At 41.1% G+C, this 121,896-nt stretch overlaps 4 protein-coding genes across 25 annotated transcripts; 2 read left to right on the top strand and 2 right to left on the bottom strand.

Annotated features, from left to right (window-relative positions):
* The first annotated feature begins 301 nt into the window (after positions 1–301).
* RAF1 (Raf-1 proto-oncogene, serine/threonine kinase) lies at positions 302–71,877 on the top strand. Of its 15 annotated transcripts, XM_080995169.1 has the most exons (22): positions 26,251–26,351; positions 30,508–30,680; positions 40,110–40,200; positions 42,968–43,094; positions 47,891–48,120; positions 49,921–50,033; positions 50,989–51,091; positions 52,503–52,660; positions 52,811–52,909; positions 54,287–54,440; positions 56,843–56,902; positions 58,687–58,714; positions 59,149–59,273; positions 60,181–60,298; positions 62,789–62,873; positions 64,096–64,272; positions 64,651–64,697; positions 65,424–65,542; positions 66,858–66,989; positions 68,338–68,385; positions 68,716–68,850; positions 70,735–71,877. In XM_080995169.1, exons 5-22 carry the CDS (start codon positions 47,914–47,916, stop codon positions 70,873–70,875), a joined length of 2,049 nt encoding a protein of 682 aa, XP_080851295.1. In that variant the 5' UTR covers positions 26,251–26,351; positions 30,508–30,680; positions 40,110–40,200; positions 42,968–43,094; positions 47,891–47,913; the 3' UTR covers positions 70,876–71,877. The 15 variants fall into 15 exon arrangements, with proteins under 15 accessions (XP_080851300.1, XP_080851294.1, XP_080851288.1 ...); XM_080995168.1 differs by lacking the exons at positions 26,251–26,351; positions 30,508–30,680 and adding an exon at positions 303–460; XM_080995161.1 differs by lacking the exon at positions 30,508–30,680 and having other exon boundaries at positions 26,209–26,351.
* Positions 71,878–76,668: 4,791 nt separating this feature from the next.
* Positions 76,669–92,337, bottom strand: MKRN2 (makorin ring finger protein 2). Its single transcript, XM_080995489.1, has 8 exons — positions 92,159–92,337; positions 90,116–90,244; positions 89,097–89,275; positions 88,001–88,311; positions 85,072–85,286; positions 83,994–84,104; positions 78,049–78,193; positions 76,669–77,000 (listed from the first exon to the last, which is right to left on the bottom strand). The coding sequence occupies exons 1-8, from the start codon at positions 92,185–92,187 to the stop codon at positions 76,857–76,859; spliced, it is 1,263 nt and encodes a 420-aa protein (XP_080851615.1). The 5' UTR covers positions 92,188–92,337; the 3' UTR covers positions 76,669–76,856.
* Positions 92,338–92,505: 168 nt separating this feature from the next.
* On the top strand, positions 92,506–100,254 carry MKRN2OS (MKRN2 opposite strand). 4 transcript variants are annotated; one of them, XM_080995493.1, is made up of 5 exons: positions 92,506–92,729; positions 94,246–94,515; positions 96,284–96,333; positions 96,990–97,152; positions 99,755–100,254. In XM_080995493.1, the coding sequence occupies exons 2-5, from the start codon at positions 94,298–94,300 to the stop codon at positions 99,975–99,977; spliced, it is 654 nt and encodes a 217-aa protein (XP_080851619.1). In that variant the 5' UTR covers positions 92,506–92,729; positions 94,246–94,297; the 3' UTR covers positions 99,978–100,254. The 4 variants fall into 4 exon arrangements, with proteins under 4 accessions (XP_080851619.1, XP_080851618.1, XP_080851617.1 ...); XM_080995492.1 differs by having other exon boundaries at positions 92,506–92,865; positions 94,256–94,515; XM_080995491.1 differs by having other exon boundaries at positions 92,506–92,865.
* An 807-nt stretch (positions 100,255–101,061) lies between these two features.
* TSEN2 (tRNA splicing endonuclease subunit 2) lies at positions 101,062–114,454 on the bottom strand. Of its 5 annotated transcripts, XM_080995485.1 has the most exons (13): positions 114,309–114,430; positions 113,043–113,145; positions 112,527–112,748; positions 111,750–111,831; positions 110,800–110,836; positions 109,539–109,983; positions 108,971–109,048; positions 107,913–107,963; positions 106,342–106,480; positions 104,473–104,509; positions 103,889–104,000; positions 102,349–102,438; positions 101,062–101,172 (listed from the first exon to the last, which is right to left on the bottom strand). In XM_080995485.1, exons 3-13 carry the CDS (start codon positions 112,713–112,715, stop codon positions 101,113–101,115), a joined length of 1,320 nt encoding a protein of 439 aa, XP_080851611.1. In that variant the 5' UTR covers positions 112,716–112,748; positions 113,043–113,145; positions 114,309–114,430; the 3' UTR covers positions 101,062–101,112. The 5 variants fall into 5 exon arrangements, with proteins under 5 accessions (XP_080851611.1, XP_080851610.1, XP_080851612.1 ...); XM_080995484.1 differs by lacking the exon at positions 113,043–113,145 and having other exon boundaries at positions 114,309–114,454; XM_080995486.1 differs by lacking the exons at positions 113,043–113,145; positions 114,309–114,430 and adding an exon at positions 113,833–114,299.
* Positions 114,455–121,896: the final 7,442 nt, after the last annotated feature.

The following is a 121,896-nucleotide window of genomic DNA, read 5'->3' as shown; positions in this document are numbered from 1 at the left end:
ATTAAATTGACAATCTAAAAATAAAAGAGTGGGAAAAGCACAAAGTTAAAAGAAAGCCAGCTTTTAAAATTGAGGGGGGCAAGTAGGGAGGAGGAAAGAATTGCAGGAGGGATTGTGAAAGACATGCAGCAGCTCCAGAGAGAAAATCTGAATACCTTGGATGGTATTTAAATTGATGCTGTGGCTTTACTGCCTTTTTAGTTTGTACCAGCCATGTGATCTGCTTGAGTGTCTCCCAACTAATCTGCATGGGGAGCTGGGAAAGGCAAATTGAGCTGTCAATCTTGGGCCTTTCCTCCCATCCTCCTGCTTAGAGACAACATCAGCTGCACCTTGTTTTCAAATCTGCCTATTCTCTTGAGCTAGTTTGTTAGATTTCAAAGCAAGTGGAATGCCGTCTTAAGAAGCTGTTCCTATTAGTTCTCCATCAAGAGAAAATAGGCTCTCAAGACTACCGTTGGTAAGTCTCAGTAGAGCAGTTGTTTTCATAAACATTCCCAGATTTGTATAGTTTTGGATTTTCTTTTCTGGGGTTGTGAAAAGCAAAAGGTAAATTTTGTCTAGAATCTATCAACACTACATGCCAGGGGTTATTGCTGTGGATAATTAGCTCTGAATTAAACAAGTCTGAAAACGACTATGTAGCTATGTTTGTGTAACACATTATGTCACCATTGTGCAATGTATTAGGTTTTAGTCTTTTCGGGGGTGGAGGGAAATCAGTCATATTTAAATATTGGTGGAATTCACATTTCCCCCCAGTGTGATGCTTATGCTGTCATAACCACCAGGAATTGGGTGTGTTATTTATTTGAACCATTTCTTTTGTCACTGTCCTTCTCCCCTAAACCAGGGCTTCTATCAACTTCTTCTGAGAGGCTCAACTGCTGAGTTGTTCCTCTGGAGGAGGAATCTTTTTCATGCAGGATAATTAGATTGGCTCTTACATTTCATGCATCCCTAATATTTAGAGCATAACATTTACACTTGCAGGAATGTACATGATGAAGGAGGGGAAAGCGTTCTTCAGCTTTTTATAGCTTTGTTGTTACAAATTACTATGTCAAACAAGAATCACTTGATGCAAAACAATTGTCTTTTATCAACAGAATTGAATTTGAACTTATGTGATTAGCCCTGGCATTTATGAAGTTTGTCTGACCATGTGCAGAGTTCATTATTTTCATCAGCAGAGACCTTTTCCATGCAAAGTGTGTGCTCTACCACTGAGCTATGGCCCTCCCCATAATGCAGGCAGTTCATAATGGAGGCCTGACTTAGAGATTAAAAAGTCTGGTGAAAACTCTGGAATCTTTGCAGCCATCTGTCCCCAGAGTGATTTTCTCCCAACTAGTCTAGCATCAGATCTGAAATCTCCTTGGGGGAGCCTTTCTGCAGAGTGCTAAATAAGCCATAGGTGGCAATAACATGTGTGTGGATAACACATGGATCTGCCACCATCACATTTAGTGTGGACCTCCATGTAAAGCAGCCTTCATATGTTCAGTTCTCATTGCAGAAGGCTCCTCCTCGAGAAACCACCACGTTCGTTATTGTTGTTGCTTTATATTGCCTGGAAATCGTAATCCTGAAATCAGTACTCCAGTTTATTCCTCCATCATTATGGTTTGTGTCGTATGGGAGCGAGAGTATCGATTTCTCACCTGAGTGCAGAGAGCTTGTGCATGGGATTGACACAGGTATGTTAACAGGGTGGTGGAGTTAGATTCATTTCATACCTTGATTGCATTGCCAGCATACCAATGTAAGTAGGTCTGTGCTAGTATGAAACACCCTGGGCACCTCTCATATCATAGGCAATTCATTCCACTGTTTATACTGTAGCCAGGCACATGTGCAGTCTTTGGTAGCCTAAATTAAGAACCACTTCACAAGTTACAACTGGTTGGAACAAGGTCTGTATCTAACGCAGTATTCCTGTACAGACTATGATGTGTTGTTGGCCAATGGCTCATATCACTTTGATGCAGGAGTGGGGAATCTCAAGACTGGGAGCTGAATGCACCTCACCAGGCTTCTCTATCTGGCCTTTGGAACAATCCCCAAGCCACTACCCGCCTTCCTAGGCCATACTCCTCAATGGCCCTGATTTGTACCCCAGTTGTTATTGTCTGACTAGAATAAACCTTTGTGCCTTCAGTGGTAAAGGCAAACCATTGGAGAGTTACAGCTCCTGCTGTGGCAGTAGAGACCAGTACAGGAGAAACAGATTTTATGGCAGCTATGGCAGATGAAGGCATCCAGTTTTGCTGTTACAAATGCACCATGGTGTTTCTTCTCTCTCTGTGCTCCTCCCAACGGTCATTTCTCTTCTGGTCACTCCTGTGGATACATGACCTGTCTGTCTGTCTCCAGGCACTGCGATTGTTTGCAAGGGATTCCCACATGGTGGGGTTAATGTTGCAAGCCTTCACAGACATCTTTAAAACACAGAGTAGGTCTTCCGATGGGCCTGGTGCCTGAAGCCAGCTCCCCATAAAGCACATCCTTGGGCATCCTGCCATCTTCCATTCTGTGGACATGATGAAGCCAGTGTAGATGTCACAGACAGGAGTGTGAACATATTGGGAATGTGGACTTGGAAGATGTTATGTACTAAGCTTGGATCCTAGAACAATACGCAAGTAGGATCCTAGAATGCAACAACTGATTGGCTTGCAGGAAAAGACCAATCAGGCTCCAGGAGGGAAGCAGAATCAGCCAATCAGATGGGACTCATTGTATATAAAAGCCTGAGGTTTGGGGGGCAATTCAATCACTGTTTTACAAGCTGCAATAAAGAGCATGAAATCACTACAGGACTCAGAGCATATTTCAGAAGAGCACATCTTTGTTTGAGTCCCTATCTTGCTGTATGAAGCCAAAAGTTTTCCTGATGCAGTGCATATGGAAGACATTGAGATGTCACTCCTGGCATGTGTAAATTGCCCACAACTCACTTCCATAAAGCAGTATGCTCAACACACAAGCCTGGTAGTCCTTCATCTTGGTATTGGTCATTAGCATCACATTCTCCCATACCCTTTTGGAGAGGCGAGCCATTGCTGTAGCTGCCTTAGCAATACACTTGTCAAGTTCAGGGTCAATTGAAAGGTTGCTAGTTATGGTGGAGTCCAGGTAGACAAAATCGTCTACCACCGCAAATGTGTGGCCACTAATGCTGATGCATGGTGTGTTGGTCCTGACCCAGGACATTGGTCTTCGTCAGGCTGGTGGTAAAGCTGAACTTCCTGCAAGCTTGGGCAAAATGGTTGATGAGTCTCTGTAGAGCTTCCTTGGAATGTACTGTCAAGGCTGCGTCATCTGCAAAAAAACATCTCATGGATAAGGAACTGCCACACTTTCGTCCTGGCATGGAGACGTGCTAGGCTTAACAGACCCCTGTCACTCTTTGAATGGAGGTACACATCATCTCTAGTCAAGCTGAAGCCATGTGAGAACAACGGGAAAAGAATGTGCTAAAAAGAGTTGGGGCGAGAACACAGCCCTGATTCACACTGTGAAATTAACCCTTGAACTCCAATAATACCTCTTGCTTGTCTGGATGGAGGTTAGAGAGGGTGTGTCTAGAAATTACAAAGGTAAAAATTGCATTAATTGCCTCTCCCACTTTTGCCCTTGGCCCCACCCACTACTGGCCCTTGGAAAGTTGCCCAGAAATTAATGTGGCCCTCAGGCTGGAAAATGTTCCCCAACCTTGCTTTAGGGGATTTCCCTAATTTATGAAAGAGAAATATATCAATGGGTATTATCCATGATAGTTAAATGAAGCCTCTATGTTCAGAGATAGTTTATATCTAAGATCCAGATGCAAGGGATTTGTCAAAAGCATCTGCCGGATTTTGTTGAAAGATAAAAGAAAAAGAAAAAAAGGTAAAGGTAAAGTAGGGTTCTGTTAAAATTCAATGCTGGACTACATGGATGTTTGTTTTGATGGTCTCAAGATGATAAATGAAAAGTAATTTCAGTGAAGGTTAATTGTCAGTAAATTAACTGTTCATTTGGGTAGGTGCCAAGGGATGTGAATCATACCCTAGGGCAGGCCTAGTCAACATGATGACCTCCAGATGTTGTCAGACTCCAACTCTCATCAGCCCCAGCCGGCATAACCAGTGATTGGGGCTGATGGGAGCTGGAGTCCAGCAGTGTCTGGAGTGCACCAAGTTGACTACCCTATACTTGGACTATAATTCTAACCATATTCACTGAATGTCCACTGACATCAGCAGGCTAATGAGCCCAGTCTGTCCCAGCACAGGTCCCACTTGGGCCTGTGAGGCAGTTTTCCTTAAACCATGCCCACCTGACATCATAGAGATGAAACTGGATTGGCTGCACATGAGCTGGTGAGAGGTGACTTCAAGCCTTCATCTGATGTCAAAATGATGTGAGGTGACTGACAGGTGGGTTGCCAAAGTTGGCCCTCAGGGGTGGGAACAGATGAGGATACAGCCCGCTGAGCCAAAAAAAAAAGTTCCCCAGTCCTGGTGGAGGAGATAACTCAAGCTCAGACTTGTGATTGGGCTCAGGCTCTGCATGGAAACTAATTTACATTAAGTTGCCCAGTATGTAATTTCTCATCTTATGTTTACTGTTCATTGAGCCCAATAAGTCATTATTTGAAGTACTGCATTAAAATCCATTAAGTACCTCTTAAGCCTCTGCAGCTACATTTTAAAATTGATGAGATCTTTTCTTGCAGACATTCCAGGACCTTAAGTGGTTAGACTGAGAAATACTGATTTACAGTGTCAGTACATTAATGGGCAGGCAACCTTGTATGTCCGTATTCTCTTATGACCTGAATAGCCTTGTTTAACCTAAATCTGAAGCCTAGTTACAGCCCTCCGGTAGTCATTTTAGGTGATGTCAACTCCCCAATCTAGTCCACAGTGGTAGGTTAGGAATTCTTTGGGTGTATCGGCCGCTTCATCTAGCTTTGGGCATGTGAGAGGAAAAATTACAGGTTAGTTAAGGCATTCAAAAAGGAAAGAAATGCAGCATAATTGGATCAGGTCATTATGATCAGCTGCACTGAAACCAGCTGAACGGCATTCTGGGAAGTTGGGCTGTGTTGCAAATTCCAGGAGAAGAAACAGGAGGGGCAGTGAGAGCTGTAAACGTGTTCTGCGCAGAGCTTTGGTTTTGAAATGACAGAAACATTTTTTTAGATTCGACTGAGGCAGCAGATGTTTAGTTGCTACTGCATCTGGGGAAAGCAAAACACAGTTTAGCCTTTTCTCGCTTGAGTCAGCATAATAAACTCAAGCTGCATTGGAAAAAAAGAGCTACAAGGTTGGTACATTTAAGAGGAATGGTACATTTAGAGGTGGATCTAGAGTACTGTACTTGTAGTGGCAAGGCATTTGCAGCCACTACAGGTTTTATGGAATGTGAGTGTGGTTTTTCTGAGCTGTGGTACGTGCAGGTCTGTCTCTCTGTCTTGTCTTCTCCTTACGTGGCAGATTGTCTCCTTTGCAGTTAATTAGTACTGCAGTGCAAAGAAAACATTATGGCTAACCTATATTCCAGGTTTTTAACATTTTGTATTGTCCAGGTGGCTTGCAATAAACACTTTAAAAACAACAACAACACTGCCCAACAGTATAACAAAGCACAAATAATTCTTTTAAAAACGATAAAAGAGTGAGAGACAATTTTGCTTGCATACCAAATGTGTGTGGTCTGGCATGAAGACAAAGTGATGGGAAAAGCTTCACTAGTTGGATGTCTGTGGCTGTTTACTCACTCCTGTTTACTCTGCATCCAATGTGTGTCCCACCACTGGCTTGTGAAGCAGTATATACATGACTTTACCACAATCTGTATCTGTCTTTTATCTGTCCTGTTGTTTCTTATGAAATACTGTGTTTTCATGCATTTTCCCCAAACCAGCTTTGATAAAAATTTTAGATAAAAAACAAGCAAGCTGCATTGTAAGCTAGTAATGTGTGCACAGCCTCTGTCTTAGGCTGTTGTTAAAACCATACAAGAAGGGACAAAAAGAAGCCAGTGACCCTGTTTTAAAGGTTTAAGGCTGCATACAATCCTATAGCCACTGGACCTGGGTGCTGGCCTCCTTGAGCTCCGTGGGACTTACTTACAAGTAAACAATCACAGGATTGTGCTTTAAATGAAATTTAAAAACCCTGCCCATCACTTACTGTGCAAATTAGGTGCAACCATTAGCATATCTAATTTTAGAATTGGAAGGTATTCCATCATCATTCAAGTTCTAAGCCTTATTCTTAAGGCAAGACTCTGCGCTTTGTAAACTTTTGAGGCACAGGTATAGGCTTTTCTAAGTAAGTTAAATAAGTACCCTCCCTCAAATCAAATATACTAACATTCTCTACAGCCTCCTACTTCACACAATCAAGAGGAGAAGTGTTATATCACCTGCTAATGTCTGTAGTAGATCAAGTCACAATGGCAGTTGCACAACTGGCAACCCTACCACAACCCCAGTTTTTGCATCATCCCACCTCACCCTGCCCCATATTGGTGATTTCATGTTCCATCCAATCGTATCTTGTTAGTTTTTCATTGCTCTGTTGGTGTAAGGATAGTGCAATCATGATTATAAATACTGTAAATAGGTGACTGCATCCCAGTACTAGGAGCAGGGAGCATGTAGTAGCACAAACCTTTGCTTTTGAAAAGATTCATGAAGTCAGTTGCTGGATCTCCAAAACAAAGCATCCTTGATGGTGATTGTCAAAGGAAATATCTCGTTTCTTGGGGACAGGACCCAGTAAGGGCTAAACCACTCCTAAACGTGTCTCAATTTCCAGAAGGACAACTGTGTTAGTGTTGCAGCAAAAACAACAAAAAGAGTCTCGTAGCACCTTGTAGCAAATGTAAACATGTTTTCATGTAACATATAATTTGGGCCTGAGAAAGAGGAGGAAAGGGAATGCAGTAAGGAGAGGCCTTGTTTGCATGGCACATTAAACTATTGTTGAAAACAAGCAATGGTTTAGTGTGAATGTGCAGCATTCGGATGCATGTTCCTGAAAAGTTCTGCTGGTGCTCCCCCCAGCTTTTACTGCTGCTACACCACCAGGGAGCAAGCCAGAGTCTGACTTGTCATGATAACAACTGAACCTGTGCTTGGGGTTTATTTCTCTCTAAACAAACCTTGAGTAATAAGCTAAGAACAAACCTTGGTTATTGCTCAAGGTCTTTTGAGGGGGGAGAAACAAACCACAGGCCTGGGTTTGGAAATCAAGTCAAGCCACGCTTGTTTCTTGGGCGGAAGTAGGGGAGGGAGCAGAGTGAGAACTTTTCAGCAGCATGAAGAAGCAGGCTGCATGTTCACACAAAACCATGTTTGTACCTGTGGTTTAATGTGCCATGTGAACAAGGCCTTTGCTTATTCCACTCACTTTCCTCTGCTTTCTCACATCCAGGTTATGTGTTGCATACAAACATGTTTACATTTGTCTGTCTTCTGTTAATCTACCAGTGGTTTAGTGTGCTGTTTCCAGCGGGTCAGAGTTGGGTCAAGAAAGGGCGAGGGTCAAACTAGATGTGGTCTTCTGCACACCACAAATAGCTGGAGGTGGGTGGAATATTGGGTATTGTGCTCTGGTCCCTTTCACCAATCTAAATCCATTTCTTTCCTATCCTGAAGATGCTGTTTCCCCTGTAGAGCAGGTAGCACCTTCAGGGACCAGTGATGGAAAGGCCTTCACATGGCACCAGAACCAAGGCCCAGTTTGGGCTTTGTTTTTTCAATGCAGAAAATCCAATCACAGATCTCCTGCCTTGTCTCATTGGACCCTGCTGCTGATTTTAACCCATCTTCCAAACATTGCATAAAGAGATGAGATAATAATGGTAAAAGAAAAGGCTTTGCAGAAGAAGTAGGTTTTAAAACAAGGAGAAGAAGCCTGGTGGCTAAGTTGCTGCAACTGCCTAGGGAGAAGCATGGCAGAAGGTGTGAATGAGCGAGCCAGTGGAGGAGAGATCAGAAAAGGGCTGACATAGAGAAATGAGTAGGAGCAAACTATAGAAAAATAGGAGGAGAGCCTTTATACAGTACTAAAGGTCAAGCCATGTGGATGATGACAGATGTGGACCTGCCCCTATCACATGTAACACAGGGTGTGGTAGAGTGTGATTTAAACCAGAAAAGGTGTGTGTGTGTGTGTGTGTGTGTGTGTGTGTGTGTGTTTTGCTGAACCTTCTCTCACCCCCCCTGCATGCAGTCAGTTCCCCTTCTGTAAGCTTTCTCAGAGCTGGGCTCTGGAGGTGAGCCTGGTTGAAAGAAAAACAAGGAAGGGTTAGTACCTCCCAGAACCTGTGCAGTCCTTTTGCACTTTAAATCAACAGGTGTGTGGCCACCTGTCATGGATGCTTTAATTGAGATTCCTGCATTGCAGGGGTTGGACTAGATGTCCCTCCAGTCCCTGCTATCTCTACAGTTCTATGATTCTATGAGATCACACCTTTCACTCTTTCCTGCTTTGTGTGTGAATGGAGCAGAACCATATTTGAGTACATGGGCCTACTGCTGTCCTGTGTGCTCAGGTGCACTTTTATCAAAGACCCAAGCAACAATCACACCATACATTTAAAACACTATGCTGTTACTTTAAACAGTCATAGTAAGAGCCGTTTGACAGGGGAACAAACTCCCAAGAGAGGGATTGGACTCTCCTTCCTAGCAGTGGTTGGATGGCCATCTGCCATGTATGATATAGCTGAGATTTCAGCAGTGTAGGGAGTTGGACTAGATCAAGGATGTTGAGGGGCCAGAGATCTACTAGGAACACCCAGCGATCTACCTGTTGGACATGTCTGGACTAGATGACTGTCTTTGAGGTTTTTCTCTTCTTCGTTTGTTTTTGCCAGTATAAAACTTGCAATGCTTGGGGGTAATGGCAAACAAGACAATTATTTTTAGACACAATGTGAAATGTGCTCATGAGCTGGGCGAATGGCAGTTCTGTTATCATTTATCTCCTTCAGAAATAGTGATTAGTCATATACAGTCTGCAGGTATCAAAATTTGTTTACACTTGTTTTCAGATGCAAAGTTGATTAGTCTAACATTGTGCTATGTGCAATTATTTTCAGATGGGTTACAGAGGAAGCTTTTGTATGTATGTTTCAGATGAAATTGTGAGATTACATATGTAAACAGACTTCATTACGAGCTATTGGGATTGCTCACCGGTGGCTGTTGCTTTCAGATGCAATACCAAGATAACTCACTCTGAAGCATATTTCACATAACTAAAATACTGTGTGAAGATCTGCTAGGTTTCAACCTGAGGATGAATAAAATACATGCTCTGCTTTGGGTGGAGAACATATTAAAAACACCTGAAGATGTGAAGGTATTTTCAGTAAAATCATTAAGTTTTTGTTATACCCCCCTCCTACAATTTTTGAAAACAACACACCTGAGATATTTATTCATTTTTGCCTCTGATAAGTGTCATTATTAGAAGAATATTTCAGAATAGCTTTAGGTATGATAAATGACTAGTATTTCTCTGAGTTAATATCTTCCCATGGTAAGCATGTACTATAAGTGAAGCCAGCTGTAACCATGGCCTTATGATTTCATTGGCTGAGGCAAGATTATTACATCACAAGACTTTTTTGCCAGTGCCATTCAGGGTAGAGATGATTGAATCTGAGAGTAACAGTTCTAATGCCTTCTCTACCAAGATCATTGGATAGTCCTCCTGGTGCAAGTTATTATTCTCAAGCCACAGCTTCCCATTTGTAAAATGGGAATAACAGTGCTGGTTGTTGGAAAGATAAATTGCACAATATGGTAATATGAGAGGTTGTAAGAATAATATCTTTGCATTTTTAACCTGGTAAAATAAATTGCAACCAGGCATTTCAGAGGAAGATGGTGCCTGAGAATGATGCATGCAGTTGAAATGAAGCTGGGTTGTGATCAATCAGATTCCATTCATTTTCTTCCTGTTGTATAAAGTATGTTCCAGATAGAATCATAGAATCATAGAGTTGGAAGAGACCACAAGGGCCATCGAGTTCAACCCCCTGCCAAGCAGGAAACACCATCAGAGCACTCCTGACATATGGTTGTCAAGCCTCTGCTTAAAGACCTCCAAAGAAGGAGACTCCACCACACTCCTTGGCAGCAAATTCCACTGTCGAACAGCTCTTACTGTCAGGAAGTTCTTCCTAATGTTTAGGTGGAATCTTCTTTCTTGTAGTTTGGATCCATTGCTCCGTGTCCGCTTCTCTGGAGCAGCAGAAAACAACCTTTCTCCCTCCTCTATGTGACATCCTTTTATATATTTGAACATGGCTATCATATCACCCCTTAACCTCCTCTTCTCCAGGCTAAACATGCCCAGCTCCCTTAGCCGTTCCTCATAAGGCATCGTTTCCAGGCCTTTGACCATTTTGGTTGCCCTCCTCTGGACACGTTCCAGTTTGTCAGTGTCCTTCTTGAACTGTGGTGCCCAGAACTGGACACAGTACTCCAGGTGAGGTCTGACCAGAGCAGAATACAGTGGCACTATTACTTCCCTTGATCTAGATGCTATACTCCTATTGATGCAGCCCAGAATTGCATTGGCTTTTTTAGCTGCCGCGTCACACTGTTGGCTCATGTCAAGTTTGTGGTCAACCAAGACTCCTAGATCCTTTTCACATGTACTGCTCTCAAGCCAGGTGTCCCCCATCTTGTATTTGTGCCTCTCATTTTTTTTGCCCAAGTGCAATACTTTACATTTCTCCCTGTTAAAATTCGTCTTGTTTGTTTTGGCCCAGTTCTATAATCTGTCAAGGTCGTTTTGAAGTGTGATCCTGTCCTCTGGGGTGTTAGCCACCCCTCCCAGTTTGGTGTCATCTGCAAATTTGATAAGGATGCCCTTGAGTCCATCATCCAAGTCGTTGATAAAGATGTTGAATAAGACCGGGCCCAAGACAGAACCCTGTGGCACCCCACTAGTCACTCTTCTCCAGGATGAAGAGGAACCATTGATGAGCACCCTCTGGGTTCGGTCAGTCAGCCAGTTACAAATCCACTGAGTGGTAGCATAGTCAAGACCGCATTTTACCAGCTTCTTTACAAGAATATCATGGGGCACCTTGTCAAATGCCTTGCTGAAATCAAGGTAGGCTACATCCACTGCGTTCCCTTCACCTACCAGGCTTGTAATTCTGTCAAAAAACGAGATCAGGTTAGTCTGACATGACTTATTTTTCAGAAATCCATGCTGACTATTGGTGATCACAGCATTCCTTTCTAGGTGCTCACAGACTGTTTGCTTAATGATCTGCTCCAGAATCTTCCCTGGTATTGATGTCAGACTGACTGGGCGGTAATTATTTGGGTCCTCTCTTTTCCCCTTTTTGAAAATAGGGACAACATTTGCCCTCCTCCAGTCTGCCGGGACTTCGCCTGTTCTCCAGGAATTCTCAAAGATGACTGCCAGTGGTTCTGAGATCACATCTGCCAGTTCTTTTAATACTCTTGGATGCAGTTCATCTGGCCCTGGAGACTTGAATACATCTAAACTAGCCAAGTATTCTTGTACTATCTCCTTAGTTATTCTGGGCTGTGTTTCCTCTGCTGAATCATTTGCTCCAAATTCTTCAGGTCGGGCATTGTTTTCTTTATCGGAGAAGACTGAGGCAAAGAAGGCATTGAGGAGTTCAGCCCTTTCTGTGTCCCCTGTTTGCATTTCACCATCTTCTCCTCTGAGTGACCCCACTGTTTCTTTGTTCTTCCTTTTGCTACGGACATACCCATAAAAGCCTTTTTTGTTGCTTTTAACCTCTCTAGCAAGCCTGAGTTCATTCTGTGCTTTAGCTTTTCTGACTTTGTGTCTACACGTGCTGGCTATTTGTTTGAATTCCTCTTTGGTGGTTTCCCCCCTTTTCCATTTTTTGTACACATCCTTTTTTAATCTTAACTCAGTTAAAAGTTCTTTAGATAGCCACCCTGGCTTCTTTAGGCACCTTCCATGTTTCCGTCTCATTGGTATTGCCTGACGTTGTGCTTTTAGTATCTCCCTCTTAACAAACTCCCAGCCATCATGAACTCACTTTCCTTTTAGTATTACTGTCCATGGGATCTCACCCAGCACTTCCCTAAGTTTTATGAAGTCGGCTTTCTTAAAGTCAAGAAATTGAGTCCTAGTATGCTTGGCTGCTCCTTTCCACTGTATAGTAAACTTCAGAAGAGCATGATCACTCGCGCCTAATGATCCTTCCACTTCTACCCCACTAACCAGGTCATCAACATTGGTTAGGACCAGATCTAAAATGGCTGTTCCTCTTGTTGCTTCTCCCACTTTCTGGACAATGAAGTTGTCTGCAAGGCCAGTGAGGAATCTGTTTGACCTTATGCTCTTGGCTGAGTTTGACATCCAACAAATATCCGGGTAATTGAAGTCCCCCATTACTACTATCTCCCTTCCTTTTGCATGCTTGGCCATCTGTTCCAGGAAGGCATCATCTATGTCCTCCGTTTGGCTTGGGGATCTATAGTAAACTCCCACAATGAGGTCACTGTTATTCTTCTCTCCCTTAATTTTGACCCAAATGCTCTCACTTTGGCTTTGAGGTTCTAAATCTTGGATCTCTTCACAGGTATACACATCCCTGACATATGATTATGGCCATAGCCACATTAACAAGGTAGCTGATAGAGCCAGCTGCCCAGGGGTTCCATCACTGCATTGCACCTCTGCTTTAATTTCTTCAACATCAGTGAGTTTCTAGCCCTCAGGGTTGTGCAAAAAAAGGTTTCAAAAGTGTGAGCTGTGTCTACTAAAGTCTCAGACAGCCTCAGCCTTTGATCCTCTTCAACACAGATGCTTGGCGCTCTCCCATATATTATCCCCCCCCCCCCGCCTGACTTGCCCTTATCCGTATCCACATTTTTAAACCAATAGAGTACATAAAACTCTGAGCTGGATTTTGGAAATTTGGTTGCATGTATGCTTTTAATGTAAAGTTAGAGGTCATTATATCTGGGGAGAACCCTTCCTTCAATTACTGTCCCGTTGCCTCCACATGAATATTATTTATTCATCTTTACTCACAAGTAAGTCCCACAGAACTCAAATAAATGTGTGCAGGATTAGAAGCCTAATCAGATCAGTAAACATTTTTTTTGCTTTTAACAAATCAATATCCTTTCAGAAAGAAATATTTTGCCTGCACTAAAGCCCTTGGAAATGAATTATTGTCCATTGGTTATACAGTGGTACCTCGGGTTACAGACGCTTCAGGTTGCATACACTTCAGGTTACAGACTCCGCTAACCCAGAAATAGTACCTCGGGTTAAGAACTTTGCTTCAGGATGAGAACAGAAATTGTGTGGCGGCAGTGCGGCAGCAGCGGGAGGCCCCACTGGCTAAAGTGGTACCTCAGGTTAAGAATGGTTTCATGTTAAGAACAGACCTCCAGAACGAATTAGGTTCTTAACCCCAGGTACCACTGTAGCTCCTTGCCACTCCTGCTTTCTTAGAGATGGGAAGGAACGCAAGAGCCTGCTCAATCGAGCCAAAGGCTTATCTAGTCCATCATCCTGTTCTCGCAGTGGCTGTGGGAAGCAGTTTCCTTTACACTAAAGTTGCTCCATCACCTTGATCACTTGCGTTGCCCTTGCCTGAACTCTGCAAGTAGCCTTTTTGAGGTGAGGTGACTAAAAGTGTATACACAACTCCCAGGTTCTCTTGCATCACAGAGTTATGTAATAGTATTGTGATAGCAGCAGTTTTATATTAAATCCCTTTGTTAATTATCCCTTGCATGGAATTTGTCTTTTTCACACTGGGTCAACATCTTCACTGAGCTATTCGCTATGATGTTGACTGCAGGCCTGCAGCCTCTATGCACAATTACCTGAGAATAAGCCTCATTGAAGAGAGTGGGAATTGCATCTAGGCACATAATAAAAAACCTGCTGGATCAGGCTAATAGCTCATCTGGTCCAGTATCACATAATTACTATGACCCCAAGGTCTTGTTCCTGGGCAGTTACCACCAGTTCAGACTTCATGAACATATACAGGCAACTCCCCACTTAAGGGGGGTACATTCCAGGGCCCCCCACATAAGTGAAATGTGCGTAAGTGGGTAGCACCCTTAAGCTTCTCTTTGCAGAAACTGTTACTTAAGTTCTCTGATCCTGGTTTATTTTTTGTTGTTGCAAATGTGTTTGATCCGGAGAGCCAGGCTGTAGGCAGTGTTTTTCTTTATATGTTTTAAGATGACAGGATTGCCAGTATAGGTAGGTGTGTGCATCAGTGGGTTTGATGTGGAGACTGGTGACTATTTTGTTGCTTTCAGTGGTGAGGAGGACATTGAGGAAAGGGGTGCGTTAACTATCAAGGGTGCTGAGACTGCTTACTTAGAGACTAGATTTTAGGTAAGAAGACATTAGTGTATGTGACATATGATGCGAGGCTTTGCACCATGTTTAAATCAATAAGCTCTACTAGATTTCGGGTGACACCTAAGAATGTTCAGATGAAGGAACACGCAATGTTGATTTCCCCATTCAAAAAGAAAGAGAAATGAACTGGTGTGTTCATCTTTTGGAACAGCTGATTTTCTGTCAGCATTTGTGGTTTTCATCCTTTGCAATGCTGTTGACACATGGTGTGGGCCAGTTTTGTAACATTATTCCCGTGGAAAATGATACCATGCACAGAATGTGACATCATTGCTTTCCATGCCATTTGAGTGTATTTAGGCGTGATGGTGGCTTTTCACAGCCCCCAAAGTTACATCAACAGGATTTGCATCACCAGAAAATATTCCACGTTGCCCAGCATCTTTCCACACTGAGTTGATCTTTCCACACTGAGTTGTGTGACTTAGAAATCATTATAGTAAGCCATATGCAAAGAAGCCACAATTTCTTCAGTTGACGGCTGAAGCTCGCCTAGCAAATGTTACAGCTGAATTCTGTAAATACGTATTACTGTATTAAATTTATTAAATGTACTATATACTGCTGCTCACCTCAAGATCACAGGGCAGTTTGCAACATAAAAACACAAAATAAACAACATAGTAACAAAAACTAAAAGCACCCTCTGGCAGGACACATTTTAAAAGCCATAGATTGTTCAATCAGCCAAAGGCCTGATTGGAGAGGAACGTTTTTGCAGTTGGGCCAGGATTGGTGGCATATGCTCAAACCGTCTTGCCCTGGTGAGCAACCTGGCTGCTGAATTCTATATTCTGGGTATTAACTTTTGCCAAGAACAAGGACTATGATCTATGGATGCCCACACATAAGTGCAAGTTGTTCTGCAAGGTTACGTTTATAATCTTATATTGGAAGTGAGGCTATGACCTGACAAAACACCACCTATGTGATTCCATTCATTTTATGACTGTCTGAAGATACCTTCAAACACACCTAGGAGAACAGTTAATTTTGGGTGAGGGGTATAGGAGAATAGTAGACAGGAGATTCTGGTATAACTTTTATGAATTCCCAGTGTGCACTCTGACTTCATAAACCTAAACACCTCAGTGGGTCACAGGAATTCTAGCAAACAAATATGTAGACAACACAAGATTGAAGTTAGCACATCCTTGTACTTGATGATCCAAAACCTTGTAACTTCCAAAAGTTTTTGAAATGCAAGTATGGTAATTGTTTTGATCAACTGGCCTCCTACTCTAGAAGGGTTTTGTAAAAAATAAAATAAAATTCATAAACGGAGAGGGGCTGCACTGAAATAAAACTTCCAGAGGATAACCATGTTGGTCTCTGTAAAAAGAACAAAAATTATTGTGGCACCATATAAAGACTTAACAACTTGACTGTGGTATAAGCTTTCATGGAATTCCATCCACTTTGTTGTGCTATAATAAACTTGTTAGTCTTTAAGGTGCTATGAGACTGTTCTCTATTTATCATAAGAAAATTCGAAGTTCTTTCAAAATATACACATACTTTTTTGTTTTAATGTAGGAAAGTGAGTGACCTGGCTCAGCAAAAAAAAAATGTCTCTTATTTGAGGCAGTGACCTAACACATGCGCTCACAAATTTTCTGTGTTTGTTGTGTTACTATGGCCTATGACAGAACACCAACATAGTTTCAGTTTGAAACTGATACATACCTTGATGAGGCCAAACATTCTCTTCCACCAGTCCAGCCGAAAACAATTCTGAGAGAATATGTATGTGTGTATGTATGTATGTATGTATGTATTGTTACTGCCTTCATACTCTGCAATTCATCTGCTTAAATCTGCACAGAATCACCTTATGTCCTCTGTGCATCCACTTACTGCTACGTTTTTCAAAATACTATGGAGCATTTTTCGTTGTGTGGTAGCAGAAGCCCTCTTTGGGTGCTAGTGCCAGAAGAGCAGAGCTATGGGGCTGAGCAGTTTAGCCCCTCTCTGTTGGGGCTACATGACTCTTCCTGGCCCCTCGCATGACTAAAAGTACACTTCTGCACTGGGGAGCATTGCCACTTTGTGGAGGCTCTCTGTGCGATTGAGGTTCAGGATAGATACTGTCTTGGCTACCACAATAGATGATTTATGCTGATCACTGGACAGCGGGTATTCAGTCCTGTTGGGTCTGTTACACATCTCAGCAGCTTTGTGTACCATTGATCCTGGAATCCTTCTGGACAGCCAAGTTGTACTGAGGTTGGATGGCACTGTTTTATGCTGATTTGGGACCTCCCCAGAGGGTAGGTTCCACAAGGCGGCAGTCCTTGGCTTTTGGCCTATGAAATCCAGAAAAGTTCCATCTTGTCCTCCATGCCCTTCAGCATTTACGTGAAACTGCTGGGAGGCGTCATCCATGTGTTTGGTGTGTGCATTTGTATTTAATATGTGGATGACATCAAGCTCTGTTTTTCTTTTCTACCAGATTTCAGGGAGGGAGTGAAGACCCTGAATTGGTGTGTGGAGACTGTGATGGGCTGGATGTGGGCTAAGAACAGGCATAGACAAACTCGGCATGCCAGATGTTTTGGGACTACAACTCCCATCATCCCTGACCACTGGTCCTGTTAGCTAGGGATGATGGGAGTTGTAGTCCCAAAACATCTGGAGGACTGAGTTTGCCTATGCCTGGCTAAGAAACTAAGACTTAATCCATACTAGACAGGTGCAGGAAAGTCCACATGAGGATAGGTACTTCCATTCTGGATGGGTTAGTACTCCCTCTGGAAGATAGGTACACATGGTTTGAAGTTCCTCATCTCCTTAGGTCTGGATTCTCAGATGGCAGCTGTGGCCTAGAGCACTTTTGCACAGCTTTGGCTGGTGTACCAACTGTGGTCTTTCCTGGAGAAGGCAGATTCATCCACTTCCACACGTTTTGGACACATTCAGGTTGGACTATGATCTGCATGACACTACTATGGGAGAGAGCTGGAAAAACTACAAGTGGTGCTTAATGCTGCCATCGGGGTTATTGAGGGCCAGTTCCTTGGGGCCTGTTACTTCTGGACCTGTCAAGCTGCATTGGGTCCAAACAGGGGAGGCGTGTCCCATTTCGTCACTTGGGGTCAAACAGGAAGTGCTGCCCCACTCTGCTGTGGTTCCTGCTCTGCTGCTGGCATTGACACTGATTTCTGGCGAGATCTCACTGAAATTTTGTGAGATCTCTCAAGCTGCATGAGATCTTGTGTGATTTGGATGAGATATCCGTGGAAATCAGCATCTAAAGTTGTGACACTTCAGTCTATCACCTCATGCCATAGAATGGCTCCCAGTACAGGAAATATGTGGGCACTATGTTTTATGATGCTGTAGATAAACAGTGTAGATAAACAGTTACGATTACTGAACAGCTTGAGCTAGGTAACAGTGGTGAGTTACTTGTACTGTACCACTTCCCCTTCCACTGCTGTTAGGAAAATACTTCTCAGCTAGCAGGGTTGCTAGTATTGCAGCCCACATTACAGTAGCACTTTGTCAACTGACAGGTGTCAAGATTAGCAATCTACAGTTATTAGTGACTTGCTGACCCTTCATATTTACTGTTCCATGCCACTTTTCAGCAAAAGCCTGGTTTGGCTTTGTTGCAAATTCTTCCCATAGTTCACAGTGCAAAACAAACATCTTAGCACTTTCCTTAATGAACTATACACTTCCTACAAAAACAAGTAACCAACATTCTAAACAGAAAGCAGGGCTTTAAAAAATGGCTTGCACATGTTTTCTATTTATAAAGAAAATAAATGATTGGTTTTTTTATCTTAACCTTGATAAGCAGTTGATTGCATTGTTCAGGAGAAAAGCATGACACCAACATTGCTGTCCTTTGTTGGTTTCTATGGTGTAACTTGAAGAAAAATGTATCGCGGAATGAACTTGCATACATAAGCTGTTTTCTGCAGAAGTGTTTATTGCAGGGATGAGGAACCTGTGCCCCTTTAGATAATGTTGGACTACAACTCCCATCATCTATGACCATTAGCCATGCTGGCTGGGACTGACACCTGGAGGCCACAGTTTCCACACCTCTGATTTGCTGCATTCTGTTTATATACTACATGCATACAAATAGGAGGGTTGTTGTCGCTACTGGTTTTTCTTCATGAAACTTGGGTGTGATTCCTCTTCCTCCCATACACACATGAGAGCTCTGGGGTGATTGACAAACAGGAGAACAGAAGTGTGTGCTATGGTGGGAATAACCATAGTGAAAATCTCCTTCCTTGGCTTTTACTTCCACTCTCCCCTTTGGTGCCTGGTACAATCTCTCGATGCTGCCAGGCAAATTCTGCTCAGAATCTGCACTTTTGTCCCTATGGAAGAGAGTGCATGGGCAGCTGTGCCAGGAGCAGGACTAGCAGTAGGCAAGCTTGATCTAGATTGGGATCCAAAGTCAATAAGTACTGAGATCAAGCCAGGCTTTTCATGCCAGAATCTAGATCGTAGGACCAGACAGTGTCCAAATGGCTTATAAAATAGGTAAAGTGATATCTGAAGTCCAAATTCCTGACTATGGGTGAATGGACAGACCATGGGTTAAAATAGTAACCTATAGGCAGAAGAGGAAGTGGAGAAGCTGTGGAAGTATGGGATCAAGCTGAAGGCAGGGAAGGGCACAGAGGAGGTGATGAGATCTGGAAAAATGTGGTGGGGGTCCAAACAGAAACTGGTAGCAGGATAAGAGTTGGGATGGTAATAACAAGGACAGGAAACAATAAAAGGCCACCCCTGCAAGGAACTTGCAGAAACAGTTCTCCTATTTACTAATCTTAGTTATACAAGGAAGGACAAACTTGTGGCCCTTTCTATCTGTGCTGGATACCAGATATTGATATATAACTTCATGAGGTAGTGAGGCTGCTTTATCTGAAGTTGAATCTTCGGTTTGGCATTGACTTCAACTTCAGCAAGCTCTGGTGTGAGACCACGCCTTCTCCCTGCCCAACCCCATATACTTTGCTGTGTTATGTAATTACAAGCCTACCACCAAGATGTCGTCATTCTGAGAACCAATTTACCATAGATTATATATACGTTTTCAGTTTAGTCTGCTTTAATTAGGTGAACATAAATCACGACCATTTGTGTTTAAAAATAAGCTCTCAACCATGTGCAATTAGAATTAGAATGCATATTCTGGGTAAAGGTTAATATGCATCTGTTCCACATTACACAAACATACTAAAGGTCACAAGAAGTATTAATGTATTGTTGTGGGGGTATTGCCTAATTTCTGTGTGCTGCAGAACAGCATACCATGTTGATGGAATATTGTGTTACTACCTCTCATCACTAACTAACCAAATCAGTTTTCACCTGTGTGGGTTTGGCTCTTCTCTGGCCTGGTTTGCATGTAATTCTAAGCTATGGTTTGTTTAACAAACCACGGATTGTCCCATAGAAATAATTTAAAACAAGCCATGGCTTATTTATCCAGAGCTTGGTCTGTTTTGCTCCTAGCTTCATGCTTCTTGCTTTGGCAAGCATTTGACGTAGGATGGCCAAACAAGCCATGGTTCGGAAAGGTGTTTGGTTCTCACAAAACACCAAGCCATTGTTAAAACAAACCACGGTTCATAAGCAAATAACAAACCATAGCTTGAGAGCATGGTTTCTTCACAGTATGCTAACCATAGTTAAACTGCTGGGATTTGGACAGTCAAATAAACTATGGTTTAAACTATGTAGTTTAAAAAGCCATAGTTTAGCATAATTTGCAGACTAATTCTCTGATAAGCAGCGATTTCAGGGAAAACTTTTTTGGCAAAAGCATTGGAAAGTGATGGCCTTATAACAGTTGGGTAGAAATATACAAGTAGATAATGTATTGCCAGGATGTAACATTGGAACACACAAACATTGTGAGATCCACAGCAACATAAGGTTGTCACATAATATCCTCAAATCCCAACCAGTTTTGAGCAAAATCTGCAACCACACAGTCTCTTTTAGGACTGCTTCATGAAAGATCTCCAAAAAGGTAGTTGTGTGTTAGCCTGTTGCAGGCAGCAAAAGAAACAACAAAACATTGTATATTAGTCTAAGATGCTACAAAACTCTTCTTTGTAGTCACACAAAGCATTTTTTATACAGAGTGTACCAATGTAAGAAAAACTACAGTACACCATTTTGTTGAGATGAGCATGGAGTGAATGTGACAATCACATCAGGTAAGGTAAACAAACACTGGACATGGGTTTTAAAAACACATGATATTGTTGGCTTAAGAAGAGAAATAAAAGTAAAAGCTTAGTGATATTAATCAAATATCAAAGAAAAACGTTCTAGCTTATGGTAACCCATCTTGTGTCATATGCTTTTAAGAACAAAGGGAAACAGAACATGGTAGCAGTTAATAGGATTATAAATGGCCCAGCCTTCCTGGAAGAATTCAGTTACACAAACATTGCATGAGACAAAGTGGTGATTTTTTTTTTCCAGCAAGGGAATTTTTTGGGGGGGGGGGATTATAATGCTTTTTTCGCAATCTCTGGTACCATTCCAGTCCCACAGGAGCCATGACATATACAGTATGGATAATGCAAAACTAATCCTTTGGGTGTTTTTTTTTTTAATGTTGCTGGAGAACAAAATTAGTTCTAGATAGATATGCCCAGGGCAAAAGAAAAGACCTAGTAACTGAACTAGACTGTGGAGCAGGCAAACTTTATATTTAAACAGAAGAGTCAATACTGAGGACTGAAGGTCTGAGAGAGCTGCAAGCGAAGCAGGAAGATGGCTGTGGGCCAGATGGAGAGATGAGCTGATGTGGCAGGCTGGAGCTGCATGGAACAGTCTGGCTCAGCTCCATGAGAACTGTTGCACAATTTGGGAGGCCTTCATCAGGCAACGACTGAAATAACAGTTTTGATAGTGATAAAAACTTGCATGGAATTCACATGATCCTCAGTCGGCATTGTTTGCCACAGTTGCTTCAGATTTGTCAAAATGTAAACCGTGCTGCCTGATATCAGAGCAGTTAATTGTAATGCCTCTAGAGAGGTGTGGGCAAAATGCTACAAAGGCAGCTGGATTCAAGAACCAAAGGTTTGCCGGTACATTAGAATTCTTTGTTTCGTTTAATATAATAGGCATTAAAGGTACTGCACATATCATGTGCTAGTGCAAACATGACATATTTTAACTGATGTGTGACTTGAACCTAAAGATGTTTACTCAGAAATAAGTAGACTCAATGGAACTATTTGCTATGGGAGTTTGCATAGGACAGCAGCCCTAGCCTGCAATCCTGAACCCACTTCCTTGGGAACAAGCCCCATGGAACATAATGGGACCTACTTTCATGCAAACACAGATACGATTGGGCTGTAAATGTATAGTTCATTAAGCTTGGTGGTTATGAGATAAGTAAATATTTAACAGTGCAGTTATAATTCTTTTTTGAGAGAATAGCACTCTCTCTCTATATATATATACAGTAATGTTGTTTACAATGTAGCTTGCAATTCTTGCTATAGCTATCCTCAAAATAATCCTATGATATAGATTATTAACGTTTATCAATCTATCCATTCCCCCCCCCCCCCGGTTTTTTCAAAGAGCTCAGGTTTATTTCCCAGTTCTAAATAAGGAGTTACAGCTGCTGGGAAACCATCCTTTGTTAAATTGATTGATTGCTAATTGTTCGGGATGATTGGCCATTTCCTCAGTGGGAGCTAAGAGCTAGTTGTTTTGCTAGAGTGAACAACTTACTTGTACAGGTGAATTTTGAGACTACTGTTCCAGAGGGGCAGTTTTGTGTGTGTGAAATGGAAGTAGTTTTGAATTTGGGAAGAGAGTGAGCCAAGGTAGGCTTCTATTCTGCTCAGTTGGCATCCAAAGTCACAGAATCTATTCTAGGAGGGTAGGTTACAGTGTTTTGTCCATTCCCAAGCCATATCCAGGGCCTAGAAAATAAAAGGCTTTCCTGCATCTCCTTGCAAGCATGTGTTGTCAGAGAACAAAAGAAGGAAGAGCAAGAATTTATTTACTCCATAGCAATAAGAGTTTCCACACCATCTGCAAATTAGTATATTGGGAAGCTTAAGAGTCCTGTCCTTTACTAGGGATAAATAGTATTGGAGAAAGCATAGCTATATTTACTTATGGCACAGGCTCCCAGCCACATTTTATGCTGTCCCCAACATATTTCATTGCCTTCTATCAACTTCTGAAGTTACATAAGGTACAGTGAGAGCCAAGACGTAACCATCCATCAACAATCCTAGATGACATCATTGTAAATCCAGAAACTGTATTGCCTACACTTAACCTAAGAATGAGATGGGATGGCTTGTGACCCTCCAATTGTTACCGGACTACAGCTTCCATCATCACTCATCATTGACTAGGCTGGCTGGGACTGATGGGAACTAGATTCCAACAACATCCAGAGGACCACAAGTTATTCATTCCTGTCTTAGTGAAAATGGAAGATTGTGCAATATCTCATCCCCTGTGCTTGAATATTAAACATTAATGAAACATTAATGAAAGTAGGAATGATTCAATATTATTATCAAATGTGTATATATTTTAGTGAGGATAGTTTACAATTTACAGTTATCAAGCATATCTTTGGAATCTTGTTTTTATTTCTTACCAACTGGCTAGTATATTCCTGATCTACTCATTATACTCTTTCTACTCTAAAATTGTTCAACGTTTGATTTTTGGCTATCTCCTAATTAATATCAATCAATTTTCATTGTATATAGCCAAAGCCCTTTACAATGGAAGACAGAGAATAAAATAACTGGAGATATTATTATATCATCTAAAATCATACACATAACCTGTGGCAGTTTACAACATAAAAATAAATTTACAACAATATTTTAAAAGACTAGAACTTAAACCAGCAATTGATAAAATTTCAAAGAATTCCAGCGTAGTAATCCCTAAAATTAATTAAAGAACACAATTTAAGGCTACTAAAAATAACTAATAATAATTCAAGGCCAGCCCACATACTAGATAAAGCATATTTGAAACAAATGGGCTTTCAAAGCCTGTTTAAAAGCCAGGACCACCACTGAAAAGGCCATGTCTCTTGATGGTCCAATAAATGAGGCCTCTGATAACAAACTTGCACCTGGCCTGGTTCATATGGAAGTAAGTAATCCTTCAAATAACCTGGCTCCAACTGCAGTCATGTTGAGTGGCCAATTAAAGATGCAAAATGTGCCCTACATGCAAAACTGTAGTTCTACAAGATTTTGGACATGCTTGAGCTCTCTCGTTTTTTTTCAAGATGTCAGTTTACCTGGGTTAACTACCGTATTTTTCGCTCTATAAGACGCACCAGTAGTTGTTAGATAAGATATACAACACAAGGAAGATCTGGAAAAGGCCTTGCCCCAGCTATGAAGGGGGGAAATTGCATAGCTGCGGTCCAAGCATCTGCTTCTAAACAAGTTCAAATGTATTTACCTATTTAGAAAATGTCTTAATCACTCTATATTCAGAAGAATCTCAGGGTTTCTAAGTGTGCTAAGTGGCTACAATGGAAAGGGACCACATTGTGTGGTAGTGGTACTTTTGACCATGATTCATTCTCCCAGGGAGGTTCATCTGGAGCCTACTTGGATATCATTTTGGCACCAGGTGAAGACACTTACATTTCCTCAGGCTTTTTCATTCTCTGCACATTTTCCCCCCTGCCCTTGAAATAAGTTCCCCACCACTGCTCTGCAGGAATACCTATCTAGTTTTGTTCTTGTATTGATTCAGAGGGTGACAATTTTCTTATTCTGCCAGGGGTCTAGCAATTAGAAAAGTATCTGATGATTGAGTGTGCATAAATCATTGCTGTCGGTTGCTAGGACACAGATATTTTATTGTTGTGTGTATTTGATGTGTTATTTTATTCTGTTGCAATGGTAGTCAACTGAGTTTTACTCAGAGTAGATCCACTGAAATTAGTGGACCTATTTTAGTAATGCTCATTAATTTCAGTGGGTCTACTCTAAGTAAAGCCTAGTTGATTACTACCCTTGGTCTTGCTTTAATTATGTATTATTGTGGACTGCCATGGCTGCAGTAAAAAGTTGTACCTGCTAAAAGATTGATTTGAATGTTGTTGTTGTTTTAAAAAAATACTTTTTAAAAAGCATGCTATTCAGATTTTTTCTCATAAACCTGCATTTAGAAGGTAAAAAATCTCCATAACATTTTATCACACTTTTAAACATTCTATGTGCTTATTCAAATTAATCTGATGTGGATTATTTACCTCCAATTAGGACGGATATGTTAAAGAAAAGGGCTTAATGCACATTTAACAATGGAATGTGGTGTTCTAAACTGACATCCTTGATTGTGCACATGGAGCCAGACAATAGGCAGACTACAAGTATATGATACTGTGTTTATGTGCAGCCTGGCAAGTACAAGATGGTTGAAGCCTAAAGCCATTATAGAGTAATGAACCTGTGTTAAGCTATTTTTGTATGCTTTGCAGTTGCAGGGATAGTCCAGGAGGAAGAGTGGAATAGTGTATCATTTGTCTCTGGAAAGTTCAGGTTGAGACCCTATTTCTCCCATAGTTTGTTGTATGACACTGAATAAGTCACTTTAGCCCATCACTGCCTTCAAACCAGCTCCTTACAAATGTTCTGAACATAGGGAGAGACATGAAATTCTGGTGGTAGGCTCTGTGCCCAACCTACATGCATTTGTTTCAATACAACCAGCAACCCTGCAGGGATGTCTAAACTGTAGTTCTCCTGATGCTGAAACTCCCACAGCATGACCAATGCTTAGGGATGATGGGAGCTGGCAGTCTAGCCAACATGTTCATGACATCTGAAAATGCTCTCCTGTATTTCTGCAAGGACATAGGACGTACATTAACTGTCTTTTTGGCAATCACTCGTAGCAGAGTAAGATTGTCTTCCATAAACACGGTTTTAACAATGAGTCCGTAAGTGACTGTGGAGGCCAATTCTGGATTACAGTAACTGTACAAATAAGGGGATAACCAGGATCGTGGCCAGTGGTCCTACACCCAAACCTCCTTCACTAAGAGATGTGAGTAGAGCTCGTATTAGCCATAGTCTCTTCTACATGACTGGAAACACTTTGTAACCAGAGCTCCTTCTGGCCGATCACACTTATCCTCTTTAGTCAAGGTGAGAATCAGCAGAATCTTGCTACTGAATTGGGTTCGCAGGAGGACAAACGCAGCATGGGCCACTTTGCTGATTAAAAACCTTAAGAAGTAGTTCTGTATCTATACCCACTCCAGCTCTTTGCCAGTTTTAGTTACGCTGCTCCCTTACATCTTCCAGTTTTAAGCAGATATAATACTAAGGGGGAGACATAATGCAGAGGTAGCGAGCGGCACGTTCCCTGAATTCAACTAGGAAAGAGGAGCGATAGCAAGCGCTGCTCTCTTATGCTCCATGGGATGCTCTGAAGGAGCAAACAAGGGACATCTGGAGAGCTTAATCCCAGTCTAGACAAGACCGGGGAGATGCCACGGAGCCAACTCCGGGGGCTGGGGAGAGCACCGTGTACTCGCCGTGCTTATCCCAGCCTGGGAAGCCCCCTACCCCCCGCCTCACAAGGGCATTTGCGACGCCTCCTCCCCCACCCGGGCAAGCAGGCGTTTCAAATGGCGGCGGCGAGACAGGCGGACGATCCCAGGGAGGAGGAAAAGGGGCCGGGCCGGGAGAGAGGGCTGCTCCAGCCATCGAGGACTCGGCGCTCCAGGCGCGAGGACTCGAGCTTCGAGAGCTTGGATGGCTTTGGAATAAATGTCTCGGTGCTAGTAAGGCGGCCATTTTAGATGGGGAGCGGAGCGGGCGGCTGGGAGTGAGGGAAGAGCCGTCGGAGCTGGAGGAGGTGGCGGCACAAGCAGCGGCGGCGGCGGCACCCGAGAGAGACGGACAGGTACCGGGCTGGTTTCGCGGCTGGGAGGGCGGGAGTGTCGCAGCCGGAGCCCCGGGAAAGGGTTGAAGTTGTCCAAAGAGATGGGGAAGGCGCCGTCGTGTCGTGTCGAGGCGTGTGTGTGTGAGTGTGTAGCGGGGGGTTAGGAAAGCCCGGAGACACTGGGAAGGGGGCGGCCGCCAAGGAGCTGCTTCAGCAGCCTCCGTTGTGCTCGGCGTCTGTGCGGACGGAGCCGCCCAGGTTGGACGGCTGCGTCCTCCCGCGAGTCCCGCCTGCCCCGAGGCTGAGACGGGGATGCTGTGCGCTCGGCTTCTTCTCTCCATTCCTCGCTGCTCGCAGTGGCGTCGCTTTTCTCCGGCAATTTAGACGGGGCGCTCAGTTTGCAGCTGCTAAAACTGCCTCCGTAGTCAGCTTTTGACGCTACCAGACTGTCGGGCCCTACCCACTTTGAGTTTGTTTGTTTCTTGCTTGCTTTCTCCTTCCTCATTTGTATTTTTTTTTTTTTTAATTTGGTTCGGGTGAGGAAAGCGTGCTGTCCTGCCCCTTCAGGGAACGGGTGTGGGGAATGAGGCAAGCAGCGCAGGCTTCTCTCTTGCTGGCGTCCAATAATGTGATGCAGCAGCGGCTCCTTCGCGACGTTGACACGGGTAGGAATGGATGCAGCTGCCGTCGCTGCGCAAGTCAGCGCTTTTCTTTTGCCGGGTTGATGCTTTCAGGCTGGGTCTTCGGGCTCCTGTTGTGACTAAAACGTCTGCCGATTCAAAAGTAGCCAGCGCTTGGTCTTTTTCTGCCATGAGTTGAAGTTATGCAGTGGGTTAGTTATCCGGAGCCGGTGTGGTTTAAAATGCGTTTGGCTGCCTCCGTCGTAGCTGCAGCATCCTCTGGAGTCTGGACGGAGCCTTTTGCGTCCTGGATAGTCTCTGAATTGCATTGGAAATAATTTGAAACGAGTGATTAGAAACTTTCAGAAATGAGGTCATCGCTGGGGAGTGAGGAGTGGTTGCTGAATGGGGATTCCCATATTTCCCCCGTGTGTGATCCAGATATGTTCTTGGTTGCTTTAAGAAAGGTGGAAAAGAGGAGGCAGTTTAGCAGCTGTATCACAGCTTAATTGCTTAAGTCTGTGCAGGTAAGTGAAGGTGAAGACATAAAAAACACCTGGGGAGAACTTCTTTCATCAGTCTTCTGGCTATCTTTGTAGAGGTAGGAGACAAGGAGTCTTTACGCAAGCATACTTAGATTTTCTTTGTTATGAACTGGCATTGATTTGTGTATCTCACATAGTTAAATAATGCAAATCAGGTCAGTGATAAGCAGACTTGTCTTGAGTTCCTTTTGTTGGCGGTGGTTGTTTTGGCTTGGAGTGGGAAAGTACATGATTTCTATTTCTGTAGTCTATTACAGACTATTTCTAATGAGTATTAGCTGAGTCATCAATGTTTACTTGAAAGTCCCACTCATTTAAGTGGCTTTACTTTCCAAGTAAGTATCCATAGGATGGTAACCTAAAAGTCAGAATGACTTTTAAATACTTGAATAGCGTAGACTTGGGAAAATTCCAGTTTTAAAACACACAAAGGGTGCAATCCTAGGTAAGCAAATATTTTGTAATGTGCTGCATCTATTTTGAGAGAGAACATAGCTTTTCAGAAGATGCCTTATCTAATGTTTTGCGTATTTGTTTGTTTATTTTGTACATAGCCAAAATAGAATTCTAGGCAGTTTACAAGCATATAAAGTGCCAAGTCTAATATCTGGAATTGCTGGTCAGAGTATCTTGGATAGAAGGGCTTTAAAAAAATCTCTTCTAGAAACCTTGGTAGATGTGATGCCAAAGTAGATAGTCCTAGGCTAGGCCATTGGTTTGCCTGCCTGAAGCTGATACATGCTGTAGTGTCCTTAACTGTGCAGCACAGTCCAATGTTGCATGAATTAGTCTCCACTTACCTGGGGGTAAGCTTCATTGAATTCAGTAGGACTGCTAAGTAGACAAAGTTAGGATTAATTACACTGTTAATCATGTATTCTTCTGTTTTGAAACTGAGTGTGGAATCTGTGATCCTCCAGAGGTTGTTTGACTCAGCTCCTATCAACCTAGCCAGCATGGCCAATGGTCAGGGATGGTTGGAGTTGTAATCCAGCAGCATCTGGAGGGCCATGGGTTAGTCATCCTGGTCCAAAATTAAGATTTAACTTTTAGTTAAGATTTGAATTTCAAGTGGTGTAGGTTATGCTTCTTGAATAATTTATTTTTTGTACATTGCTATTTTGTTTGGAAAGCTGCTGCTGTACAGATGTAAAATGTTTAAATAACTGGCATATGATGTTGCTAGATGCTTTGTATACCATGCCGAAATTATTTTACTGGAACAATGCAATAAAACCACTTTACATTATTCCAAAACCTCCTTAAGCATGAGAAGTTATATGATGAATAGCCTTTCAGAATTGAGAATTGGTTAATAACCTCTTTTGACAGTAGCTGATATATTCATTGCAGAATATTGTTGCTTTCAACCTAACACTGGAAGTTTATTGCAAAAATTATCTTTGAAGTTTTTGATTATAATGCAAATATATTTCACTGCTCCTTTGAGAAGTGCAATAACAAATGGATCCCTAAATTTGTTTGCAGCTATAAGTAACACTGTGTTCTGCTGCTGTACCTTTGGAGCGGCGGTTTTTGGGTTTTTTTAGGCAAAGCCTTGACTGTTCCTTAGATGGAGCAGGAAATATAAATTTGATCAAAATCAAATAAAATATGACTGGTTTTAACTTGCGAAGGTTGTGGATAGTTGGCATTTCAGTTACTGTATATTCCATTTTAGGTTACTCTATAGAGTCAGTTTGTTAGATGATACTGTTGTGTGTGTGTGTGCAGCATTTCAGTGCTGCATGAATTATTTTAAGTGTATGGCAGTACTGTTGTTTAGTGCCCAACTTGGTGTTCCAGTGCAGTTGTGGTATAACCAAAATTGCTTGAGATCTGGCAAATCCTAATAAAACTATATCAATAAGCAATGTGTTCTATTCATTGCACATAGTATCACTTTAGAACATTTGGGACATCTTGTATATTTTTAGATTGTGAACTGAGTGAGGTTGGTTCACTGAGTTACTAGATGGGTGTGGTACTAACAGTAATTAAATCTGGTTTAGGGTTTTAGACCCAAGGGCTTCAATGTGGCATTTTACTTTGTAATTTTTCAAAGGGAAGAGAGTGAGCTAAAATCTTGAAATTATTCTTGACTTTGCTTAGCTGAATAGTAGACATTTATGCTAAGAATGTGGTGAAGGGAGAACTAAACGGAAGAAGGGAGAGGGAGAATTGCATCTTTTTGCTTATTAATGTTAGTTGGCTTGGAAAGGGCAAGGAGATTGTTCTCTTTACATGCTCGAACTAATTTCTTAACGAGGTATAGATATGGTATCAAAGCCTTTATCTTAAGGTGTACTTTCTACTGTTGGCTTAACCACAGCATACTGTAAATCATAGGGCTTTTTGCTAAAATAGAGAAGCAGTTTTTTCATGGCTATAAGATGTATCTATCCTAGGTAATTGTGGATACAAGTAAGTGGACACACATTTGTACCAGCAATCCTAAATACTGCATTTGATTTTTCGGCTGCTGCAATAGCTTTGGTTTTCACCACTATGAAAACATGGCTGTGGCATATTTATGGAGCAGTTCAAGTAGATAAATAGGTACCGCTCCGGCGGGAAGGTAAACGACGTTTCTGTGCGCTGCTCTGGTTTGCCAGAAGCGGCTTAGTCATGCTGGCCACATGACCCGGAAGCTCCCTCTGCCAATAAAGCGAGATGAGCGCCGCAACCCCAGAGTCGGCTATGACTGGACCTAATGGTCAGGGGTCCCTTTACCTTTTTACTGAGGAATATATATCCCCTCCCTCAAATATACTTAGTAGCTCATGAGAAATCTGTTACATACAGTACTGTATTCTGTGTGATTTGGTACTATTTTGATTTCTAGTGGTTATACAATGAGTATTTGGGATGGTTCAAAGTTTCCCCAAAGTCATATTCTTAGGAAACACTGTTGGGAAACTTGCTGTAGGTGAGGAAGAGGATGCTCAACTCATGAACTGGAGAAACTTTGCTCTTTACTTTACTTCTGTCTTCCATACTGATGTCTTGCAGTAGAATAAGTTATAGTTTCCTCTCCCCACTCCACCAAACTGTATATGGACTACAGCCAACCACAAATGAACAACCACACCCTAGGCCAACCCCAACCTCTCTCATCACCAAAGGAACACAAGTGAACAGCAAAGAACGTGCACAAGCAACGCTGACACCAAACCCTACATATAGTAAGTAAAATAGAAACCCCACCCCACCCCCACCCATCTTCCCCACCCCTCCACCTCATTCCCCCTTTTCTTCCCAATGTCTCAACAAATGAAACTGATTTGTAAAAATGTTACATGGGAAAAAAATATATGAGAGAGAACATTGCGCACACACACTTGTAAATCAAGAAAATATTTAATAATAATAAAGACCAAACTAGATATGGGTCCCACTAGTTGTGGTGACTGACAGCTCCCTTGTTACTGAAATCCTAGGAGAAACGCAAAGTTTATTGTGCATCTGTAGTTTCATTTTATTCAGAGGATCACAAGTGGTGTTACACTGATCAATATTTGGAAGGACTTGTGGCACTGTAGAAGTGAATTTTAGCTATGGTATGCTTGACTCAGACAAGAGATATGGATGACCAGGGTCTTATATTTTTACATGTATGTTTATTTCCTGAGATCATATAAACAAATGGGTCCTGAAATAGGATTTTATCTTGGAAAATATAAAGAGCAGAGTTGAATGATGATGCAGAGTTGAGTCTTCCTTCTCAACCTTCACAAATTTACAGTGTTAGCTGCAGTTCATATATATATGTAGCCAAAGGGTTATAAAAAGAAAGCCAGCTGATGTTGCAGTCTAAGCAGTGGCCATATAGTGGAAAGATTCTCCTTTGGCATCTTCAGTAGTGCTATTTTTACCTATTCTAATAAATCTGTCCTTGTGATTTTGAGCTAAAGGACAGTAACTGAAACTAAGAATCATAGAATCATAGAGTTGGAAGAGACCACAAGGGCCATCGAGTCCAACCCCCTGCCAAGCAGGAAACACCATCAGAGCACTCCTATAGAATCATAGAATCATAGAGTTGGAAGAGAAAATCAACAGAAAATCAACTAAGTTTTATTTGCATTGCAACAACAACAACAACAAAAACTGAGGAGGAAAAGAATATGGCAAGCAAATACTTTTTCATATCTCTAAACATGGCATAGGGCAATGTAAAGTGATAAATGATTCTTTTATTTTGTTGTGTTGCTGACATAATTTATGTGTTTCCTTTTTATCTGTTAATCCTGTTGATTTTTGAGTAACTTTCCTGAAGTCTGTTTTGTTTTAACAGCATTGTACTGAAACACTAAAAGAATCATTGTCCAAGCTATAATACTTGTATACTCTGGATTATTATTAATATACAAGATACTTTGCATTCATTATCTCAGAAATTTTACAAAAGAGAAGGTGGGCTGCCAAGGCTACCCTAGGGCTATCATAACTGAGGTGAGCTTTAGGTGGAGCGGGTGGCCTTCCTGGCTTACACTCCCAGCTAGTTTACAATCTCAGTATAATATGGCAGTGAATGAATTTAGGCAGACATGCAGGGAGGTGTACATTGGCTGCTCTGTTGGATGAAAATATTGAATTAATTATAGACTTTTGAAGTATGACTTGATTTTGGAATGTGTTTGCATGTGCATTTATTTCTGGATTGACTTGTCTTGAATCGTGTCTCTTGCCGCTTTAATACTAGCTAGCTTCTTTTTGTGCCAGCTAGTTCCTTGTATATGTCATTAGTTTAATTCCTTTTCTTTTTCTTAGCTGTGCAGTGTGGTTATCTAATATCCCCATGCAATTCGTTTCCTTGTAGATGCAATCAACTATGGGACCTACATTGGTGCCTTCCAAGAGTGTCTTGCAATGTATATTTGCTAATTAGAAGTTGACCTTCTAGCAGTATCCTAGAATGTGTGCAGTGCACATTAGTGTTCATACATGTGTGTGGTCCCAGTCATTCTGCTTGTTAATATGGATTACAACTCACAAGTTGGGTGATTATATTTATGGATGGCAGCAATTCACATGATTTGCGGCTGTTAGAAAAAATGCTGCATTCATCATACAGATTTTAGCAGTTTGATTTCCTGTTTTACTTGTTACTTTTATCCCTAGGACTTGTGTCAAAGATGAAATGTGTTGTTGGAGAAATGTGTTGTGTGAATTAGCACAAACTTTGTGGAATAAGGAGGAACACTTATTTGCTGGCACTGCTTGGGATATTACAAACTGGTTCATTTATTATGGAAAACTGTTCAGTTTAGCTTTTGGTAGGTACTGAAAGATTATTTTGATTTCATACTAGCTTTAGGCATGATCACTTTATCCAGTGGGTTTTACTAGAGTGTGGTATCTTTTGATGTTTAAAGAGAACAGCTGCATGGATCTTCTGTGCGGGGTGCCCTGTGATCACGTGCTCATATAGTATGTATGCTGTACATACTGTAGCTCCTAACATTTCATTGTCCAGAGTGCTGCTGCAGGAATGAGTAGTTTAGTTCAGTCAAGTGCTACAGAATGTCTTCTAAAACACCTAATTGATTTCTGGATTTGACTTGACTCAGGTGCGTTTGGGATCTATAGCAGATCCCATATCTTATCTGATTTATGGTTTACACTAAATAGAAGGAATGACTTTAAAAACAGAATGAACATACCAGCATTATCTTTAGATCTTTCCTGTATTTTATTTTAATCTGTGTTGAACCATTTATTTGTTTGAATTAGACACACCTGTTTTGTAGCCTTTCTAGAAGCTCTAATGGTCCAAAGCTAGCTTCAAAGACAAACGAGCACATTTGCTCACTATGCTGTCTCCCATATGTTCATATAGGCTTTTGCCATATGACTGGGGTAGCCAGAAAACTACAAAGTATAAGCATATGCTGAAAGTTTTTGCTCATTAAGACCTGCTCTAACTGAGGATTGTGGGAAATATGATGTTCCAACAGCTAAGTAAAAGCTTTTAAGTGTTGATGGCTGGCTTATGTCACAGGTTCCTCAATGGATTTTCCCACTTATGAGGCTTCACTGAATTTATTAAAGAAGCTTTTGTTGCAGTAATAAATGACCACCAGACATTGTGCCTCTTCTAAGTAGCAAGAAGACTAGTTGCACGGCTGGACAGGGACTAGGGACTTTATATTTGAGGTTGTACTGCATGTAGCTCTGCCTGTCCTATTGACCTTGTTTTGATGTTCTTATTTCCTAGTACCAACAATCACATTCTTCAGCAAGCTCCACCCATGGTATGTAGCAACATGGGATAGTACAGTAGATAGAGCTAGGCTTGTGATGTGTTACGGTACTTTTAGTCCTGTGTGTGAGACCTCAGTCCTGGGGGCACAAATTTGGCTCTCTGTTCCTCTATCTGGTCCTAGGGACTCTACTCCCCCTGGCAACAACCTCTTTCCCCAGGTCACACCCTTCTTGAACAGGCTGGAATGTGCTATTGAACTGTGATGGTGCCTCTTCCTTGCCTGGATGGAGAAGGGGAGGGGGTGGTGTGTTCAAACCTTTGATTTTTGTGTAACCAACTGTAAAAATCACAAGGTGCATCCGTTGCCCCACCCACTTTTGCCTCTGGTTCCATCCATTTTTACCTCTGGCCACCCACTACTGGCATGCACGTCCTGGAAGGTTGCTCTCAAGGGAATGTAGCCCTCATTCTGGGAAAAAAGCCCATACCCGCTTTCCTAAATTCCCTAGTGGTGTCAAATTAACAAAAGGCAGTTGTTTATTAATAATTTGCTGGTTTTCTAAAACTACTTTTATGGTATTTGTGTATAGTACACATACTAAATAAGCTTCCAATCTGACCTGTTTGCTCTGGAGTTTGCATGTTCAGAGAGAAGGTTGAATCCTGGGAAGTCTCAGCAAAAACAGTCCTCATTGGCTAGGTGTGTACCAGTGTGCTGAGAAATGGAAATGCATTATACAGGGTGGACCAAAAGTAGGTATACTTTTAACAATCAATCAATCAATCAATCAATCAGTAAATAACTAAATGAAAAAAGGATTATTTTTCTTTACTGATACAGTAATAACTCCGCGAATGTCCGCCTTGTCTAGCGTCCATTCCGGCGAATGTACGTGGCAAACCTGGAAGTACTGGAACGGGTTACTTCTGGGTTTGCCGCTCGTGCATGTGCAGAAGTGCTAAATCGCGCTTTGCGTGGGTACAGACGCGGCGCTTTGCCCTGCATCATTTTTGGCTAGCGGCTGCGGCTCCGGAATGGACCCTGGTTGCAAAATAAGGTATGACTGTATTGTGTATGATGAGAAGTTGAACAAAGAAAGTGGATTCTAAGGCACCCTGTACATCTCTTGATACTGCTATGGGTCCCTTGAAATCTGGGCAAAAGACAGAGGTATTCTGTCTTCTGCTGCTGGGCATAATTTGAAAGGCTATTTTAGGCAAACTTTTTAGGTGTGTACCGAGTAGAAAGAATTAAGTAGCGTAACCAGATTGGGCAGAATATGATTTTATCCTTTTGTAAATTTTGCTACTTGGTATTCTGAATGGAATGTGTGTGTTATGTTAAGCATGTCAAAAATAAAAGCCAAGTTGAAATTACTCTTGCTGAAACAGAGAGGTTGATTAGTCATAATATATTGATGTTTCTTTCAGAGAGGTTGGTTAGTCATTAGGTTACCATACCTTCACATATTAATGTTAAACTTTCGCTGTCTATTGTCATATTGAGCTCAGCATTATGCAAGGAAATTATCCAAGGTCTGTCTAACATGATTATTTTAGACATGATGTAAGAATACGTATTTCCACAGTGGGTGCAGGCATTGCTCTAGTCAGGAATGGAAAGCAAAATACCAGTGGACAACAAAAGAGGTTTAAAGACACTCTTCAAGGCAAATCTTTAAAAAAGTAACATACAGTGGTACCTCGCAAGACGAATGCCTCGCAAGACAAAAAACTCGCTAGACGAAAGGGTTTTTTGTTTTTTGAGCTGCTTCGCAAGACAATTTTCCCTATGGGCTTGCTTCGCAAGACGGAAACGTCTTGCAAGTTTGTTTCCTTTTTCTTAACACCGTTAATACAGTTGTGACTTGACTTCGAGGAGCAACTCATAGAATGCGGTGTGGTAGCCTTTTTTGAGGTTTTTAAAGACTTTGGTGATTTTTGAAGCTTTTCCAAAACTTTCCCGACACCGTGCTTCGCAAGACGAAAAAATCACAAGACGACAAAACTCGCGGAACGAATTAATTTCGTCTTGCGAGGCACCACTGTAAGCACTGATAACTGGGAAACACCGGCCTGTGAGCACTCCAATTGGAGAACAGCTTTTACCAAAGGTGTCATGGACATTGAAGAAGCATGAACTCAGGAAGAAATGAGCTAAGAGGAAGGCACGTTTGGCAAACCCTCACTGTGATCAGCTCCCACCCGGAAAAATATGTCCCCACTGTGGAAGGACGCGTGGATTCAGAATTGGCCTGCACAGTCACTTATGGACTCACTGTTAAGACCGTGTTCATGGAAGACAATTTTTGCTATGAGTGATCACCAAAGCAGAAGGAGAAGAGTCAGGAATGACAGAGCAAAAGCTTTCTGGCTATGTTGGTTGTTTTAAATAGTTAAGATTTCAAGAGCATTACTTGAAAATAAATGTTAAATATTTAGTTGCTGAAAAGTGGTATACAGTGGTACCTTGGGATGTGAACGGGATCCGTTCCGGAGCCCCGTTCGCATCCTGAACAGAACGTAGGACGCATCTGCGTGGGTCGCGTTTCGCCACTTCTGCGCATGCACGTGATGTCATTTTGACCATCTGCGCATGCGTGAATGGTGAAACCCGGAAGTAACGTGCTCCGTTACTTCTGGGTCGCCGCAGAGCGCAACCTGAAAATACTTATCCTGAAGCGTATTTATCCCAAGGTATGACTATACTTACCAAATATCTTTCAGTTTTATTAATCAAGGGTAGACATAACTTAGCGTGGTGTCTCTGAATAGTCCATTTTTAACTTTTTAATATGTTTCTACTGTATGGTTTTATGTTCTGATTTTTTTATAGAATAGTGCTCTATAAATATATTTTTAAAAATATAAATATCTTACCTCTGTAGACACAAAACTTCTGAGGAAGGTACGCTCCTGCCAGAGATGTTTCTGGATAATTCAAACTGATGGGCCCTTGTATTAGCAAAACCCCTTACATATGTTAACTTCACTGGTAGATTGCTCAAAGGAATGGAAACAAAATATTGTGGTCCCAATTTTTAAGAAAGGGGGCAAACCTCTCCTAGTCAGTTACCATCCAGTGAACCTTTTGGATGTTTCCTCCAAATTATACACACACTATCTATTGGACAAGGCTGAAGATTGGGCAGATAATAATATTGGGGATGAATAAGCAGGCTTCTGGCATGGGAAGTCAATCATAGATCAGTCCTTTGTTCTAAATCATTTGAGAGAGAGAGATGCAGGTGGCCCTAGGAAATATACATGCTGCTTTTGTTGACCTGATCTCAGTCTTTGGCAGGATAAACAATTTTATGGAGAAAACTATGTAGAGTTAGGATGTACAAGACACCTGTTGATTCTAATTAAGAACTTTTACACAGGCACCAAAGTTCATATCAGAGTAGACAGAGAATGCCAGTTGTCAGAGGAAATTGGTTCAACCAGAGTGGTAAGACAAAACAGTTTATTAGCCCCCTTTTTGCTCAGCATATATGTGAATGGCATCATTGATCAACTAGCTGATAAATCAAACTTTTTAGCAGTTGTTGGCACATGGAAACTAAATGTATTGCTATTCACAGACAATGTGGTTCTGTTATCCCAGACCCTAACTGGCATGAGGATATTGTTGAAATCATTTGGGGAACTATGCAATAAGGAACAGTTATGTGTGAATTATGCCAAGACTAAAGCAATGATATTTGGCAATTGAACAGTTAAACACAAATGGCAACCAGGCAGTAATCAGCTGGAATAATCAAATAGATATAATAATCTGGGGATATGTTTTGCAAGAATAGCCTATAGAACTGGTAGATTAATAAACTAAAAGTTCAATGTAGTAGGTGTTAAAATTTGCCAGAATGAAGAGAGTGCTTGTGGTGCTTGTTTTTAAGAGTTTTTGCTGATTAGGTTATTCCTCAGTTTTACATATAAGAGAGAAATCTAGGGCATTCTGGAACCGTATTAGTTGGAGGTAGTACAGAGTAGATTGATTTATACTTTATTTGGTCTCTCACCAGGAATGCCACAGTAAGCAATTACTGGTGTCGGTGACGTAATGCCTGGGGTGTCTTAACTTTTCATTTCCATCTGTTACTGGCATAAGAAAGAGGTTATGGTGGAAGTGATCCAGATCCAGGGCAGCCAACATGGTCCTCTCCAGATGTTGTAGACTACAACTCCCACCATGCCTGATCATTGGTTATGTTGGCTGGTGCTGATGGGAGTTGTAGTCCACAACATCCAGAGGGCACCATTTTGGCTACCCCTGTGCTAAACAGTAATATTTAACTTACTTTAGTCTTTAATGAAAAGTAGATCTTTTCCAAATCAGCAAAGGCCATTCCATGTAGCATTTACAATGAAGTTGACCCACTCATCTCCTTAATGCTATTGCTAACAAGGGCTCTTTCACACCCTATAAATATCATGAGAGGGATCCAGACTTGGGACTAAGATCCAGCAGAGGGTTATGCAGGGTGAAGAGAAGGAAGGCAATTTTATCTGATTTCTCCTGCAGCCCCCCATCTCCCCACCATTCCACCTCACATGCTGTTCTGGTCCCTCATTCTTCCACTCCTGCAGAAAGGAGGAACCAGTGAAAATTACCTGTCCCCACCCCCGCCTAAGTGGAAGTGTGCTTTGAACAGAGTTCTGTTCACAGGATGCAACCCAATATGTTTCTAGCAATATTATGATTGCTACTATTACAATAACATGATATAGAAAAAAATATTTATACAGGGTTAGAGCACCTGTGGAATCTTTCATTCTGATTTGGAAAGATAAATGCCTCTGAACCCTAAATATATTGCAGCTAGCTCATTAGTAACTAATCCAAAATCTATACATGTACATAATGAAGGCTGTATAACTGAGAGGAACTTGCAGTCTAGCATGTTTAGAATTTCATTGTAAAGTTGATATGAATGGTCATAATTTTATGGCAGAAATAGTAATCTAATTAAAATATTTACATGACTACATTATTTGGAAATTAAAACATTCAGTTATACAAGTTTTTCAATGTAGTATTGGATGTTAAATGTGGTGGATATGCTGAAAGGCTTCTACAGTATAGTACCTCTGAATTATATTTAAATCTGTCTACTGAGACCAATTCTTTTCTCTATAGAAAAAACACATTAAAAAGACAGGCCTTCAATTCTGAATAGTTGGTATGTGTATACAGTGAGGATTTTAAAGGATTTCTCCAGACTTCTTCTGGACATGCTAATTTATGCATCTATTAAAATCTGCTTTGAAAGCCTACAAATAGGTGACTAAGGCATCTGTCATCACTTTGGCAGTGTGGATGTTTTGTCTTTGGCTCAGCTTGAGTGATGCTAACTTTTATCCACTTAGACTGTGAATATTTTTATATTATTACTTTTACAGTCCTACCATTCTTTCAAGGAGCTCAAGGTGCTGTACATGATTCTCCCTTCTCCATTTTGTCCTCACAGCAGCCTCATACGAGGTATGTTACGCTGAGTGATTGTAACTGGCTCAAGGTCACTCATTGATCTTCATAGATGAGTGGGGATTTGAGCCCTCGTCTCCCAGGTCCTAGTTCAACCCTAATTATTATGTACATTGGCTCTGATTGACTATTACTGACCGTTATGACGGGAATCCCATCAGCGATGAAAGCAAACAAACCAATTTCATCTATAAAAATATTTTTTCAACAAATCATGTATGAAAACAATTTAAATCTAATGCAGATACAGTTTGTGGATACAAATCTCCTCTTCAAAGGACTTGTTGGAAAAAATGAGGGTCTTCAGTAGTTACTGAAAAGACAATACAATATGTAATTGGGGGGAAGGGGTGGAGTCCAAAATATCTGGTTCCCCACTACACTATACAGGCCTTGAATCTTCCAAAAGTGTGTCTGATCAGGATTCAGGTGGGAAATGGTAAGTCTAGCTGTGTTTGGTTTTGGAACCCTTGTGGCACATTTCAACCCCAGAGCTGAGCAAATTTATTTCAAGCTTCTTGATATAACATCTTAACATATATCAAAGATCTCAGTTAAATGGAGCTGCCTAGAATCTAGAAACTAAATGTGTATATTATCATATTATTACCTTTTTAAAAATGCATATAGAGGTAACCTCCCTGTTTCACTCTTAATGAAGCTTAAGCTCATACATATACATCAAAATTAAGCTGTGTTTCATTATGTGCTGATGATTAGCAAATATTGTCATTGAACATGAGTCCATAACAGAAAAGTTGGCTGCTTTGTATGTACCAAGAAGGGCAATTGAGAATTATGTGCTAAAGAATATAGCCAACTTGCATATTTTCAGAATATTATCTATAGTATACGAACTTAATGTATCTGGTGTGAGCCTAGTTATGATGGACATATTGCATTTGGTGTTCTTAGGGCTGGAGCACATAACTACGTTTGCCACGGCAGTGATGCTGCTGAAAGCAGGAGCATGGAAATTCATAACATGATCGCGGAGGTCCACACAGTAAGTACTTCTCTATGTTATGAGCAGGATGATGGCTTTGGCAGCATCCCAGTGGCAAAGCGTAATGTGTACTCCAGCCCTTAATCTGGAATTATACCTCAGTTGTGAAACATTTGTTAGCTGTTGAATATAGTGAGGGTTGAAAAGGAACTTAGGCTTTTTGCATGTGTTGGATTTTCAACTGTTATCATGTGCTGCCATGTTCATAAGAAGGAGAGTTTACAAATTTAGTACAATTATTGGGTTATTATGCTTGGACATGCAGGGGTTACAAGAAAATATACAAAATTAGTTTATTTGTGATCTTTGAGCTATACAGCCAGTATCCAATGAAGTAGTTCTGTTAGCACAGAACTTCTCCTCCCTCTCTTACATCACCCCTAAATCTGTTCAGGGGTTTCCCGAACCCTCTGGAGCAAATTTGGGAAGGTGTAGGGAATGGAGAGAGGAGTTCTGTTGCTCAGGGAATGGAGAGAGGAGATCTTGTTGCATACTGTCCTGTTTTCCACACCTTATTTAACTCTCTCTCTGTGTAAGTGTGCCTCCCCCACTGTGTAACAGTAAACCTTTCAAATTTTAAAACCCTATCCTACTATGGTTTTGTGCTTTTTATGTTGTAATTATATTTTGTGAACTGCCCTGAGATCTATGGATGAAGGGTGGTACAGTGGTACCTCGGATTACGAACAGTCCTGCTTACGAACACTTTGGGTTACGAACTCCACAAACCTGGAAGTAGGTGTCCCGGGTTGCGAACTTTGCCCCGGGATATGAATGCAATCCGCTTCCGGGACCGCAGGAAGCCTATGTAGGGAATGCACGCCTCGAGTTAAAGACGCTTTGGGTTGTTTTAAGAACGGACTTCTGGAATGAATTAAGTTCGTAACCCATGGTACCTCTGTATACAAATTGTAGTAGTAGTAGTAGTAGTAGTAGTAATATCATCATAGGATTTCATTAGACTGCCTGCCACATTTAAGTCTGTTCATTTTAGTGATTTTGTTTGTTAGCTACCTTTACCTCTCAAGGAAAGGTGGGATGATTTTATTAGGGGTGTGTGTGAGTGTGTAGGATAAAATGTATACTTCTTCCCACTAGTCATTATTTATACTTCTGTTTATAGTTTGTTTGCAAGCCGTAATGTTTATCATCTTTCAAAAATTCGTGTGTGTGTGTGTGTACACACACATATACACACACACTGAGACTAAGATTGCTATAAGAGTTCTGTACAGCTTTTAGGGAAATATATTTGTTGTATTTTAGAATGTAGACCCCACTGTAGAATTGCTAGCTGTCACCTCAGTGACATACACACATAAGTTTCCCCACAAATCTTTTAAATTAGCTTGTAGGTGTTGCAGTTAGAGTTAAACCAGTGAAGATCTGCCTGTTTCCCCAAACCACATGCAAATATGACAGAACTCCTTTTCTTTTTCAAAGAATGATCAGGAGCAGAAAAGTAGCACTAGTGTTTAATTTGTCTTTGTTCCACTTCTCTCCTTCCTGATATTTTTCCTGCTTTGGTTCCCCCCCCCCCATATGTGTATTGGACGTTTTTCTGTTCTAAAAGAGCCATCGGATTACAGTTAGGTGTATTGTGTGTGGTGTATATTTTATGTGTAAAGTGCATAATTTTGAGGCTTAACAAAATGTTAGTTCATTCTTTGGCTCTGTTTACAAATTTGTTTAGGTTTAAAATTTTGGGTTTAGCACAGTGATCCTTGTTCCTGCCGTCCAGGCCATGGGGCATTCCTCAACCATTTGTCTTAATTTGGAGTGTTTAATTGGCATATTATGGAGTTGAGCAAGTGCTGTGAGTTTTCTTTTGGTACATGAGAAAAAAGGAGGGCTGAAAATATTTCATATTTGAATGTGTGGTTATCGTATATTTATATACCTGAGGAAGACAGGATGCTTTGTTTTGTCCCCTGCCTAATCAAAGGTGTCTTTTTGTTAATGCATGTCAGGTTCTCTTGGGTCATTTTTGCTTCTTACTTTTAAACATTTTTAAAGCTTCAAACGGAAAACATAAAATACACATGACAATTTTTTTTTTTAAATAGTTTAAATTGGCCAAGTTTGAATTTCTGCCTATAAAAATATTACAGAATTTAGTTTATTTTATATTTAGCTACTGAGTGAATTTATTTGTGATGTAGTAATTAATGATCTGGATAATTCTTCCTCAATAAAATGTTTCTTACTCTGCTCAGTAGATGCCCTCATGGAACAATTCTTACACTTATAGCTAAATTTTTATCCCAGTCCTGCCCATGGTTGCTTGGAAGTGCTAGTAATATCAGTAGCAGTTTAAAGGGAATATCTCCTATATGGCATTATGGCATATCATCATACAAAAATGACAACCAGAAATAATGTAGCAAAGGAAAAGGTGGCAAGGAACTTCTGGTGTACACAAAGAATTGTAAAAGAGAAATAGTTTATTTTGCATAATGCAACCAAACAGGTAGTCTACAGGAAGTTTTAAACAAGACAATGTGCCAGGATTGAACATTTTAAGACATGCTTTTGTCTTAGGAAAATTGCAGATTTGATGCTTGTAGCCTTGATGCTTGTAGATGGCCATAGTCTTATAGATTGCAATGATCAAAGAACTGCCTCCATACTGGCTACAATGACTTTTTTTCCAGAACTTGCATGACTTCTTATGGGGACTGTTGCCTGGCTCCGTTCATTGTGCTCGGTTAACTCATGTGTATTTGCAAGACTCAACATTGACCTTATCTAACTTTTTTAAATGCAGAGTTGAAAAGAATTTCCAGTCTCCCAAGTGCATACTGACAGGAGCCTGCTTGAGGTGAAAACTCATAAGTGAAAGGAGTAGACTCTGGATTCTTAATACATTGGAGTCCTGCTCTACAACTAGTTTGGTAGGTTGGCTTCTCAGGGTAAAGGGGTAGGGTTGCTGGAGAACCAAGTGTCATACTCTCAGTGTGAGTTTGTTCTCAAGCACCCTCCTCACACAGTAGCTGCTGCAGCTGCTGCTTCTCCCTTGGCATGGATTAATCTTACTTTTCTTTCCTTGGTACAGTTTCTGACATGGAGGGCTGAGAATTGGCATGGGGGAAGGAATTATAGATGCCAATTGTCTAGCAATAACTCGCTGTGCTAATCTACTTCCTTCCTCTGTTTGCAGTACTGTGGGGAAAAGAGTCAAGATTACATGAGTGAGAAAGTAGCTGCCCCTCTTCTTTTGACCTTCTGTTCTTGCTGTCTGCTTTATTAATTTTGGATATATTTCGGCTGCATTTCAGGACAGAGTCCACTGAAGGTGGCTTACGGAACATAAAACACAAGAAAATTACAATTCCAGTATGACACCGTATGAAACTGGTTACACAATGTAAAATCAAAACCCAGAAATAAAAAACCCCAATAGTTTAAAAGCCAGCACCAACTATATAAAATAATCTTGGTTGAAGGCCATTTAAGAGAGAAGAACTGAAGAACATTTTGAAGGCTAGAACTGATGGTGCCAACTCATATCCCTTGTGTGGGAGTTTCATAGATCAGGGACCACCACTTGAAAATACAGTGTCTCTGGCGCATGTTCGTTTAGTTGACAAAATTTCAGTGGGTTTACTCTTGAGTAGAACTTAGGTGGGCAAATGAAGAAAACCTCTATCAGTGGATTGCGGTCTGTAATAGATTGAATTTGGCCCAGCAGTCAATGCTTTCCTGTCACTATGTCTGAGACTTATACTTGATTATATTTCTCTGCCACTTTTCATTCAGATTAATTCCAAAGCGACTTACAATCAATAAATAACAGTAACATAATAGAACATCATAAATATAGCAGAAATCATACAGAATAAATAACAAACTAGTAAAACAATTACAAATCATCAAGACAATTAGCATCTATGAAACACTTGTTAACAAAACTACTAAAAAATAAGCTAAACATCACAGTTACAACAAAAATATTATTTTAGGATTCACAAAGTACTACAGCTAACTCTTTGTCTTGTCATTACTTTAAGTTATTCCAACTGTTTGCTTGATTATTCTGTTGTATTAAAAAATAGCATATCAGACTCCATTTTAAACTGGTGTTATGGATGAGTAATCGCTTAATTAATCCAGAGTATGTTGTGTTTCAAGTAGGGAGGTGAAATCTCTGTTCAGCTGTGTTTTGTTACATTTGTGTCGTATGCTCCCGTTTAGGGACTCAGAATACTGTTTTAACCTCCCAACAGCCCATTGAGGATAGTTAGACTATGAGTTATTTCTCCAAAAGCCGCACAGTGGATTCAATTCAGAGATCATGTAAGAAAAGTGAGGCATTTTTTTGCTTATTTGTTTTGCATGGATCCCCCACCCCCAATTTGTTCTGGCTGGTTGGGGAACCCTCTGGATTAGTGTGGGAGGGTTGTATGTGGGAAGGGTATTCGTGAAAATTGCCACCTCCTCTTTCTGTCCGCGGGAACGTCTGCTGCATAAAGGCCCTTTCATGAAGGAAGGGCAACTCTGAATCCTAGGCCAGTGGTTTTATATCAATCAGGATTTGAGCTGGATATTCTTACATTTGAATGAGCCAGCACAGCCATGAAGCTAAATGGTTGGCCTTCAGCAAGTTCCTCCCTCTGCCTGCCAGGCTTTTGAGATTGAATTGAAATATTCCCATATATGAAGGGAGCCCTGGAATTATGTTTGGAATATTAATGGTACAATATGATTTAGTGGTTAGAGTTTCAAGACTAGGGCCAGAGAGATTTGGGTTTAAATCCCCTTTCATTGGATGATGCCCTTGAGATGGTCATTGAATCTAAGCCTACCTTTCTTCAGAGAGTTGTTGAGAACTATAAAATTAGGGGAGAGCCATGTATGTCACTCTGAGTGCCTTAAAAGAAGGATGGAATGTGAATCTACCAAACAAACAAGGTAGCAAGAGACAAATAGAGTTGATACCTTCACATGTTGTAGTAATAAGTTGACATTTGAACATTGATAATATTCTACCTCTGTTTCTGACCCTGATAAGGAAAGTGGTCAGAGCCTGCAGTTCAAAGCACTACTGTTTGTTGTTCACTTTTTTGACCTGTAGAAATGTTGACACTGACAAGGGCAACAAACACACCTAGTTGGTTTTCTATTCCAGTAAACACAATTTGCAGATATGTGCAGGATCTAGATTAGAAGTGGGAAACCTGTGGCCCTCCAGACGATGTTGGACTCAACTTCCATCAGCCCCGGCCTGCATGCCCAGTGGTGAGGAATGATGGGAGATGTAGTTCAGCAGCATCTGGAGGGCCACAAATTCCTGAACCCTGATCTAAATTTACAAGTTCCTTGATCTGCAAACACTTCTGAGAATTGAATTGCAAGGAACATTAGTGGCAACATGGCAATGGGAAATTTTGCATAGCTGCTTTCGTCTTGAATCTTTTCTAATTAAGTGCCTGTTTAGTAGCTTTAAAATCTGATTGGACAAGAAAACTGTCTCCATAGACTGCTTCAGCCAACTGGTTTCTTAGTGCATGAAAGATGTTTGAGCCCAGGCATGTCCTCCCCTCCAATTTGCCCTCTTCTTGTGTGCCTGGATTCAGTTCTGGTTTGTAGGGAGTTTTTGAACTGCACTTAGCTGGCTCTGATGTCACAGGAACTTGGTTGCTCTATGGAAGTAAACAATACAAGGAAGCATCTACCAAATGAAAGAGAGACACCACTTCTCAAGAAGCTAATTAAGATTTATCCTAGCCTGAACCAACTAATAACTGTTTATTAGCACCTTGAGATGTCTCTTTTTTTGTACGTTTCTTATGCAGGTAGTTAATGGCTTATTGTATCTGATGCACTTGGAATCCTTGAAATGTGCAATATGAGTTCTAAATACTAACTTTACCAACAACTCTGAACTACACTTCAGATTTCCTACAGATCGCCACCTCTTTTCCTTCCAACTGTATCCCTTTGCCTGCATTCTTCTGCTGCATTTTCTCTGCTCATGATAGGGATCCCTCATAGTTTTATTTATGTAATTCTGGACAGGTATGTGCATTTTGGAATGGAAAATTTCCTCCAAACTTTCCAATATAAGTCCGTTCGAATCTAATACAAAATGTTTTGACAAATCCCAGATCAACCATGTAATTCATTGCGTGACCATGGGAAATAATTGTGCCTCAATTTTAACCTATAGGTTGCAGTAATACAATTAAATGATTTATTTCTCACCCTTTAAATAGTGGGAAGGAAATCTAAATGTTACGACTGCTAGCTTAAATATTTTTAATCAGTTGATTAATCAACTTCAGCTTTAACCAATTAAACATCAGGACCCATTTTTGATTGGTGCAGTTGAGGGATAAAGGCTCTTTTTCCTTTTAGCCTGGTTTGATTCTACTATGTTACTGTAATAGGAACCGAAAGAAAATACACAATAATTTTCTGACAGTAAATGGGAACTTCTGTTAAGTTGTAAATCGTATTAGACCAGTATCGTAAAAAGGATAAGTATCCTGAAATTTTTAAATGCAGGCTTACTTACAGTAATTAGTCAACTGGCAGCTCAATCCTATGCATGTTTGCACTGAAGTAATTCCCATTATGTTCAATGGGCTTATTAAACTTGTAAGCGTGTAGGTCCACAATCTAAAAAATATTTGATGGCCTACTAAATTTGCAATAAAATTGTACATAGACCCTCTACATGTGAACCCCTTTCGTATGCTACTGATATGAAGGTGTGCTCACACACTAAAGTGAAAGCACAGTTACATTGTTGGCTGCCACCCGTCTTCTGAAGTTGGTTGGCTTCCCCTGTTGTCTGTTCATTAGGTGTGTACATCTACATATGTAGGCTTTCCACCTGCAGATATCCACACCTAAGGTGAGGATAACGGGGGTGGGGCAGAGCGAAGCCATGTGACCTCTGGGGTGGGCCAGTAGTGTGGCCCTGCTACACCTTGATTGCATGACCTTTATGCAAGTAGCACATGAATAGAGCTATACAGTGGACCCTTGAGTTACTTACCTCTCTGGATACGTAATAACGTAATCTTTGGGTTGTAAAAGCGGCAAACCCGGAAGTATTTTTCTGGGTTTTGCTGCTTGGTTACGGATTTTTCCGGGTGCACACGGACCCCTGGAACGAATAAAATCTGTATCCAGAGGGTCCACTGTAATTGAGATTCTAAACAAATATATAAAATCGCTAACAGTGTAGTCGTGAATCAGTGTCTCTTGCTACTGCTAAATGCAGACTTCTGGGAGAAAAGTAGTTTACATTAATTAAAATAAAACATATTAAATTGATATTTAACTCTCATATACATATCTGTATATCAACATACAGTTTGATTCTATGGAGGGTTCGAGAAAGTTACATTGTCTCAGGATTGGCATCCCTTTAGCTGTTCAGTGAGTGCAGAGTCTAAGAATCTGTGCTGTGTCACACATGCATCGCACAGTTTTCCTTACTGATGGACACAGCATGCGGTTGCAGGAATTTAGGTGTATATCTGTGCATATGAACACTCACAAAAGAAAAATAAGCATAGCTGTAGACAAGGTTTTCTTGCCCTTGATTGTACAAATTATAATTCATTGGCCTATACCCGAGTACCACAAATGTTTCATTTATAGTTGAACAATCTAACTGTTTTGGGTTTTGCACTTAAGGAGACTTGTTTTCAGAATGTGTTTGTGCTTCTTTTAAAAGGTTTTACTGCTTCGACTGCTTCAATGGACCACATTCATGGGGCTTGGAAGGCTCTAACTGATGGAATTGGATTAAAGGATTCTGTCTTCAATGGATCCAACTGTATTTCACCTACTATTGTCCAGCAGTACAGCTATCAGCGTAGAGCATCTGATGATGGGAAACTTTCAGATTCTTCCAAGACAAGCAATACGATTCGTGTTTTCTTGCCTAACAAGCAACGCACAGTGGTGAGTCTGTTTCTTGTTTTGTGCAAGATGAAAGATTGGCTGTTTTCCCCCCACTGGTGCATAAACATTCCAGTGCCCCAGTGGGCTAATAATGTTTAAATGTAGATGCTTCAGGATGGATACAGTGATGTTTTGTTCAACATGTTGACCCAATATACACATGCATAATTTTGGGAAGAGCAATGAGATTTGTATCACTTCAATGAATATGTGATCCTGTCTCTTATGAATAGGCCCTCTGCTGATGGATTATTTTGGATACTAAAGCAGTGTTAGCCAGAAAAAGCATCTTGGTTTTCTTTTTGCTTCTGACTTTAAAGTGCTTTATAAGTATATCCCAAAGGCTTGCAAAGTTGTATTAAAATTGTAAAATCAATATGCAGATTGTTAAATGTCAGCAACACAAGTTACATCAGCTCAGGTTAATTGCAGCAGGCCTAGATTGGATTCTGTCAGACGTTTCGATAAGCCTATCATATGACTTTCTGTCCTTGCTTAAAGGTACTGCTTTCACCGGCCTTGTAAATAAACCCACAAAAATTATTAGTCTGCAAAATATTTACTGGCCTACTAGCAGAGGATGGATGGAGAGCTCTGACTCCCCTCCCCCCTCCCCAGCAGCCTGCTGCATTTCCATGCTGAGTGCATAGGAGGGGAACTCCCCTTTTGGCAGTCTGCTTGATTTCTTTGCTAGATATATATAGAGTGGGAGAATTCAGCCTTTGTCATTCTGCTCACTTTCCTCCTGAACGTTGCATATGTCTACCAGGTGAGTGTTTACAGTTTCAGATATAGTGCTGCTGATTTCTTTATCAAGATTAAACTAGTAGGAGCAGATTCACTCCCAATCCCTGCCCCTAACATTCTTCCTTGTTGGCTTACCATGGTTCCCACTTATTCAGTGTTTCAACTTGTTAGCAGTAACTAACCATGGCCAGTGCCAGTGCAGCTGTGACACTAAAAAACCTGACTAATTGTTTTAGGCAATGCCATTCATGTCTACAGTGCAATCCAATTTACATCTACTCCGAATGAAGTCCTGTGGATGTCAGTGGGGTTTACTTCCAGGTGTTAGGTTTTAAGACAGCAGCCTTAGGCAAATAAGGAAAATGTGGGTTGAATCTTCAATGAAGAAGTGTTGGAGACTTGATTCCCTTCGTTCAGTTTTTTTTATAATAAACGTTTATTAGTTTTCAATTACATTCCAGTAATAGCCTCATTATAACAATGCCAATTTATAATACAATTATTATTACCAATAATTCAAATACTAAATTACCTTATTTAATTAAGGTGGGCCCCCGTGTTCTAGATTTGTTGACTTTCTAATTTTATTTATTTCTGTGTTCTAAAATCTTATTAGTTTCAGTTATATTCCGGTCATAATAGTCATCCCTTACACAACAACTGCAATATTAATAACTTCTATTCGGGTTGACATATTAAATGATTTCTAAAACTTCATGTGAGGAACTAAAACTATATCATTGTTCTTTCCTGTATGTGGCAATTATTCAGTCCGTGATGTTTCTTCCTGTCCTTGTAAGATGTTATGTCTTTCTCTCCCCCCGATTGTTGCTGTTATCCATCATGCCATGGGCGGAGCTGATAACCCTTCGCTTCAGTTTTTGATCACAGAATTAGCAGCATTACAAGTGTAAAACTCCATAATGGCAATTTTCAGTTATGATAGTATTGTGTAATTGTAGTCATCCAGTGTTTGATAACCACACTGTAATCCGTACTCCATGACTGAAGAATGAAAATGTTTCAGAATTAAAACTACTACTTTTTTAACAGGTGAATGTGCGTAATGGAATGACCCTTCATGATTGTCTCATGAAAGCACTCAAAGTTAGAGGCCTGCAGCCGGAATGCTGTGCTGTTTTTAGATTACTTAATGAACACAAAGGGTAAGAATTGAAACATTATGTTTTATGAAACCATTCAAGCAGTTCCTTCCCATAGTGTTCCCTGTATTTTGTTTGCTTCACATTTATAATGTTCAGTGATTCAAACAGTGCAAAATCACAAAGGGCACACCAACCAAAGTTGGTGTTGCATAGATTCAAATGGAGAAAATTCAATATAAGCTTAACTGTTCTATTGAAGTCAGCGGGAATGCAAAGAATTTAAAGTGGCTGCATTGTCCTAAGTGAAATCAATTATTGTTTTGCTTATTCTAAGTGAAATCAATTGTTTTGCTTATTCTGAACTTTGAAGGAAATAAAGCTAGAATTTTCTTCAGTTCATAGAATTTTCTTCAGTTCATTTTTATATGATACTTGTAGAGTGTTATCTTTTTAGGTTTAGCTAAAATGTTGGAAAGTTTTATCTGCTTGAATATAAATTTCAGTTTGGATGATCTCATTTTATCCTGTGAACCGCCCTGAGATTTATGGACAAAGGGCGATATAAGACTTAATGCACTTTTTATAGGGCCAGGGGTCTACTGTTTTTAAGTACCAAATGATTCTTTAACAAGTTGAGGGAGTGAAGGTAACTTAATTGACTTCACACTACTGATGGCTGGTATAGAATGCTGTGTTAAGCCACAGTCCTGGATCAGTTATTTGTGAGATTTTATTTTTGCACTTGAATCTGTTAATTTCAGACAACTTTAGGGCTCAAACCCATTATACAACTTCCATATCATTAAGGCTGCCATTAAAATTTTGGTATCTACGTCTTTCTTTTATTTTGAATGCTGCCACTTATTGAACTAGTGTATGTTCACACACATTTCAGGTAGCTCCGAACTTTTATGCGATTTGGTTTAAGACTATTGGTTAAAAGTTAAAAACTTTTTTGTTCTCATACACTTTGAAAATGGAATTCATTCAGCATATTCTCTCCCTACCTTTTCAGTAAAAAAGCCCGGCTGGATTGGGGTACAGATGCTGCATCCTTGATTGGAGAGGAATTGCAAGTGGATTTCCTGGATCATGTTCCACTTACAACACACAACTTTGTATGTTGATTCTTTTGTATGTACAAAATATTTGGAAATACTGTATGGGAGTACAGCTGACAAGACTTTATAAGAAATTATACAACAGTAGTCCTCAAAAGGTTTCATAATACTTTGACCTCAAAACAGCACACAAAGCAAGTGTTGCAATATATCTAAGTGTTCTTACCTTTCCAATCTTGGCAGAAAATCAGTGACATTTTTAAAAGCAGTCCAGACCCTTAGGGCATTGTCTTCCCCAACCTAGTCCCCTCCAAATGTTTTTTTTACAAAATCCCATTAGCCAGCATGGCCATTGGTTGGAGATGATGGAAATGGTAGTCCAAAACATACAGAGGGCATTGGGTTGGCAAAGACTGCCTCAGTTAGCATCCTTTAGCTTTTTATTCTTTTGTTGCCCCTGTGGCAGTAGACACTGAGGTATTCTTCTGAGACCAGGAATCCAAATGCATGGAGGTCAAGACTAAAAGCATCTCCTTTCTTGGCCTGGTTCACACATCATGGTAAACCTAACTGTGACTGTACTGTGAATGAGCAAACATGCTAGTGCATGTGTTCAAAGCATGCCTGTCCTGCTCCTCCCTTCCCCAAGTCAGAAGGAAACAAAGCACAGCGCTTTTTTAGTGCTGTGTGTTTTGCCTCTCTCTAAACAAACCGCAAGAGGGATAAATAAAGCATAAGTGCTGGTTCATATGTAACACTAAACTAGTGCCGGGGGCTGTTTCCTGCAGGATGGGTGAGTAGAGTTGAGCAGCATACACCAGCATATTTGCTTGTTTACAGCAAGATATAGTTTGGTTTGCTCATGACATATGAATTGGTCCACTATGGAATATAATGAGAGGCGAGGAGAGCAAGAGTAACACTGTGAGCGAATGTACTTGCCTATTCTGTCTAAATTGGGAGGGAGAACTAAGGGGTTAAGGAACAGTTTTCATGGAGAAGGTGAGTTTTGATTAGGAGATTGAGTTTGCTTTCTGCTCCTATAGACATGAACTATAAATGTAGTTCTCCGATCAAATAACATTGTGGCTACAAAAGCTGCTCGTTTAAACTTACCCAAATAAGTTTCTTTCTAGTCTAATCTAATGTATATGGTTGCAAGTGAAAATAAAGCAATTTCTGAAAATGTGAATAATCTGAATTCTCCCCCCCCCCCCCAAAAAAAGCTTTCTGCTGAAATCACCTGTGTTTTGAAAACTAAAGTATATTAATACTGGCTGTTTGTGAGACAGTATATTTTGAGCAAAGCATGTTTAAAGCTATAGCTTTATTCATAAAAGTTAATTCCAGTGGTAAAATGTGAAATATTTAATGATAATGTGGTAACAAGCAATTTGGAACAAATATGTAAGAAGCTTCATAAAATTGGCTACCTCATACAAACTTAGATACGAAATTTATTTTCCAGGCACGGAAGACCTTTCTAAAACTTGCATACTGTGACATCTGCCAGAAGTTTTTACTAAATGGATTCCGGTGTCAAACCTGCGGTTATAAATTCCATGAACACTGCAGCACAAAAGTTCCTACCATGTGTGTGGACTGGAGCAACATCCGGCAACTCTTGTAAGAGTTATTTTTAACCTTAAAAAAAATAAAAATGCAGCTATTTTAAAATTAGAATAAATGAACTGGTTCAAACATAAAGGCCTATTGAATTTAGTAAAAATCTGCTTATTTTTTCTTTTTTGCTCAGCTGCATGCTTTTGATTTCAGATTGTTTCCACACCCAAATGTTGGTGATACTGGTGTCCCTGCGCTACCTCCCTTAACGACTCGGCGAATGCGGGAGTCCGTGTCCAGGATACCTGTTAAGTGAGTTGAACTTTGGTTTTTGTTATGTTTTGCTATACAGTTGTATCTTGGATCCCGAACACCCTGGAACTTGGACGTTTTGGCTCCTGAACGCTGCAAAGTGAATGTTCCAGTTAGTGAAAGTTCTTTTGGAACCCGAATGTCCGAGAGGGCTTCCGCGGCTTCTGATTGGCTGCAGCAGATTCCTGCAGCCAATCAGAAGCTGTGATTTGGTTTTCGGACATTTTGGAAGTCGAATGGAATTCCGGAACGGATTCCGTTCAGCGTCCAAGGTACGACTGAAATTCATAATGGTAGTGCTGTAATAGCCTGGGTAGCAATGTGCAAAAGCAGCTTGGTGTGAATATCTTAGACAAAACTCTCCTTACTGCATGCTAAGCACCAAGGGTTAGTGTTTTACAAGTTAAAATGCTATTAGTGTATTAATATTTTAGTTATTTTTTTTTAAAATAAGGCCTATCCGCATACATTTATGGTTTGGCTGTCCTGTGTGTCGTGTACTTGGACCCCTCCCTTACTTCCTGGTCTCTGCATGGCATAGTTGGCTGTAGCAAGCAGATTAGCAAACTGTGTTTCATGTGGTCCTCCTCTAAAGGAGAACTGGAAGACCATTTCAAGCCATGGTCTAAAATCTGGGTTTGGAGAGCCAGGGCAAACCAAACCAAAGTTTTCTTGAACCCAGGATTCAGACAGGGAGCTGGATAGTGTGAAGGCAGGACAAGGTGCGGTAACCTCAGTGCTTGGACTTAACAACCAGACCTGTTAGTATTTTGTCAAAACCATTCCATAGTTGGGAAACCTTCATCCAATAGGTTTATTCAATGATAGCTAATTCTTTCCTATAGTCATCCTCACATCTGAAGGCAAGCTAAGTGCCTGCTTATGGGGTGGACAACATTATGCGGAGACTTTGTGAAGCCTCCTCACTTTGCAACTGCATTCTTAGTAGTAATTTGGAACAGCACTTAATGATGGCAAATTGGACAAAATTTAACAAAATGATCTGGTTTGATATTTTGGTTTAGAGATAGCTCTTAAACCGCAGTTTCTCAGTTTGGATGCATGGGAAATCATTGTTTTAAGAAGCCAGGAAAGCTTTGCCAAAGTCAGGCGCAGAAGTGGGAGGAAATGACTGGAGGGATGAGATGGGAGAGTGTGGGCACATACATGCCTGGTTCCCAGTCCATTTAAACTCTGGTTTGTTCAACTGAGATAGTTACATCTGAACCAGACTAATCTGATCATATATTAATTTTATTTCAAGAGAAGTAGACTCTACAGCAGTGATATCTACTAGAGAACAACTTTTCTGATGCTCAACAATGAATCACCATTTCTTAGTGGCAGAAATGAAAAATGTTTGTTTCCATCCTTTAGTTCTCAACACAGATATTCTACACCTCATGCCTTCACATTCAGCACATCAAATCCATCTCCCGAGGGCTCCCTTTCTCAAAGACAGAGATCTACATCAACACCAAATGTCCACATGGTCAGCACAACAATGCCCGTGGATAACCGAATAATTGAGGTATTCCTATTTCTGAGTATTTAGCCAGTTGTTTCTGAATTGCATATTGGTTTAATACTTACTGCAGGTTATAGTGGCTGCATTCCTGTTTTCATAGAACAGTTTGCCAAACCGCAGTTCTCAGCTGATGTTCTAACTCCCCATAGTTTGTTACCAATTCTTTACTATGATTTGAAGGATCAGAGAACAGGATGCTTATAGCCAATATGTGACATCTCATTATTTCTGTTGCTATCACCTTTACTAATCAGTTAATATTTCCATAGAAGTATGGCCTGTGCAAAGTTAATCCAGTTAAAACAGAGAGTTTCTGTGCTACAAAATATAACAATTTACAGTATCTCACTGAATAGAACAAAAGATCCACTCACATCTCCTTAAACAGATTTCTTTTTAATATCAACATCTTGAGGGTTCAGTTGTGTGCAGCCCCCCCCCCCCTTATAAGCAGTAATTTTCATTTGGCTTTTTATATTGCTTTTCTTCTCCTACTACAGAGACAGCATAGCAAGATAGTAGGTGACAGCGTGACGAATATGTTCTTGATAGCTTTTAGCACAGATTAGGTGTTGTAAGTAGTGATGGATAAACTCACTCAAATTCTGTTTGGAATGATATCAAACAATTTAGTTTGGGTCAGAGTCAAACTTGACCCCAAATCAAGCTATGCTTTATCCTCAGTTTAAGGCTCTATCACTCTTCCAATGTGACAAGCCTGAGGCACCTCCTCTGCCTCTTACCTCCTTCCTCAAAATTTATTTCGTCATCCTAGTAAGTTCCATGAATCCTTGTGCCGGGGATGCTTCCATGGCAGCGCTAAAATTCTAATGGGGGCACTAAATTGAGACTTTCCTGCCCCAGCTTGCTGGTAAATCAGAATAGAAAAGAAAGTGGCAGCTCGTTACAAGGGATGGTGTTAGGCTAAGCCCTTTAAGATCTGGACCCAAACTTGTAATGGGCTTGGGGGTTCCTGAGCTGGGAAACATCATTACTGAACGTCCCCTACCCCTGTTTTTGAACTTTGGAGCTTATCACTAGTTTAAAGACAAAAATCATTTGGTAGAGCCATTAAAGTTTTGATGGTAAAGTTCTTTTCCAGGAATTTTTAGAGAGCCACCCTACAGTATTGGAGTTCCCTTATTGGTCCAGCTGGCTTTCAGTGTGCCAGAAAGCAAATACCATTTTGCAGCTGAAGTTTTGTAATGTGGTCACACTCTTTTTATCAAGGATGTGTATCCCATGATTGCACAGTTGTGTGATATCTCAGAAAGTGGCTCAGAGTACCCTTCACCGGTGTATGGTCATCCAGATGTTGTTTGACTACAGCTCTCATAATCCCCAGCTACTGTGGCCGTTTAGAGGGCAAGGCTGGTTTAGGACATGAAATTCAGCAAGTGCTGAGTTTAAGACTACAGATACTGACTGAGTGACTCGGAATGGTGAGAAGCTGAGCAAGGGAAGGATTTGAGTGCTTATGATAGCTTTTGACCTTTCTCATTGATAGTAGAAGAAATTGTGCAAAGTAAGACGGGTATATGCAAATTTGATTTATATATGCAAATATAGTTTTATTTGTATAAAATTTGTTACCTAGCTGCAGAATTCTGGTGTTCATTGCCTCATCTATAAGAATCATAAAATCTGTAGCCCGTAGCTTTCTGTTCTCCCACTTTAATTTATTGGATGTTTTGATAGGATGAGTGGGATGAACTTTATTTTAGGCTCCCAATGACTCTTATGTAAATGCTTACCTTTTAGGATGGTTTAGGTTTTTGATAGTGGCAATACCTTTAGTATCTCAAGCCAGGCTAGGAAATCTTCCCTGGAATTGTGTTTTGAGTTGGAGAGAGGAAAACCACGGTTGTTGTTGTTGCTGCATCTCAGGCTCCTGAGTCCTAGAGTTCTCTCTTTGGATTTTACCCTAGAATAGTGAACCCTTTGTATAAAATGGCATCTAGCATCTTGTTGAATTGCAGATCTCTTTGATTAGATTATCTCTGCTTGGATCAGTATCGGGTATAATCAGATTCTCTATACATCTGCCTTGTAGAGATTAAAATCTCATAGCCCCTCTTGAACTGTTCTTTTCTTGTGAGTCTACTTATGGCAGAACTGGAATACTATCAAGTTTTGAAAATGCGGAGAGATGATTTAGAAAACTTTCCCTGGAACATATTTCATGGTTGGTGGAATGTCTGCCTGCCTAACCTTAAGAGCATTCTTGCATCAGTTTTAATCTGCAGTTCCTATATAAAATAACATTCACATAGCTAATGTGTTAACTCTCTTTTCTTTCAAGTTGTCTTCTTTCCTTGTTGTTACTACTTTCCTTTTTAGCAGCTGAAAACTCTTTTTTTACTACTTCCTCTGTTCTTTTCTTATTTCTCATTGCTTTGAATTAGAATAACAGCCTGAATGCTTCTCCCAGGTCCTGGTGCAGACGATTCTGTTTAAGGGGAAGAGTAGGTATTATCTGGATGCCTTTGCTTTCTTCAGTTAACAGGATTGCTAAGAGAGTTGGCCAAATTAGTGTGAGTTAACATAACTGTAGCTTAACAGTTGCATTTGGAAAGACCAGTGTGGCATGTTTGTTTAGTTCTAGTACTAAAACCCAGAGTTCGTCATACAAAGTAGAATTTGCACTACACAGATGAAGCTTTCAGTGGTACAGAGCAAAATCCATAGCTTCTGGAGTAAACCTGTTCCTTTTAGCATTGCCCTCATGGATGTGGTTGTATGTTAAAATGGTAAGTGGGCATGCTGGTTCAATATTTTTATTATAAAAAACCTAGAAATGTCATTCTTTAAACTGCTTTTTAGGGTTGGTGGATTATAGTGTGCTCTCAACAAGAAGCTACACAGACATCTGAATAGTTTAGCTTTTATATAATGCAAGCATTCAGTAAATGAAGGCTTGTGATTATAAAGGGAGCACAGAAGCAGTACTTCAAAAATACTTTGCCTGGTGGAGATGAGTACTTTATTTAAGTTGAAATTGGGGGATGAGGAAACACCCGGCCTTGAAATGCAGTGAATATTTTCTTCTTAGAAATTCAGGATTTGGAATGTGTGTTTTTTAAACAGAGGACAGCCTGTGCCATTGTGGCCACATCCAAGCCACAGCAAGTGCATGAAAGTTCCTGTAAAGTCCACATTTTAGCTCAGCTGTCAGGGATCCAAAGGCCTATGTCCCCTGTGTGGGAATTTCCCCATCCTTCTCCCTTCCTGCTGAAGCCACTTGTGTCTCTGTAGAGCTGCTTCTGAAGGTCGGGAGACCCGTTGGAGCAGGATTTTATGTGGCAATGCAGGCAGAAAGCACCACCCCACTTCTCTTGCGTGAGCACACACAATTCTTGGGATTCCAGGAACTGTTCCCAGTTGCCCATTTCCAAATGAACCTCGTTAGAATGAAAGGTGATGAGCAATTCTCACTGAGCTATACTTCTACAGTTGGTTTTATTCAGTGTTTCATCTTGCCCAGCGTGTTTTCTGTCTTGACTAGAAATCTGTCTGAAGCCTCATTATTTTTATTTTGTTGAACGTGCTTACACACTACTTTTCCTTCAAAGAGCTCTGAGTAGCTCAATTTGACTTCTAGACAGTTCACAGGGTGAGACCAGTTTAGCTTTGGCAGAAAAACTGCATTCTGGCTATTTTCTCACCTTTCTTTTGACCTTGCATTTTGCTTTGTGTCTTTCTATCCACTATACACAAACTGTGCATTGGATAATGCTGGACAAATGGGAACCATTCTAAAATTGCCTTATATCAGAGCTGTGCATGTTTACACAGGGTAGCATGTGTGGCATGCAGTGAGAGAAGGAGAAACGAGCTCAGCTGCAGCAGTGGTACAGTGGGGGCCGCGTGGATTTCCACTTTTACAGATTCAATTCATTGCTATGTTTAAATATGACCAGATGGAACTGGACTTGCTCTGTATGTAGTAGGTTATGCAAAATACATGTTACACCACTAACTTGATTTGTTAATGGTGGCCTTTCATGAAACGTTAACTTGAATGCTCCTGTGAATACTTCAACAATTAATTCGACAACTTCATTTTAAAAGCTAGGCATACTTAAGTTTCCTTGCATTTTAAATGGCCAGCATCTCCAAATGTTGTGGTGGTTTGGTGTCTACAATTAAAGCTGCTGAGTCAGTTTCTCGTTAGCGAGAAATTTTCTGCTCTATTCCGTCTTCCAGAGCAATTATGCGGAAGTGTTGATACCTGTTCTTTTTGTTTCAGGATGCGATACGTAGTCACAGTGAATCTGGTGAGTGTTTCACTTAATAATATGTGGGATACTGGGAGGACCACTTGGGAAGCTGCTTTATGTTGATTCAGACCATCTAGCTTAATGTTGTCTTCTCTGACTGGCAGTAGCTTTCCAGAGTTCCATCAAGAGGTCTGTCTTTCCCAGTCCTACCTGGAAATGCCAGGGATTGAACTTGGAACCTTCTGCAGGGAAAGCTTGTGCTCTGCCACTGAATTACAATGATTCATATTATGAACGTTTCTACATTAAAAAGTGCTTCTATGTTAGAATTAGCATGCAGCTGGAGCACAGAACATCATTTATGCAGTAAAACACACTTAGGCATGGCACAACATGGCATCATACCAGTTCCCGCATGTTTTCTTGCTTCTGATATGGGGGTTGTCTAATGTTAGTAAGCGTCTCTTTCGTCTTTCTTCAAACATGTGAAGCATCACCCTCAGCTATATCCGGAAGCCCCAACAATACAAGTCCAACAGGATGGTCCCAGCCTAAAACACCAGTTCCAGCCCCAAGAGAGAGAGCTGCAGGATGTAATTCGCAAGAAAAAAAAATCGTATGTATCAAGAGTATTTACAGCCGGAAGATACTCAGAGTATACAATGTGATTTTCAAATTTATTAAAGCTTGCAGCTGGATGTGTCGCTATGATTTGCATGTATTCTGTGTCATACTCTTTATGCTGCTGCCATAGCTGAATAGTGTGTGAGTTTCTAAAAGAAGTCCAAGTGTTTGTCAATGTTATTTTGCATTCTTCACTAATGCCTTCACCCTGATTCTAAAAACAAACCCAGTGCAACTCTCCGGCAGGGGTGGTCTAACCTGTGGGCCTTCTCAGATGTTGCTAGACTACAGTTTCCTTCATCTGTGACCATTGGGTGTGCCAGCTAAGGCTGATGGGAGTTGTGGTCTAGCAACATGGAGGGCCATGGGTTCCCCATCCTTAGTTTCCAATTTGCAATAGTACCTGCCTCCATATTACTCTGCTCAGTATCATAATACAGCACCTAGATCTTTACATCAGCCCCTTGAACCAGTAAAAAATTACAATTTCTGACTTTGTGTTGTTACAGCTGATAAGCTCTTGTCTACTGGCACAGGAAGTATTAGAAACAGGCTGTTAGCGTGGAGATGCGAATATGACCACATTTGTATAAGAGGGAAATCTGATTGTCATTAAATAGAAAAAAGTTATTTGGAGTGATGTTATGGCATAGATTATTTTCCAGCTGTACAACAGATTTCGAAATATACAGATGCCCATTCAGTCCTTAGTTTGCTTAAACATATTTCCTGTTGACATTTTGTTAAGTCTACATTATAACTGTGTATGTACTGCGTAGTCAGATCTAGATTATTTCCAAATATCATTAATCATGCTTGCGGCAAGCTTTAATCTGAACCTGTGAAACTTGGTTTCCAGGCCATGCTGTCTGTATTGTAAATATTTACTTGCTTTCCAGAGACCTCGTGGACAGAGAGATTCAAATTATTATTGGGAAATAGAAGCAAGTGAAGTTATGCTCTCTACCAGAGTAGGGTCAGGCTCTTTTGGGACTGTTTACAAAGGCAAATGGCATGGTAAGTATCAAGTATTCCTACCACTCTTGTTGGAAAATGTCAATATTAAAATTGCTTAACATAGTAAAAAATATATACCGTAGTTTTCGCTCCATTACACGCATTTTTTTCCTCCTAGAAAGTAAGGGGAAATGTCTGTGCAGTTACGGAGCGAATGCTTCCCTCCTCCGTGGTTTCCAGTGGGAGAAGAGCCGCTGAATGGGGAGGAGAGAGGGACAGAGTGCCTGCTTCTTTAAAGGAGCAAAGCGGGAGGGGAGGGAAGCTGCTTACACGAGTGTAAGAGGCTCCTGTCCGGTTGGCTCCTTTAAAGCAAGCAGGCTCTCTGCTTTAAAGGAGCCTACCGGACAGGAGCCGCTTACAGGAGCCGCTTACACTCGGCTCTCTGTATCTCTCTCCTCCCCACTCAGCGGCTCGTCTCCCGCTTTGCTGGAAATAGCAGGAAAGATTTTCAGCTCGCTAAGGGGGGGGGGAGGAGGGAGAGAAGCAGAGCCTGCTTGCTTTAAAGGAGCAAAGCGGGAGAGGAGCCGCTTACACGAGTGTAAGCGGCTTCTGTCCGATTGGCTCCTTTAAAGCAAGCTGGCTCTGTGTATCTCTCTCCTCCCGCTTTGCTGGAAATAGCAGGAAAGATTTTCAGTCTCCTCCCGCTTTGCTTTTCAGCTCACTAAGGGCGGGGGGGGGGGGGGGGAGGAGGGAGAGAAGCAGAACCTGCTTGCTTTAAAGGAGCCTACTGGACAGGAGCTGCTTACACTCGTGTAAGCGGCTCCTGTCCGGTAGGCTCCTTTAAAGCAAGCAGGCTCTCTGTCCCTCCAGCAAAGTTTTTCAGCTTGCTAAGGGGGGGGGAGGAGGGAGAGAAGCAGAGCTTGCTCCACGCGTGCTCCTTGTCCCTTGAGTGCTTTTCCTTCGCTCCCCACTTAAAACGTGGTTACAAAGCACAGATCCACATGGATCCTCAGGATTTTTGCACTGGGTAACCCCAAATTCACCATCAGATCACATAGCATGTCCATGGCTACAGTTTGCACCAAAAAAATCACACACCCACTGTTGCCTGGGGCCGCAGTGGTGCAAAAACGTGGTTACAAACATGGATCCACATGGATCCTCAGGATTTTTGCATTGGGCTACCCCAAACTCACCATCAGATCAGCATGAACCACAAAAATCATACATCCACTGTTTCGTGTAGAATATTTTTTTTCTTGTTTTCCTCCTCTAAAAACTACATGCGTGTTATGGTCGGGTGCGTGTTATCGAGCGAAAAATACGGTACATTTGGCCCTGTGTACAGGACTAATATTTTTGATTCATAGATATCTGCTAAGAGCTGATCCCATAATTATGTATGGGGCAGAGAACCCTTCATTCCAACTTTGGAACTGGGGAGGTGATGGGAATTGCTGCTCAGCTGCAGGAACAATCCCCTCTCTCCTCTGCAGTTTCGTTTTTCCATTTTTATTTTTTGAAATATTGTCTGTGTCATTTCCCCCCCCCCAAGTGTTTATTGAATTTTTGTTATGTACAAAAACATGTAGGCACCAAAAAAGAAAAGAAAAAGCAGGTAAGTAAAACAAATGTAAAGAAAAAAAAGATACTTTATAGAGTAGCAGAATGAAATAACAGCAACCCAGTACACCAAATTACAATGATGCTCATTCAGTTTCAAAATTTGGAGAAAGGCTGGCCATATGTCCTGCTCATCAGGAGGTGGCATTGCACACGCCATGCTGAGCAAACTTTAACAGCCACATTTCATCATCTTTTCCATTATCATGTTTACAAGAAATTATAAACAGCTCTTCCATTATTCTTATAAGGTGCGTTGGCATTGGTGGAAGGGAAGTGGGTATTTGGAAATAGTGGCCAAGATTCAAAGAACTACTTAGTGTACTCAAATGCTTGGTCCTGCCTTGTGGGGTATTGTATATTTTCCCTTTGAGCAGACCTCTGTGCCTCAGTGTAACCCTTTAGAGAGTTCCCCGGTTTACCATGTGATAATCAGGATGGGTGTGGGTGCCTACTGTTTATTAAACACTGTGACCCAAATTCAGCCAAACAGTTGCACTAGTGAGAACTTATGCAATGAGTCCTGCTACCACAATGGGGCTTTTCCATCCTCCTCCCCCTGAATGCCCCTATGCTCCCTAAATTGGCTCTGGGGTTTAGGAAGAACCCCAGAATAATGTGCGGGGGAAGGAGAAAGGCAGAGGGTTTGTGTGGCAAGCAGAAATGCTTGTTCTGACAGAATGTTCGTAATAGTACTACGGTGAACTCAATCATATCCTAAAGTTCTTTGGGCTTGTGTAACTAGTGGCCCAGAGTTCCTGCCTCTGGCAGGGTCTGCTCTTGGGTTTTTCCACATGCAGACCATACTGCTGAAGCTCTGGTTCCTCCCCGCATGTAATTTTTGTACAGACATCAGTGGACTGCTTGTCATTGTTGTAAGAATGTTGGCATGGTGCTTGAGAGACAATTGTTGCGTTATGTTTGCAGGAGACGTAGCAGTAAAGATATTAAAGGTGGTAGATCCGACCCCAGAGCAGTTTCAGGCCTTCAGAAATGAAGTGGCTGTGCTAAGGTAAGCCAACATGGTGACTTTAAAATGCTTGTCTAGTACTTTTATTAAGTTGACGCTTGTCTAAAGTGACTGGATGCACAGGCTCATTGTGTTTTCAGTAGAACTCTTTATTATGTGAGGTTATTGCAAGGATAGTAAACTAAACAGAACTGGAAGATTTACCAGACTCTCATACTGCTGCCTCCAAATTGTAGACTATCCTGAGGCAGGGATATTCAGTTTGTTAGCTTACAGTTCCTTGTTGGCTGGAACTGTGATCAATACTTGTCAAGGCCGGCCCTACCATTACGCAACATAAGCCAACTGCCTCAGGTAGCAGATGTTGAGGGGAAGCAGCAGTCTCTTGGCTATTCCTCCTAGGCTCCCCATCCCTCAATCATTCCTATCTTTTGGAGGGCAAGTCTATGTATTCTTCATGACATGTCCTGACCACTCTAAAAAGTAGCCTTCTGACTCAAGTGCAGTGGAGGATGCTATCATTTTACCAGTTTGGAGAAACAGCCAGTTGTCAGCCCAGTCAGCTTCTGTGTATGGAATGTGAAGGGAGTGCCATCTTGTCCTTTGCCTCAGACAGCAAACTGTTTTGGGTCAGTCCTGCTTGTTAGTCCTCAAAGCTATTCACTGGGCAGCAGACTGGTGTAGAAGTGTGCACAAAGCACTCCTTTGCATGCAAAGGGAAGGATTTGCTGATTTACATCCCCGCCCCGATCCCCTTTCTGGCAGCAGCTGCTTGTGTCTCATGCCACACTAGAGGATATGCCAGCCTTCAGAACAGTGTTCCAGGGGGTTCTGCCTGACTAGCTGAAGAGGGACAGCTCCTCCCCCCCCCCCCCCCGCCCAACAGTTTATATTGGATTCTGCTCAAATTCATCTTCAAATCCAAGCAGGAAAGACTGCATAGCCAAAATTCAAAGAGCCACATATGCACAGGGAAATTCAGGTTCATTCATTATTCTGTTATTAGTAAAAGACGTTTATTTCTATAAATAGACATTTCTCTTTCTCTGTTAAATTTACATCTCCCTGCAAAACCTTTGCTATAGAGAAAAGCAGCTGAACTTCAGCTTGGGTTCAGAGGTACTAGTTTTTCGGAGAGCTTTGGATCAGAAGAAAAATCCACGCCCCTAAATCAATGGAGTTCTAAATTTCACATGTTTATTTAATTTACAAAGCTAAACATACACTCCATGTTCATATGTTGATTCCTATTTGTTTCTCTTAGGAAAACCCGGCATGTTAATATTTTGCTATTCATGGGCTACATGACTAAAGATAACCTGGCCATCGTCACACAGTGGTGTGAAGGAAGCAGCCTGTATAAACACCTGCATGTCCAGGAGACCAAGTTCCAGATGTTACAACGTATTGATATTGCAAGACAGACGGCACAAGGAATGGAGTGAGTAATCTGGACTGAATCATTGTAGCTATGGAAGTGGTGTTGACTGCTCCAAAGATGAAATAATGCTAGAGAAAATCAAGGTAGTGCTGTCTTGGGTTCAGGCAGACCTTGATAGTGCCTGTAAAACTTGAAATATAAAAACATCAGGCAGTCTTCCAGAGAAAGTAGAGGTTACAAAGATGTTTTCCTGATATACAAAAATAGCACTGTCTGATTCTAAATTGATAAAATGAAAGCTTTCTAGCTACAGTAGATAACTACTAAGGAAATGATAATCTTCATTGTGTTTGATTAAGGATGTAGTTTGTTGCTTTGTAACTTGACTTTCGACATGTAAATATGTTCACATTTTCATGTCTCAAATTTTGTTTACAGCTACTTACATGCGAAGAATATAATACACAGAGATATGAAATCGAATAGTATCCTTTTCTTACTGGGTGGAATTCTGATGGCCTGCCATCATTAGATCAATATGGAACACGGGGCATAGTATTTCTAGTTTGTTCTGGTGATTAAGTGATATGAAGACCTGTTAGTTAATGGCAATACTGAAGGTTACTTCTGCATTCGTTACCTGTCTTTCGTTTGCAGATCTGAGTTGAAAACTGAGGCTGTTTTCAAGATCTCTAAATTCATAACACATAATTTTATTTTATTGTTTAAAAAACAAACCTTATAATGTATGGTTTGTATTCTTTACAGGTCCTGTCTCTGGAAAACTCAATGTCCTTTGGAGCTTTCAGTGGATAGGACTCTATAAAGTGCAGCTGATACATGGAAACTTAATTAAAAGAAACCCTTTTAGCTATAGATGGAAGTTCAGTTCTGAGAGTACTAAAAATCTGGGGAGTGGGGAAGGTGTGGGAGAAGAAAGGATGTACCTAGGTAGGGTCTGGCACCTTACCACCTTCCTTTTAATACCGAATATTTTACAATATATTTATAAACCTGGTTGGTCACTGTGAAAACAAGGTGATGGACTAGATGAGCCATTGGCCTGATCCAGTCTGATCCATCTTGTGTTCTTAAAGCACATTCATTAAAAGCTAGTGTAGAATATCTTCTGGAAACAGGCCTGGATGCAAGGATGACTATATTTGGTAACTCAAGTGACTGTCCATGTGTGTTCCTTAAGAGTTATGTAGATATATTTCTTCATGAAGACCGCACAGTAAAGATTGGAGACTTTGGGCTGGCAACAGTCAAATCTAGGTGGAGTGGTTCCCAACAGGTAGAACAACCTACTGGATCTGTTCTCTGGATGGTAAGTGACTTACAACGGAGCTGTTGCTTGTAGCTGGTCTGACATTAAAGTTATTCCTTTTAACTTCTGTTTTTAATGTGCAGTATATGACAAAAACATGTTTCTTATCCTTTAATCCAGGGGTGGGGAACCTTTGGATTGCTTTTGGGCTACAATTTCCATTATCCCTGACTGCTGGCCAGGGATGAGGACAGTGGAATACAGCAATATCTAGAGAGCCAAAAGTTCCTCATCCTTGCTTAAATACCAGAGAACTAGCATACAGTACTGCTATTCTACAATTGGCATGGCTGCTTCCTGTGTTGCAAAAGAAGGTGCATATCTGTGTGTGCTTTTCAAGCTGCAGTTTTCTTTTTAACGTGGGAGGGGCAAACTTTGAGTGGCTAAGTGCTGCAGATAGGCTTTTTGACTAGGCTTCAGGATACCTGGCCTTTCAAAACAAATTAGGGTTTGTTATGAGAATGAGCCTGTGTGAACCTCAGGGTTCCTCCCCCACCCAAGGTCTTAACCAGAGGTGGCAAGCCAAACGCATATGCTTTTGAACTAACCACGGATTCCCATTACAGTGGTACCTCGGGTTACATACGCTTCAGGTTACAGACTCCGCTAACCCAGAAATAGTACCTCGGGTTAAGAACTTTGCTTCAGAATGAGAACAGAAATCGTGCTCCGGCAGCGGGAGGCCCCATTAGCTAAAGTGGTGCTTCAGGTTAAGAACAGTTTCAGGTTAATAACGGACCTCCGGAACGAATTAAGTACTTAACCCGAGGTACCACTGTACACCCAAAGTTCGGGAACTTTAGGTAGTTAAAAGAAGGCAGGATATCAAACTGAGCATGGAAGCTTTTGATCTCCTTTGTATGTAGGAAGGTGGGTGGGTGGGGGGTGCAGCGGGAGCAAGGAAGTCAGATGTCTGCAGGCTCATTCTTGTAATGACAAACCATAGTTACTTCTTGTTTCTGTACTAGGCCAATGTCTATATTAAGTTTTTAAGAAGCTGAGGCTGCAGCCTGGTGGTGGTGAGATATGACTGCAGTTCTGCCACCTCACCCGGGGCCCTGCTGGCCTCAAGCTGACAGCGTGGAAATGAGGGCAGAGGAACAATCATGTGTTCCATTGTATTTTCCCTGATTTAAAAAAATCCCACATTTTTCATTCCATTGTTTCCAAGGCCAATTTGAATGTTTGAGGAAATAAATTTAATGCAGTGGCTTAATTCTGTTTTTTATTGTGGCCTTAATGCCGTCAGACTGTTTACTTTTTCCCTCCATGTATGAATTCTTAATCTGGTTTTTTTTAATAAAAAAAAATAAAGGCACCAGAAGTGATTCGAATGCAGGATAGCAATCCATTCAGTTTCCAATCAGATGTGTATTCTTATGGAATTGTACTCTATGAACTGATGACTGGAGAGCTACCTTATTCCCATATTAACAACAGAGACCAGGTGAGAAACGATCATTTTTTAAATGCAATGCATTGTATTTCCAAATTTATTATTTTCAGGGTTGCTGGATTTTATTTAGAAGGCTATGGAGCAAAGAACCATGTACTCTATATTCCACCTCATCCAGTCTGCTGCGAAGATGGTAAATTATAAAAGTAGATCTTGGCTTGTGTGTATCTAAGCAGCAGGGCATCCCATATAAAAGCTTTTGCAGATGGTATATGTTTGCAGTAACATTGAAATGTCAGTATAACATCATGTATACTTTGCCCAAACTGCTTGTTTGCTATGCAGTGTTTGTTAGCGCTAGGCTGGTCGGAATGTTGAGTCAGAGTTCTAGAGGACTGAAAAAAATCTACATTGTTAACACTTGATACAGGGGTCAGTTTGTCAACTAATTCCCTTGTGAAATCTGGGTTGTATTTTCTTGGAGTTCCCATTGGTCTCCAAGGATCTGTGTCTTCTCAAGGGTTGGGCTGAGCGTTAGGAAAGCCTTAACCTGAGGATCGAAGGCAGGATAGGCTAACACTGCTTGTGAACTCTGCCTTCATTGTTTCTTAAGCCTGTCTGCCCAGATGGAAATAATTGTTATATGCTAGATGAAAGAAGTGCCTTGAACTTTAAAGTAATATGACATGCTAAAGTGGAAAGCAGAAGGTTCCTAACTGGTCTCGTAGCTGTAGTGCATGCTCAGTGCTACCTTAGAGGCAGTTACCACTCACTGTGGCAAGTGTGGCACTACCCTCTGGTGATGGGCAATTAGCCTTCTGCCAAACTTTGAAGCTGCAGACGTGTCTCAGCAGTTGTATGGTGGTCCCAGCCCTCTCCCAGCACTGAAGTTGGTAAGGATGCTGGGAGTGGTTAGGCAGCCAAATCGGCAAGCCCACCCCCTTTCTTATCATGGGGCAGCAAAGGGGAACTGCTGTTTGGCAATGCCAAGCATTGGGTGACGTTGGAACACCTGTTTTTCTCACAGAAAAGGTTGGAGGCTTCCTGGTTGATTTAGAAGCCTGCAGAAAGCTCTGATTGTGCGGTGAGCCTCCCTCCACAAGGAGAAGCTGCTTACTGCATAAATGACCCTTCTGAAAGTGCAACGGGAACATGGTAGAAGGGCTGAGGCCAACAAGTGCCTCTCCACTTTCTCCCTCACAGGATTATGGTGGTGGTGGGTGCTTGGAAAGGCTTCTAGGGCTGGCTTCTCAACTTCAGAGATAAATAGAGCCATTAGAAGGTTACACGTTTGTTTCTTGTAAGTCAACTACTTTGGAAGCACTGGGGCAGAAGATACAATGACATGTGCTATAATTTGTACTAAATTAGATAAAATGGCCTGTTTATCACAATGCAGATCCCTCACCAGTCTGCAGGAGGTTCCCATCTGGCAAGCAGCTTCCATGTGCGTATATTCTTTCTTGGGCCAGAATGTATTTGGCAATTAATTTTGGTAGTTGGCAGTGAGTGAGGGGCGTCTTGAGAATATGGGAAGCTTCCTTAAACCAAGCCAGGCCAGTGGGCCATCTAACCATAGCCCTTCCGATTGTCGGACAGAAGTCTTTCCCAGCCCTCCATGGTATCACTTATGAGTGATGTCCCCTTCCCCCTTGAAACCACATGCAGCTGCCCTCCATATTTCCATGAGAACAGTGAATAGTTTACATTAAAACTATTTTCAACCTAGATGCTGCCTCTCTAAACTTCTAAGGTTTGCTTGTTTGCCTATTCTTAGATCATTTTCATGGTTGGTCGTGGCTATGCATCACCAGACCTCAGCAAACTCTACAAAAACTGCCCCAAAGCTATGAAGAGACTCGTAGCAGATTGTGTGAAGAAAGTCAGGGATGAAAGGCCTCTCTTCCCCCAGGTAAGAATTAAGTTTGATTTTAGAGCTTTACAAAACAAATAAACTTGTGTGTGTGTTTGAATAAAGCAAGAGACAGAGAGAACATGTTGGTTCAAATAGTGAAAAATAATGGGGAAACTAATCTCTTAAACTGCAGGCAAGAGAATATTTTTATTACTTTATTTTATTACCTTTTTACTCCATAGAAGTCAAGATTAGAGCACATGGTTCACTTCACACCTCATAATTTATCCTTGCAAACAACCCTGTGAAGTAGGCTAGGCTAAAAGAGAGTGACTGGTCCAAGGGAACTCAGTGAGTTCCATGACTGAATTACAACGAGAGAGAGAGAGAGAGAGAGAGAGAGAGAGAGAGAGAGAGAAGAGAATATTCTAGAGAAAGAGACACACACATAGGCATGCAGACATGCCTACATGTGCCTATGCATGCACAAAGACAGGTATAACTATAGGTATGTATTAACTTAACCCAACAACACCCTCCTCACACACAGAAACAGATCCCACTGCAGCCAACCAAAGGCGATCAACCACACCCTAGGCCACCCCAATCTCTTCCACCATCAAGGAAACATAACAAGCGAATAGAAAGAGAACCTCCTCAAGTGACACTGACACAAAAACCCTACACATACACTAAGTAAAAGAATATAGGCTTTACCACCCCAACCCTTTCTCCTGCCCCCCTTCTTTTCTTCCCAACCCTATACTGTATATAACACCAATGTTTCACGACAAAAGTAACTGATCTTGTAGAAAACACAACCTGAAGAAAAATACAAAGCATGTGCTTTTGTAAACGAGGAAAATCTTTAATAATTAAAAACAAAAACCTATAGGTATGTATTTATTGAATATATGTACTGCTTATCGGATGGACTTCACAAAGTAGTTTACATAAAATTATTTTTTAAAATAAGTGTCGATAGAAATTATATGATGAAAGAGGAAGGACAAACAACTGTCATTGCAGAGGCTGCCTCTTTTTCTTCTCCGTTCCTCTTGATTCTTCAGACGACCCTCAGGTGGGGAGTGGGGAGAGAGGTCTCCATGGGGAGCTAGAGGCTGGCAGCTTCCTAACCCGTTTCTGCTGCTTTCTCTCCTCCCCTTGGGGCAAGATGGACACATTATACAGCTGTGTCTATATAACATTATATATGATTTAATATATACAAGAGAAGGGTAATAAAATACATAAACAACAAGACAGATACAAATTTTACCCTTCTCTTATGTATATATCTGCATTTATGAGAGAGAGGGTGGCGGGGAGAGAGGCATATTATGTTTAATCGTTCTCACACACATATAAATATATATATAAATTATAGAAAGAAAGACAGATTTATATCTCTGTTTATCTGTTTCCTGAGAGACACTAAAATTCTCAATTTTATGTTTCTTGGTATTTCCTGCTTCTGATAAGACCAAAATGTTTCATTAGTGGGAGATAATGAAACAGTTTTCCAGATAACCATGTTCACTTTTCTTTACTGTTTTTCAGTAATGCTGAGATACTATAATTTGATTTTTTTTAAGAATGTATTTGAAAACTGGGTATTTGTGTTGTAGTGTTGTCGCTCCCAAGCTATTGCCAGGAACCTGTGGGTATCCCTGCACATAGGTTTGTGCTTTGGGTGTGTAATGTGAGCCACTCACGCTTTTCACAAGGCAGAAAATAAACGCTGTCCTGTCTGCTCTCTATTTTATAAACAGGAAATGGTCACAGGGAAGTGGGTGGGGCTGGCAAGAGCTTTCACGAAATTTGCACTTCTAGCCTTGTCTAGACCTAGGAAGTTGTCAGTACTGTAATTAAGATAGTCTTGCACAGAAATTGGACAGGCCGTTATAATTTCCTCCCCCCCCCTTTCCCTCTTTACTTTAGATATTGTCTTCCATTGAATTGCTGCAGCATTCTTTACCCAAAATCAACCGAAGTGCTTCAGAACCTTCTCTGCATCGTGCAACTCACACCCAGGACATCAATTCGTGCACGTTGACTTCGACAAAGCTACCTGTGTTTTAGGAGATTGTTGTGCGCTGCCCACTGCTCTCCAGTAACAGTTCTAGCAGTTGTGCTTTTGAATGCCTCAGTCTACAGGATTGCAGAGCCAGCAATGGGATTCAGCTGGATGCCAGTTTTGAGAATGAGCTGCTATGAATTTCTGCCGTTCTAATCCTACAGGGACAAAAAACTCCACGTTGCCTTTTTCTATAGGTTATCATATTGAAATAGTTAAGAGACAGTATACAAGAGGTCCTATTACTATTTTTTATAGATGCACTTGAGCCTTACTTTATCCCATATGCAAAAAAAAGGAAAAAGGAAAAAAAAAGAGAAAACAGGTTTCTTTGAAATTGCATTATGCTGAATAGACTGGTATTTTTCTATAGCAAAATAATAGCTTAGCATTTGAGGAAAGTCAATGCAGATGGTGCTGTTCTTCTGATATTCTAAGACTTTGTGCCATTCAGGCTGGAGGAATTTTAACTAAAATGATCATCCACAAAGAAGACTTAAGGGAAGAGGGGAATTCAAGCTCTGGAAAGTTTCCACTTCTAAGCATTTCTCAAGATCATGAAACGTTAAACACCAATATTAAGTCAACACAAAACAGTTTTGCACATGTGGAAAATACTAATTTTGAGGCAAGGAATATATTATAACTAGTACTGTCCAGAGAAGGAAGCTAGCACAATCTTCCTACAATCATCTAACAGTAACATAAGAAGCTTGTTGGGTACTTCGGACTTGTTTCTTGCGGCGCTCTGAGGGTCCTGTGAGAAACTATAGTTTTTTGGGAGGAGAAGAGGCAAAATAAGTAATTCTGTTAGTAAATTTCTGCAAAATAAAGTCTGTTTTGAAACTTTTTTTCCTGAGATGCACTATAAAGAAACTTGGCATATACAGGTTTTCCCTTGCTGATTTGGGTTTTAACTTTGTTTTCATTGCCCCTCAGAGAAAAGCATTTATTGTAAACACAGGTTCTTCTGATTATCTTATTTTAATAAAATAAATTAAATTTAAGTTTGTCATTCAGTCGGTTTTTTAACCGATGTTCCACATTTGATGTGTGTGCACCATGTTCTTAAATGTGTGTAATATGTAGCCGTGATGCCCTGTCTGCAATATCTAGTACACTGTGTGCATAAAAGCAAAGAAAATACTGGAGCGATTCCCCTCTAAAATACCATTTTGGAAAGAACTGTAGAGCTATTAACTGTGTATTTCCTCGCACCGTTATATTCTCTGAAGAATGTGCTTTGTAGCTCCAGCAGCCTTTTGAGGGATCTTTAGATGTGATGCAGTTTTCAAGAACAAGTTTATCACTTTCAGGCACAGCAAAGTGTCCCTTGGAGATGTAGGTAAGCTGTTTTTTGACCCACAGACCCATATTTCCCATATTGAACCATCATCACTGTAAGTGTAGGTGTGCATCTTCAGTTGTGGGTTGCTCTCAGATAAATACATTTAGTTCACCACACATCCAGCAAATCCTTACTATCTAGTTCCACATGGATTTTGCTACATAGTGATGGAAAGACTCACTTTACAGAGAAAGAAGAAATCATGCAAATTCATCCTCTGCCTCTTGTCCACAGGCCTGGAATTGAAGTTACCGAGTTCACTAAAGAGCCAGGCTAGATATGATATTAAATGCTTGTAGCATCAGCTGGGTGAATACTTGATAATTATTGGGATTGTGAAGGGGAATTTGACCCTTCCCCTGAAGCTAGCATTTCCCGGGGGGGCGGGGGGCGGAATCTAAATTGGCTGTGTTACTATAAAATCTATAGACATGTGGTTTGGCCCTCAGGTGACTCCTAGAGGTGGTTCGTAGAGGTGACATAGTCAAATCTGCAGATTCTTTGGAACAGGATTAAGATTTTTTAAAGGCGAATTGACAATCCCGTGTGTAATAAATGAGGGTGTTAGATCGCTGGTTGCCTGATCTTACACAGTATCATGTTAGGCAACTCAGTAGGAAGTTGTATACAAGTTGTATGCAGTAGGCTTTATTTCTTTTTAAGGCATAAAGGAGGTCAGTTACTCAGGAAGTAGTGATGAATGAAAACTGCTCAGGGATTAAGAGTGAGAGGTAACTTTCTGATTGATAATCCATGCAAAGGTAAGGAACGTCATTTCCCGGGGTTGCGTTGCATCACTGCTAACGTAATTTCAGTTGTGCCTTTCAGCTTGCACTCTCCTTAATAGTATTAAGTTCGGTATGCAAAGTCTGGCTTCCATTTTGTAGCTGTCCTTGTTCCAATGTTCCTTTGCTGTTCATAAACACTTGCTGTCACTTTCCATGTGCTGCTTACAAGCCTCTGCCATTTGTAGTGCCTGCTGAGCTGTTCAGTTCTTCTGATCAGATGCAGCTGAAATGACACCCAGGAACTGAAAAGCACCCCTGCTTTCCAAGGAACTCCCATCCTTTCTGTAATTCATATTTTCTGCTGCATATTCAAAAATGTCCCCTACAATGAATGTATTCAGGTTCCACAATAGCTGTACTGCAGTGGCTTTGAATGCTTGGCACTTTTGTATTCACTATCATAATGCAAATATTGGGTGAGTTACATTTATTTCTGGAGTTAAGCTAATGCATTTTGTGTGCTTTTAGGGTTTCAGGAGTAAACAATGGAGAGGATAAGCGTGTGCACAGCGTCCAAATCCTAAACAGGGTTAGGTGTACTTAAGTCTGTTGATTTTCAAATTCTTTCTGTTATTCCTCGCTGCTGGCACTTGTTTTTGCCCAGTATTGTAATGAACATGCATTATAGAGTTATAAGACTTATACAGTTTGAAGTCTGGATTTGTTGGTGTTTTACATTACCATTACAGCATCAGAAAAGTGTACCTGGTAAAGTGCATTTTCTGATCAAACTTCATACGTTAAGTGAACAATGACTGAAGTATAGTGCATGAAAAACAAGCTTTTTTCAGTATGTATTTTCTGCCTTCTCATACCTTGGGCTCGATCCTTATTTATGGGGCAATCATAACCATGTCTACTCATTAGTATATCCTGTTGACCTCATTGGAACTTACTCCCAGGTAAGTGGGTTTAGAGTTGCAGCCTTAGTCATTCTTAGAGTAGATGCATCATGACTGTCTGGATCCAACCCAGCTTTTGAACTGTACAGTCCATATTGTGGGTTGAGTTGTGGCATTCTGGAATGAATTCTTCTGGGTTTCTTTGGAGATCTCCACATGGATTCATTTGCTTTACAGTCTAGACTACATTCTGAGCACAACTGCTTTAACTTTAGCCCCATTATTTAGTGGCTAAACAATAATGGGCTAAAGCTGAAGTGCAGTTAGCATGCAATGTGAGCACAGCATGGTATGCCAGGTGCAATAGTTGACCCATGAAACTTCCATTACATATTTGATGTAAAGAGTACTGAGATACTGTGTAAAACTGCTTTCAACACTAGTATAAAAGTACACAGTTTAAGCAAAGAGTTAGTGTGCTTCCACATGACTACACGAGTGCCTTAACTTCGGCATCCATTAAGGAGGAAACACGTTCTCTACCCATAAGATGGTGTGTTGGATTTAGATACTTTCTCTGAGGATGGGGAGATAAGGAAAGCATTGGTTTGTGCCCCTTAGCAAATACTGATTTATCTTCATTTAAATATATAATGTAGAAGCAAAAACTGAAAATGCAGTTCCTTCAGGTTTTGGAAGTTGGAGGTGTAATGTGAGAATTTGAAGAGTTAGCAGAAGCAGACTGGGCAAAGCCTGCTTCATCTTCTTGAAACCCTACTGGCTCCTGTCCAAGCTAAAATTACTGCCTGCTTTAAGCTTTTAGTTTCTCCTCTCCAGTGCAAGTCATAGGCATGCCACTCAAAAAAGATACTTAAAACAACAGTCTGGCATGTTTCCAGTTTTAGAAATGCAATCTGAAATTTAAACCCACCCATGTTCTACATAAATGTAAGTGGAAGCGTAATTCATTCTGCAAATGCACCTCACCTTAAAACACTGCAGCGTGGTCTGGCTTAGCTAGAAATGAATGCTATTTTTATAGCAATTATGGGATTCATTTTGCCTCGTTTGCTGGTAAAGTAACTTTCTTTAAAGCTATTCCCAACCTTGTTAGGGAGCAATGCCAGTACATTTTACACTGTAGGAATAACATTTTCCATAGTAACAAGCCAGATTAGTCTTGTTGACCCACTGCTGTATATGGATGGTGGGAGTCCTGGTGTAGCTCTGGGTGGCCGTTATCTCCTACTCCTTGTCCAATAAAATAAGGATAGTCTAGGTGCAGCTGACATTTAGTAACATTAAATCCATGCATTTATTCAGTTTTAATATAGTGGCACTTAACAATTAGCTGTGTAATAAATTGTAGCTAGAGTAGATGGATCTGGCCTCCCAAGAAGCATTTTTGGGGGGGTGGGGGAAGGAAACCACACAACCACAGAAACAGAAATTGCTGCAGTTCTTGCCACTCTCCAAGAGGTAAGCTGCTGTTAACATTTTTCTCTCCTTCCCCCAAAAATGTCACTTCTGTAGATGCTGACCAAGCATTGCTTAATAGTCCCTTCCTGGAAAGGTGCTCAATTATGTGGTTGCCAATTTCAGTCTGATTGCAGACCTGGTTTTATCGTATTACCTTGATGGATGATCTGTGCAAGGAGGAGGTCCCCTGCTCATTCTGGACCTTGCAGTGGCCTCTGATGGCATGTAATGAACCACCCCGAGATCTATGGGTATAGAGCAGTATACAGATTTAATAAATAATAAAAATCAACCATGATATCCTTCAAGACAAGCTCTGTAACTTGAAGGCGGTGTTTCAGTAGTTGTGCTTGTCTTGGACAGCTGCTCTCAGAAGACAGGGCAAGGGCTTTTACTGCTTGGCCCATCATGCCATTTATCCTATGTGCTCCTGCAGGGGTCCCCTGTATCCTTTCAGTATCTTCATGATGCCTCTTGAGTGAGCTGTGAACTCTTCTGCACAGTATTGACCTAGTTATACCCTTTCAAAGATCACTTGGAAATGGCAGATAGTTAAAAATGTGGGTTCCGACTGTTTTGGTAATAGAAACATATCTTGCAGGTGCATTGGTTTATTTCCAGGCACTATTCAAAGTATTAGTGCTCATCTTCCAAAGTCCTGGTGGATGCATTGGGCACCTAAAGGGATCACCTTTATATGGAAAAAGGTGGGCTACATTACTGAGTTTTCCAGCAGAGACTGGGTATGGATTTTAATAGAATATAGTCTAAGAGATGTACAGTGGCTTGAGTAGTATAGAAATCCCATAAGTGATATTTCTGTACCAAAGAGATGTTGCCTGCTCCATCTGCATGCAACTGCTGGCTTATTCTGACTGGACTTCCATTAGGAGTACAATCAAATCAATGGTAGCATAGATTGATGCATTACTTTGTTAAAATATCTATGTTACTTATGAAATGGAGCCTTGTACTATTGTTCATAACCAAATTTTAAAGAACATTAAATAAGGCATTCAAAAACACGATCCATTTAGTGTTTAACATTTGATCAACTGTACTGCTTTAACACTTGACTAGTCCTATATAATTTTCCCAACTTTTTTCTTATAAAAACCCCAACAACCTTTAACAACATTAAGCTATACTGGGGAATGCTGGTTTGAGTCAGGCAGAATGTTACATGATGATGCTTGATGTTCACTACTGCCTGCCCCTAGCTTTACTTATGATTTGTTTCCTGAAAAATCACCTCTCAAAATCTGAAAGTTTTTGGGGAACACACTGGTGTTCTGATTTCAGAAAAACAGAAGTTCTTCTACTTATGACTATACACTGACATTTTTATTTAAAGCAATCACTTTATTAAGCTTCAATTGTTCTGCTCTACAGTGTCAGGCTCATACTAGAATTTCACCAGGACTTCAGTCTCCATGGCACAGTAATTTTAAAGTGGTAAACAGTACAAAGTTATTTAAGGAACAGAAAGACTGATACAGAAGAGTACATGGTAGAGATCTTGTGGTGGTTTAGGGAGGGGCAGCAGGTTCAGCATCTGCTCCGGAAAGATGCATAAAAAGCTCTCCCATCTCTGTTACATCATTGTCAGCAGCTGGCAGTGTTCTGTTTTCTCGATCTTCAATAAAATCCCAGAGGCGAACAGAATTAAGGAACTAGAATAAAAAACAACAAAATAGAGTGCTCACTAATGACTCATACCTAAGAAGAAATCTGCTTAAATACTGCATACACCTGAACTGAAAAGCAGGGTACTGCTACAGCTAAAACAGCATCCTCCACAGTGCAGTACAAGAATGACAAGGCCTGCTTCCCTTGGTACCAAAAAGATGCCAGCTGCAGAGAGGCACATGGGTCACTGCCAGAATTTCATTGATGTGTGTGAAGAGTTAGCTTTTCTTGGAGGCTACAGTCCCCTATTTGCCCATCTAACTCACTAGTCCCAGGCAAAGATTTTTCACAGCACTTGAAACTGGCACCTTTCTCTGTGCAAGCATGTGCTTGACCAGTGAGCTATCAGTCCTTGCCCTAGGAAGGGCCTTTCTGTAAATGCAAGCTTGTGATCCTGGCCTTTGTATTTCCAAGACCTTAACAGCTCTTGGGTCCAGCTGATGGGAGTGTGTGTTGTAGCTGCTACTACTCTACATTCCCATTGGACCCTAAGGCCTCTGAATGAGCTCTGAAGTCCAGGACTTCAAAGCATGCCGCTGTGCCTGCACTGCCAGCAAGGGCTATAGCACTAGCTGTGTAGGTATCTGTACTGATCTGACAAAACAGCATTACGCTTAAAGTAACGGTTATAAGCAACAAGTGCACTATTATTAGAAATACAATAGTCTCTACTGAAAAGAAGCCTACTTGGATGATCCAAACATATAAATGTGCAATTTTCAGGGCTATTTAAAACCACACTTGCTAGCTAGGCAAAAATGAACAAGTACACTCAAGCATTTGTGTTTTAAATGCCAAATAAACTAGATTCTGAAATTGAAAAAACTCCATTGTCAAAATGAGATTCATCACTCGGGATCTTAGGAAAAGAGCACTCTGTTCCCCAAAGGGGCCAGCTATGCTACAGCTGATACACTGAAGCCTTTTATGAATGTATAAAAGTGTCAAAGCCTTCAGTGGAAGAATGTGTCGGATCACTGAAGCCCAGCGCTGCTGTTTAGTTGCGAGAAGACACATGGCTGGAAATCTTACCCGGACAGTCCCCTCAGAGCTAAGCTGCTTTCGTGGTTTCTCTGGTTCAGCCCGTCTCCCATCTGGATAGGCATGCAGGTACAGACACTTCCCCCCAAATGGGCAGGTCCCTTTACCCTGGTCAAAATATTTGCAGGCCTTCCTCCTGAACATAGGAGAGAGAGAGAAAACACAAGGGCATTCATTTATACCCTAAATCTCAAGGTGGCTAATGTTGCTAAAAACAAGAAAAAAAAAGTAAATACAGGAGTGACCAAAGTAAAGGCACCTAAGGCACTTCAATGCAAGGGGAGATTGTCAGTGGCATTATTGTAGGCATTTATTGCTTGCTTTACTGTAAGGTAAGAGGAAAGCAATTAAACACAAAGAGCTTGACGAATTTCCTCCAGCACCCATCACTAACTCTCCCTCCGATTAGATTTGCATTGGTGACTCTGCTCAACAAAGCTTTAGGTGAATAGAATGCTTCTCCATCAATCTCTACTGGAGCAGAGCAGTGATGTACAGTCCCTGGCTATGACAGTCCCTGTGCAGATCAGATCGCCAACCCTTTGCAGCCACTCTTTCTCCCATGTATCTTCAGAGAAAGGAAGCTGGGTGTGATATGGCAGTGGATGTGTGCATTTATTTCTGGTCCTGTTCTGACTGTAGTATACCAATGTGAGACTTCACTGGGAAGTGTACAGAGTGTTGTGGTAAAAGAGGCTTAGGACAATGTTAAGGAACTGTGATCTCTTTTGACCCAATGGCACACTTTAGTTTCTTACTAGAACAAAACGGAAGCAGGCAAGAATGTAAGACATGTGGCTTCAGCCATAACTTTATTATATTATAGGAGACTTGTTTTATTATAAAATCTTTAATTAAAAATTGTAAGTAAAATTTGAGCGTAACACAGTAACTTTAACCAGCTATTAAGTTCAACTGTTAAAATCCGAAGCAAGAAGGGGATAGATTCTTTCTGAGAGAAAAACCCACTCACAGAATCGGTTTTATTTAGGACAAAAAATTCTGTTCAGACATCATTTTACATTCTGAGTCACTTAGATGGGTCAACCATCCAAGCCTGTGATACCACAAAAGCATATTAACTGTACTTCCCATTAATCTGCATTAAGGAAGCACATTGTCCTAACTGAGAAAGGCAGCTTGCAACTTGCTTCAAATTATATTTAATAGGGCAGATCTTACTGCAATTTGAAAGTTCTATTTGGGTGCTTTAGTTGAGATTTGTGCAATCCAGGGGCTGGACTAGATGAACCTTGGGTTCCCTTCCAACTCTACAATTCCATGATTCTGATTCTATAAAAGATGGTCAAAGGCAGAAAAGATTTCAGCCTGAGACCATGTCAAAAATGCTAGTAACTTTGCTATTATGTATTTTTACCATTCCTCTCAATTCCTCTATCAAGACAAATCCAAAATGATTTTTTGGGGTGGATTTGTTCCATAAAAGAGCTGCAAAGTCAGGAGGTTTACTGCCAGGTCTTTCCCTTCCTGCATACAGGTCCATTTTTGGAGCTGTCACGCTTAGATTTTCCACAGAAGTATATAATTTATAGCCTTCAGACACAAAACACCGAATCATAGGCTCAAGCTGCTTGTTCTGATCAGCAGCTGCAGATTTCAGCTCTAGATGTATTAATAGCACAGCCCCTGATGTGACTGATAAGCATAAACACTGCATAAATAAAGAGTAACACAATGTAAACAACAAAAGCTTTGCCTTTTGAGGCACACACATCTCAGAGACCAACAGTGAAGGTCACAGAATGACACAGCTGGCATTTGGTTAATTACAACAAGCATTTAACCAAATGCTAGATAGATTAGTAAGATATGTACACAATTCACTGTTGGCTCACATAAAATGAACTATTCACCACATGTGGGTTTTTGTTTTGTTTTGACAAATTTTAAGGGGACAGTTTGATCAAAATAGTGTGAGAATTTTAACAGGGAGAAATGTAAAGTATTGCACTTGGGCAAAAAAAATGAGAGGCACAAATACAAGATGGGTGACACCTGGCTTGAGAGCAGTACATGTGAAAAGGATCTAGGAGTCTTGGTTGACCACAAACTTGACATGAGCCAACAGTGTGACGCGGCAGCTAAAAAAGCCAATGCAATTCTGGGCTGCATCAATAGGAGTATAATATCTAGATCAAGGGAAGTAATAGTGCCACTGTATTCTGCTCTGGTCAGACCTCACCTGGAGTACTGTGTCCAGTTCTGGGCACCACAGTTCAAGAAGGACACTGACAAACTGGAACGTGTCCAGAGGAGGGCAACCAAAATGGTCAAAGGCCTGGAAACGATGCCTTATGAGGAACGGCTAAGGGAGCTGGGCATGTTTAGCCTGGAGAAGAGGAGGTTAAGGGGTGATATGACAGCCATGTTCAAATATATAAAAGGATGTCACATAGAGGAGGGAGAAAGGTTGTTTTCTGCTGCTCCAGAGAAGCGGACACAGAGCAATGGATCCAAACTACAAGAAAGAAGATTCCACCTAAACATTAGGAAGAACTTCCTGACAGTAAGAGCTGTTCGACAGTGGAATTTGCTGCCAAGAAGTGTGGTGGAGTCTCCTTCTTTGGAGGTCTTTAAGCAGAGGCTTGACAACCATATGTCAGGAGTGCTCTGATGGTGTTTCCTGCTTGGCAGGGGGTTGGACTCGATGGCCCTTGTGGTCTCTTCCAACTCTATGATTCTATGATTAGGTTGAAAACATACTTTCATTCTAGATTTGCTGTTTCAGTTAAGCACTGCACTTAAAAATGTTGTCCTGGCAAAGTAATGATTAGAAAAAGACTTCTTAAATTTCCTGATGTATTCCCCACCCCACCATGGGTAAAAAAATCAGGATCTTTAGCACTTTTAGAGAAAATGGATATTGAAATGATTTGTGGTCTGACCTTAATACCAAGTTACAGCCTAAATGCAAATAGTAAACAAGTCTTTTCAGATATTCTACTTCATTAACCTCAGAAATGAGGCCATAAATTTCTATATATGAGATTGAAGATTAATTCAACCCGAGGACTGCATTCTCCAAAAAGACACAGTAGCAAAGTACCTGGCCAGGCTATCTGAGGCCTGAAGTGCGGCTCGATGGAACTAATCATCAAGAGTCCCCACTTGAATTCAATATGACACACATTTAAAAAAAGAGAAAAGACGGCCTTTTCCAGATGCCAATACTCACTTTCATTTCAAGGGATAAAAAAGTGTGAGCCTAGCCAAGTGGAAGAATGCTAGAAAAACAAAAAAACTAAACAGGGGTAGGTGGATCACCAGTGATCACTTGTAACTCGCAAAACTTGCATTATGGGACACACAGCTTCTTGCATTTTTATCTTGTGAACTGCGCCGAGATCTTTTGGTGAAGGATGATATATAAACAGAACTAAATAAATAAATAAAATTCTTATGCAAAGGCCATGGGTCAATTTGGGCATAAATGTTGCTTGATAACCCCAAACCAAAAGGATTGGGAACGTAGTGGGCTCACATGGCCTCTATTTCCATACCCCCATCTACATCTGCTCTGTTGGCAAATCAACTTTGCCTAGAAGACAGAATTGCAAATTATGGTTTGCAGAAACCAGTTTGCCTACATCCAGAACTGAAGGACAGATGAAGAACAGAAGGCCAAAATGGGAGGATGGAGTGTATTAGCCTGGGTATTCTTCATAGCAGGACTTGGCCTTTCATCTGAATCAAAATACTAGCGTGCTAAAGGGTGAAAAAAAAAATCACTATTTGGATCAGTATAAACATGTTACCAAACTCTTAACCAACACATCCTGGAGTTATTTTAATGGGGGGGGGAGGTATTTCATCCCACTGATTGCCACTTTTATGTTTAATAGTCTGATAGACATATTCACAAAAACCTTTTTAACTACAGAAGTATTCTGTATACTGCATACTGCTCTAGACTGAGACAATAATAGCTTGTTCGATCTCCTGTCGTGTTATTTTAGAATTCAGGATTGTCCTATTTTCTTGTGACAATTTAGATAGTCCGTTTTTTACCAAAAATTGTTTAATCTCAGCATCATCTTGCGGCCCTTGGGTGTATAATTTTTTGAAATATCTCTGGAAACACTTTCTAATGTCCACTGGATTCTGGATGTTTTTTCCATCAACCTCTAAATTCGTGACAGTATTTAGTTTTTGTCTTCTCTTCAACTGCCAAGCTAGCAGTTTTCCACATTTATTCGCCGACTCAAACGTTTTTTGTTTCATTAATTTAACCTTCCATTCAATTTCCTGATTTATCAATTTAGAATATTGTGTTTGATAAAGTTTAATTTCTCTCAGAGTTGGCTGTGACTTCGGATTCACTCTTAATTTCTTCTCTAATTCTTTTATTTTTTCCAAGATCTTATCTTTTTTCTCATTTTGTGTTCTTTTCTTTACTGCATTCTGTTGTATCAAGAATCCCCTCATTACAGCTTTACTTGCGTCCCAGATTATTCTTTTTTCCACCATATTATTCATATTTATCTCAAAATAGTCCTTCAGAACTTTTTGGGCCTTCTTGGTAATTTCCTGATCTCTAAACAAATTGTCATTCATCTTCCATCTGAAGGATCCAGTTGGTAATAGTGTCATATCCATCTTTACTGCATTATGGTCGGAGCAGGTCTTTGGGCAGATTTCCACTTTTCTGACCTTAGGTGCCAGGCCTCTGGAGATCCATATTTGGTCGATTCTTGTCCAGGTCAGTTGGGCTTCAGAAAAGAATGTTCCCTCTCTTCCTAGTGGGTTCTTTGTCCTCCAAATGTCAATCAAATCCATATTGTCAGTCATTTCAAAAAAGGTTTTAGGTAGTCTGCCGTCTTTTGTAACATTTTGACTTTGTGACTTGTCCATGTTAGTTGATACGACCCCATTCATATCTCCCATCATTATGATGTTGTTGTAGTCTAGGTAGTCCAGCATTGTCTCCTGCAACTTCTTGTAGAATTCCGATTTCCCTTCATTAGGTGCATAGATTCCTAATATCAGCAATTTCTCTCCTTGATATTGTATCTCAATAGCCAAAATTCTTCCATGTTCATCTTTAAATAGGAATTTAGGTGACAGGCTCTCTTTTGCATATATCACCACACCTCTCTTCTTAACTTTGTCGGACGATACAAATTCCTGGCCCAATCTTTTATTTATTAACACTTTTCTGTGGAGCCTCGTCACATGTGTTTCTTGTAAACAAATAATGTCCAATTGTTCTTTTTTTAATATATGAAATATTTTCTTCCTTTTTTCCGGAATGTTACAGCCATTAATATTCCAGCTCAACAGTTGCAGAGACATCCTGGACTATCTGGTTATTTTTCAAGGGGTGGTATCTTCTCAGGATCTTCAGGTTCCACAGATGCTGATGTTGGTACTGGCGTTGCCTCAGGCCCAGAAGGTAGTTCAATTCCTTTTTGAAGGTCCTCTCCGTATGTGGACAAGAATTTGTCTCTCTCTTCCGGTGTTCTTACTTTAACCTTTCTCCCTCTAAAGGTAAAAGATATTCCTTGGGGAAATTCCCACCTGAATGGAATTGCGTTGCGCCTTAGTAGTTTAACAAGTTCAGAATAGGCGGCTCTAAGATCAAGCAGTAGTCTTGGGATATCTTTATAAATTTCAATTCTTCTATCCAAAACCTCCAGTGATTTTACAAAATGTAATCCCAAAATCTTATCCCTTTCCTCCTTTGATCTCAGTGTTATCAAACAGTCTCTGGGCCTCTCCTTCTTTATAAATTAATAGACTTTATGTTTAATAGTCTGATAGACATATTCACAAAAACCTTTATAACTACAGAAGTATTCTGTATACTGCATACTGCTCTAGACTGAGACAATAATGCAATATATTAATTATTATTATGTAATTGAACTCCTCATCAAACAACTCTGGTCTCACATTATAATAATCATAATACTTACCCCACTCCCTGTTTAAATGCTTCAATCAGCTCGTTCTTTTTAGTCTGATCTTCCACCCAATACACACTGGGAATTACAAACTCTGATATCACACGACATTCTGGACAGGACCTTGGATAAAATTTAAAAAGTATATGTGTAGTTTGCTGAGAAGAAGCAGTTTCATCCAATTCAAGAGCAATACCAAGCACTTCTGAAGTACAAGTAGCCTGTGGCCTGGAAGCAATATCTGGGGCCCAATGTGATTTCTGGCAGCTCCGAAAGCTCCCCCACCCTAAAAAAACCCTATCTTTTTTTTAAAAAGTTTTTTTCTGAGGATGAGGGAGCTTGAAAAAAGAAAAGCGAGCAGGGCAGGAGGGGGCAGTGTTGAGCTCCAATCTCACACTGGGGTGAAAAGAGGTTTCAACCTCTCCCCTTATCAGTGTGATGATGGGCTCCATCATAAGAGCTGATATGAGCAGAGATTTCAGCTCCTCTGTTCAGATCAGTGTGGTAACTGGGATGCAAATTTCTGTTTCTCAAAGCTGATGCAGGTCACAGCAATTCAAAGCACAGTATTAAAAAGAGATGGCCTCATACTCCCTACTCTTTTGCCTTCACCCCCACTTCCAGAGCTGATCCAGGCATGATTCTTTCCCACCATTTAATTTTTATCTGCATTCAATGACATGCTCAGTGGCTACAGTATGCTGAATGTTGGGATGGCAGCATTCCTTATCCAAGGAACCAAATTTTAAAAATGCTAGGTTTCAGCATTTTCTGTACAAACACACACACACACACACACACACACACACACTATTTTCTGAGGCTCACACTGAAGCCAACAAACAAAATTGTCTGTTCTCATCAATAACCCCACTTACATATTCCATAATATCTTTTGGTTGTTGTTACAAATGGGGGTTTCCCCATCAATTGAAAAAATTCCTGTAACAATGCAATAACAAAAAACCGTAAGCAAAACTTTCCTTAGTCAATCCTCAGCTACACTACATCTCGTTTGAAGATGCAAAGGAAAGAAATAAGAAAAGTATCCCGCACTGTATTCTGAAAATGAAGGTTGTTAGGAACTTACTTTATGATTGGATTCTCAAACTGCTTGACACCCCTCCACTGCCGGATACAGGACAAGCAGTATGTGTGATTGCAGTTGGAAAGGATTCCAAATCTTCTTTCGGATGCTGATGGTTTGTCATATACCACTTCCATGCAGATACTGCACACCTTGTCCTGACTTGCCTGAAAGGCAAAGGCTTTCTCCATCTCGTGTTCAAACGTAGCCATGCACATCTATATATGTAAGAAAAGCCCAAAATATATTAGATATTTTTAAAGGAAGCAGAGGGAAGGACTGCTACTATAGGTTTCTGTCATGGAGCCACTACAATGTTCTGACAGTACAGTCCTAAACCTGTCGATTTAGAACTGGCAGAGCAATTCAAACCCCTCATATGCCTTGCTGGGAGTAGAGGTTCCCTCCATCCAGTCCTGCCTGGCTCTGTCAGCCTCAGATGGTGGAGGAGCTCCACCAATGAGAAGCACTTGAATATGCCCACTTATAGAGCAGGTGCAAGTTACTGCCAACAGCATCCCAGATGGCGACAGCCAGTGGGAGGGAGCAGGACTGGGCTGGCCCTGGATCTACTAGATTCTGTGCAGACCTTGCTGTTGTCATTGTGATGGCAAATGAGTCAGATCTGGGCCTGTTCACAGCAGCCTGGGAGCTGGCACAGCAGAGGGACATTTTCTCTGCTTCCCCCTCTTGCCTCAAGCACCAGTCTGTACGTGCAGTGCTGGCATTGCTGCTCCATCAAGTCCCACTGCCACCTGCCAGGAACATAGGATTGCAGCCTAAGTGCCATTAAATCAAGCTTTTTCTAGGGGTTCCACTAACCATCCAAAGCAGATTTGTGGAGGGAGAGTAGAGGAACAAAAGTTCCCTTGCTAGATTGATACAAATTTTCCTTGGTAATAAAACAAACATTAATTAAGAACCCCCTCACCAAAAACACAGTAGCTGCTTTGTTGTTGTTGTTTTAAAAAGAAGAATATAAATACTAAACCAAACCAAACCCACCAGCGTAAAGACCTTGGACAGCCAAGGGACTGACATTAAGCTATAATTAAGCATGCAGCTGACCTTGGATTTAAAATGGCAACTGGATACAATTATGTGACAGTAGAATTTTACAGATGAGGCCCACACAATTTCAGACCCATTAAGCTTAATGAAGCCTACCAGCAACTATGTAAATGCCCTATTTTCACAGAGCGGGGGGGGGGGGGGGACGGGGACTGTCAAGCACCTGGTGATCACATCACAGTGTACAGCTGGTGAGCTGAATTTGGCATGATGGGTCACAAGTTGAACAGTCCTGATATATGAGAAGTTAACAGCATTTAATTTAATACTGATGAGTAATCTGTCTGAAGAGGGTGAGGGGTGGGAGAGGAAGTAGCTTTGGTTTTAACATGGGACAAAAGAGGAAGTGGGGTATGTTGGGCCAGGCCCAATGATCTCTGCCTGGAAAGAAGTGACATAGGATTCCGCCCCATTTGAGCACTGGGCTAACATAAAGATTGTCCGTTGCCTTAGCACAGCATATTGCAGGAGAGCCATCAGGCAGGAAGGGTCAGGAAAAGAAGAATGGAACTACCGTAGTATTCAACTACTGCATCCCATCAGTGCAAGAATTAGTGCTTGTGCTACAGGGCATTTCGTCCCTCCATGCATGCACCACATTCTCCCCAAATCTCTTCCACAGGGTTGGGGGAACTCCTAGAAATGTTTAAGGGAATGTGGGGAGGGAGAGAGAGAAGAACATTCCACTGAAAAAGCAGAAATTATTGGGCTGATGGAATATCCACTTAGCATTATGTTGGATACAACCTGGTAAGTAAGGGCAGAGTGTGAAGGCTATGGTTTTGTACTATCAATCATTTTTAAGAAGAATGGAAGCAGTATAGGAAACATTCCCAGAAATGCAATGTATAGAATACAGTATGCAAGAACATTTATAGATACATTCTGCGTTAAATATTTGATTACTGAAACCAACTATATTATTCAAACGAAATACAAGACAATCCATTTAAAAGCATCAATCAAATCTAAAAATAACAGTACAACATTAGCACACCTATAAGAAGCTCAATGGAATTTCATTACTTCTAATCAGTTACACTTAAGAATTTAGCAGCAGGTTGAATTCTAAGGCTAGTTTCATGAGACTGGTGCATTCAACACCTACTTTGGTTTTAGATTCTGATAATGCTACAATAGACATATTTTAATATAGCTGTGAAAATTATATTTCATGGCTTCACACACTGATTATACTGTATTTTAAGTATTATTTTCCAATGCAATTTTACATACTACTTTCTCCAGTAATTGACTCAAGTTATTAGTATTTTTTAAGCCACTTGATTACTCATGGAAGGTGACAAAAACATACTTGTAGATACCTTAAAATGAAGCTTACCAATAAACTAGAGGAAAATATGCTAGCAAAAATGTAAGACTACACTGACACAATAGCATTATCATGGTTTCCTACTACAATAGTGAATCACATTATTAATCTACATGGAGTAAATTTAAAGAGGAAGCTTTCCAACTAACCACAGTCCCCCACAATGTCTGAACTTGGGGATCTGTGGCTTGTTCAAACTATGCCTAGCGAGACCAAGCCAGGATCCGGGGGAAAAAGTCAGCTGCAGCATAAACAAAACCACAGTCCACCAAGTTCAGATGACATAGGGAGCGGTGGTTAGTTTAAAACCAGAAGCCAAAGATTCCAGTCTACTTGATGAAGGCACGAAAGAGCAGAAGAGGGAACTTGAGACCTAGGCTCACTACAGCTCACTCTCATGGCAGGAAACCATAGATTCTAGCTAGATCTGTAGGAGGACACTAAAAACCAAAAATAACATAGATCTACAAGACGTTTCAAGAAATATAGTTTCAGGTTGAAATTAGTTTTCTTTTTAGTCATGTTTACCTTTTCATGCATCTTTCTCTGTTCTGGGTCAAAGGGATGAAGTACTTGCAAGCCACAGATTTCACACACTTGCCCATGGAGGTAGAGACATCTGTCACCAAACTGGCACATGCCAGCTGCTGCATAGGGACATAACTGTTCGCCATCTGCATATGAACTTCCAGGTTCAGCATCATCATCTTCAAGCCCACTGCGGATAGCTTCCAAATATGAATGGGGCTTTGCTTCTAGAGCATCTGTTGGAACACTGCAACATGCTGAATCACTCTGAGCGCTGCATCTCGTCCTTTCCTCATTTGAGCCACATAAATCTTGGGAGAGGAGAAAATAGCATGTGATCATGTGAAACAGAAGAGCTACGGTTAGCTGCTCATGAAATATCCCATCATAAGGTAATAAAGCAGCTGGCAGGCATTTCTAAATTGCAATTTAATTCAACTTGCCTCCACTAAACACAGGGAACCTACTTTCATCTTCAGATCATAGAAAGCTTTATCATCTCCAGTCATGCACTTTAATTACTCACACCCAATTATTTCTGGAACAAGCATCAGAAAAACATGCATCCAAAATTAAAGAATGGGTGAAAAATAATTGCAAATTTACAAAATGCCAGTCATGGCAGCAGGCACAGTGTGCATGAAGGGAGAGCTTGTAAGTTTCCAGGATCCTAGAGGTGAAGATTGAGTAGCTCTTGCCCTCCCTTCACAGCAACAGTCTCCCCAAGTGCAGCGCTGTATCTTTCTCCATATGAGTGAATGGCAGCCATGCACTGACATTGGAGGATGCAAAAGGGTGCACTCAGGAACGTAATGGTGTGTGGGTGTGTGCACACGAAACCAACTTTTTAAACCTCAGCCATTAAGAATCAAGTCTGCTCCTATCTGCCAAAGTTGGGGCCTGTTTCTTGGTCACTGTAGGCCAGAGCTTTCCAAACTATACATTGTGACATGTTAGTGTGTCAGTTGCAGTGTGTGAGTCTGTTTATGTAAGGACAAATGCTTGGAATCATTTAGGACCAAATAAAAAGCAGCAAATAAGCAAAACAACCAAGTGTCAACAGCATTAGAAAAATGGAAAAAAACCCCACTCTTACCTCTGTCTCTGAGCACTAATGTCTTCTTTTCACGTTTTCCAGGCTCATGTACTTTACTTTTTGTTATAGGTGTATTTTGCTCCGGCTGAGTGTTAAGGCTGTAGAATGGTGGTGCAGAAGCGCAAAGTGTCCTAGTACTCACTATGGCACCTGATGCAGAAGGTCTAACATGATCATATCTTAAGAACAAATAAAAAGACCACAAATATTAACTGCGGAAGACATTTATTTCAATGCATTTGTGCTAGTACAATTACCCTACTGTGTAATTCTCAGGTTTGGGGGGATAGCCACCCTTGCAAAAAGGGACTTGTTTCAATAGGCAGGCTGTTTAAAAGCAGGTGGGTTCTTAAGAATGAGTGTCACTCACTGCTTGGACGAATTCAGCAAAATCTACACTAAACATACAATGAGTATGAGTTACTGCACTTCTAACGTATTCACAGTACCTTCCTATGCAAGAATAAGTCCCACTGATTTCAATTAAGTGAGGGACAGGGTTGCAGTTTTCCAGCAGAATTCTACTCAGAAGTAAGTCTTATTGAATTCAATGGGCCTTAGTGGGGTAAGGACTGCAGTCTAAATTGACTTTTAAATCTTTCTATAACATAACTAAAATCCCCTTAGGAGAGACTACATCCCTCATCTAGTTAAGCCCAGAAAGTACTCTTAAGAGTACATAGGATCCTTAGGATTGCAGCATAAACATCCCAGTTCTATGCACTGAGTTCAATGGTATATACACCCAAGAAAGTGTATATGGGATTGTAACTTTAGATCAACCAGCTGGGCTTCACACAATGCAAAAACTAACTGTCCAGCTGCAACCAGGATATTGGAACATTAAGCTCTTCCTCTGATTTTAATAAAAATCTAGATATTACAAACCAAATAGAAGCCAAGCCACAAGCTGTTCTTCAAGTCTAGAGGATCAACAGCTTAGAAAATATCATTGGCATGACACTCCACCCCCCTGCAAAAAACCTGTATGTTTTATTTTTAAAACAAGCAGCCCATACCTGCAGCGAGTTCCATAGGCGCATTGGCCTTTCTGGTAGAATTTGCAGATAGTAGATGGTTTACTTGTAGACAAATCATGTGAAAACAGGCACCTACTTCCTTCACGGCATACCCCTTGCATAAAATACCTGCAGTGACAAAGAGAAAATACCAACAGATGACAGGCATTTAAACTATTTCTTGATGTTGTTCAGACATGACCAAAAATCAACCATCAAGCATTATGCATCAACTATAACATGCACCATAATGTGAAACCAGGAAAAGTGAGACAGAAATTAGGGCACAATTTCAAAAATGAAATGAACTTAGCAAAAGCATAAGTGATCAAGAGGTTGGAGCAACTCTTCTATAAGGAAAAATATTTAGGGCAGGCGTAGGCAACCTCGGCCCTCCAGATGTTTTGGGACTACAATTCCCATGATCCCTAGCTAACAGGACCAGTGGTCAGGTATGATGGGAATTGTAGTCCCAAAAAACATCTGGAGGGCCGAGGTTGCCTATGCCTAATTTAGGGCTTTTTTTGTTAGAAAAAAGGCAAGGAGGCAGAACCTCAGATGTGTATTGATTTTTACTGATTTGGGGAGCAGCTGCTCCCCTGCCTCCCCCTTGGCTACACCCATGCGGGCCACAGGAAGGAAAGGAGGTCGGGAAGGTGGCCATGGTTAGAAAATGTTTGGGAAACACAGGACAAGAGCATACAACACCAATCCTGGCATAACTATACTGGCTGCCAATTAGTTTCCAGGCCCAATTCAAAGTGCTGCTTTTGACTTATAAAGCCTTAAATGACTCAGGACTACAATACTTTAAGGACTGCCTCTCCCCATATGAACCAACCCAGACCCCGCTAAGACCCTTCTTTGTGTGCCTCCTTCACAAGAGGTCTGGAAAATCGCAACAGGAGAACAGGCATCGTTTGTGGAGTGCTCTCTCCACTATCATTATATAGCTTTAGGCACCAGGCAAAAACTTTCTTCTGTAACAAGGCCTTTGACCTTTAATTATCTGTGTTCTTTTAGAAGTCGGGTGGGATGTTTTTAAAGCATTTCTTTTTCCTCTTGGTTTTAATGTATCTTTGGATTGCCCTGAGCGATATAAAGCAACTGACTAAATAAATAGCAGAAAATGCACTTGACAGAATATGTTCTTTTAAAAGGTTTACTTTTTTAAAAAATCACCAACAATTCTCTCTCTCTATTTGGGTAATACTAGAAACTGGCACATCCCATGAAGCTGAATCATAGGAGATTCAGGATATACAAAATCTGGAAATGCTTCTTTTCAGAGCATAGCTAAACTATGAAATGTCCTGCCACATAACACGGTGAGGACCAGAAATCAGGGTCTTGAAGGTCAGCATCCCAGGCAGCATATGCCTCTGAATATCAATTGCCGGAATTCACAGGTGAGGAGAGCGCTGTTGTGCTCCTATTATGGCTCCGTGTCTGCTTGCGCACTGTTGAGAACGAGATGCTGGACCAGAAAGGGCCACAGTTCTGATCCAACAGGGCTGCTCTTGGGTTCCTCCTCTCGCACAACTAAGTTTCTGTTTCTCTTCCCTACTGGGGCGCACGCACCTCAGCTGCTCAAAAGCAAGCTAAATAAGTAGACACACACAGGCGCGTGCGGAGGCGAGCTAGGTAGGGATGGGGGGCCAGGATCACAGAGGTTGCCTCGTCCTCTCCTCCCAAGGAGGCCAGATCCCAAAGGGCCTCCTATACACCTAGTGGCTTCTAGGCCCACGAGGGTCCCCTTACAGGGCTTTGGGACCAACGGGGCTGCAGGCGGGAGGCGGGAGCGGGGTGTGTCCGCCTGTCACCAGGGAAATGGAACAAAGGTAGGAAGCAGAAGCAGCGGCGCCCGCCTCTCCTTCCCCTTCCGTTGGGTGGGGGAGGGGGCTCTCGGGAGTTTAACGGGCGGGAGGAGGGAGGGAGCCCGGCCGCCTCTCAACCCCTCCCCGGCGAGGGGCGGGGCGTGCCCGCGCGCCGTAGGGCGGTGGGTGGGGGAGGGGAGAGGTCGCAGTGCTCGGCGGCTCTGACCTGCAGGTCACGTCCTTAGTGCTGCTCATGTCTCCTCCGGCTCCGCTCCCGCTTCGGCGTCCCCTCCCGGCGCAGCTCCTCGCATTTTGGTTCCGCTGAGCCCTGAGAAGCTTAAGGCGGCGGGCGAAGGGAGGAGGAGGAGGAGCTGTTTGGGAGCCCTGCCAAAGCTACCCGGCCTCTTCTTGCAGGAACGGTTTCCGGTCGGAAGGCATTAGGAGAGCACGCGCGGCCGTAATTAGAGGCCGGATGCTTTCGGCTGTGGCGGAAATGGAGGCCGGCGGCGGCGGCCATGGAGACTTGCCGAAGCGCCTTGCCAGCCTGTGGGGCTAGAGCGGCCGCGCGCCTGAAGCGCCAACGCGAGCGAGGCGGCGCGCCCTCTAGCGGCGCCTCTGAACAAGACAGTCGTTCTCAATCTACGGTGGCGCCGACTCGTTTGGGAGCTGCGCATCGCCCTATCTAGCAAGGAAGATGGGAAGCGTCACAGACACCAGGAATCATAGAATCGTAGAGTCTCAGAGGTCACGAGGGTCATCTAGTCCAACCCCCTGCAATGCAGAAATATTTTGCCAACGTAGGGCTCAAACCCATGACGCTTAGATTAAGAGTCTTATGCTCTGCTAACTGAGAGACAATATATTTCCTTCTTTTGCTTTCTTGTCTCCCCAAATATAGATGCAATGTGCAAGGCTAAGTAGATTTAATCAGAAGTAAGGCTATTCTCTACTTAGTGTGCTTAGGGTTGCAGTCCTTCTCGGAAGTAATTTTCTAGAGGCAATATGCAGAAAGAATTTAAGCGCTCTTCAGCAGAACAGCCAACTTGCCACGACACACCACCTTTGCAGCATCTGCACTCAGTGGCGTAGCGTGGCGGGTGAAGGGGGGCAGGCCACACCGGGCGCAACATCTGGGGGGGGCGCTCGCACTCGCAGCTCTCTGCCCCTACTAAAATCCACGGGTTAGGGGGCGCAAATTACTTGCCTTGCCCTGGGTGCTGACAACCCACGCTACGCCACAGTCTGCACTACAGACTTTCAAACGTTGGTGTTGAAATATATACAAAAAAAATTAATCAGTTTGAGTTGTGTGACTCAGTTTGAGTCTACTAGACCCCAAAATTTTAAGCAACATGGACTGAAGTCACTTATGGTGCCTGTCTGGGATTAGGGCCCCTGAAATGTAGGCTTCATTAGTTTCATAGTAATCTGCTCAAGGGTTTCGTAGAGCAGAGTCCAATTCCTCACAAGAACTTTACACAGCAGGCAGGCAGATCACATGGAGATAGAAACCTTGCTTCCCGCAGCTAGTAAGATGGATTCCTGGGTGGTCCTTTAGCTCTGATTACTGCCTTGGTTCTTGTTTGGAGCTGCTTTAAGTTATATTAGAATGTGGTCGATAAGAACAGCTTTACAGTGGTACATCAGGTTAATAACTTAATTCATTCTGGAGGTCCGTTCTTAACCTGAAACTGTTCTTAACCTGAGGCACCACTTTAGCTAATGGGGCTCCCACTGCCACTGCGCTGCTGCTGCTGCGTGATTTCTGTTCTCACCCTGAAGCAAAGTTCTTAACCTGAGGTACTATTTCTGAGTTAGCGGAGTCTGTAACCTGAAGCGTATGTAACCCGAGGTACCACTGTATTATGCTGCTAGGTTTGCCTGACTGCTATGCTAGCGGAGAAGCAGGTGCCAGCCCCAAACTTCCAAGTCAGTTTTCTTTCTGTGCAAAGGAGAAAATACAGGGGCCTTTCTGTTTTAACATCAGTTAACATAGCTTTGGGGTTTCAGTTTTATATGCAGAGAAACAAAAGGCTAGCCACTAGCAGGAACTGAGCCAATATTGACCACGGGAGTGGACAAATTACAGCTGCCATACTGTGTGAATCTACAGCAGAATAACCTCATCATGATGTGAAAAAACAAATACTGGCTCTTTAAGGGAATGTCCACCTGCCAGCCCTCCCTCCCTGCCCCCTTCTCTTAAAGGAGTAATTGGCTCTCTGAACTGTCATTCTCACCTGCGCAGCTAACAAACCCCACCCACTTTCCTATGCCCATTTCAGTGGTTAAGCTCTGCCTTTCACCCATAAGCCTGTGCCAGGTAGAAGACCAGCTGCATTTGCACAAGGAGGAGGCAGAAATCATGCAGCCTTTGGACTCGGAGAGAGGCTTAATCAAAATCAGCCACTGTAAGAGAGACATCTTTGGTTCCTTTGTGCCCAAGCATTGTCCCCTGTGTGGGCAGAGCCTGTTCTACAGGAAACTGGAAGAAGCACCTGTCACTATCCCCAGCCCATTTGTTAATGGGCACAGAGAAAGATGTTCTTTTTTACTTAAACCTACTACAGGAACCTTTCTGAGGTAGGATTTTCTGCTCAACAATGCTATGTTTAGTATTTATGTTCATTTTGCTTGATTGTGTGCTCAGAAAGAAGACACATGAAAGCTACCTTACGATGGATTAGATCAGTCCATCTGCCACAGTCCACTGATGGGTAGCAATGTTTTCCCAAGATCTGGGGCTAAATTCTCTCTCATCCTTGCAATGTGGCAGCAGGATTAGAGGTGCCAAGGAACGAGAAGCATGCAGTGCAGAATGCTGCAGCATGATGACTGATAGGAGTGAGATTTTGCCAGCATGATGGTACCATTGCTCAAAGATCTGTATTGGTTGTCAGTTTGTCACTGGGCCACATTCAAGGTCTGCCATTCAAGGCCTTAGGAGCTTGGGACCAGTTTACTTAAGGGATTGTCTTGCCCTACATGTGCCAATTTGACTGCCATGTTCTGGGGAACTTGCACTTTTACAAGTGCCATATAATGTCTGCTCTGCCTTTGTGAGGAGTCGATCATTTAGTTTGGCAGCACCCTCACTATATTTCAGACATGCACTGAAAAAGTTTTTATTTTAGCAAGCCTACCCAGACATATGATTTAGTTACCTATACTTGTTTTAGAAGTTCTATGGGTTTCATCTGTGTCTTAATAATTATTATTTCATGTATGTTTCTTAATAGTGTATTTTGGTACAATTTTATTATGTACACTGCTTAGAGAGTTCTAGGATTAAATGGTTTGTAAAACTTTAAAAATGAAATAAATATGGCACCTTCTGCAGACAAACCATGTGGTCTTATTCTAAGCTCTAGTGTAGAAATGAGTAAATTCTGCATAATTTACTAAAGTGAGTCAAAATTTATTTTGAAACCAAATTGACAGGTCAGGAGGTCTAATTTAGTGATCAACCGTAAACCGCTTTGAGATTTTTTCTTTAAAATATAAAGCGGTATAAAAATGAAAACAAACAAATAAACAAACAACAACAACCACCTTTATAGAGTTACAAATCCCACGATCAGTTTAGAGCAGCATTTCTCAATCTTAGGTCTCCAGCTGTTTTTTAACTACAACTCCCATCATCTCTAGCTAGCAGGACCAATGGTCAGGGATGATGGGAACTGTAGTTCCAAAACAGCTAGAGACAAGAGTTTGAGAAACACTGATTTAGAGTAAGGGTAGGGAACCTCTTGTGCTTCAGGCCAGATTTGGGCCAACGGGAGTCCTGCTTCAATATATGAGGCCATTCCTTGCAAACCACACCCAACTATCCCACATCTGTGGTCATATTTGGTGCCATGGGACAGGTACCCACATAGCTGCAAAGGAACAATGGGGAGCTTAAAGGTTCCCCATGCCTGGTTTAGAGGAATTATAAAACCTACAGAACGTGGGGTGCAACCTGATGAAAAGTATTGATCAGTTACTTGCATGAGTTTTAGTTAAGTAATCTATCAATAACATTTGCATTAGGATGAAAATAATTCCCAAAATAAACTTGTTATTGTTGTTGATACCTCTTCTAATATGGTGCTAACCACCTGCAGTTTTTATAAGTGCTTTTTTGTATGTATATTATGTATAATTTGCTGCCAGATTGAGGCAGCCCTTTACTCATTCAGAAGTTTAATTAATTAAATGGAACAGTAATTACATTTGATAAGATTGTAGTCAGTCTTTTCAGGGCAGAGAGGGAACAGGACATTTCTCTATATTGCAAAAATATAGCACCCCCCCCCCCAATAACTGGATTGTTTTCTAACATGAAAAGATATTAAATGTCTTCTTTCAGAGGGTATGATGGAAGTTCTGATCTCCATGTTGGAATAACCAATACTAATGGTAAGAGACATTTGTAATTCACTTTCTAAATTAAGATTCTCTATGTGAAACATAAATGTCTATTGGACTCCTTTCCTTCTCTCAGGTTGCTCATCCTTTGCCTATTGCCTACAATGTCTCCCCCTTCAACCTCCTGGCATTCTGGCCCTTGATTTCTCTTCCTTTTCCAAGATATCAGGCTCCTTACTGCAATCCTTCTACCACCAATCCCCTTTCTGCTAAGTCTACCTAACCATTTTTGCTGGGGAAAGTTTGCATATGTGATTGCCTGTAGCTAGAGCTCTTTTCCGTTGTGCCTAGGGATGTAAGAAGGCATAATTTTTTGTTCCACTTGTATTGGTTTTATGCATGCAGCACTGCTTCCATTACAACCACCATTTGTCTTCTGCCAAAAATGTTACTTTTTTGCTGTCTGCTGTGGCAAAATTACACAATTTAGGTAATTAATTATGCCATTACATTGACATTCACAGGACTACATACTCAGGGTTCATATAACCAACATTTTTAGAACTACTGTTCAGATGAGCCTGTAAAAGAAATGGGAATGATGTTGCAAGTGACAGAAATTAACAGAATGGAATGAATTATACTATTGGTCAACATGTCATAACTAATCCTTGCATTTCTGATTTGCCCTGTTGCTGTGTATTTAGGTTTAGTGTATAATTACAACGAAACTGGAGTTAACAAAGCTGAGCATGGATGGGAACAATGTGTAAGTGTTCATCTAGTCCAGCCTGACATGTATGGCCTGCTTAACCAATGGGATACATACCTAGAACAATTCTCTGCAGCAGAAATCTGGCTTCCACACAGGTAAGAAGCTCAATAGACAAATGTGACTATGGCAGCTAAACTAGACATCCTTTGTTTTGGAACTCTGCCTAGGTGGTAACTCAGAGAAGGATCTGATATAGTCATTTGGAGAAATGGTTTTAGACAAAATTACTCTGAGGCCTCTTTCTTCATTAACCCTTCTTTAACAATTTCTGTATATTTTGGGTTTAATTGAGAGATTCTGATAGTATGTATTGTATGAACAATACTAGAAGGGAGAGGTGACTCGAGACATCGCAAGCAGTTCCATGTAACTTTGTAGTGTTATGGTTTTGCATAATAAATTATCACTGGACTCCATCCTATTCTCAGTTAACGCTCATCTGTGCAATCAAATATATTGTTGCTGGCTTTAACTTCTGTTCAAAGTTGTCAGATGTGTTTCATAAGGAACAGGAATTGATTGGAATGTATACGACCGCTTGATACACTGATCAAGAGGGAACAGGATGTAAGCATGTACAGAATTGCACTTCTGTTGGAAGACGAACAAACAAAACCAAAATTGAATACAGGCAGGTTTTGCTGCTTTCATTATTTATGTCAGCCTCTCTCAATCAGGTGCTCTCCAGCTGCTTTAAACCACCACTCCCATCAGCCACAGTCAGCATAGGCAATTGTCAGAAATGATAGGAGTTGTAGTCCAAAATTTCCAGAGTACCAGAAGGCTAATCTAGGCCTTAGCAAAATTTCAGTGTCCATATTCACTGATCCAATGATTATTAGGATTGATTTCTCTTGAAGTACATTCCAAATACAGTGGTACCTTAGGTTTAAGTACTTAATTCGTTCCAGAGGTCCGTTCTTAACCTGAAACTGTTCTTAACCTGAAGCACCACTTTAGCTAATGGGGCCTCCTGCTGCCACCGCGCCGCCGGAGCATGATTTCTGTTCTCATCCTGAAGCAAAGTTCTTAACCCGAGGTACTATTTCTGGGTTAGCGGAGTCTGTAACCTGAAACGTATGTAAACTGAAGTGTATGTAATCCGAGGTACCACTGTAGTCCCTCGAGTACAGCCTATGGTTTCAGTGTGGAAAACAAAACATATTATGTTTGCTTTTCAAGTACTTCTAACGACAGGAACGTCATTCCTATAAAGGCTTTAGTCAAGCTATTTTTCTGCGACCCAGCATAATATATACAGTGATGATTACAAGTACCAAAAAGGACCAACAAAAGTTAAAGACCTGATGATTACTTACAAGTTCTGGAATTTTGAAAAAATTAATGTAAACGTAGAATATATTCTCTCTTACTTTAATTGAACAAGAGCTTTGTGCAGGTTTCAAGTAATCCAAGAAGGGACTCATTGGCATCCCCAAGCTATGGAAAAGTTACAGGCAAAGACACTACTCTGAAAATTACAGCACTCTTTTTGCTAAGAGTGTGTGACATAAGAAATGCTGGTGGTGAGAGCATGTGTCTACCATGAGATTTGTAATTTTACTGCAGTTAGGTAAGGAAAGAAAGACATAAATCTTATTTTTTTATTTTTAAAAAACCATTTTGTTCTGGATCCTAAACAGGCAGTCATAAAATTTGCGGTTGAGCCCATCATCTGTTTTTGTTTTAAGCAAAGCCCACCCAGTAGTGTGTTGCCTAAGAATAGGCTGCAAAAGCACTCAAAGCCACTGGGTCCTTTTAAGAAACCTAAACTTGTATCTCATAAAAATTAACCCAATACATACTTTGAATTTTAGAGAAATGGGTTTTCAAAGTGAGAAACTTACCAAAAAATAAATTTAAAAAAATCATACAAGGATGACATTCCCTGGCTTCTTTTTTTTTTTTTTTTTTTGTATTTTGGCCAATTTTAATGAATCAGCACTGTTCTAATAATAATGAGGAACACATTGCAAAGTTAACCTGACTACAGAGTTCCTCAGTTACACTTCAGTTAGTATATGCAAACCACATCCTTACAGCTCCATATGCCATATATGCATGTTTTGTTACCCACTGGAGAATCACAGGACAAGTAGAATCTCGGGCACACGGCAATATGCAAAAAGAGATTAAATGCTATTGCTAAATTCAGCTTTCCAAGAAGAGAAAAATGTAAAGGTGGTAAGAACTGCATCCAAGATAAATTTATGGGTGAACCAAATATAACTGAAGGAAAATTAAGCCTCATACTGAAAGTTAGAACTTTAAATAGAAGGCAGAAGTTTCCACTTGTGTAGTTGTTGTTTTTTTAAAAAAATATATGAGGGCAGTGTGATGTAACTCACATGGCACATATGACATGAAAGTTTTGTCTAGGTGGGGGGGGGGGAGGTGATATTAGCATCTGCATCTTTCCATCATTTCCATGTGTAACTTTGTATAGACAGAATGAATGTGACTAACCTCAGCAAACATAAGACACTAACCAATGGTGGCTTTGCTCCACCACATCCCCAAGTTCCACCGTTTAAAAAATCCTTCCATAAATGATGTTCTGCTGGTGCATGTTTCCATTGGTCAAGGATTGCTCTGGCATAATGGCCTGCCTGCACCATCATCATAAGCTAATAAAATGTTTAATAGTCATGTATCACATTGGTTTCTTATGCTCATTTCTGGTTCTCCCTTTAATAGGTATGAAGAACATCTCCATAACTGTTACACCTATGCACTAACATTTATTAACTGTGTGCTTAGCGCCCAAAAGAAGCAGCAAATGAATAAAAGTGAATTTACAGAGAGATTTGTGATTCCACGAACAAGGAAAGCTTCCAAGTATATCACCATCTACAAGGAAATATGCAAAAATGGCTTCTATGCGGTTGACCTGCCTGCTCAGGAGGACACTGCCATTTGAATTTATAATGAGGGAACTGTATAGCAATGGAAGTAAAATCATTGTTAAGGCAATTATATTTCTTGTTCCTATCATCTCACAAGAAAACATGAAGCTGGGACTGCAACACATGTATTAAATCATGCTGCATGTTTACTCAGAAGGCGGTCCCACAGAGATTGAGGATTAATCTCAAGTATCCATAAGACTATGGAACCTTGAGGCTGTTCCAATAAACTTCTACTTTTCTAAACAATGACATTTGGAAGAATGAAATGAAATAAAGACATTATCTGCATTCTTGCATGTTCTGATTTTTTTTTTTTTGGCATATTGCAAGTAACCTTCAAAATCATTAACCTAACAGAAAAGGCTTCCTTTCATTTGCACATTTACTCTATAGCAATGTTAGTTTACAAAGAATGGTAGGTAGAAAACTGAAAACATCCTAGGTGTGTTTCTGATTCGAAACAAACACGGCTTTACTCGTGCTACAGTCCTATGTGGAGTAAGCCCCACTGAACTCTTAGGAGTAAGCCCCACTGAACTCACTGGGATTTACCTCTGAGTAAACAGGCATTCCTCTAAGCCGTTCTGAACATTATTGATCTGCATTCTACAAACACCTCTTGCTTCCAAAGTAATTATAACTATGTATCAGGAGTTAAGGCGGGGTGGAGCAGCTGTAGCTCTACACATATTGCTGGTCCCCAACACCATGGCCAATAGTCAGCTGTAGTCCAGCAACCTCTGGGGAGCTATAACTTGCCCATCCCTGAGCCAAAGTTTGGTTAATTACCTGTAGCAGAATGGCTAAAGTTCACAGAAATATCAAGACAAGGTGGACCAAGAACACAAATTTAATGTTCTCCATGGACAAAATAGATTCAGAAGAAGAATCATCTTATTTGCATCAGCCACTAGCCATAGCAATAAAATAAAATGTACTGAATATTGAGGTAAAAACTTAACTACAGAAAATACATTTTGGGGGTTCAGAGAATATCTGTCAGTATCCATCTAGGTTTTAATTTAAAAACAAAACAAAAACTGTGTGTGTGTGTTTATGTGTAATGCAACATGCACAGACAGCTCTACAAGAGTAAACATTTGACATTTTATTTACTTTGTTGTCATGTTTCCGCAATCCATTTTATCACAGCTCTTCTTGTTCACTGCGCTCATGGGATGAGACCCAACGGTTTAGAATCAATTCCTAAAAAAAGTCATTGATTATTGACGACTAAAAAGGTATAAATGGGGAAAAAAGTTTGTTCACTGATCTTGTCCCTAGTTAACCCAGTATGATTTAACTGTAGCAGAAGTGCCCTTTCGGCTTCCCACTGGGATAAGGCAGCAGCTCATCAACGTACATGCATGTCCACCACAGTAGCACCCCCAGTCCAATTCACCTTGTTTGTCCTTATCCCTCAATCACTCACACACAACCAATGGAAAAACAAATAACTTTGGTCTCTATTGTTCTGACACATTTCTAACCCTAACTCAAGAAAGGAGATTCTGACTAAATACCAGGAAGACATTGTGGCGGTAAGAGCTGTTCCATAGTGGAACTGACTCCCTCAGAAGGTGGTGGCCTCACGGGTGGTTGTTAAGCAGGGGCTGGATGGCTATCTGTCATGGAGATTCCTGCATTGCAGCTGTTTGGACTAGAGGACCACTTGGGACCCCTCCTAACTCTGCAGTTCTATGATTCTACGTCAGCACACCTTCTGTTTTCAGTATGCCAAGACCTGAGCCATGTACAATATGATTTTGGTGTTTCGCCTGTCTTTCCCATATCAGTGAAAGAGGTGTATTATGTGGCATAGTGGGCTGATGTTCAAGATCCAGGTGCCCGAAGTTCCTTTGGGAGTGTCGGATTAGAAACTTCAAATCTTAGGCATTATGTGGTACTGTTTTCTAGGATTCTGACCACACTAGAGCATTATTTCTTATTACTACTTTTTCAAGAGTAATTCGCCTGCTACTGAAATGGCACAGAAAGCATATCAATGTAACTAGATTCCTCATTGCTCCTATAACATCTATAGGAAGGAGCCTCATAAGTTAGGCAAATGATGTATCTCATTCTGCTCTTTTGAGATATATAAATTAGCCCGAATAATCAATTGCTCAACAATTACTCTAACAATTCAGGCACAGGCAAAAATATTTTTACTGCATTCCCAGATATTAACCCTAGGTTCTCAAATCAGATTGCCATGTGTGGTATACCCAGCTCAAGTTACTACGTATATATACTGAATTAGGAAAGGTTCAAATATTACAAAATAAATTATTAAAATATGGTCTACATTCTATCCAGAGAACTGGATACCTTAAGGCAGTCAGTGACTTCAGAAAACGAATCAGAGCAGGACTTGCATACCTGAACTTTAATTCTTTTGAGACATTCTGGTGACAACATTTCTTTTGCAGTCATATCAGGTGGCCGAATCAAATAGCAGAACATGAGTTCCTGGTGGTTAAAAAAAAATCCATTAAAATGTACGAAATTCATGTAGTGTAAGATTTGCTCTTTACATCTGTAGTGGTAGTAAGGCAAAATGTGCTTCAATGAATATAACGCTGAATGTGGATCAAGGAGATCTGGGTTCAAATTGTCATCCAACCACAATCACATTGGGTGTGGTCTGCAATTGGATGACTATGTACAGGTCACTCGCTTGCTCCCCGATTCTAAGACCAGGGTTCCTTTGTGGAAAGCTTCAGTGGACACAATTTGTATTCCTACCTATGGCAATTCTTCTTGCTGTATTGGGGGAAGCTCCAAAGAGCCTCAAACTCAAGTTTGTGAAGTGAAATTTCACAAGAAATTGCAGCGATGAGAGACCTGTCTGTGTGTGTATGTATGTGCAACTCTAATCAGAAGTACTAGGCATAAGTACTTTATCTCCAGTTCTTATTGCTCTGTTGCATGTTTCCAGAAAAGTACCCTTCTCAGTGTGTCTAATGGGGGTTATACCCATTTAAAGAATGCTGTGCAGGACAAAATAAAATAAGTGTGTTCTAGATAGGTTACTAAAATGTGTAAGGTTTCAGATAAAAAGTTGAAAACTGATAAGCAAGTATTCCAACACATCCCAGCTACTAGATAAGTGTTAAAATGGAAATTTGAATGTGCTTGACTTGAAATATTTAAAGTACTTCCCTTCCCCGTAAGCTAGAAATTTGAAATTCAGCATGTATATACACTAACCCTGCAATCTTACTTCCACCTCTCTACTTGGAAATAAGTCCCATTATGTTTTTTGGGCCTTACTTTGAGATAAGTGCACATAGGGCTTAAGGCACCCTGATTACTCAAATTGGGCGTTTCTTCTCTCTTCCCTGAAACTTGGGAAGTTCCCTGAACTGTCTCTTATCAGTGGCTAGCACTGAATAAGAAAAGGTGCAGATGGCCCAGACTGTAAGAGTTCCCCATACAAATACAGTCATACCTTGGTTTTTGAACAGCTTAGTTCTCGAATGTTTTGGCTCCCAAACGCTGCAAACCTGGAAGTGACTGTTCCGGTTTGCGAACTATTTTTGGAAACTGAACATCCGATGGGGCTTCCGCGGCTTCTGATTGACTGCAGGAGCTTCCTGCAGCCAATCAGAAGCTGCACTTTGGTTTCCAAACATTTTGGTAGTTGAACAGACTTCCAGAACCAATTCCTTTCAACTTCCAAGGTACGACTATACTTGAAGCGGCTTCGGTGACACTAAGAAACACAGCTGAACCCCGGATAGGTCACACACATGGAGGATCAATCAAATCAATTGATCAGTATCTCACTAATCTTATTTATGGCTATAATTGACAACTTCATATTATCTCTTTTTGTGCCCCCACTGTAGCACCTTTCTTTTGCTCCACAATGCTTTTCCTTGTAGCTTTGAAATGCTTAGCTGAGTCTATGTGTTACCTTGGAAACATTTGCTGTAGTCCTGTTCAACCCAGACAAAGACTTCCAGCTGAAAGGTCTGTGTGGTGACCCTTCAAAGTCACTGTTAACTAATTCCACAATGACAGAGTAACTGGAAGACAAAGCAAAGTGAAACTTTTTTAGGATGATGGGGTGAAACTGGCATTTAAAAACTAGGTACAGTCCACTAGTCCTCAGCTAAAATTTACTTAAGAGCTGAAGCTTCACTTTAGCAGAGTGAACAAAAAGAGCAACAAGTGCGTTTCTTATACTTTTAAAGTGTACCATTTAGCAAAAGATACAGCCACCTTGCAGGCTATTTTGTCTAGCCCTCCATCCAGTTACCCAAACTCAAAGCTGCTTTCCAGAGTCACTCTGTTAGATATCTTATGAGTCCACTAAGGAAAACTTGTACTCAAACTTGCTTTGTACCCCAGAGTGCTTATTAAAAATGTCAATCTCCTGTCCCTTCCCAATGCAATCATGTTTCCTTCAGTGCTAATGATGCAAGAATTAAGCACAACACTTAAGCATATCTGTCTGTCTGTCTGTCTGTCTGTAATATCCAAATCTGAATGCTATACCTGGCATGGTAAAAAGGAGGACCTTTTCGATACAACACTGCAATGGGAAGAAAAGAAACAAAACAAGCACTTACTAGAAATAATCATACTTTCTTCATTTTGAATCATATTAATGTAGGCTTTCCCATTACTCAGCTTTGAAAATCTAAACCATAATATAATAGGATCAGGGTTGTTTGTTTTTATTCTAACCGCAGTTGGGAGCTGAAGCTGCTCACAATAAATAAAAATCCTAATCAGGTAACTGGGAATAAAGATATTTTAACTACTTGTACAGTGCCACCTTCAGGGGGAAAAACCCCACACATGTCACTCCACGTCAACTAGCAAACATAACACATAAGGATCTAAAAACAGCCACAGAGTGATCTATTCCAAGAGAGATGGGTTAAATCCAGCCTCCGGCTGCTCACTTGCTTGCCAACAATCTTACCAAGGTTGCACCTGCTCCTAGATGAGGTTCTCAGTCTAGGAAAACACATGCAGAGGAGGTCACAGCTGCATGCACAGCATTTGGGGACGTAATGTGCAGAGCTATTTACTCAAGAGAGCTGCCAATGGTCCTGGGAACCAAAGCATACTGGCTCCACTCAGAAGACTGAATGGGGACCAAGAGGAATCTGGAGCAGTAACTAATGCCGCACAGTTGATGCTGCCAAGGGATTACCATAGTAATTAACAGCAAGTTGGTCCCCCAGACTAAAAGAGAAGTGAAACATTCTTTTATTGGGAAAACTAATTGCTTAAAATGTTGCATTCTTTTATCATCATTTGCATTCAGAGAGGGACAGTGATGTAATTAATCTTCTTGCATGCTCAGGCAAGCCAATACCTTGCTGGGTCTGTTCCTCTTAGAAAGGAGGTGGTGAGGGTTAGGTTATGGGAGGTAAATCCCCACCAGGACTTGCCCAGGTAAATTGCTGGGGTCTCACTCTCCATGCTCATAGGCCTGAAGGGCAACTGGAAGAGATGAACTGAGGGAAGACTGCAAAGAGCTCTGTATATTAAATGTGCTCCACAAGACAATAAACACCCCCAGGAGATTACCAGACTCGTTTTTGCCTATGGTAAAAAGCTTTTCCCTCCTACAGATGACAGCAGGCCATCAATTAAACATTTCTTTCAAAAAATACTGCTGTGTGCACATCTATTATTCAAACGAGGCAACAGAGAATGGGAACACCAAGACATTAGCGCTCAAGATTCAAGGAAGCTACAGTCAAATAAATGGGCAGCACATCTGCACAAACGAACCAGACAATGAGCAATAGCCTATTTAAGTTGGGGAGCAGGCTGACAAAAAATAACTTTCTGCACTGTGAGACGATTAGCTGAGCCAATCCCCCACCCCACAAAGCTCCACCAGCTTTCATCATTGCAATATCCATTTCACCACACAGTTCCAGTGTGTGGCCTCTCTTACGTTCTGCAATCTGCACTAACCATATTTGGTCCAGTGGTCTTTGTTATCAAGTAACGGGGAAAACGATATCACAAAGGCTATCTATGGGTCGGTCTGGGTGATAGCAATCTAGTGATCATGTGGAGGGGGAATGCAAAAGTACCTGCCCACCCCTCTTTCCAGCATACTTTCTTGCTTCTGCACATCATTATGAGGATGGCACAGATGAATTATAGCCTGCATGTCTAACATCAAACGCATGCAGGTCAAAATTGGTCCCCAGGTCTTACCTGGGAATTGACTGCACCATCCCCTACTTATGGCCTGTGCTTGCAGGCCATGAGTTGGAAAACCTGTCCTTGTGGAAATGGGAGGGGACAGTGCATCACCACATAAAAAGGACTGGATCCGCATTGTATGCACCAGCCTCTACTGCAAACTATAATCAATGAAAGGAAAATACTCACAGAGATCAGTCCCATATTTCAGGCCAACTTTAGGGACCCATCCTTTACTACGGAAGTAGTGATATGCCATGTATGTAGCCTTAAATTTGGGTTGTGCTTCGCTAAAAACTTCCCATAGCTTCAGAATAGATAAAGGTGCCTAAAAACACAACCAGATGCTTTCCTATAATTACAGTGTACAAAAGCAACCTACCATTATTGGCAGCTAAGTCAACAATCTTAGCCACTTCTAGAGCAGCGTATTTTATTTTTTATTCAAGTTGGGAGAAGGCACAAAGAGGACAGAAGCCGAATGTCAAGTTTGTCATGCAAGTCTAAGCATAAATGCCATCTAGCTTTTGAACTGCGGTGTAGCTAAAGCTATTAAAAATAGGTTCCAGGGCATCTAGTCTAGGGAACTCAGCAGTCAGAAATGGAACACCAAACGGTATACTCAACTACACAATGCAGAAAAAGTTTAGGATAAAGCTTTATTCTCATAGCATTATACAAAATCCTGAGCTCTGTTATACCCATTTAAGTCCCCTAAAATGAATGGAACTTACAATCCAATGCTATGCATGTTCACAGGGAATTAAAACCCACAGAGTTCAAAGGGCATACGCAACAAATGCAAAATTGTACCCAAAGACTGTCTACATTTATGCAGAGAACATAAGATTATACAAGAAGGAAAAATTACCCATGGTGCAAGTTGCCTTGGAAACTATTACAAAGTGTTTGTTGTTTTATGCTAACAAGCAACACACACAACAGGTTAACTCACACACAGCTTACTACTACAGACTAAAGGCACCCAATTGGATCTAGCCACCAATTGGATCTAGCCAGGACTCCCAACTTTTACTGCCAAGGAATCCACCAGGTACTTTGTCTCCCCTATGGAATATCTAACTAAACTTGAAGTCCCTAAACACCGAAGGGCTTTTACCCTGGCTCAATGTCATGCCTTCCCCTCGGCTGTCATTGAAGGTCGATACAGGAAGATTAACTACCCGGGAGACAATGTCCCTGTGACTCAGGACAAACAGAAACGGTAGAGCATGTCCTTCACCAGTGCCTGTATTACAGAGACATTTGTATTAGCCTGATTTCCCCACTACTTCATAAGTACCCAGGGCGCAAAGGGCAATTCTATACCTCCCTGCTGCTCTCAGATACCAATCCTGCTACAACATACAATGTTGCTAGATTCTGCACAGCAGTGCTCAAAATTTGTTGGAGGATGACCTGTGCCACAAACCAGATTTAAGGAACATATCAGAGTGCTCCATGAATTAATAGTTAAAGTGCTCCATGAATTAATAGTTAAAACTATTTAATAGTTAAATAGTTAAATAGAATAAATAGTTAAATCAGCCTTTTATGCTCTTCCACACCTGTCCAATCCTCCTATCCCTTCTTTTAGCTTCTTTTAAATTCTTATAGACTTTTATATTCACCTTCTCTTTTAATACCTTTTAGCTTTCCAAAATGCTTTTCAGATTTCAAATGACTGTATCCCACCCGTTTATGCTGGTCTATGACCGTAATAAAGATTTGTATTGTATTGACTAAAGGCACCATCTTACCTCATTGTAATAAATACTTAAACATCCTAGAGCATAGACCAAGAAAAAGGCCTAAAAAAAACCCAAAAAACAGTAATTAGAATTATTTTGTGTATGTTATATACATTATTACAGAGTACTGGCACCGACATGTTTTGCATAGCAAGGGTAGGGGGGTGGAAAGGGAAGTGGGAAAAGTCAAACCATGCATTTGCTCACACTATCATACTTTTCATCAAATAATAGGAGCCAAGTTCTCATCAGTACAAACAGGACTGCTGAATCCTCAAATAATAATAAAAAAAGCCCTCCCATTTACATCCAAGGTTGCAGTCATTTACATGATTGCTTCTGAGCAGACAAACAAAAGATTTTGCTGCAATCCATCTACCCAATGAGCACAATCCTCCAAGAGTTTATTCTAAGTAAATTCCAGGAACTGAGCAAGAGCAACAAGATTATTCAGGATCTTTTTGAGAGAGGGAAAACCCTTCACTAGAATATGACTTTCATTCTTCGTGTTGTCAATTCTAGCAACAGAAGGGAAAAGAGCTTAGCCTTGGGATGGAAGCAGTCCTTAAAAGAAAGAAAAATCACCACCAGCAACTGTGTACGTTAGTGCTAGGTAAGAGGAGTGGACTGCTGAAGGAAGGGAGGGGATTTGGCAGGGAATAAGTTTTCCAAAATGAAAGGAGAGGTACAAATGATCATTTGTGAAGTGAGGAGGGACTTGGGCAGTGACGTCCTAAGGACCATCAAGGAATGCCTGGGACTGTGGAGGAGTCAAAAAGGACCTGCAACAGCCATAGCAGCTATCACAGTTTATCAGAATTATGAGCCATATTCAATATGAATCCAACTGGAAGCAAGTGGTGGGCAATATCATGTGGCTGCTCTAGTGACCAGTAGTACAAATGCACCTGGAAAGGCCAATCATGTCAGAATTCTGCAAGACTGAATTTATAACTTTTCCTCTTCCAAAATTTATCCACACTTTCTTAAAAACAAAAACCATGCAAATACCAAAGTTATATATTTACATTGGCAAATTACTAAGTATGACAGTCTTCCAAACTTACCTCTTCTAGACTGAGTTGCAAATATTCTAAGATCCTAAATGGATTCCTTCTGCACACTAACCTTTCTTTTTTGACTAACTGCAAGAAAAGTAGCAAACCAAAGTTACAAAGACGCAGTAACAACTCTAAGCTTTTTACCTAGCTAAGAGCCTGCCAGCAAGATACTTTGTATTCCTTTTCTCCCATAAAATCTCCTTCTGACATGCCTATTCACTCCTGAATAATTTTCTCTCTCTGCTTAGCACACCTCATTTGATGGCATTGGCTTATCTTCTCCCATGTCCCAATGTGCCGTGGGCAGGAGAACCTTAGAAGTGAAATTCCAAGATTCACAATTTACTTGTTAAACTGACCTGTCACTACTGCATAAATGCCATAATGGCTTTCAAGTGACGGAGATCAGCAGAGTGATTTCTTTCAGCAGAAAGGGATAAATGATGACACCTACTGCCTATGTCAGAAATATGTCGCTGAAAAGGCAAAATGTTATTTTAATAATTTGTTAACAAAAGTTGCCCCTCCAAAAACAGCAATGGACTAATTTGTGACCTTATGTGTGATTTCTTACCTCTTTTTTCAGATATAAATTTGATTCTTCTTCTTCTTCTTCTTGAACTAACACACACTCATTATTATAGTCTTGATTAATACAACCTTCTGGCTTGCAGCTGTGATGCACACCGACTGGAGACAGTTTTGCCAAGTGTCTTTTAGCTAAAGGTTTAGATCCTGTTACATCTGATTCATTAGAGTCATTCTCAGATAGTGGGTCAAAAAATGGACCACCTTCCAGGCCAGCTACTTTATCCCCATTTGTTTCAGAAGAAGTCACTACATGCTTTGACTCATCCTCAGCCGTCTCCATCTTGATGGTCTCCTCAGCCTCACTATTTTGCTCAACTTCTCTCAGATTAACGGGCTGCGTATAATTCAGCATGGCTGCATCAACTGTGAAGTCATCCAGTCCTTGCTCCCGCATGAGGCTTTTAGCCCATTCTACATGACGCTGGTACCTGGAATAAAAAAGGAAACACAGGGGTTGCCAATCTTTCCGAGGCCTGCGGACACACTTGCAAATGGGAGAAACTGCTTTTAGCACCACATAAGACGTCCTGCAACCAAGCACACACCAAGACCTTTTCTGTTGGCTACACAATAATGATTCTTTTGCGCTTAATTTCAGCAGGGGGAGGGGCCCCTACATGTGCCAGAAAAGCCCCTGCAGGCCCATGTGCACCCTCAAGCACCACATTAGCCACCCCTAACAAACTTCAGTTTCACTATTATTATTATAATTATTTAAGTTTGTATACTGCCCTGTGCACATAGATCTCAGGGCAGTTCACAGCACAAAATTACAATATAGAAAACACAAAGTACATTGGTACCTCAGGTTACATACCCTTCAGGTTACAGACTCCGCTAACCTAGAAATAGTACCTCGGGTTAAGAACTTTGCTTCAGGATGAGAACAGAAATTGTGCTCCGGCGGCAGCGGGAGGCCCCATTAGCTAAAGTAGTACCTCAGGTTAAGAACAGTTTCAGGTTAAGAACAGACCTCCAGAACGAATTAAGTTCTTAACCTGAGGTACCACTGTACATAACAAAAATAGGAACAAAAACAAACCAATAACGCCCCCTCCCTTCCACAAAAGATTTAAAAGGGCATCAGATGTCAATCAGCCAAAGGCCTGGTTAAAGGGGAACATCTTCGCCTGGCACCCAAAGGTGTATAATGAAGGTGCCAGTCGGACCTCCCTGGTACCAAGGAACTGCAGTTCAAGCTTCAGACACAGGAGGAAAAAAAAGGGGGGGGGAGCTGCACTTACTTTTTCGATGAGATTATCGGCATGTTTAACCCGACATCTGCAATAAAAGCAGAATTGTTAGCTACTGATTCCGCAACACACAGGGCAACCCAAAACCCAGCTGGGAGCAGCAAAGTGGAGTGGATCAGCATATCTACCTCCACGTTCAAAGTCCTGCTGCTTTCTGGGCAGAAGGCTGAAAGGAGATTTCCCCTTTTTTTGTGCGGCAGCTCCAGGCTGGCATAGACAACGGAACAAAGAATGGGACCCCTCAGGGAATCCATGCAATTTTGGATCTAAAGCTGTTAGCCCTGGTAGCTTTCTATTCACTAGGGTGGAACTTGGGTAGCCCTTGTGGCACAGCCTTGCTCCCTGCCCCATCAGCAGCGCTTATCTCCACTAGTGGAAGTGATGGAGAGACATCTATGGGCCATTTTTTCTCCCCTGTTCCCCCCACCTCCCCAAGCTATCTATGTGGAAAGGCGGATAGCATTGTACTGACAGTTTGGATTTTGCTTCAAATAATGCATTCATACTAAGAAGAAGAAGAGGAAGAGTTTGGATTTGATATCCCGCCTTTCACTCCCTTTCAGGAGTCTCAAAGCGGCTAACATTCTCCTTTCCCTTCCTCCCCCACAACAAACACTCTGTGAGGTGAGTGGGGCTGAGAGACTTAGAGAAGTGTGACTAGCCCAAGGTCACCCAGCAGCTGCATGTGGAGGAGCGGGGAATCAAACCCGGTTCACCAGATTATGAGTCCACCGCTCTTAACCACTACACCACAGAAAAATATATCTGTCTTCCTGGCCACCCTCTCTGCATAAGAGGAATCCAAACAACATTTGCTGCAATATTGTGTCTGCAAATGCTGTTTTCCAGGGCCTTAAGGGTTTAAGGACCAAAAATTGAGCCAATCAAAAGAGTTCATTATGCACACTTTATGCCTTTAATTCAGTTTCAGACTAGCTTACCTTGCCACTTAGCAACCAACGTAGGATCTGAAATATTGTATTCCGGCCGACTTCTGGAAAGAATACCTTTCCCAAAAAATCCCTAGAAAAATGAGACATCTGTGTTACCAACAGTTCCACAGTTGTGCATTTGATATTCTTTGCGTTATTGATCACACACACTGTCATATCTTTTTAAACTAGAAAGCTTCCAGCATGTATGAAAGTCAGTCAATAAACACAAGCTCTCTGAGCGCAGTTACTCTGATGCTGAAGACAAGTTATCTTCTATGTAGTGTGGAGAAAGTGGATTAGGAAAAGGTTTTCTCCTCCTCTCATAACAGGAACTTGTGGACATCCAATGAAGCTGAGTGTTGGAAGATTCAGGACAGGCAAAATAAATAGGCATATAGTGCTTAAAAGCTATTGAATTCATTCCCACAAATTGTACTGAGGGCCACCAGCAGTGATGGCTTTAAAAGAGAAGCACACACTAGCAAGTTTCTATGAAACACACAATCCAGTACAGTATAGTGCTCATGAATATAAACCTTATTTTGCTATTGATGCCTTCTCAACCATTCCAGATAGAAATACAGGACCCATGTGATTATTTGACTGATTTGCCCCTCCCCACCTCACACCTTCACACATGCACAGTATTTTAACTAGATTGACAATTATTTGGTTTGGAATATTAATTACATTTTTAAAAGTCCATTGTGTTGGCAACCAAGGTGAATCTTTTCAATGTCAGAAGCGTCATGCATTAGACAGATAAACAAAAGTCAAGAATACCATACTATATAGATGTTCTATATCTTCAGGATTCTTCACAATTACATTATTATTTAAAATTTCAGCCTGGCATATTTGGAAATCTCTTCCGTAAATTCCCTCTCCGGTGGAAGGAATAGGAAACGGAGAATTATATGATTCATATACTCTCCTCTTCCTTCTTGGGGGATGGAAAATTGCTTCTGCCATTTTGTATTATCCTTCTACTTTAACAACAGTCATCTAAGGACAAAGAACAGAAAGGGAAGAAAAACTTGTGAAATATTTTTTAAAGTCAGACACTTATTAGGTATGCTTGATGAACCATTAAAGTAACAGTCTTTCCCTTGAATTGGTCAGAACAATTGATTTCAGTGGCATAAAAGCAGGACACCAACTCAAACTCTTCTGGAAATATATATACTCGTGCCTTGATTCTCAAATATACACAGTAACTCATGGGATTCACGGTCTTAATATTCCTGCAGAAACAGCCTCTTCCCATCTGTTATTCCAGATTAACGCAAGACAACTTACTGGGGTTACTTCTTGGTGAGCAGTGAGGCCTTGTAAACTATTCACCTTGGGTTACACAGGCCAAAAAGGCTTAACACATTGGAAGACTCTAAGAGCTGGAATACTGAAAGGGTAGAATATGATGGTAGTATTTTATCAGGAACTCAAAGTGCTAAAACCAAACAAAATTACAACACACATATTCGGGAAAGACTCTGGGAGTGTTTGCACTCTCTTCTGTACCAAGTGTCTTAACTCATTTTCTTGAGCTTTCTTTATGTATTCATTTAGTTGTTTTTACACTGAAAAATATATTTCCGGCATGGGGTACCTTGATAGTTCTTCTCAACAGGACTGGCAGTCCCCAAAAGTGGTGGTAGTTTAAGCTCCATCGCCTGCCTTGCCTTTATCCACACCCACAAAAAGATGTTATCACACAAAGAGAGCTTTTGCGTAAAGTACATTTTGGCATGCATAAAGAATTACTGTCTTCCATTATTTCCCCTCCCTGAATAATTAGCTGAAGACACACTTTGGGTGCCAGTGCCTCCACCATCACCAACTGGGGCATGACTGACCTGCCTTTTTTGTGGTGGTGCCTTTATATTATTATTATTATTAATAATAAATTATATAATTCTCCCCCTAGACAGACCCACTCCACTGAAATTTTTAGAAATGTTGAAGACTTATCTGGCCCTGCCATATTTCTGAGATTGGCCAACTCTGGGTTTTTATTGTGCTAATTTAGTTCCAAAACTGTGCAGAAATTTAAAATAATGTTATTTGTTCTCTTGATGGTTTCAATTACCTTGTAAGTCACCCAGAGAGGCCTTTTTAAAGTGGCATGCATGCTGAGCACACGCTCAGCAAAATAATGCCTCCTCTAAAGTATACGATAAAAATTACAAGCAAAGAAAGCAGTGGCCCCTTTGGACTTGGGGTGGGGAGAGAGAGAAAAAGAGGACACAGAAGGATCCCAGGATGTTTGCGTCCCTCTCTCCATTCTCCCTTTCCTGAGGACAAAAGGCAAAGAGGGACCCTGTACACTAGGGACACCCTCCTCGGTACAAGCACACCCAACGAGAGGGCTCTGGAAGCGGGAGGGTTTGTGTAGAAGGGACCCTGTGGGTCATCTACTCCAACCCCCTGCAAAGCACAGCCAAGCCCCAGTTCTGCATAAGAGACGAATGGGAGGGAGAAAAAGCTCTTGACAGCTCCCGGCACAAAGCTCGCAGTTAACTGGCTGGCTCTTCTTCCTCTTGCAAAGAAGGTTAACCAAAGCACCTCTCTGGCCACTAGCAGAGAACTGAACCCGAGCAGCGGAAAGGATGCAAGCGGCTCTTCCCCGCCGCACATGCAGAAAGGACTCCTCCGCCTCGGAAGGAGGAAAGGCCTCTTGCTTCCAAAGAGGTAAAAATAAAACGAAGCGTGCCATGTAACCATCACTTCCGGTTCTTACTCGCGTCCTCCATATATGTGAAGCAAGAGTAGAAGAGGTGCAGTCTTAAGTTCAGACTTTAAAGTAAAATGGCCATCATCATGCTTATCTAGGCAATGCTGCTCACTGAGTGAGTCTCTCTCTTTTGCTGTTTCTCCCAAAGTCCGACCCTAGCAAGGAAGCCTCTAACGTTCAGGGTGTCGTTCTTCGGTTCTTGCACTAATCCCCGCTATCGTTTCCCCGCATATGGCAGACTCTCCACGCTGCGATTGGGAACCGGAGGTCTACACATAGGAACGTCGTAACGTTGGCTCGTTGCGCTGCGGCAATAGGACGAATCGAAAACTACGCAGCCAATCGGCAACGCGTAAAGAGGGCGGGGGTGGGGGAAAGAAAACGCATGCGCTCTGTAATCTTTCTACCTTGGTGCTGGAATATTGTTAAGAAGTCGGAACTCCTCCCCCTGCCCCAGTCGGAAGTTGATTCCCAAGCGCTTGGGTGGGGGGCACCCTGGAAAGGGCCACCCACTTGGTGCTTGAAGACTGTAGGCTGCAACCCCAGCGCCTATTCACCTGAGAATAAGCCCCCGTTGAAGAGAGTGGGGTTTGCGCCTGAGAATTGTGGGATTCTGTTGCAGATTATTCCAAAGTGACCCGGACTGTGCCAATCCTGGACACGTCTGCTATGTGGGCTTTGCTCCCGCATGAATGTAGATAGGATAGCGCAGGGGTCAGCAAAGTTTTTCATTAGGGGGTCGGTCCACTGTTCCCCAGACCTTGTGGGGGGCCGGACTGTATTTTGAAAAAAAAAAATGAACAAATTCCCATGCCCCACAAATAACCCAGAGATGCATTTTAAATAAAAGCACACATTCTACTCATGTAAAAACACGCTGATTCCTGGACTGTCTGTGGGCTGGATTTTGAAGGCGATTGGGCTGGATCTGGCCCCCGGGCCTTAGTTTGCCTACCCATGGGGTAGCTTGTCTGCTCTTAAGTACTGGGTGTAAAAGAATGGCAGCATCAGCGTTCATGCTCCTCTTCTCTCCCCGCTTCCTCTTGTTCCGTGGCAGAAGTGGCAGACCTTATTTTTGAAAGGTGGCAGCTAAGTTTAAGAATCCTCCATTTCCCAAGGGAGTTCCCTCTTCTTTCTCCACATCAACCTGTTCAGCCATGTCGGTTAAGGAACGATGTGCAGTGTAGGGCAAAATGGGTGCTGCTTGAAAGGTATTTGAAAAACAAAACCAGCACTTCTTACATTTGCTTATTGGAGGAGTCTGCTTTTCGGTAGATTCTTGGGCAACTGACAAGCCTTATGAGGAGCGCTTGAAGGAGCTAGGTATGTTTAGCCTGGAGAAGAGGAGAGTGAGAGGAGATATGATAGCCATCTTCAAATATCTTAAGGGCTGTCAGACAGAAGAGGGAGCATGCTTGTTTTCTCCTGCTCTGGAGAGTAGGACTTGAACCAATGGCTTCAAGTTACAAGAAAGGAGAATCCAACTAAACATCCGGAAAAACTTTCTGAAACTAAGAGCTGTTCAGCAGTGGAACAGACTCCCACAACACATGGTGGACTCTCCTTCCTTGGAGATTTTAAAGCAGAGGTTGGATTGTCATCTGTCATGGATGCTTTAGCTGAGATTCCTGAATTGCAGGAGGTTGGACTAGATGACCATTGAGGTCCCTTCCAACTCTCAAGATTCTATGACAAGATAGGACTTTCCTATTGTATGTAGTATTACTGCTTGATAAACTTAAACTTATATATATATTTAAAGTAACATTTTATTGATTTTCCAAAAATAACAAAAATAAAAACAAGAACAATACAAAAGCAAAACAAATTGACTTCCCTCTAATCCCTTCCTTGGTTCTATTATTTATCAACATACTGCATGTCTGTTGTTAAATTTTAACCTATTAAAATCCCTATTATCCATTCCTAACAAAATTACAAGTAATCTTAAAACCCTGCTAATGTGTACATTGCTTCTGTAAATATGCAATAAACATCTTCCATTCTTCCTTAAATTAGTTGTCGTCTCTTCCTCTTAGTTTCATAGTCAATTCCGCTTGATAAACTTTCTTATCCCCCTGCTCCGACCATAGAGATCTAGATATTGTTGATGATATGTAACTCCACTATCCCTACCATTTTAAAGCTAATTTTTGAGGGGACCTTTATTTTTAATATTTTAAATAGCATATCTGGTCACTTCCACACCACATATTTAAAGCACCCAACTTCCCCTAAATAATCATGGGAACTGTATTGTTGGGAGGGAATAGGCTGCATGCCCGAGGCCCTTCTAATTCCTGGATCCAACAAAGATTCAATCGCTCGAATAGTCTGACAAACTTCTTAGTAATGCCTCATGTGTAGGTCATTAAGGTAGCAAAGGAAGTGGCTATGTGCCAGAAAGCAAATGGTTGGATCCCGCTCCCATAACTGTCTGTTGGTTAGAAGTACAAAAACCAGAGTTGTGTGTGAGAGCTAGAAGCAGGCTGGGCAGCTGAGAGCCACAACCATGCCTGATTTCTGCTGTAATCCAAGATTTGGGTTTAGGAAAAACACAACCTTCTTGGAATGTTAATGTTGTGAGTCCCTCTACCATAGGCTCAGGTTGTATATAGGTGTAAATAAACCATATATCCTAAAGATCACAGTCTCCACTGTCCCTCATTCAAAGGAAACCGAACCCTGGATCATTGACTGGAACTCCTAGAATCTTGCACTGCTTGGAGATTGGGATGACATGCAACAGTAATTTACCGGTACCTCTCACAGAGCTTCAGTTCCTAGCATCTTTAATAAACTACAGTTCCCAGGATTATTTCGGAGGTAAGCCATGTGCTTTAAATGTGTGATATGAATATGACATGCATCACTCTAAAACCCTGAAAAATAGCAGATATACTTACCACTTTGGCAATTCATGAATCTGTGAAACTGAAAAAAGCAAAGGCTTTCAAAATGGGACATTTTCAGCATATATATTTTTACCCCTTCCTCACAGGTGGGGGAGGAGAGGGGAAAAGAAACGAGGACATGGCTTTTCTCTCTCTAACCCTGAAGTATTTTTTTTCAGCTGTACTAATAACAACTAGCTATTTTCAGAGAATGGGATAATCATTCTGAATAGGTGTCAGGATTGCTGTCCTACAGGTCAGAGCTACCCTTCTCCCTATTGTTGAAATGCCATGGGAAATGAAAAGCTGGAGTTGTTTTAGATACAGTAAGTTTAGCAATTTAATCTGATTTTGTAAGCGCTAAAATGTTATGTGCCCATTTGTTGCTGGAAATAGACATGTGTCAACAAATTCAGTTTAGGCTGACAGCAGTTCACTGACCTCTATGCCATGAGTTTGCTTCCTTCCAAAGTAATAAAAGCCATTGTCAAGGGTAATTACATTCCCCTGCAGAACTGTCAATGGCAGAAGGCATAAAATATGAATTTACTTATCCAGGTCAGATTTGACAATAGTTTAACTTCCCCATAGTTTTATTGCAGTGGGCTATAGAAATATGTGCACTGAATTGGACTGAGAATGAGAATAGGTTGTTTTTAACTGAAACAGAGTGGACAAAACATGTCAACAACTACGTGTCTAAATAGCTTATGGGAACGAAAATGTTTTAAGCAGGTGCCAAAAACAGTACAGCAAAGGAGCATTGCTAATGTCAATAGACAGGGAGTTCCAAAGATTCTATACCTTATGTATAGTTTATATGCCAAAATATCTCACCCCATAACTCTACAGAGTCCTCAGGAAGGCTTATAACATTGCACAATAATTTCAACAGTCACAAAAACAAACTCTAAAAAATTAGAATCATAATTTGAGCAGCAAATAAAATGGCCTCAATTATTGAAATTTAATCTGGTTCACTGTCTCCTCCCCCAAAATTTCTGATGGAATAAAGAAGTTTTATCAGTTTCCTAAAAGCAGTGTTGGAGCTGGTCTACCAGGCATCCCTGGAACAGAGTTCCTACGATCACCTGGAGCAAAGTTGTCAAGGGCTTTAATGGTTAAAACCAGCACTTTAAATTATGCCTACAACTGAACCGGGAGCTGCTGTTGTTATTTCAGCACAGCCTTGTCCTGTGATTGGTTAGCTGCTGCTAATAAATGGGTGTCTGCATTTGGCATTGAATCTCTCTTTGCATATCTCTGAGATAAGTATTAAAAATAATAATTCTGCCGCATTAATCTGTTTCGCAGGGCGGTTCTTAAATGGTACAATACTTTCTGTCCTTCAAGCAATGCTATAATAACCACCACACCCTGCTTATCCACTGAGCCAATGAGGAAAAAACAAGCATGTTGAAAGAAGACTGCAATAATAGGTGAAGCCACTAGATGTCCACATTTTAGCAAATTTTGTTAGAAGGCTCTGAATTAAGACTGCATTTTCCTGCAGAGCCGTTCCAACGTTTTATAGCCTGTTGAAAATGTCAACACAAGGTGAGGCACGCCAAGTTATTTATTAATGAATGGCATTAAATATCATACAAAACTCCAGGAATAGCCTCAATCTGATTACACTTGTAAAACCAGCAACATCAAAGGAATGTTTGATTCTTGGGACAGGTCCACACTAGACTTTAACTGCAGGCCAGTGTCATTTTGAAGTCATGTACCCAACCTGCTGTGTCTCAGTTGTGACACCCTTCTGCTGCCTGGTATAATCCTCACTTGGAACATATGGAAGGTGGTTAATAGCAGCGTAGCCCATTGTTATGATGCTACAAATTCCAACACAGTGAGGAGGGAGAAAGGTCCTCGTTTGCACTTTCTCATTGCAGAAATATGGGAATCTGACATTGTCACTTTTGCCCTTGATCCTTTTCTTCCTTCCAACCTCTTGAAAAGGACAGGCGTTCAGAATTTATGACCGATTGATATGTAATTAATAGCCCCCAAAACTTGTGTGCCTAACCATCTCCACTCATTTCATTAAAAAAAGGTGCAAGAAAGCCATTATTTGCGGCAATTTTAGACAAATGGACAGTAATGCAGTTCCCACTTTGTGATTGATACATGCCAGAATCTCCGACTGCATTACCGTTAGCTGCATGGGCTGGAGGTTGCAAATTTGGCAAGACTGAGAAACCTGAAATACATAGCACTGGGTTTTCTAAAAGGCTGCATGAGATCTAAATATGCCCTTAGAGCTCACCCATTTGCAGAAGGTTGCCTCCAGACAGCCATTATTTTGTGAAAGGGATTTAATCACATACTGAAAAATGTAGGTTTATGCAATTAACGTGGATTAAAGGGTAGGAAAGCCATGGGAAAATGCACTAAAAAGTGTGGCTTAAATGACTGAAGACCTACAACCACCAAACAAGCAAATCAGGATAGCATACGTACCTCCCCATAAACAAATGAGAATGAATGTTCAATAAAGACTAGACATTGCCTAACCTCCATGCAATGTTTGTGCAAGAAAATCAGGATGAATTCTCAGTAAGCAAGTCTGGAGGAGCCCTGACAGTTGTATTTGATAAATAGCCCTTGAGCAGATTTTTCACCAACTCTACGATTCTATAAAATCTATGAAACTAGAAGAATGGTTCATTTGCTTTAGAACAAGCCCAAAACTTCACAGAAACATTTTCAGTAAGACGATGAGATTCCTGTTACCTTAGCTCTGAACCAAACCTGGTGAATGGGCTAGAACTGAAACATTTAGCAGTTAGGATGGAGACTTACGGTACTTGAGAGGCAATAAAGGATCAGAATAGAATAAAAGTTGATTTAAGAAATGGCAATATAAATTTCTGGCGTCAGTTCAGCATTGGCAGAAAAGCTCTTCAAGTTGCATTCCTTTTACCTCAGAATAAAATTGGCCTCTGGTCTTTTCTTTTCTGCAGGAATTTTAAAAACAATGCATGGACCTGATTCAGCAAGGTACAGCAATCAAATAAATGTTTTAATGGGCCTTTATTTTAATAGCTCCATTGTCTACAGTGTTATGAATCTGGCACACGCTTAAGATTCCTGTTGACCTGGTGCCTGTTTATTGTCTGAAATGTACAAAAAATTAAGAGGCTTCCCAAATTATGATCCTTCACTCTCCCAAAGATGGGATAATGCCCTAAATCATCACATTCTTAAATGGAAAGAAAGCAAAAAACCCCTAATTTTCTGCCAAACACATGTTGTCTTTTCTTCAAACAAAAATAAACTAAAAAACATCCTCTTGAGAAACTTTAATATTTTCTTTCCGTTTTTTTTCATAACAGGAAAAGGTTTGCTGTTCCTTTGTTAAATTTGACATACCAGCAGCTTAATATTCCCTTTTTTATTATTTTAACCGTAAAATGCTGCACGCCAAGGCCTATACTAGGAAGTGATCTGTTTATTTAAAATACATTTATGAGCAAGCAAATGCAAACAACTGTTTCTCATAAACTAGTAAGCCACTCGTCCCTTATTCCTGAGCACTCTGGTTTCACATTCTTCCCTGACAATTTTCATTTCTTGGTTCATCAATTATTTTTCTCTAGTCTGCTTCCTCTTCATTTCCAAACTGTAATCTCTCTAATTTCCAATAGTCTTTTTAAAGCCTCCCTAAAATGCAAATTCAAATACACCTCATTCACGTCAAGAAGGTTCAACATCTACTCAGATTTTAAGCTAACACTTCTTTGAAAGTTCACATAACTTGCCATTTAAATAAGCATCAAAGTCATTCCTAAAACACAAAAGCAAGTAGTTCTTCACAAGAATCATTTCGTGGTGGCGAAAAATATATTCAGTTTTAAGTGACTAAGTGTCCTTTACAATAGCAGTACTTCCTTATTTTCCTAGTAAGCCATAGAACGTTGCCTCCATGTTTTGCTTTCTAACTTTCTTTATAAATGTATGATTGACTAACATTTTTTAAAATGAAAGCTAAGAGCCTGGGCCTCCTGCTTAGGGGTGGGGAAGTGGAAGGAGAAGGGAATAAATGTGAAGATGAACTCATTCAGTATTCTACCCCCCAAATGAACTCAATTCAGCTTTAGTACATCTGGCAATTAATAACTGATTTCAGATGTAGTTCAGAGATTTTGAACTAGTTCAGTGAACTTTATTCAGTTAATTCCAAGAGCAGTGAGTGACTGGTTTCTCATCATTACTTGTGGGGCTAGATGTTTTTCCTGTGGATGGAGAAGCCTTAAAACCGGGAAACTCCTGCTACATTATTTCCAATGCAATCCCTTCAATGGCAACCACATGTTCTGTGGGAATGATACAAACCTAGGAACTTTGTGCCTTTATTCCTGGGAAGGAAGCTCTGATTCTGGAGAACTCACAAACGTTGGAATTAAGTTAGCAGTATAATGACTATGTATAAAGGAAAATGTTATAGTAGCAGAAGGGACTCTCTGGAGTATATGGGAAGATGTGATACCAATGCTGTTTTTCTGGGGGTACTCAAGGG

This window comes from Podarcis pityusensis, assembly GCF_964106645.2.
Source record: "Podarcis pityusensis genome assembly, chromosome: 2".
NCBI lineage: Eukaryota > Metazoa > Chordata > Lepidosauria > Squamata > Lacertidae > Podarcis > Podarcis pityusensis.
This window is presented reverse-complemented; position numbering and strand designations above follow the sequence as displayed.

What these genes read in the sequence shown, in the direction of transcription:
- RAF1 (XM_080995174.1), top strand. Translation starts at nt 47,914, where the DNA reads ATGGACCACATTCATGGGGCTTGGAAGGCTCTAACTGATGGAATTGGA. An exon ending in TTACAAAGGCAAATGGCATG is followed by an intron (nt 60,299 to 62,788) that starts GTAAGTATCAAG and finishes TTATGTTTGCAG; the next exon opens with GAGACGTAGCAGTAAAGATA. An exon ending in ATCTGGCAAGCAGCTTCCAT is followed by an intron (nt 68,386 to 68,715) that starts GTGCGTATATTC and finishes GCCTATTCTTAG; the next exon opens with ATCATTTTCATGGTTGGTCG.
- MKRN2 (XM_080995489.1), bottom strand. Translation starts at nt 92,187, where the DNA reads ATGAGCAGCACTAAGGACGTGACCTGCAG. An exon ending in ATTAGTGCTCAGAGACAGAG is followed by an intron (nt 88,312 to 89,096) that starts GTAAGAGTGGGG and finishes TCCTCTCCCAAG; the next exon opens with ATTTATGTGGCTCAAATGAG. An exon ending in TTTGAGAATCCAATCATAAA is followed by an intron (nt 84,105 to 85,071) that starts GTAAGTTCCTAA and finishes ATTTTATCCAAG; the next exon opens with GTCCTGTCCAGAATGTCGTG.
- MKRN2OS (XM_080995490.1), top strand. Translation starts at nt 94,205, where the DNA reads ATGCCCATTTCAGTGGTTAAGCTCTGCCTTTCACCCATAAGCCTGTGC. An exon ending in ACTACAGGAACCTTTCTGAG is followed by an intron (nt 94,516 to 96,283) that starts GTAGGATTTTCT and finishes GTCTTCTTTCAG; the next exon opens with AGGGTATGATGGAAGTTCTG. An exon ending in GAAATCTGGCTTCCACACAG is followed by an intron (nt 97,153 to 99,754) that starts GTAAGAAGCTCA and finishes TCCCTTTAATAG; the next exon opens with GTATGAAGAACATCTCCATA.
- TSEN2 (XM_080995484.1), bottom strand. Translation starts at nt 112,715, where the DNA reads ATGGCAGAAGCAATTTTCCATCCCCCAAGAAGGAAGAGGAGAGTATAT. An exon ending in TAAGTATTTATTACAATGAG is followed by an intron (nt 106,481 to 107,912) that starts GTAAGATGGTGC and finishes TTGTGTTTTTAG; the next exon opens with GCACCTTTATCTATTCTGAA. An exon ending in CTACAGCAAATGTTTCCAAG is followed by an intron (nt 102,439 to 103,888) that starts GTAACACATAGA and finishes TTTAACCACCAG; the next exon opens with GAACTCATGTTCTGCTATTT.